This window comes from Mytilus galloprovincialis, chromosome 2, assembly GCF_965363235.1.
Source record: "Mytilus galloprovincialis chromosome 2, xbMytGall1.hap1.1, whole genome shotgun sequence".
NCBI classification, from domain to species: Eukaryota; Metazoa; Mollusca; class Bivalvia; order Mytilida; family Mytilidae; genus Mytilus; species Mytilus galloprovincialis.
Genome location: NC_134839.1, coordinates 83,888,668 through 84,032,846, shown reverse-complemented (window position 1 = coordinate 84,032,846; position 144,179 = coordinate 83,888,668). Strand labels below are relative to the sequence as shown.

The following is a 144,179-nucleotide window of genomic DNA, read 5'->3' as shown; positions in this document are numbered from 1 at the left end:
TTAAATGAATATTTTTTTTATATAGAATGGAAATAAAAATGTTGAAAATAATTAAATATAACATAACAAAAGTATTTAATAACAAATGTATGTGATCAAGAAAACATGTTTTATTGATATCTATATGTATACCGATTCTAGTCGTATAGGCGATTTATTTCAAAGGACGTACCAGTCATACTGAGCATCGGCCAGTATCTCAAATCGTAGTCGATATAAACTATGGTTGTTTTCATATATTTCTAAATTTGATATATTGAACAAATTAATTAGAGATTATTTGAAAGGAGAAATTGATTATAAACATTTTGTATTTGTTTCTTGTACAGAGTTGAATTAAAACATTGTTTAATTTTAACCTTAGGATTTATGGCATCACGTTAAATGTCAGACTAAAAGAAATAAACACGAATTTGAAAATAAAAAAATCATCAATTTAAAAATAAGATGAATTGCATGAAAAGTTTAGTGGTTGATATGAATGTATGAGAGAAGCGTATTGCCTAAAGGGACGTGTCTTAGTATTGTACAAGTTAGTTTGACAAACGACGGGTGATTATAGGCCTTTATACTAATCAAACGTAACCATTCAAACATGTTGTCAAATGATTGAAGTTACTGATCGACTTACACTTTTTTGTTTCTTGCAGATTTTTACAATTAACTGTTAAAGATGACTTTCTTACATATATTTGGAATTACAGTCTTACTGTTAAACATAATATTTACTAATGGTAAGTTTTTTTATGTATATATCTATATATAATTACTAGTATATAAACAAGCGCCTATCTTGTTTCTTTGATTTTATGCACAATATGGTACTGCTTCGGGTGTTATCGGTATTATAGATGTATTTTTAAAACAAGTTTATTTATGTAATGCATTGAAAAAGATAGATTATTCAGTAAATAGTCAAAAAACAATGTTGCATAAACATACAGACTTGTACAAGATATTTGTCCCAGTACAAACACACATACATACCAAAAATGCTTCCTATTTTGGGTTTAAGCCCCAATATTTTGTACATTTATATACAAGTATTTTGTCTTGTCTTTTACATAACTGCAAAAAAAAAATATACTAATTCAAAATTATAATGAAAAGTTGACAAATTGAAGCAAATTACAGTATTAGAGTAGAAAATGTTAATCATACAGCGTGAAAATTGAGTACAATTGCACTTTAACAGAGAACATCGATAGTGATCGGTATCAGTCAATATTTACACATAAACAGGTATAATTTATTTACAATTTATTTTCAAAACAAGTAGACAGCCAACGCTTAAAAGTCATACGAAACGAGTGAATGAAGAAAAATAATGTTTTTACAATTCTTGAACAATACATTTAAAAATTTGTTCTATAATAATCATTGAATTTGTATTATGATGTTCATGTATCTTGCCAGACAAGGGCCCATAATTGGTAAAATAAAATAATGTCTTATGTCTTTATCATAAACTTAGTCTTTTGTGCACGATTTTATCATTTTTTACGTAAAAAAATCTCTTGGTTTTGTATGATGTGAAAATAATGCACCTAGTTGATTGTCGTGTTTTAAAGCCGTAGTTTACCGATTGTCACCTTAGTAAACAATCAATAAAGAAGCATGGATATTGAGTACGTGTTTTACATGTACAATAAGATAACAGTTTATTTCAATGGCAAGTCCATGCCTATTGCGAGCACCGGATTTTTACGAGAAAGGTCACACTGAGTTCACTGCATACGAAAAACATATCGGAGAATTGATCACTAGTAGCAAACAAAAAAAGCTGTTTCTTTTAAAATTTGGACAAATTATAGAATTTTCTTGAGAAAAAGTATATGTACATTCATTTAATAACAACTAGCCCAATTAGTTATAAAAAAACGTATGCATCATTTTTTTTTTAATTTGAAGTTTCATATGACTTTAATACACTTTTATTCACTATGCAGGTCAACGTCCCTCCGCTATTGGACAGAATATGCTTGGTCAACGTAATATATTTGGGATGCAAGGAATGCCAGGAATGCCAGGAATGCAAAGAATGCAACGATTTTTAAATGGTCAGAGATCTGGTTTTCCAGGAATGCAATTTGGACTAAATGGAGGCATTCCATCTCCTCCAGGATTTCAACCATTGACTAGACAGTTGTCAAATATGTTACCGCAGCAACTTCGGAATGCGCTTCCGAGAACTCCATTTAATGCTCCCGCAGTTGCTGGTGTTAATAATGTGTTGGCTGGAGGAAGGCAAGGTTTTACAGGCAGATTTGGGGGAGCAACAGGAGACGAATTGACGAGACAACTTTCTCCTGCTCCTGCATCAGGGGGGTTTGCTGGAGCAGGTACACAGACCAATGGTGCTGCAACTGCAGGAGGTGCAACAGCCCAAGGCTTAAACAGAGCTCAATTTGGAATGCCCTCGTTCCCCGGTTTTAACCGAGCACAAGGACAACCCCCAAATTTTAATTTTCAGAGACCAGGTGGTATGCCTTTCGGACAACGATTACCAGGAGGTATTCCAGGTCAACAACAAAGAGGTACTCCAGGTCAACAACAAAGAGGACCTAGAAATCAACCTCAGGCTGTAATGCCTCAAAATATTGGTAGTATTGACATGAGCAGTATACAGCCAGGACAAAACCTTGGTAATAGGATCCAACAAACTATGACATTCCCTTCTCAAACAGCTCGCGCACAACCAGCAGCAAATCAATTTCCAACAGCCTTTAATCCTCAGCAAGGTCAAACCCCAGACAGACAGTCACAACAGACAATTGGAACACAACAAGCATTCAGACCGCCACAAATGTTTGGACCTGGTAACCAACAAAATTTTGGAACACCACAAAATTTCGGAACACCACAAAATATTGGAGCGCCTCAAAATTTCGGAACACCACAAAACATTGGAACACCAACAAATTTCGGAACGCCTCAAACTTTCGGAGCACCACAAACCTTAAGACCAGCACAATCTATCGGAAGTCAGCAGCCATTTGCACCCCAACCAGCTAATATTGCTAATACAGGTGCAATAGCACAACCGACAGGAGTTCAACCCGTAGCATTTCCTTCACAAACAATAACACGACCTCTGGGGGTTGGTAGACCATCGTCGGGAGTATTTATTCCTCCAGGTGCGCCTTCACTTTTACCAGGCGAAGTTGAAATAGCACCACCAATTAGTCCAGCCGATGCTGCAGTGATGCAGAGTGGTTCTAATGGTGGTCCTCCTACATCTGTTTCGGAAATAATCACAATATCTGATATAAATGGAAATATATTATACAGAGGCGTTGATTTATCCGATACAGATATAGAAAAAATTACACAACAATTAGTTAATAATATGACTAATGAACAAGCTGCAGCACAGGCCAATAAAGGTCGTGAGTTAGAAGCTCAAGGTCAGCTCGACTCAATTGTTCCACCGTCTGGATCAACAGGTCAAAGTCAAATGACAGGAGGACAACAAACACCTGGATCACAACCTCCACAACAGCCTCCATCCAGTGGATTTACTGGTCAAGGATTTTCTTCATGGGGACAGCCTTCACAAGGATTACGTTTTCCAGGTCAGGGACAGGTGCAGGTAGTCGGTGATAGTAGGACTGTATTGAATTTGATAGACCCTCCTATTAACAAGGGTTAGTGTAGATAACTTGTAGATTGTAGAGAAGTAGATGATAACAGAAATAGTGTAGACTGCATGTGTGATCATATTTCCTTTTCTCAATCCTAAAAATCCATTATAAATAACATACGGCAAATATACTGCATCAAAAACATTTTAAAGCATTTCGTTTCTGATGAACTTCAAATAATTACTCCCAGGAACCCTTCATTCGCATATTTTTACTTACATGCTAATTTTACATTTCTTTATTTTGTTCCGAATATCTTTTAAAAGATCATGTCGAAATTCCGTCCACAAAATTTTATACAAAAATGATATGTAAGACGTGAAAATATTAGGGAGTAAACCAGATTTGTTTTACTAACTTAATCATTTAGGTTTTGGGCTGTTTATGCTATATCATTAAAAAAAACTACAATTTTGCAACGAAGTTGTGATTGCCACTGAGACAGTTCGAGAGATATTAATTTTCATATCATTAAAATGAAAACATTCATAGCAATAACATATTATTTTTAAATAAAATTCAGTGGACGGAATAATTCGATATCTTGCATTTTAAAGTATAAATAATATTTGTTTCGCCATTGTTTACGTAAATCTAGAATTTTACCATCTGTTTTACAATTTTGTTACTTGGTTGTATGTCTCGAATCTCCATGTATAATTTTGTTGGTAGTCAGATGCCGTTTAACGCGTTCTAAATGCAAACATGTATGCTCAGTATAAGCCTCCTTAATTAGGAGCAACACCATGAGTTATGGTGTAATGGAAATTTTATACAAATCAAAACTACAGCCCATTTACGTATAATGGGCAAAATAATCGTAACTGGGTAATGTTTTTTTTTTCACTTTTAACTTGTGTCTCACAAAATTCCGTCCTCAGATATTTTTTTTATAATCATGATATAATTTTTATACGGAATTGTTTCTAACAATAGATTAACAAATGTTTAAATGACTATATCTCTGTTAGTATCAAAGCTAAACATATGTTTTTTACATATTTAACTCCGACCGTGCGAGGGCTGTATAGTCAGTCAAGGTCGTTAAAAACTCCCATCATCAATTCCATATTTAGATGCAGTTAACACTTTTTAGTCAAATAAAGACATTCAATTGCAAAATAATATCTTTCCCTGAACAATTCTTTAAAACATGTTTAAATTTTATATAACTTGTACTTCTGAGCAAAGCGGTGACATTTTGTATTTAATCATTTTGAATAAAACGTCCAAAGCTACAAATGAACTCGTCATAGATACCAGGACTAAAAGTATTGAAAAAAATCTATCGTTTATACACCCCTTCTATCTTATTAATACATCAATGCAAGTCAGTTGTAGAAAAGTCTAGTTATTTGAGATCTCAGCATGTCTAATATAACATAGAATAATACTTAGAATTTGTGCTATCTTTTGTGTTGGTTTAACGTCTTTTTGTCTAGATTTTATAGGACCTTTCTAGGAATGACCCCGTTTCAAAATGGTTAAAATGTCCCTCTCTTATCATTTTTAATCTATCATTTATTAACATATATTTCTATGCTAGTGTAAATGCTGTCACTTTGGCTGGGTAACTTGAAGGGTTATACTTATATAATTTTCACAAAATCACCGACAATGGAATGTGTTTTTCTATTTTACAATAAAACATATTGATGCCGTTTTGATATCTAAAGATAGCCGTACTGTTATGAGTTGAACATTTAATGTTCAAAGGAAATTCAAACGTTTGCAAATTAATGTATTTGCTATAACTAGGAGTAAAATTAAAGATTTAGAAACAGTTAAAGTCTGTCCAATGATAAACAACAAAACATGTATAAATCGAACGGTCTGCAGTAAAATAAACTTACATACACCTTTTATAAAAAGGCGTTAGTATTGTTAACCTCAATTTAAGTTTTTTGAAAAAATCAGTAAACTGTTGAATTTTGAAGGTTTTCATTTGTAGAATTACATTTCGAAGTTGTATCTTCTAGAATTATTTATTATACGTGAACAATTTCACCATCTTTTATGGGATTGATATTCTTACATGTCATAAATCATTGTCTATTTATACTCTTCTCTCTCTATTTTGTTATGTCGAAGGAGAAACTTGAAATAATTCCGAAAAAATTAAAATAATTCCAAGTTATATGTCGACGAAGTTTAATATACCTGTATAATCACCACTAAAGCCTGCAATGTTATCCATGTTTATTGTCTCATTTATATGTCTGTATGTATCACTTATTCTAATGTATTAAGAGTTTTTGCATAATATATCATACTTTCATATATACCTTTGTCTTATTCATGTTTTCATGACATTTTTGTTCGAAATATCCAGATCTTAAGGACTCCTTACAACATTGAACAAAAACCTTGTTTGGGATGCATTTATTAAAAGTTTATAAAGGAAGGCATTTCCCGAATGAGGTTCAGACGTTTAATTTAATTTAAAGTTATTTCTATTAATACTATATGCAAAGCAAATCAACTTTTTGGTGGTCATCGAAATGATTTGCCCTACGCTATTCGTTACTTTTTTCTAAAGATGTTTGCAAATGCCATTTCTAAGTGAAACTTCTGAAATATTCGAGGATGTAACATGAGATAACAAACTCATGACATGCTCCAGGTTTTACATGAGATAGCACACTCACATTTAGAGTAAATTTGCCACGTTATTATTGTTCATGGTCTTAATTTTTTTTTTTATCTATCTTGTTTGTTGAAAGCTTATTCTAGATCGCTTACAATTAAGCTCTGTAACTATTTGAAAAATGCATGCAAAGCTAGATCTGATATTATTGGTTAGTTATAGTATCATTGTATTGTTCTCTTCTATCAGTCTTGTTTCACATTGTGTATACTATATACTATGTGTTGCCATACTATGTCCTATATCAGTGCTCTTGCATTCAACAATAATACATATATCGTACCTTCTGCTGATAAATTGTTGTTTCTTTGTGTTACGGTTACATGGAAGCTTTCACATCTTGGATCTTATCATAAGTTTGTTATTTCATGTCACATCCTAGATAATTTCATAAGTTTACTATCTCATGTTACAGCTTAGAACGTTTCATAATTTTTTTTAGATCATGTCCATATCTGGGTCATTTAAGAGTTTGTTATCTCATGTCATCTCGTCGAGCATTTAATAAGTTGATTATCTCATATCATATTCTTCAGCATTTCATGAGTTATTTTACTCTAAGTCTTGTTAAATCCTCTGGCATTTCCTGAATTTGTTATCTCATGTCACATACAAAATCATTTCCTGAGTTTGTTAGCTCATGTCACACCCTAGGACATGTATTAAGGGTGTAGATCATTCCATGAGTATATTATCTCATGTCACATCCTGGAACATTTCATGTGTTTGTTATCTCATGACAGACAATTCCTGGATCGTTTTGTGCGTTTGTTATCTCATACCACTTCATAAAACACACCATAAGTTTTTTTTATCTCATGTTACATCCTAGAACATTTTATAAGTTTGTTATCTCATGTCACATCCTAGAACATATTCTACATTGTTATCTGATGTCACATGCTAGGACATGTCAGTAGTATGCAGATCATTTCATGAGTTTGTTATCTGATGTCACATCCTAGAACATTTTATAAGTTTCTTATCTTATGTTACATCCTAGAACATTTCATAAGTTTGTTTTCTCATGTTACTTCGTTGAGCATTTCTTGGGTTTGCTATCTCGTATCAAATCTTCGAGCATTTCCTGGCCTTGTTATCTTATGTTACATCCAGGATTATTTCATGAGTATGTTATCTCATGTTACATCTGGATCATTTCATGAGTGTGGTATCTCATGTCACATCCTGGATTATTTCATGAGTTTTTTTTAATCTCATGTCACATCCTGCATTATTTCATGAGTGTGTTTTCCAATGTTATATCCTGTATCATTTCATGAGTGTGTTATCTCATGTCATATCATCTAGTATTTCATGAGTTTTTTTTTTTTTTTATTATTAATTTCGTCTTTTCGAATTTACCATGGAATTCGTTGGCCTCAGTAAATATCAGTTTTTCAAAAGTCAATAAAACCACACATTTAAATCATCAAAAGACAGTAATTGTATATTATAACTTGTGCTAGGATAGTTTTCACTAGAATCATTCTTGTTATTACCTGTGCTAGGATAGTTTGCACTGGAAACATTCTTGTTATTACCTATGCTAGGATAGTTTCACTGGAATCATTCTTGTTATTACCTGTGCTAGGATAGTTTTCACTAGAATCATTCTTGTTATTACCTGTGCTAGGATAGTTTGCACTGGAAACATTCTTGTTATTACCTATGCTAGGATAGTTTCACTGGAATCATTCTTGTTATTACCTGTGCTAGGATAGTTTTCACTAGAATCATTCTTGTTATTACCTGTGCTAGGATAGTTTGCACTGGAAACATTCTTGTTATTACCTATGCTAGGATAGTTTCACTGGAATCATTCTTGTTACTACCTATGCTAGGATAGTTTGCACTGGAATCATATTTGTTATTATCTATGCTAGGATAGTTTTCACTGGAATCATACATGTTATTACCTGTGTTAGGTGTCTTGGACTCGGTTTTTATGAGAAAAGGCTGGCTTTTTTTTACATGAGTGTACCTATTGTTCTGAATTAATGTGATCAGATTTTTTTTAGATTTCTCTACAGGCATTCCTTGTACATTTATACTTTCTGATTTCCGTGTAATTGTTTTTATCTCAAATCAATTCAGTGTAATTTACTACTGCATATATAAAATCCATGTATTAGTTAACCTATATAATAGTACATTTTTATATATTTTCCTTCCTGAAAATATGCAATGGGAAAATGTATGAATTTAGGACAATAGAAAAGTAACTCTTAAATGCGACGCAGCTGACAAAACAAGATCGTTAATTCTGTTCTATTACTTCTTTCAAATTAAAGTTATCAGATTATAGTGCTATTTGATTTAAATTTTGAAAGCAATACAGCATCTTCATACGATTCCTCTCTGCACGGATGCATCTGCAAAAACTCTTTGACGGATCCGTAGGTGGTCTGATTTGTACGGCTATTTTTCTGTCCCTATTCAATGCAAGTCTAAATTTCCCACATTTATTCCACTTTGCAGAAACTACTTACCAGAAATATTATTGATTTCTTTCTGTCCTGAATATATGTATCAAATATTTGTCACTGAAAATCAAACACAAAACAATGATAATCTTTTGACCAACTTTAAAACGATTTAGACTGAGCCCACTCCTCCGGTTTTTGATGGGGTTTATGGTAGTGTTTTTGGACTGGTTCGTTTTATCCTGGTTTTGCAATACTTGTCTAGATGTTTTTCTTCGACTTTTTGAATTTTCCCTTGGTACCTTCTGTCTTTTTTTCTCACACGGGGGATCTCCGTAAAACAATCTTGCATATATTTAATATTTGAACTTGATAAGGGAATATTAGTATGTGATAAAGCATCACTCAGAATCTATTTCAAGTTTTCATTACCTTGTAAACCTAAACTTCTTGTCAAAACTATTGACCCAAAAAATAAGAGCCTAGCATTTTTTTCAAAAAAATGATGACCAACACAAGCCAATTAAGCCCTTACTTTTATGTATAACACATGGTCAAACAATAACCTTTGTTAATGGCATACAATAAATTAAATGAATTGGTGTAAACAGTGGCACCTGTAAAACATTATACCTAATATATAATGTCTTCATTCACATGTCGTCTGACAAACGAAACATGTACATATAAGAAAATGTTGTCATGTATCCATTCTTTGTATAAGGTATTAATTAATCCCGGGTAGATTGAGCATGCGTCAAATATTACAACTTGAGTAAATCTAGACATACAATGATTAAGACTAATGGTGTTGTCGTCAATAAGACATTATATTATGTCAATTTTGAATAACACATTGTATTATATAATGGCCATTTGTTTTGTCAAGAATTTGATAGCTAACAGGTACATATCTATTCTGAAGTAAAATGATTTATATCAAAATACACGATTAAATGATTAATACAAACAAATAAAATGTCACAATTAATGTGATGAAATTAAGAGAAAATATACGCAAATTTTCCTCTTGATTCTGTTAGTTATCTTTTGAACATTTTAACAAAGATTATATTGCATTTTTGACGTGGATATTAATAGAGAGCGATTTGAAAAAGAACCCTCACTTGTCCTACTCTTTAAATGGCTTGAAGTATTGCACTATATAGTAAACAGGATTATTCAAGTCTTTATGTGTTTCTCAGACAATAAATATCTAGTTTAAGCGACTATCTTAATGCTGTATATTTCTTACTCAAAGAAATTTGAGATGTCTGTTATATCGAGATACTGTGGATTCATTATTATTCGTTGGATACCAATTTTCGTGGGTTTCGTGGATACAGGTGAACCACGAAATCAAATTATCAACGAAATACATATTTGTAATAGGCTTTGTATACAGAGATTGTCAAAACCACGAAATCAAATATCCACGAATATGCAAGTTTTCAGCAATCCACGAAAATTGATACCCACGAAAATAAATGAATCCACAGTATATGTCATGGTTATTATATCATACCAAACCATTAGCCCGACCCAACCACCACAAGAACTTTTTTTAAATACACGTTTGTGTTTAAACTTGCATCAAATTAATCATCAATGAAATACTATTTGTAGTTGTCAGTTCACAACCAAATGGTAAATTCATGCACACTTGTGCTTTATGTGTGATATGCGTTTATTACTTATATTTTTAATGCTTTTAGATACTGTCATATTGACACACTCGTATATGGAGTTATATAGGAAGTTAAAAACACCAGTTGAACTCATTTCTTGTTTGGATTTTATTTTAAAATGTAGTCCAGTTAGGTTTAGGAAATTTTGTCAGAATGATGTTCTGGCTCTTTGATTTTTTTCCTACGATACATAATAACATATTTTGCCACATAACACCCACTTTTCTTTTCATAGAAGACTTCAAAAGCTTATAAAAAGGTCAATACCAAAATATAAGAAGATTTTTTTGTCTCATGATTTGAGACCCAAATAATGCCATTGCTAAATATAAGGTAAATGTCTGGGTAAGCCTTTTCCCGCCATAAAAAAATAAAATAACTCGAAAAGTACTTATTGCTTGTTGCATGCTGTAAATTTTTGGTGATGTTTTAGAGATTACAAATATTAACACATAGTTCAATGGATATAGAAATACTCATGCATATAATGTTTAAAACGTTTGATTCTATATTGATATTGAAATTTTGATTTTTCATGCTGTTTGCTTATTCGAAAAAAACTCTTTCTATTCAAGCTTCCTTCACCATATCAAACGAAAAAGAGAGTAAACAGTCTTAAATGAGTATTTATCAGAAATATAATTATAGTGCTTAAAATAAGTAAACCAATCTTGTCATATCTAAAACTGTCTTTATTCTATTTAACAGTAGCACCAGCCAGAAGAACTCGTTGATAGTACTTCTGTATACAGACTAAATTTTGCGTCGTAAGTATCACAAATTAAAACACAGAAATTAAGAGATATAAGAACATGTTGTGTTGTCCATAATTGTTCATTTTGATACAAGCAGGAAACCAACGACTAAACACTGATAGTATCAGCATACAAAGTTAACGACGCAGTCAAACAGGGATACTCTATTCCTCCTGTTATTTACATCAATATTTAACTCAATTTGACTATTTCCAAAATGATTAAAAAAGAGATAAAACAAAATTAATTTTAACGAAATTCTCATTACGTTGAATACATTCTTAAATGTATTGTGCACATTTAGATAATTCTACAAAACATATATTCTTTCACAGTTATATTTTATCTGATCTCAGAATCTAATTGACTATGATTTCGTTTGACTGTTATCCCTCATACTACTCTCAAACAACGAAAGTGTCGTACATAGAATTATTTGTTACTCGAGTATTTTGAAAGCATTTTAGAGAATAATTTGTAAGCATATTTTTTTTTATATCAATGTTCAAGTTCTTTGGTATAAAGACAACTAGACAAAGTTTTATTTGTTTATTTGTAAACTTTTGTATAAATGTGTTTGAGTTGAACGTTTTTCCCTTACTTTAACTGATTTTTTCCCGAAGTCAATAAGAGTTTTCCGCAAAAAACACAAGCATAAGATAGTATCGTAGTATCACTGTTGAACAAGCAGTTGAACTAAAATGGTCAAATTCTTTATGAATACACTACTCAAATGGAATAATGTTATGATAAAAGGGCATGATTAGAGATGTAACGGATGTATAAAACATAACTTATCGATGTTAAAAACATAACTGTGTCGTAAATGTATTGTTATTTCCTTGTTTACTACAATTTTATTCTATCAAACGATAAAACTTTTTATGTTAATAGTTAGTGCATGTGCATCATAGTACGAATATTATGCAATTGATACAAAAAATTAACATGTTAGGAAAATGTTATTTTTTCTAATTATTTTTCAATTTTTTTTGTAGCAAGACGAAACTGAAATGAGAGGGGCTTTCATGTGTCAACCATTAATAAGTAATCTAATTACAAAACACAGAGCCAGCTTCGTTATATTTTGTTTAATAGAAGTTTAGGTTTTTATAGTTTAGGTGATCTGACTTTGCAGTTACTTTTCATAATCAATTAAAGAGATATAGCTTGTATGATCTGACATTGTATATACAAGTTAATACACCAAAAAGTAAACTACAAGTCATGTAATAATGTCTCTATGTTTCCTTATTATGTCGTTAAATGGTCGTTATAGAATTTTAAAAAAGTAATTTGCTTTAAAACTGATTATCTAATCGGTAGCTGAACGCTTATATTGAAAATTGAAATGTTTTTGTTGTTGTAACTTTATACTTTGTAAATAGCAGTTCAATAAAACATACATGTGATTAGGGTTATAATTTTGTAAAACTGTACTTCCGCCTTTTTCTTCAATTTTTCACAATTTAACACAAGAACAACACATTTGTTTACTACAGCACATTTAGCCTCGTAATTGAGTATCTTCCAATATTAACATTATTGAATCTATATTCAACAAAGAAATATGAAGGAGCCTTTGTATGTATTCGTTATTGCATCAAAGAGAGTGAAATATATATGTTCTGTTCAGATAAATTGAATAAAAAAGTAAGCACCAGTAGTGGAAGGCACAGTTGTCTGAATCACTCAGTAATTATTTAACACCGATGGTTTGAAATGTCTCAAACTGGTCAGTTTCCATTTCGAAACATTCAAGAGTTGCAGGAAGCTAGTAATTATAAGGTTCTTCGTTAGACATGTTGCTAGGAAGATACTGAAAGTAATAGGATTGTTATTGATGATTTCACACCCATAAAGCGTATGTCGTCGAGAGAGTCACATAAATTAATACCATGTACCAATGGATCCAACAACATTTGACCTCATCTATTACAGAGAACGCATTATAACAATAAATGAGATGAGGTATGATTACCAACGAAACAACCATCCACCAGAGCATACATGGAGTGTGTCTAAATAGTTGCAACTGATGGCCTTTAATAATTAGAAAAAACTCTGAGACTATAGTCGACTATCAATTGCCACGATAGAAAAACAAATTGAAACAAATCAATTTACGAAAATAAAATATGACAGACAAGAATAAATTGCAACGACAGCTACTGAACTAGAGACTCCTGACTTGTACATAAATCTAACGGGGTTAAGCATGTTTGTGAGTGGCCAACACCCTCCTCTAACATGTGACAGTGGAGTAACAGCTCAACATGAGAATTAACTAAAAATCAGTTGCCCGGGACCCTTGTCTCTAACTTAACAGCAGATTGAAACTACATAGTGCGTTTATTTCCGTAAACTCTTCATAAAAAAAAAAATAAGCTTCTACTTTTTCATAATTTGATTAATTGAAAGACTCCATGTCATATAGCGGATATTCTTATTTATCAGTACACCGGTAATAATTCACTTTTAGTTCCTTGTCGAACTACTTATTATTTCATTTTTTTTTTTCACCAAAAGTTTGGCTTTGGAGTAGCATCCCTGCAATAAAAGAACAAAGTCGTTTCTGTTACACCCCTCAAATAAAAAAGATGTGGTGTGATTTCTAATGAGACATCCTTTCACGAGAGACTAAACGACACAAAAATTAACAATTAAGTTGCATTTTGTTGGAATTTTATAGAAAAAAAGAGTCTGTTTTATGACTCCATGCGTTATGAAACAATTTCATAACGGGTGACATCTTATTAAAAGTTGAGTTACTATGGTTCGTGCTTGTAATTCTTAAATCTTTAATAAAAATGTCTTTTTGATAACTCTGAAAAAACATTGGACCTCATCTGGTAACAACTTTTGTTAAACTATTTTGTAAAGATATGTTATTTCAAACTTGATTTTTTTGTTAGAATAAGATGTCTTAATATCTTGAAGTGAATTACTAAGTCAATGATTTCGTCACCACAAATTACTTAACACTCATACTAAATTCTTTAATAGATGCAGACTAAATAAACAGCATACCGCATCCTAATTTTGCTGTCATGTTGTGTATAGAGGCCTTAAACTAAGATACGACCCATGTAAATTTCGATCATTTAAACATGTTATCAATTTAACGCTGTAATTAAAGCTTTAAATATTATTTGGTTTAGTTTGTTATCAAACGAATAATATAACCAACTATGTTTTGTTTATACAGTAATATGGTTTTAAGAAACAGCTGCATTTGTATGCACCAGTCCTAAGTCAGGAACTTGATGTTCAGTGGTTGTCGCTTGTTGATGTGGTTCATAAATATTTCTAGATTTTTTTAATAGATAAGACCGTTGTTTTTTCGTATTTGAATGGTTTTAAACTAGTTTTTGGAGCCCTTTATTGCTTGGTGCACGTGTTCGATGTGAGCCAAAGCTCCGCGTTGAAGACCGAACTTTGATCTATAATGGTTTACTTTTACAATTTTTGATCTGATGGAGAGTTGTCTCATTGAAACTCATACCACACCTTCTTATATCTATCATAAGTTGTAATTCATATTACTTGGTTTTTGAACTAGCTTTCTGCAACTGCGAGTTGGGTTAGATCAATACATTATTATTTTGTTATTTATTTTTTGGCTCTTAGTCGATCTGCTGAGTCTAGCCCTTTCCAATTTATTTTTACACTTTGTTCTTATGTTGTGCTGTTACATCACTGTCCTGGGTTAGGGTATAGGAGGAGCGCTCGTAATTATGTTTCACCCCGCAACATTCTATATGTGCCTGCCACAAGACAGGAGCTTTGATTTCAGTGGTAGTCTGTGTGTGTTTTCATACCAATTGTTTTTTCTTGTTTAGTTTAAACATATTTTATTTGCTGAATTAAAGCAAAATGGATTAGACACAAGTAAATCATACTTATGAAGTCTTCTCCGTAATACAATATAAAGTTACAATAATAGTATAATATAATGGACATGCATATAAAACAAACAATTTATGCAATATAATACTAGCTTTGATAGGTGAACAAAGAGGATAGAAAGTAAAAAGAGAAAAAGAAAGTTTGAAAAGTCGTATAATTCTGTGACGATGACTTGTGAATTGATGACAATGATGACGTTCCGTGTCAATAATAATAACGCTCTATCAAGGTATAAGAAATCTGTTTGACCTTTTTATGAAATTTTGAACATGTTTGAAAATTTGAATATTTTGTTCGTTCGAAAGTTCTAGGTGTCCGCAAATTAATAGTTTTGTATCTAAAATAAAGTTTTCAGATAGCCAGTTAAGGTTATGGAATAAGGTTTTTCTACATAATGTGTATTTTGGGCAAACGAAGAAGTAATGGTAGACATCCTCAATATCGGACCCACAATGGCAAGAAGGATCATCTATAATATTAGCTCTAAATAGGTCATTGTTTAAGAATGCAGCGGAACATCGCAATTGCGTTAAGATTATATTTAATTTCCTTGGGCCGTACAAATAAAATGTTTCAATTTTACATAATAGACTATCGTTTTTTAATTCTTTCTTAAATTTAGAAATAGAGTCGACACTGCGAATTTTTGGATCAAGTTTATTCCATTCACGTATAGTAGAGGGAATAAACGATTCAGTAGTAAGGGAAAGTCTACAAAATGGAACAATAATATCATGACCATTTCGGGTAGTTGGTTGTACTTTGTACACAAGGAGGTACAAGATTACATAAATATTCTGGTGCATGCTTTTGGTTCATGTTATAAAACATCTGTAATTTTCTTCTCCTTCTTCTTTCAAAAAGAGATTCCCAGCCAACCTCAGAATATAAAGTTTCAGTTTTTGTAAATATTGGTAGACCTGTTACTATTCTTGCGGCCTCTGATTGCAAATTTTCTAATTTATGTGAGTAGCCTATTCCACAATTATCCCACACTTCCGTGGCATATTCAAAAATGGGTCGAATAAAAACTAAGTATATTTTTTCTAAATTATTTCGAGATAATCGGTATTTAAGTTTACGTAGAACATTTAAGTGTTTCTTTACACTTGTAATTATACTTTCAATATGATTGTTCCATTTTGCGTCACTACTGAAATTAACTCCCAGGTGCTTATGAGATGTACTTATAGGTATATTTTTACCATTCAAGGAAAAGCTAAGGTCTGGAGTCTCAATATTTGAAAATATCATAATTTCGGTTTTATCTGGGTTAAATGACATAAGCCATTTAGAAGACCAAACATTCAGCTCTTGTCATTACGGGCCTTTTAAAGCTTATCATAGCGGTGTTGGTTTTGTTAATTGTTGTAGGCCTATGGAGAATTATAGTTGATTGCATCTATGTGTTTTTTTGTTTCCGGTGGATAGTCGACACATTGTCAATCATACCACATTTTCTTATTTATATACATATAAAAAAGAAGATGTGGTATGATTGCCAATGAGACCAACATGACACAGAAATTAACAACTATAGGTCACCGTACGGCCTTCAACAATGAGCAAAGCCCATACCGCATAGTCAGCTATAAAAGATCCCTATATTACAAATGTGAAACAATTAAAAAAAGACAACTAACGACCTAATTTGTGTACAAAAAAATGAACGAAAAACAAATATGTAACGTATAAACAAACGAAAACCACTGAATTACAGGCTTCTGACTCGGGACAGGCACATACACAGATAATGTGGCGGGGTTAAACATGTTAGCGGGGTCCCAACCCTCCCCTAACCTGGGACAGTGGTGTAACAGTACAACACAAAAACGAACTATAAAAATCAGTTGAAAAAGGCTTAACTCATCAGATGGATAAAATCAAATATTACAAATACAAGTGGACGTGGCCGGGTACTTGTACATCCCAACAACAAAAAAACACTAAGTACAGATCTGAGAGTACTCGCAGTTAATAGCAGCTACATATAGTTCAAAGTTACTAATAACTAATAAAAAAGCATGCATCTAAGACTAAATGTTATACAGTACACATCAAATATCTAATGGATTTAGTGTAAAGACGTCATAAACAGCCAGAAAAAAATATGACCTTGTGCAATGCCAAGATACAGGACTTTTACAGGTATCGACAAATTGTAGATCCATGAATGGGTATATGTTTGGTATCATTAAAACGTTTATTCCCACTGCAAAGGATTGTGCCTGTCCTAAGTCAGGAATCTGATCTTCAGTAGTTGTCGTCTGTTTATGCAGTTCATACGTGTTTGTCGTTTCTCGTTTTTATATAGATTAGACCGTTAGTTTTCACGTTTGAATGGGTTTACACTAGTAATTTTTAGGGCCCTTTATAGCTTGCTGTTCGGTGTGAGCCAAGGCTCCGTGCTGAAGGCCGTACCTTGACCTATAATGGTTTACTTTAATAAATTGTTACTTGGGTGGAGATTTGTCACATTGGCACTCATACCACATCTTCCTATATCTAATAACAATAATATTTGGTTTGCTTTTAATTTACTGATAATAAAATCAATATTAATACCAATAAAAATTTTGCAACATGGATGATTTGGAAGTTTATTCTTCATCATGTGACCATCGACTTATTGTAAATAAGTGAATTTCGAGGTTTCCAGAAGACAAGATTAAAGGATTTAGAATTCTAGTTGTGGAATGTCTTATTTCCTTATTGGCCGTCCATTCGCCCGTTGTTTGACAGTTTGCATTTTCTAAAACAAACAAGCCAATTTGAACACAATGTAGCAGGAATGGTAAATACAAGGGTTAACTCAATGTTTGATTCCTATAGAATGGAAAAGAACTGCAGTGGGTAAATGAATATAGATACAGGCTCACTTAGTTTGACGATATTTATTTAAAGTGGTTGGGAAATAACTTACTGTACATTGTAACTTATATGATCTTATGTTAATCTCTTTCCACTTTGCGGTTGCGAGTGCTGCCTTGTAGCGGCTCACTTGAAACAGATTATATATATATATATAAAGAAAATGTCGGACGATTGCCATTGAGAAAACTCTCCACAATAGACCAGATAACACAGAAATAAACAGATATATGGGTCACTGTACGGCCTTTAACAACGAACAATGCCCATACCGCGTAATCAGCTATAAAATGCCCCGCATTGACAAATGTAAAACAATTCAAAAATAATCCCAATCTATATACAAAATAATGAATGAAAACAAATATGTAACAGAGTAACAAGCGAAAACAGGTTTGGTGTATTCTCAGTAAAAAAAAGTTTTAAACCAAGTGAGATGTGATTAATTATATTTGAAAAGTAACGATATAACAGAGAGGGAAGTGACTAATCTAGGTAAATGCTACAAATGGAGGTAAGCGTGCATGAAAATGTAACATCAATTATAAACTTTATATGTTCAAATAAATTTTATTTTATTGAGAAAAATCTAAAATAAATGGACAAAAAACAAATCATGCGTACAGTACATGACATGACGGTTTACTATAATTACCAAAATGAAAGTTGTTTGAAATATGATTCACGATCTAAAACAAGGAAGATGATCTGTGACCTCTGTTCATGTTGTTTGTGACCTTTGTTTGTGAAGATTCAAAAACATGAAAACTGTTATTTTTATATTCAATTGTTAAACAGTACATTATAGGTATATCGTCTTACATCAAATGCTATGGTATTAGTCTGCGACTTTTATTTAGCATTTATTATTGTTTACTAAGCATTACACTAGTTAAACTTTCGAAACAACTGTTGTACATATTTCAAAATTACCTGAATTTCGTTGCAGGTACACATTTATTTACCGTAATCCTTTTTCGAGGTGTTGCATTATAAGCTTGCTCTATTCGTAAAATTTTGTTACTGTTTTGAATATGTACGAAAAATGGAGGAAAACTACAAACATGTAAGACGTAGACACTCTTTCCGAATGGATTAAGGCAGTGAGGTCGTTGATACAAATCAGAATTCAGAAACTGAATGGGTCTATCAATGCCCATGCTACGTCAATCTTTAAAGACCCAAATGTTGCAAAACACTTATCCTACCTTCATGACAAATATGTTGTTGTCACCGCAGATAAAGCTCCAAACAACATAGTTTTTTGTGTGTAAAACTCATTACATTAACTGCTTGATAAACGAAGTAGGTATTGACAACTCACTTGGAAACTCAACATATACCCTCACGACACTTACCAAAGAGAAAATCCTGGATAATAATAGGTCTGTTCTATGTTCCTTTGGGATTTCAACCGAAGATGAAGAACTGGATCTTCCATCACTGTATTGGATACCCAAACTACATAAGTGTCCATACAAACTACGGTATATTGCTGGGTCTTCCAAGTGCTCCACGAAACCTCTTTCTAAATTATTAACATCTATTTTATCAGCAATCAAAGACGGGCTTCAAAGTTATTGTGAAATTGCCTATTCTAGAGGTGGCGTGAATCAGACGTGGATACTTAAAAAATCCAAAGATTTTTTTAGAGTACATACAATCTAACTCTCTTTCATCTTGTAATAGTATTAAAACATTTGACTTTTCTACACTTTACACAAGTATTCCACATTCCAAACTAAAAGACAAATTGAAAGAGTTGGTATTGCTTTGTTTCATAAAAAAGAATGGCCAACGTAGATATAAGTATCTTGTCTTAGAGAGGGATAAGTCTTACTTTGTAAAGGACCACTCTGATTCAAACAAAAAAAAAAAAAAATCGCTGAAACTGACATTTTTAAGATGCTTGATTTCTTGATTGAGAACATATTTGTAACGTTTGAAGGACTTGTTTTCCAAGAGACTGTCGGCATTCCAATGGAAACAAATTGTGCTCCTCTTCTTGCCGACTTGTTTCTTTATTATTATGAGGCTGACTTCATACAGGAACTTCTTAGGAAGAAAGATAAGAAGTTAGCAATATCCTTAAACTCTACTTTCCGCTATATAGATGATGTTCTTTCACTAAATAATTCAAAATTTGGTGACTATGTTGAACGCATCTATCCCATCGAACTAGAGATAAAGGATACTACAGATACAGTTAAGTCGGCCTCATATCTTGACTTACGTCTAGAAATTTACAATGAGGGTCGGTTGAAAACAAAACTTTACAGATGATTTTAGCTTTCCAATTGTTAACTTTCCATTTTTAAGTAGCAACATTTCAGCAGCACCTGCATACGGTGAATATATCTCCCAATTGATACGATATTCCCGTGCTTGCATTTCCTATCATGATTTCCTTGATAGAGGGTTGCTGCTCACAACGAAGCTATTAAACCAAGAGTTCCAAATGGTGAAGTTGAAATCATCACTTCGTAAATTTTACGGACGCCATCACGAGTAGGTTGATCGTTATGGAATAACCGTAGCACAAATGATATCGGATAAGTCCTTACGGCGGAACTACAAACCCCTTCCCTTTCATGAATGTGATCTACCGAATTAGACTGTCATCAGTTTCCGGATTTGTAATCACATAATCAACACGACGGGTGCCACATGTGGAGCAGGATCTGCTTACCCTTCCGGAGCACCTGAGATCACCCCTAGTTTTTAGTGGGGTTCGTGTTTTGTATTCTTTAGTTTTCTATGTTATGTCATGTGTACTTTTGTTTGTCTGTTTGATTTTTTCATTTTAAGCCATGGCGTTGTCAGTTTATTTTCGATTTATGAGTTTGACTGTTCCTCTGGTATCTTTCGTCCCTTTTTTATACAACAACAACAACGACAACTTTTAAAGTCTCACCTCTTTAAAACATTTGATACAAAACACAATTACAAATCAATTTATAAAAGGGTCTATCTAAAAAGAGTCATAGCAGGGACTGTAAACACGTGACTCGCTATCACCTCATATGGAATTAACTGACCCAATAGATATATCGTATTAAGTCACTAGCACACTATGTAAGTGATAACATTTTACATTATTCACAACACAAAAGACGCAAGGTTCCGATTTGAGAATACGTTGTGCTCGCAGTTACTGGGAGATAAATTGTAGTTCAAAGCCAATAACAACTGATAAAAAAAATTCACCTATCTTAAACTAAAATATCAATCTGTACACATCAATCATCAAGCAGATTTACCAGCCAGAGAAATCATATTATTGTGCAATGCCAAAATATATGAATTGGCAGATTGCAGTACTGTGAATGTGCATATACATATATATAATATTCAATATGGTTTCAATTCACGGAGAACAACATCAATAGTTATACCAAAATAAAAACAATATTCAAAGATCTTAATACAGTGTTGAATTGGTATTTTTATGGAATCAGTTTATTTGAAAGATAAAAATAAAGATATACCTTAGATCACCCCCAGTTTTAGGTGGGTTCGTTTTGCTTAGTCTTTAGTTTTCTATTATGTTGTGTTTAGTGTACTATTGTGTGTCTGTTTGGCTTTTTCTTTTTTAGCCATGTCGCTGTCAGTTTATTTTCGATCTATGAGTTTGAATGTCTCTCCCTCTTGAAGAACAGATGTTTAATTTACCGGATCGTATTTAAAATTTTCTGCCTGGTAAACGGGATCACAGTAAAATTAGGATGTGCTATTCCGATTGAAATAAATGTTCTACAGGTGCAAACTTGTTCATGTTTCAATTGTTTCATTTTTTACATGGATAGAGGTAACAAAGTTAGTTACGCTTACTTCATTGACTACTTTTTATATTTTCAGCTGGTAAAATTACACAATTTTTGAAAATGGTTTTTTGCCTTAATTTTCGCAACATATTTATACAAAAAGCTGTAACATGTAAAATTAAGAATTGATTGCGACCAATCGTAAAAGTCTATAAATTTTACACCAAAAATCGACATCGATGACCGTTATTATATAATAAACAAAGTCAAACCAAAATGTCAGTTTCTGAAACGTGTAAGACAACGCGTGTACTTGAAAATAACCATACAATTTAATATACTAAGATAAAACTATTAAAATGTATTTATATATCACAGTAAACAATTATCAAGGTATCGAATTGACAGATTTTCTTCTATTTTCTGTGAGTATTTATTTTTTTTAAAATATTTTTAATACGAATACATCATCGGTAACAAGGACTTCTTAAAGACAACCAAACTTAATCTAATTTCCTCAGAACTTATTACACACATTTTAAAAATGTCTTCCACTCTGGACTCCGGTGACCTATAGTTGTTAATTTCTGTGTCATTTTGGTCTCTTGTGGAAGGTTGTCTCATTGGCAATCATACCACATCTTCTTTTTTATATCACATTTTTGTATTGTTTAATATGATTCTAATAACATGATGACGTATTTCTTACCATATAATGAAGCTATAAGTGCCAATAGATGTCTTAAAAGGGAAAATTTGATGGATCATGGAAATTTTTGGGGTGTTTATCCCATTAATGTACAACAAGGGAAAATTTACTTAACCACAACCACACTTCTACCGTGTGTGAAGCAATGCTCTGTCTTTCAAATATATATCAACTCGCGTGGGTTAATGGTGATTTCAAATTAATAAAAAACATAAAAATGTGTGACAAATCTTTATTTACGCCAGCAATGTACAACGCTCTGAACACATTGTTGATTGAATGGATATAATCTATTATCATTATCATTCGTGGTCCACTTATTATCGTGAATTTCTTAGGAAAGGAAAGACGCGAACTACACCTCTTTATAGATTTGAATCTAGACTTTGACAAACTACGAAATAAATTAAGTATCCACGAAAATACATCATTTTACTGTCCTTAAAAATTGTTACATATTGATATAAACGAATTTATGTAGAATTCAAAACTGGTATACACGTGTATCAATATCACTACCAATTATGGTATACATGTTCAGGACAAGAAAAATATGTACCTGTTCGTTTTTATGCATGTGGTTTTGCTGGTACGGGTCCCATGCTGCCGTGGCGTTCCCATATGCAGTCTTACTAATATTTCATAAGCATGCTCTTTAATGATTTTGAGCTAATATATGGATGTTTAGATGTAAGAAACACAGGCTTCGGCTGGCTTTACTGGTGATGTTTTAAGTGTTCTCCTTTTTACGATGGTGCAGCTTAAGTATTTAGTTGATGTTATATGATTAAGAGTATGGCCGTGAAGCTTGTAGTGCCACTTATTTTTTTTTTTTTTGTGACTCTGAGGATGCTCCAGGGTGGAACTCTATTTTCTAAAGTTGTTCCAATATTGCCTGTTAGATCATGTTAGTCCAGGTTCTTTTCAGTGTATGTCAGTAGTTGTCTGTTGAAATGGTCAAATTGAGAACAATATCGTCCGAAAAAAAACTTACCATTGAGTGAAGCCCTTTTAGTACTCCAGATTCTATTTTCACTTTGTCTGACGTATTGCCTTCAAACACTACAAATTGTGGCGTGTTAGTTAGAAATCTCGTTATACATGTATTTTGTTATTTCTTATGCTATAATGATGCATTTTATGAAGAAATAAAATGTGGGACACCTTGCCAAAAGCGTTCGAAATTTAAAATTCCCGTAAAACAGATCGGATGTTTTCGGTTTACTTTCAGAGTTATTTTCATGATATCGTCTATCAATTCAAGGAGTTGTGCTTCGCGTGATCATGTTGTAGATAAAGATGTTATTCACCACAGCATGTTTGTTACTGATACAGGTGACTATGTTATGCATGTTTGAAGCAGATAATTTTAGGGATATTGGTCTAATGCTAATAATGATAAGTAGCGGAGAAATTCCACTGTCAATTGCTGTCTGTATCATTGGTTTGATGTTGCCTGGTCCTGCCGCACTGTGTGGGTTAAGATGTTTCAGTTGTTTCAGTTATTATTGAAGTTTGCTGTCTGGATAGATCTCTTCCACGTTTGTTTACATTCATTTTTCTTCCATCTTGGATTTGTTTTCGAACATCGAATTTCTAATTACTGGTGTCTAATAAAGTACAACGTACTTATTCAAGTATATAGACATATTTGTTGTTGTTGTTAAATTTGATGTATCATAATTATGACCTTCAATGTGGAAATTAATTCTTGTCGGAATAATTATGGAATAGTTTGCCTTTGACAAAGTAGGCATCTGTATAATTTCTAAACAAAACAATCAAACTGTCATCATAATTTTGCAGTTTTGCGTATCATAGTCCTTGTTCTTTCTTATCACCATACAAAACCAACTTCGTTCTAATACTTAATTTTCCGATAGCATTGCCATAATTAGCTATTTTATTTTAAATGACCATTCACTGAAAGTAAAGTTTAAGCGTCTTGCGCCTCCCGGCATCTTGAAATACTACAACTGCTGATACAAAGTATATCTATTAATATAAAAGTGACAAATGAACTAAATATGTCGGTCAGTACAACCACAGTATGGATGTATAAGATAAGATAAGAATTTTATCAATCTAATCAAGAATCCATAAAGGGCATCATTTTACAACACAATATGATTGGAAAAAGCAAAACAGAAAGCAAATACCATACTATAACGTTATGGACAGGATCAGAGCCTAACCCAACATGTGTTTTATATAACTATTATATTAAATGTTATAACAATAAAATATTATATTATTTCATATATTTTGTTTACATCTGGATCTTATTTCTAAACCTTTAATAATGTAATTTTCTAGGCACATGAGAGTAGGTAAATGCTCATTTGTGAACAGCCAGAAATATTTATCATTAGGTAGTTCTTTGAAATTAGAACAAAAAGTGATAACTTTATCAAACAATAATTTCCTCTGTTCATTATATAATGGACAATTTACTGTAAAATGGGTCTCATCTTCAATAGAATTTGATCCATGTGATAAGCAGTGATGACATAGACGTTGAGTTCTCTCTATATATTTTTTACTATATCTATCTTTCTCAATTCTAAGATCATGAGCACTTATTCTCATTTTACATGTAGCTCTTCTTATACTAAAATCTTTAATTGATAAATAGGCCTCCTTTACAAAGTCCGTCTTGAGGTTGAAATAATTTTCTAATTTACTATTACCTTGTGATAAGGTTTCAGACCTTTTGACTAACCAAAATGTTTTAAAACTATTACAAAGTTTACATTTTACAATTAATTAATTTATTGAGCTTTGTATCTAAATTTTGTATATCAAGTGATTGAAGTACATATTTCATAGATGAATACCAACAATTAATGTTTTCTGCATCTAAAATTTTATTACAAACATAAGCATCATATATGTATGTATATGTGGTCTCTATACACATGATAGAATTAATTTCTTTTGGCTACCTCAGTTAGGAACGTGTATTTTATAATTTTAAATGGAGTTGTCGCGCTTTTGCTTAAAACATAATTTATTAATACCTAATGCTGTTAAAAAGACAAAGAACTCTGCAGAAAGTTTGGTAAAATACTCTAAACTATCCTCTGCTTTGCCTATATTTTTCAGGAAGTGTGTTTACTGCATCAGGACTGTACTGTAAAAAAATGCATATACAAAAAACAAAATATGTATTTGCAAATCACGGCGCAAAGAATGAGTTTGCGATATAATATAATGATAAGAATAAATATAATAGATATAACGAAGTACTACATGAATAGTTGAGTTGTGACTTAATTAATTCACATTTAGTATTAAATCGAATATGGTTATGGTATACTAGTATATGTTTCACAGATGGTATGTTAATTGTTGTCGTTAAGTCAAGTTCAATTTATTTGAACGATATGTTGATATTTAGATAAACCTAAAAAAAGATGTGTTGTTTTGTTAATAAGACAATTATAAACCAGAGACCAAATGTTTATGATGCAAGCAACAATAGGTAACCGTAAGGCTTCACCAATATAAAGGACACAAATTATCAATCTAAGAGGATGTACAGTCACTGAAAACTTTACCAGTCTAGGTGAAAGCTTACCAAATCACATTTTCCCAGAGACAGGATATACTTAAGGAATATTATACAAATTGTAGAAAAAGGTTGCAATTCAAAAGAGAAAATAAATGTTTGCTTTGGTTTGGCGTGCCTAATAAATGATTTGGCCTATCATAAGAGATGAAATGAATACTCCGCCCCCAAAAAAATCCCCCGCGTCTTCCAAGGAAATTAAATGGTCGCGCGCCCCATTACGAATTTTTATGGAAGGATTCTTTCATGTGCTGCATGAGAATACAAAATATTCACAATCGTATCTTGGAGTTAACTTAAGACATCAACGACAAACACGGGCACTACTATAAAGAATAAAATATTCAGTACAGTTACACAAGAAGTGACTGTCTAGAAGATCTATGATTCTAGTTGACCATTTTATACTATGAGCTTTTTTTTAGTAACTGCGAGTGTTTTTAAATATGATCTAGTTCTTCATTAAATTTAGATTTTTGTTACCGATTATAATTGCTTTTCAAGCACTGGCTTTTGATGAATGTTCTGTTATGAACTAGTCATTTACTGAAGGATAAGACATAGAAGAGGAATAAGAAATCACATATGTAGTTTGATCGCGCCATGTTTTTCATGTGCCTGGCACAAGACAAGAACATCGTCCGCAGCTCTTTCTGACTGCATTTTCTTTTTAATTATTCGGAGAATTTGAGTTTACATGACTGATGATTGTTACTGTTAACTTCATTTACTAGTTTTGATACGGAACGTTTAAGAGCTTGGTTCCTGTCAATGGTTTGAGACTGCATGTGTAGATGTCTTTTGACAATTTTGTCGTCGCTGGCTCCTGAACATCACATCTTCTTTTATTCAATACACAGAGAAGAAAAACGGTATGCAATGCATAGTAAACATTTACCACCATTAATGTCTAGTAGGTTAATGATTTTAGGTAACCAATGAAAAAAAAGTAAATTTTCCAATTGTTGGCTTTTACGATAACTGCATTCTGTTATTCAAAAAATTGGTTTGTCCAATTCGTTTGAACACATACTTGCGTGGGTGTAACGTTTTAGTCTGTTAATAAAATGGTCAAGTTATGTCGTCAAAAAAGGAAACGGTTTCTCTTCATTTTTTTCACGATTTGTCGATTTAATCTAAATCCCCGTCGTTTTGATTTCTTGATCTTATTGAATTTATGACTTTTAAATAAAGGTACAACTTTGCCATCAGACAGTTATAAAAATCCCGTAATATTATCTCTGCACTTTTGTCGTTTGCATTCCTCAAAAGAAGTCACCAATTGGTCTTACTGCTCGCTGAAAAATTCGCGGCATACTGTTTCCCTTTTCCCCATTCTTACCCCGAAAATAAAGTGACAGACGTATCAATTAGCCGTTCGATAAAGTATTGTTTTTGTGTTTGTCAGAAATAATTGTGAGAAATAAGGTGAATTACTTCTATCAACAAAAAGTCACTGACGGATTATTTTATTGCTTGAATAATAAATGAAAACGCCATCCGTTAATACATATATACGCAATTGTTTTCACACAATTATATGAATGGTGTTATCTTTACATGAACTATTATTTCATGTTAAAAAAGTCCTAAAATACTGATAAATTTTGTAACTAGTATTATGTAGGTAAATGCAAACCAAACTTTAAAAAAGAATTGAAATTATCTTATATAACAACATGGAAATCAGCGTAAAACCTTTATACGTTATTACATTATCTCCACTCATTGCAGATACATACATACAAAATGTATTGAGAAGGTGCACAATATTTACATACATATGCATCTCAGTATTACAAACATTTATTTTCAATACAGTGATTTTAAACAATATACATTTAAGCCAGAACATTTAAACAACTGAGAGAAACAATGAAAAACAAAGAAACTCAAACTGGACCATTTGATACCCAAAACCAAATCTAAAAGAATTCAAGACATAACAACTAAACATGTTTTAAAGAAACACGAATTTTCAGAAAGGAAAGTAGCATCGTTTGAAGGTACTTTTATATCTGATTTGCTGTATGAGCTGCTTAAGCCGGTTGATCTTGCGAGTCAAATCATGTGTAAGTAAAAGAAATCGTTGATATGCCTCGCTCTCTTGTGTTGCAGCCATTTGATCTTACCCGGTTAACGAAGAAACAAAGACGCAATTAGTAATACTGATAACATTTATTTGAGAATAAGGCAATTCTATGTTGAGAAGTTGCATGCATTGGTCTTGTGGAACAAAAGCTAACAAAAAAATATTTACTGTGATTTTGTGATTTTCAAAAAGTAAATTAGCCGATTTTGTGAGATAGAAATGAGTCCGAAAATCTTTATCCAAGTTGGTGTGAAGTTTTATAAAACAATATGATTATATAACAGCTAAATGTACACACACATTTCTTTATATAGTTGTCTAAATAATAAATAGTTGATGTAATATGTAGCACTGTTGTCGTTAAAAGACTGTAATGTGTGTTTGTTCAAACACTCGACGTCAATATAATAGCCCTGTCTGTCATCATAATTCTATTTAATATCTAAGGTTTAGGAGCACATAAATAATAACGACAGAAACACGTACTCTATGTCCAGGGGGAGGATAGTAGTGTCCCTTACCTGTTCTCCACTGTGCCATAGGAATCATTTTTCAATTAATGGATATTAAATTTTGATATTTTGTAAGTATTTGCAATTTTGACAATGATAAATTACTTGGATGGTTTCATAACTTCGGATGAATAAGATAATTATGAGAATACCTTAAGTTCTTTTAAATTTCAAGTTTATCCCTCAATGATTTTCCGTTTACAATCAGCCCTTCTGCTGTGATATTTATTATTTTCGCGAAATTTAAAATTTAGCTGTCAACAAATTATACGTCATTTGATCTCAACTAAAACAATTGTTTGTGTATGTTCCTATTTAAGTTTCATGTTGTTGCTTTATTATTTCAAATTGTATATGACACTTTTTCAAACATGATCGATTTGCTTTACACAATTTCTTGAATGTGAACTATAATTTCGGAACGCAACAATATAAAGATAATACGTCAATTTAAATTGAGATACCGCGGGAAAATGAATATAGTGAATTAAACCACCCTTATTAAATAGAAAGCAATTAAACTGTAAATAAGAATTATTAAAGAAAATAAACAAACGGGTAATAGTAATTGAGTCAACAGTTCGAAATATTGGACATTCTTATCACAAACAACTGGGTTAAAATAATGTTTAGATCGAGGATTTTTATAAAATACTCTAATTTTCCGTCAATTCCTATTACCGACGTGAACATACAAATATTGATGAATAGTGAGATAGCTAAGCTATAACACACATTACAGGGGCATAACTTAGACTATGGGCATTACTATAAAATTGTACATCCCTGCGACAGGTAAAACAAACTTTACAATGTTCTTTCGTAGTTTACCTATAAAGAGTTTGAAAGAGCAACCATTGTCAATTGAAATCTTTCTTTACCTTTGTGTACTACTTTTATCCCATGTTTAGTTTGAATAGTTATCGATAACTGTTACTAAACAGAGAGAAAAGTACAAATGTTAGCGCTTAATCGTCTATTGCAATTAAGTGTACGTCCTATCACAAAAATGTCCATTATAAGATAAAAGCAGGCTCTGATTCCCCTAACATATTTATTGGCAATAATCAAACTGTACAGTGTTGTTAGCAATGACCATGTATAGCCATGAAAGTGTCATTGACCACACCATTCTTTATGTTAATCATATCATAAAATTCTGTGACTCGTGACATATTTATATGTCTTCGTGAGAGAACCTAATACACAACTCGCCTGTGAAATAATAATGTACATGTATTCAGGAAACTTGAAATCTCATAAGGTATATAGATATGTCGATATTTTACTAAATATATGATTCTAAATTAAATGATATAAAAGATCAACAGCAACAGGCCACCTAATGTGTATATATACAACCTTCTAATCAAACGGACATCTTACTTAAGTAAGGGTTTTAATGTCGCAGGAGATGTTCTTTTACACCACTGTTCAAGGTCAAGGGAGGGTTAGGCGCCCGCTAACATGTTTACCCCCGCCACATTTAGTATGTGCTTGTTTCAAGTCAGGAGTCCGTAATTCAGAGGTCCTCGTTTGTTGGGTTATATTATATTCGTATTTCGTTCATTATATTTTACATACATCAGGTCGTTATATTTCTCTTTGAATTATTTTACATTTGTCATTTCGGGGCATTTTATCTGAGCTGATTACGCGGTAAGGGTTTTGCTCATTGATGAAGGCCGTGCAATAACCTATAGTTGTGGGCTTCTATATCATTTGGTCTCTGATGGAGAGTATTCTCATTTGTAATTAAACCACATCTTCCAGTTTTTATATGAAAATATGTGTATAATCCTATCAACCCTCATTTTTCTAAAGATTATTATGATGGAAATTTTTATGACACTAAGGTGTTTTTGTATCTTTCAAAACGATGTTTTCATGCCTACCACATTCTAGATAAGGAGAATACACATCATAAAAGCTGGTACAATAATCTATTATACACCTTGTGTTCAGCTTTTGATTTCATTTTGGAATCTACTCATATAAACGCAATTAAGATTTACTTTTAAAATCTGAAAAGCTTTGAGAGAGCAATAAGGTTATTGTTTTGAAAGTAAAAAATCAAGATATCATATACACAAATGGCATTTACTATCCAGAACAGCAATTTAAATGTCCTTAAATGAACTTGATAAATAGTGTCAGATAAGACATTACAACATAAAAAGGAGAAGTAAATTACATTTGATACATGATATTGACATGTGCATTCTTCGCCCAATCAATATGTCGTGTTTATAGCACTTTGTCAATAATGCCTCCTAGCTCTTATTGAAACAGAAGTGTCCCTGGTGTCCTCAAAGAAGTTCGTGCGAAACAGTAAGATTTTAATTTTATATTTATTTATTGATATTTGTATAATTTTTAATTTTTTATTGATAATTCCGATTTTTTTTTTGTGTGTTTATTTATTGATTTTTTTTATTCACTGAAAATTTAACATTTTTTTTTCATTGAATTACCTTTTATTTCTTTTTAATAAAAATTGAATAATTTTGAAATGGTATTTTTACAATTGCTTTTTTCGGAAGCTGGATCCATAAAGATAAATATGACCATCGTCGGTTTTAAACAGTTAGAATGTTAAATGAAAAAATAAAATCACGTGTTTTACATAACGAGTTTTAAAATATATAGTCATATAACTATATCAGTTAATTCAGCATATTTAAAGCACTTCATTTAAATAAAAAATCAGTTTTGTTTGTGTCGAGATGTATAAGTGCTTGTAATATACGAATATAAAATGTAACATTTGGCAACCCTGTCTAATTACTTTAAAAGTGACAAAGTAGATGCGATGTGTTCTAGTTTACGTTAAAATTGCCTTATGCTATGTTTAGATATGTAAATATAATTCTAACACTATTGGGTTTAATTTTCAGTGTTATGTCTGTATAATTATAATGAAGCAATTTAATCTTTCAAATTGAAAAGACCCGAAATTGAATTCTATGTAACGACTTTAACATTCATTTTCGAGTTCAAAAGTAACAGGTTTTAAGAAAGCTAAACTTAGCCAATATGGACACATTTGTTTATCTCGTAATAAGTACTGGCGATTTATTCGGTCATGTCGCAAATTCACTGGACTCTCCATCTTGAAATCACGTGATATTTGTTGAAGTATCAATGATTTAAAATTACTAAAGCTTTTTATTGATATTCAAAATCTTTATTTCGCGCGAAAAGTATAAATATATATAAAAAGAAATATAATTCACCAAACATAACATATTTGCACTCAAAACAACTTATTGATTTACTAAACTTCAACTTTTATTTGATCACTCAGACACAATACATACGTGTAACAAGAGGAATACAATATTTACATATATACAAACAATACAAAACAATGGTGGGTATAACAAAGGAAAACATATAAAAAATACATTTTTAAACAATAATTTTACAAAATGTTCTTAAGTTTACTAATAAAAAGTGTTAGATTTTTTAACACATTTACATTACTTAGTGACAATAAGCCTATCATTTTTTGATAACATGGATATCTAGTGAAGTAAATAGGAATAAAGAAGGCTTAGTTTGATGTGACGTTTTGGTGTTACATATTTAGACTAGTGACGTCTGAGTAAATTAACCAAATGAGAATTACAATTACACCCATGTGCTCCTGAAGGGTCAGTGGTCTACTTTTAGCACAACACGTGTTTATCATGGCACACAAAATCCAGTGACAAATAAATGTGGTGATGCCCTATCGAGGAAAGGAAAACCAAATAATGACCTCACGAATGGAATATATTCGCGTTCATCTGTGACACATATATTCCATTATGGTCAGCCAAATCATACTACATGTAAAGTTCTTAAATTTTTAAGATGGGTCTTCAGCTTTTCCATTCAGAACCTTGTTTAGACAACTTCCATGAAAGCGAAAATCATGTTAGTATATATGTTTATCAATTTCGTACAGGATTGCTTTTTTTATTATTGCTAAATAATGAAAAATAGGGGTCACGGGCATTATTTTCTTGAAAAATCCGAAATTTTCCTATCAAATTCCTTATTAATGAGATTTTCTAAATCTTTTAGATAAACTTAAACGCCACTTAGTTTTTTGAAAGTTTCAAATTTCAATGTTTAGATGTTTCAGTTGTATGGTAAAATATTTTTAAACAAAAAAATATTTTTGCAATATAACATAACCAAAAGGTATGCTCAGAAAAAGATACACCTCTGAAGATACCGGATCTACCTTTATAAAAGAATCATAGTATTATTAGAAGACATTTTGGGAGTCATTACTATTTGTTCTCTTCTGAAACAGAAAAAAATCAAATTATATGAATACATACGATGTTTTAACTATTGTTACATATTGATTTTGCCACAAAGATAAATCATATATTTTTCTAGATGACATACATATTGTTGTTACAGTCTGTGAAACGCTGTTAACCAAAAGAAAAGACCTTGTTGTACTTTCTTTTGTATTGGTTTCCTGTTTTTTTTTATAGTCTTTAAACTTTACTATAAAACATTTATTTAACAAGCTTTGTAAATATACAAATAGATGATTTATACTTATTTTATATGAATTGACATGAATGACAGTTGTTTATTTATGTCTTGTTGTTTTTACGTGAATGAAACAATCTGTCTTCTGTAAATATACATAGTCATATGATTGTTAGAAATTACTTATCGGAATATAACTGCACCAACCGACTCCACGTAAGGGAAACTACCAGCATTTCAGTTGAAAGAAAATAAATAGAAATAAAAACTTACATGAAATAATTTTCAACGAAAGTTTTTCAGTTCAATCGGTAAGGTTATTTTTCGTTATCATTTTAGAAGTTTAAGATAATTAATATTTCAAATTACATGAGATCAACCGATGAACATGTTTTACATATTTGTTTTTCGTTCATTTTTTTAAATAAATAAGGCCGTTAGTTTTCTCGTTTGAATTGTTTTACATTGTCTTATCGGGGCCTTTTATAGCTGACTATGCGGTATGGGCTTTGCTCATTGTTGAAGGCCGTACGGTGACCTATAGTTGTTAATGTCTGTGTCATTTTGGTCTTTTGTGGATAGTTGTCTCATTGGCAATCATACCACATCATCTTTTTTATATATTTTTTTAAAGTGATTCTGTAAATTAACAATATCAATAACTGATACAGTGGCATGTAAATGGCAAATTGGATATCAACTCCAACTTCTGATTATACTATGAAGGTATATCGAATCTAAACTTTCACAAATGAGTTGGTATAGAGAAAAAACCAAAAAAAGCAAAAAAACAAAAAAAAGCAGTGGAAATGGGGATATAAACAAAAACTTGAGAGAATTTGCGAAACCCTAAGATTTTCAGAGTTTAACTTTCTAAAGCAAAATATATGAATGATATTAACGTGTAATCTCAGTTTTAAACTGAAATTACAGGTGATTGAATCATATTTAACGTTTAAAGAATTCTTGTCTGGCGTGAAAGATTTTCTCAGTATCAATTTCTTTTAAAGCAATATATTTTTCCAACCAGAAATACCAAGTTAGAAAAAATTTCATTGATTTATGATATGTAATTGGTATTTTTAGCTCTATTTCGACAAGATACACATAAAACCTAAATCAAATATTTTATTTGAAATTCAAATAGCTCGCAAATTTTCTCCTGAACATGATGACCGAAGTACATCGTAAATGTAATTCGTTTGTACATGTTGTCTACAAATTTCAACCATCATAGATCATTAAATAATCTAAAATAAAAAAATGTCCTTTGAGTATATGGTTGACTTGGAATATATTAAATTATTAAAAATTCAATTCGGTATTAATAAACCTACATGTCCCCCATTATACCTTCATTTGCGGTAAAATCGACAGCAGACGGTGATGACGTGTATTTCAAAGTCTCGTGATACATGATGCATTACTTGAACAAAGGAAAAACTAAATTTAAGTTAGATAAAAACTTGATGAATTACTAATTTTACACTTTACAAAACCTACCGATTCGTTAAATGGCAGAACATTACAGGGGATTCGTGCGTTGTTAAATCTTTGATTGAATACCTTTTCCTTTCAGCACTTAACATATAACAAGTTCCGCTGTCCACTTTAAAACCAAGAAAGTGTTCAGGATTTTTAATTCCAAAAGTGGCAACAACAAGAAAGACAATCAGAAGACAAGAAACTGACAACATATGGTACAACAACTGAAGAAGAAAATGAAATTCATAATTTTACTCTGTTTTATCGTTTCTATAGCAGGTAAATATTAACAATAGTCAATCAAGTATTACAGTTGTTTAGTATTAGTACAGTTGATAATATTTTTAGCTCTTTTCAAAGATATTGTTATGCATAAATATCTCTATCTGTATATACTCTAGTCGCCATTTTCTAAAAATTGTATGGGAGTGTTAATTAATAATAATAAATAATGATAAATAATGATAAAGTGTTAGTATACTTAGTATACTTGGTCGAAATGTAATTATTATCTTAAATATTGAAAAAAATATACTAAAAAGAGTTATATATAAAAAGTTAACCCATTGCTTCAAGTAACGTACTCTTCAAATTTTCCGTTTTTAATAAAGATTATAAATATAGGAAAAACACTCTTACGTTTCTAAATGAAATAATTTGAAAAAAAAAGATTTTTAGAAAAGTAATGGATAGAGGGCGCTGAATCATTCGAGTTAGTATTGTTACGGAAATATACTATACACATATATTAACATCCTATTATTTTTTTAAGTATCCTCATATTTTATAACACTTTACCAAAATATGATAAATCAGCCAAAATTTAATTCTAATTAATCAAGTGAAATATGTTTAACTAACCCTTTCGGGACCACTATAAATTCAGACTTTGAACAAAGACTAGAGTTTAATACATTTTTCATAAATGTGTAAAATTTATCTATAGAATTTAAACGTTTTATGTTTTACATCTACATGGAAGGCTTGGACCCAAAAGTAAATAGGAATAAAAGGGAAGTTAAAAAATTCCAACAAAGTAACAGTCAGAAAAAAATAAGACCTATACTGCACTGGGATGTAGTAGTGTGAACCGTCAGGCAAAATAAGTCATCACGATATAAGCAAAAAATTAGATCTGTTAATAAGTCATAAGAGCTACAAATAAGTCAATCATAAGAGCTACAAATAAGGCAGTCATAAGATCTACAAATAAGTAAATCACAAGAGCTACAAATAGGTCAATCATTACAGTAACATATAAGGCAATTATAAGATCTACAAATGAGTAAATCACAAGAGCTACAAATAGGTCAATCATAACAGTAACAAATAAGGCAATTATAAGATCTACAAATGAGTAAATCACAAGAACTACAAATAAGTCAATCATAAGAGCTACAAATATAAGTCAATCAAAAGAGCCACAAATAAGTCGACCATAAACGCACAGGCCAAAATGTCTGCATAACTGAAAAATATATTGATAAATTAGGAACAAAAATAAAATACAAAGAGTATTCATAGAGATACAAATAATTATCCGGGTTAAAAGGAAATACCAAAAATAATCAAAAGAAATACAAAGAATAATAAAAGGGAAAAGAAAGAATAATCAAAAGAAATACTAAAAATAATCAAAGAGAATAGAAAGAATAATTAAAGCAAATACAGGGAATAAAAAGAATAATAAAAAGTATGTTAAAGGGAAAAAATATGATTGAAATAATATTATTATATTCTTTTTTACAGCCCAACAACAAAATCAAAGACAAACGACGGGTTTTGGCGGAGGAAGACCAGGCGGCGGTACAACTACCTTTGGTGGTGCAGGTGCTGGTGGTGCAGGTGCTGGTGGTGGAACACAAAGAGGTTTTCCAGGAGCTGGTGCTGGATCATTCGGGGGTTTTGGACCACCAGGTGCACAATTTGGTGGCGGTCCAGGTGGACGTTTTGGATTTCCAGGTGGTCGGCCGGGTGGTCCTCCGGGTTCCCCATTTGGATTTGGTGGACCTCCAGGTTTTGGAGGCCCTCCACCCGGATTTGGTGGTAGACCAGGTGGACAGTTCGGAGGCTTTGGAGGTCCAGGTGGCAGACCAGGTGGCAGACCAGGTGGCCAGTTTAATCCGTTTGGGGGTGGTGCAGCGGGTGGGCAAGGACAATTTAATGGAGCTGGTACATTAGGAGCGTTTGGTGCAGATGGAGGAGCTGGAAACTCATTAGTTGGCACAGCATTTGGAACTGGAACACCAGGAACAACAGGAACAACCACTCAAACAGGCACTCAACCAAGCACTCAAACAGGCACTACAGGTGGAGCCAATGCATTGAACGGGTTTGGACAACAAGGTGGTGGTGCTGGACAAGGTGGTTTTCCCGGAGGCTCACCTTTTGGTGGACAACAATTTGGACTTCCACCGTTTGGTGGAATGAATGGACCCCCACCGCCATTTGGACAATTTGGTGGTCCTGGTATGAATCCATTTGGTGGTGGCGGCGCTGGTATGAATCCATTTGGTGGTGGCGGCGCTGGTATGAATCCATTTGGTGGTGCTGGCGCTGGTATGAATCCATTTGGTGGTGCCGGCGCTGGTATGAATCCATTTGGTGGAGGGGCACCAACAGGACAGTTTGGAGGCGGAGCAGGTGCAGGTCTTGGACAATTTGGAGGTGCAACACCTACAGGACAGTTTGGAGGTGGGGCAGGTCTTGGACAGTTTGGAGGTGCAACACCTACAGGACAGTTTGGAGGTGGGGCAGGTCTTGGACAATTTGGAGGTGCAACACCTACAGGCCAGTTTGGAGGTGGGGCAGGTCTTGGACAATTTGGAGGCGCGACACCAACAGGACAGTTTGGAGATGGATCAACAACAGGAAATGCTGGAGGAGCTGGGGCAGGGCTTGGATTTGGAAATGGCCTTAATGTGGGAACATTACCATCAACAGGTCTGTTTACAGAATTAGGTCAAGGTTCCACGTTAATTGACCCAGTAACGGGTAACAGAGTACGACCCCTGACAAATGATGTAGCCAATAATGCTATTGCAACACGAAGAGGGCAAACAGGTTTGTCGTCAGTAATTACATCTAAGATGATAGTTGTAAAATGGCTAAGACTTGAAGAAAGGAATAAAGAGATATACTTACTTTTTTATTTATATATTTAAGTTACATATTTAAGCTGGAAAAAATATATTGTATTATCTCATACATTCAAATATTTTGTAAAGCTTTTGTTAACTCAACTCTAACACGTTTAGCTTTATAATGCAATTAATACTGCAAACTATATTCAAAATTGCTATCGTTTTTTTTTATATCGTAGCTACTAATACGCATTGAATTTATTAATTCCACCTTTAGTTGCATGTGTGTATCATCATAGCTTATGAATTTGCTTTATGTAACGTAGCTTTATGTAATCAGACTATATTTATAGCACTCAGGCGAGGCGGTAGAGATCCCAGGCAGGGTGTTACAGTGCAAAGAACAAGAGTATTCCCAAGACAATTTACAAGTAGGCTATTGGTTGTGGTAAAGGCCTAGTTACATTACAGCTGCTTAGAGCACGTCACCCCCTTTTTGTGGTGCTTAATTTTTATTTTAGTAATTGATATATAAAATTATGTTTGCTTATTTCATATCTTCTTTCTCTTATTAGTATTTATAAGTCTTATAATAACAATTGTTTATGCATACTGCCTTTAGTCGGCTTTGGTCCGGCACATTTTAAGCACCATTCATCCATAAATCATAGAATTTAAAACATGTAGAAAGTATCAACTCAAATAGTGTTTATATTTTTCATTTTATTTTTGATTTATATCTATACCTAGCAATTTTAAATGTTTAAACTTTATAGTAGCTTAAAATTTGACAGTTTTTTTTTTTTATATTCTACAGCATTTTTATATTTATAGTCTACTGTCATTGTCAGAACTTATTGATAAGGGAAAGAACAAATAAAATAAGTAAGATAAAATCGCAAAATTAAAGAATTTTAGATTTAAAAAAAAACTTAAACGCCAAAGAAAATAGGTGGTTAATGCTCAAAGTGCTTGTTGGTAACAAAATACATTTGAATATAGATATTTAAAATGTGAAATTTTGCTTCTTTATAGTTTTTGTAAGAATCACATGTTAAATGTTATGCACTCTTGATGGTATTTCTGTCTTTAACTGAAAGTTACCTCATTTTGTTTGCTATATTTTTGAATTAAAGTAATGATTTAACCTTTTTAAATTTTGATACGGATCATTATTTTTGTGCTTATTCGGTATTTTGAAATAAGAATTTTGTTTACAAGCATGAAGAGGAATGTCTGTTTATTAGCAATTGCATTAAAACAATAGTACATCGGTGAAATTAATTCCTTCACGACATCGAATAAAAATGACTTTTGCCGTTTCTTGATAGCAAAAATGTAGCTTTGACTTTATTAGACAACGACCATTCAATTTTGGGGTAGGGGTAGTTTCTTATCGGGACAAACACTATTTTTGATAGTGGCATACAGGAACGAAAATATTATTTTTCAAAACGCTGTCGTATTTCCCAACCTAAATTCCTTTTTTTGCTCCCTATTTTTTTTTTTTTAATCATTTAGAATCAAACAATTCATATGCAACACAATCCAAAAGATGAATGTTCGTTGCCTAAGTAATAAGACCTAAGTTTGAAAAAAATATTTTTCTACGAAATATGTTCAAGTAAATTTAGATTAATATGGTTAAGAAATTATTAAGGATTTGCTCAAAGATAAACTTTAAACTGACATCTTAAACGTAGAAGTTATGTGGATAATTAAAATAAAAAAAATATATTGTAATGCATGAGTAGCTTCTTCATTTAGTGGCTTATTACTTATCAAGCATACTAGTCATCATTTTTTCCCGCATGCGTACCTTCCTACATTTTACAGTTCTCCATTTACTCGCCTAACTGTTTTGCTAAATATATTCATTGCTTTGCTTGTTGCTTATAGCCACATTTATTTTCTAGATAGAAGACGAGTTTTAGCCACACGGCGGCGGAATGCTTTAAGAACACGTAAGAATATAAACTGCTGCTTCAATTGTAACATCAGCTGTTAACTATCTTATATAATGACACTTAATAAAACGATCTCTACTTTCTGCAAATGAACTGATATTTTAGTACCGTAATAGGTCTTCCTAAGCCTGCCCATTAGCTTCAATATCATCAGTGCTTTATGTATTATAAGCAGTATATCATTAGCATTCTTTGCTTGCAAGAGAAAAAAATACAATTCCAAAATACAGTCAAACCAGAATATAAAGGTCACCATTGGGTTCAATAACTGACATTTGGCATTTGAATTGTGATCCGAAATGCATATGTACATGTATTACGGACAACATTGGGACAACGGACAAGTTAATTTATATGACCTTTATATCTGGTTAAACTGTATACGAATTCGATCAATCTAAAAAATCTACTGCAATCATAATACACCATGCATTTGTTTTTATTGTATAGTCATGATGTTACACTATACAACTGTCATATATGTATATATTTTATCTTTCAGGAACAGGCGCTGGCACCGGAACAGGTCAGTAATTTTATCATTTAATTTCACTGCATGCACTTACTAACATCTCAAATATCCCAGAATAATATTTTAATATGAGTCCAAAAACTAAAGCTTTATGTAAAACATATTTTTTTCTGTCTACATATCATCGTTAAAAGAAACTTTTTAAAGGCTACAGTTGCTAGGTTTCTGGAATCATAACACACCCTGCAAACCTTTGTATTAATGCCTACCTTCATATAGGTTCATCACTGGTCATCTGAATTAGGAGAATTTAAAATTGAGGGAAACAATTCTATATGGAACAAATTTGATAAAAGATTTTGTTTCCCCAAAAAACGATATACTTATAAAATAACATAGTCCAAACAACTATGATATAAAACGAAAATTGTTTTAAAAAGTTAACTGATTGTTCTGTTTACATTTTTTTTAATAATGGCGTACATTTATTCTGGCGTCGATGTTAAATTTCATATTCAACATAATGTCAATAATGACAATGATTCCTATTGCCCATGAATGCTAATATATAAATGACATTCCATTTCAAGCAATATCCAGCAAGTGCGGATATTAATAATAGTAACCAGCATTGGAATTAGTATTCTTTTACGGTCAAATAAAAAAACCCAAAACAAATCAGATCAGATATGATAAACAATAGTGTGATACATAACGCATTGTTTTGATGCCAATGCGAACCAAATAAAATGAACCCATGGTTGGTGATTATCAGATACCAGTCATGGATCCATTGTTCAGGGTTCAAATGTAAGTTAGTCATACAATGAAGCCACTGTTCATGATACCAAATATAAGAAATGCCTTATGGATGTTGGATGTGTTCGTTATCCAAACATCATTATTTATCACAAATCCCTGTCCATAAGGCGAAATGTTTTTTTTTCCTTCAAAAATTCAAAAATAAAACAATGTCGAACAAAGCCTTTTTGAGTTTGTTATTTGGTGAACTTGGTGTTGATGACAGTTTTTTGATTGATTTGATTAATTCATTCACAAATGATTTACACAAGTGGGGTAAATTGGAATACCAAAAATACCGAACTCCTATGAAATTCTTAACGGAAAATCCCTAAGCAAACAGATTTAGAGTTTGCCATGGTTTTGTCGCTAACTCTGCTTTGATTCCAATATTTCTGTTGAATAATTGTGTCGTGTAGTTGCTGTCTGATTGGCACATATACAGCATTTCCTTTTATTCATAATTATATATAATTACAGGATTTCTATTCCCAACAAACTCACTTTCAATGAGTACAGGTTAGACTTATTATGTAGTTGACTAGAACTTGCTTTCTATAACATAAAATTAGAACTGCAACTTAATCAATATAGCAAGTTGGCAAAGAAATTATCGAATATAGCATTTCAGCGAAGAAATTAAATCATTATAGCAAGTTAGAGAAGCCATTAAAAACATATAGCAAGTTAGCGAAGAAACTAAATCAATATAGAAAGTTCGCGAAGAAATTTAATCAATATAGCAAATTAGCGAAGAGACTTAATGTAGCAAATTCGCGAAAAAAAATCAATATATTTGATATTTCTAGATCATTTCTCTTTGACTCAGAGATCTGTTAAATGAAGTATAGTATCAACGTTTTAAATGAAGATTGCATACATACATTATTCTGCATTACCTTGCTTTTCCTTTATCTATATATCTATATATCTATATGATGGAACTTGGATTATTATATTTCCAGCTTCCTTTGCTTGTATAGTCGATATGCATTATTGTCTGTTTATTTACTCTAAGGCTCTTCTTTGCTTTTCTTTACTTTCTCTTTTGAATTCATAATGCATATGCTTCTATTGAAGTTGACCTTGCAAATTTTGCTAACTTTGGCCAGCCTGAGATCTTTCCAGCGGGAATTGCGATGCAAGGAGATAATACTGCACCTACAGGACTTCAAAACATAATGGGGCTTTCAGAGTTGCGTATGCCAGAAAATAGTGGACTTTCTCCCAATTCAGACACGCCATCTTTTTTTCCTGCAAATAGCGTAAGAGCACAAGGCGATTCTTTTGATCCTTTGAATTTCGCAATAGGAAGACACCAAGAAAATGTTTTGGGTCAAGATGTTCGAATAGTTCAAAGAGAACCTGCTGATATGTTATCGAATACAAATTCCGATGGATTTGGACTAAATAATGCATTGGGAACGTTTACACAGATGATGACACCAGGTTAGGATTTAGTTGTTCTTCAAATGTAGTTTTTGAAATTTTACATTTGATCGTTTTGAGATGACTATTCCTTTAAAAAAAGAACAGATAAGAATCATTATTTTTTTTTTACACTATTCCATTAACAAAATTCGATTAAGAACAAATAAGAATCATAATGCAAATTCTTTTCTTAAGTTGATTGTTCAATATTTCGCTAAATGGACAGTTTTCATTTTTTATTTTGATATTGATAAGAAAGAAATGAACCGACAGCATTTTTTTTTATGGCAGAGAGAAATGATTTAAATATGTCGAGTAGGACCTTTACTGAATGGAGTCGAATAACCAACAATCCACAAGAAGATGCAGAGTGTATGTCTTCATTGAATTCGTAGAATAGATTGTAGAGTATTTTAGGACGGGCATGTAGCGCACACAAAAGTTATGACATACTGATAGTGAAATTCAACCTAGAGTATTTTTTTTTTTATTTTTCATTTTTTGATAAATAGAATGAGTTCATTTTTTTTTAATAACTTCTTTTATTTTGTTCAAAGTCCAAGTTTTTAAGAAAATAACGATAAAAAGTATATGATTTTGATATTCTTAAGTGGATAATTTGTTTTGAAACAAAACGGACTGTGACGCCTACAAACAGAGCAAAGGACAGAATGACATAAGGAAAAAATGATGAATACAGTTCAGCATGATCATTCATAGTTATAAGACTTGTAGATACATATACATTATGGATATAATACGTATTAGACTTTTTGAATTAGCTACTGCTTTGAAACATCAATTATTTATAAGCTTTTCTTTTAAAAATCATTGTATTTAACATAACAGGGAATTTTGTTTCAATTTATAGCGCTTTGCTTATACTACTTATCAGATTGATAATACAATATATATTGTGCTTAAACGCAAGTTTGATACGTTGAGCCTTAAACTAGCAACATGTGCAGTGCTTTTGGGTGCAAACCGGGAAATGGTTGCTTTTTGCTGTTTGACATGTCTGCATCAGTTTCTATTCCTACTTGTATTAAATACAGTGTGCCTCTATCTGGTAATTCAAAAACTTTTATTGAATTTATGAGAAAATAATTTCAGAAACTTTATTTAGATTGAAAATATTGAAAATATTAACTGCTTTAAGATAAAGTTTTGAATCTTAATCATGATTTTAGTCGACTTGTTAAAGAAGTTTAAAAGTTCTTTCAAATTTTGTTCGAAGACCAGGGCACATTTATTTATATATTTTAAATGACATATTCATATTAGGGAGTAGCACCGGTTCCTCGTCGTCAACTGGAACTCAATTACCATCACAAACTCTCGGAACATCGAACACAGCTGGAATTAATGGTAATTTAGCTTTTATATCAAATTTATAATATGATGTATATAGAGTGATAAATTCTGTTCAATGAAAAATCATTATACAAAACTTTATAGCATAATTTCTAATTTTTTTTGTAAGGAAATCATTTTTTTAAAGATATTCTAGGCAATCTTATATTATGTCTTGAACTTTTAATTTATATCTATTTCAAAAATTATAGCCCATACGCGTTAGTATAACCAATATCTGGTAAGAATTAGTGGTCCCAACCTACGAGTCATCCTTACCTGTGAATATGATTAATCAATTCAGTATTTTATTTTCACCTTATGCATTCAAATATATAAAAACAATCACACAAGACACAATTTTTTATGCGGTACTTACTCCCATCTGTGCAGATTTATGTGAGACGATAACTACCTAAACAACATGTATATATACAATGAAATTAAATATAAAGTATAAACATATACATCATAATTAAGATATTATTTACAAGATAAAACTTTTCGTCGTCTTCTCAGACAATTACAATAGCTTTTAGGCAAGTAATTACAAAATTTTCGGTATTAAAAGTACCATCTCCTGATGGTCTCTAAAAGAATTAAAACATCAACAATTTTAAGAGATTTAATACAATTTATCTAAGATCATTATAAATAGGACAGCTAGCTTTGTCGTTTGAATTATTTAACATATTATATTTTGAGGCCTTTTATAATTGATTAGGCGGTATGGTTTTACTTATTGTTGAAGGCCGTACGGTGACCTTTAGTTAACAATATCTGAATCATTTGGTCTCTTGTGGAGAGTTCTCCCATTTCTCTTCCAGTAACATAGTTCCATACGTCCCAGTTTCCAACCTAATAAAAATTACCCACTTCTAAATTTAGCGAAAGCGATTACAACACGTAAAACGTTCAAAATACGTTTCAACATCTACATATATTTTTAGTTGCATACTGTGCTAGTGACCTAATACGATATGTATGGGGTGAGAGAAGTTAACTGACCATGAACCAAATGATGTATATTAACTGTAGTGCTAGTATTGCAAAGTCATATTCAGTGAACCGATCCGGACCATTAATGTTAAAGTTTTTAGCAATTTTATCATTATGACTGCCCCATCCATCAACGCATGTCGCAATTAATTGGACCCCTCCACCACCCCAACATTACTACCTGTTTAAATTTCAGTTAATAATATCTTATATTAAACATTTTATGAACCTTTGACTGATTAATCATGGCTTTCCGAAAACATTGTAACACAAACAAGAAGAGCAAAACAATCATTTGTATTACTTCTTATGCGTCCAGGTCACTTTTTTAAACTGGGGAAATAAGATAGGCAAAACTGTTAGTTTCATACAACACAATATAGCATGCAAGAACATTAATGAAATATTATTCTATTCGCCCTGAAAGTATTTGATTGCATTCTTTTTTATTTGTTAAGTTGACTTTGACGTCATTTGTGTTTGTTTATATGCCGTAATTTTTACAATTTGGTGTCTTTTTATCAACTGAGATTTGTATATGGATAAATAGTTTGAAAAGATGCTGAATTAAAAAAATAGCTTTGTTATTCCAAAGAAAAGAAGTAATTCATCAGTCTTGTCTGATACAGATAGTGTCAAGTCTTCCTCTTGTTATTGATTCTTCATACATTTTGATCTGTTTGGGGTTAGAGCCATGAAGCTCTTGGAATATGTACAAGAATGTTATTGCTTTTTTTTATACAGCATTTAAACTAAAAATGGTGGTTATAACAATTATTCATGAACATCCCCAGTGTTTAAGAAATTCACCGATAAGCGTGGAGATAACGGTATTGCTCTCCACTTTTTTTATCGTTAAAAAAAATGGGAAAAAAATTAATTACATTCTATTTTTATCAGAATCGATACACATATATTGTAATATTTGTTTATACATACCTGTGAATTGCTTATATTAATCATAAATCATTATTAAAACTGGTATTTCCAAACCAGGAAGAGATATCAATTCAATAATAGGAAACCGATAACGGCAAGTGTGAATTATTTCCGGAAACTTTTTATTTCTAAACAGACTAGATATACATATTGATAAATTAGAATTTCATATATAATTATTTATTTTACGGTTGAAAATGAATTATATACACTATAGTCTAGATAAATTGTACTTTATCATTGTTACACAGAGAGAAATGATATTAAAATGCAGGTACTCTTCACTAGGAGGCTGGACTAGTGGAGTCAATTGTTAACAGCAAGCAATATATTGTTGAATAAAAAAAAAAACAAAAAACAAAAAAAAAAGAAATTCAGAGAAAAAAGTAAAATCACAAAAATACTGAACTTAGACGAAAATCAATTTGGAAAGTCCATATTCACATGGCAATTTCAAATAACAAAACGCATCAAAAACGAATGGACAAGAACTGTCATATTCCTGACTATACATAGTAATACTAAATTCAAGACCCATGACGTATGTCGTCAATTCTAAATTCCAAGAATCACGATAAAATATATAGCTGCGTTCTTTAATTATGTTATGGAAAGTACTATATAATGGAATATACAACAACGGTATCTGGCTCTTTATATAAGCAAAGCAAATGTTTCGTCTATGTAAGACTCGTCAGTGGCACTCGAATCAAATAAGATGGATGGCCAGATAAATTACAAAATTGCGAACAATGAACGTGATTCTATTGCGATATTGATATACAACAATAATTTACCGTTAAACAATAAAAGAGGAATATGATGTGTGCAGCAATACTTTCCGGTGACCATAGTTATTAATTTATATGTCATTTGGTCTATTGTGAAAAGTTTTTTCATTTGCAATCATACCACATCTTCTGTTTATGTTTCCGTTTTAGTAGGTTGAGGGAATTAACAAAATCTCTATATTCTAACTTGATTAACATTCAAAGAAATATTATGGTCACAGACATATGCATATCTTATTAGTCTTGTGATGCATTTATAAAATAAAGCGAGCATACCGCTCGAAGAGCTTTCGATTCTACACAACTTTCTTCTGGTATCGAAGTTATTGTTTCATACCTTTGCATGACTTGCTGGAATTACTAAAAAACTAAAAAAGGTTAAATTAACATATTTTCAGCACCAAGTTCAAATGCTCTATGGTCTGGAATGCCAGATATAAGCTCGTTTGGAATGACACAAGGTACGACAGATCAGTCTGGAATGACTTCAGGCATGAATGGTTTGTCTGGTGCGGCCGGTATGTCACCCAATGTTTTCGGAGGAAACAACCCAATGAATGGAATGCAACCTGGAGGAATGGGTGGTATGGGAGGAATGCCGCTTGGTGGAATGGGCGGTATGGGTGGAATGCCACTTGGTGGCATGGGCGGTATGGGTGGAATGTCACCAAGAGGTATGGGTGGTATGGGTGGAATGATGCCCGGAGGTTTTGGAGGGATGCCACCTGGAATGAATGGCTTTGGTATGGGACAACAAAGAATGTCTGGAAATGGAGCTTCAACAACTGGTTCGACAACAGGAACGACTGGAGCAAGTTCAACCTCATCAGGAACCAATGGAGCTAATGCTGGTTCCGGTGGAATGATGCCTGGTTTAGGGGGTCTCGGTGGAATGTTTTCTCCAATGATGCAGGGAATGGGATCAAATCCAGGCGCTGCAGGAATGTCATTTGGTTCACAGGGAGGAGATCCATTCGGTTCACAGGGAGGAAATCCATTCGGTTCACAGGGAGGAAATCCATTCGGTTCACAGGGAACAAACCCATTTGGTTCACAAGGAATGCAATTCGGTACACCACAGGGCGCTGGTTCTACAACGGGAACAAATAGCGCAGCTTCAACAGCACAGACCACCGCAAACGGTATGGGTACAAGCGCATCTGCAGCGATGAATCAATTTCCTAGCGCTTCAGGAAGCAACCAGCCTTCATCTAGCACAAATGCCGGAAGTCTACCGGTGATGTCTAATTTTGGTGGTAGGGCGGGAATGGCTAATATGTTTGGTAATTTATTATAATACTAACACAAACTATGTTCTAACCAGTTTTAAATATATCTTTGGAACAATTTGAAGTACCCATCAAGTGGATTTTCATTTCGACAGGAGTATTTCTTAATCAAGTGAGAGATTTAGAAACATATAAGTTAACTGGTTCGAATGTAGAAAAATGTTCGTTGATATAGATGTATCGGTATTGTAAAGAGAAAAAAAGATACATTTTGATTATTAAATAACAAAAAGTAGACGTTTTCCTTCAACACATTAATGTACGATACATCTGTTATCTCGTATCACAAATCTTAACAAATATTTAGTAGTAAGTAATAGTACTATTAACATTGAGGAACATATGAAAGGTATACCAGCACTAGGTTGGTGTTAGTAAATCATTAGGTAGATATAGAAGAAAGCTATTTCATTCTTGCAGAAGGCGTGCTTGCTTACAAATTGCTAGAAAAATTCTTATATTGCATTTCAACACCTAAATAGAAAAGTGATTTTTTGTTGTACCAACAAATCACAATTCTTGTATATCCTCTATGACAGATTAAATCGAAAAAAATATCCTCTATTTAGAAATGTTTTTGTTCTGAGTTACTATTTTCTTTCATTTGTGACCAACTGCGTTTTATATATTCTGCCTTTCCGTAACATTGCCATCCTTTATTTATATTTTGTGCAACCTTTTAAGTGTCTTTTACTTAAAAACTGTCTGCTGTACTGTGTTTTCTTAACTTTTATATCCGTTGGCTATATATAGCATTTGGTTGTGTGCTGTATTTCTGATCTTTCTATAATACTATCTTCCTATATGGAAACGTACAAACATTGTGATAAGCTTTGACTTTTAATACTTACTTCCAAGGACGGTATTGTCTAATATATCCTATTTCTACCTTGTCCAAGTAAGTATATTTGTTTCTATATAACTGACCCCATCCTTCATATTTTACTATAACCCGAGTATTTTTTTAATATACAAAACTATTACTCGTCGAGTTTTCAGGATTTTTAGTGTGTTTTTAAAACGATAATTTTGAGTCTAGGGTAACTCCATTTCTTTGTTTGTATTATTCTGCTTAGCTCGTCTCAAAACCTTTATTGTATAACTCGTCTCAAAACCTTTATTGTATAGCTCGTCTCAAAACCTTTATTGCATAACTCGTCTCATCATTGCAATATGTTTACTATGAATGATTTTATTGGGTCAGCTTAAATAGATCATGGGAGTGGTTAACAAAATAAAGCAATTGATCTTAGGGATACTTAAATCTGACATGAAAAAAATATTAACTAGTTAACATGTGATAACGATCAATCATAGTTACCATTATCTACGATCTGTCAGTAAGTTAGGTTTTTCATATTTACAAAAAAATAATACTTAAATAAAATAAGGAGATGTGGTATGATTACCAATGAGACAACCATCGCCCATAGACCAAATGACGTAATTGTTAGCAAATATTTGTTTATGCTTATTTTCTTGATCAGTACGAATCCATACGAATCCATTCATTGAAGCAAAAAGTTTCTATGCCGTCTATAACAAAAACAGAGGGTCTTGTTTGAAACCTATTAAGTTTTCTATCAGTCAGTTCTATTTTCTATCAGAATGAACACATTTTCAGTATGGGTATGATATTGGAATCATTGCATTTGCTTATAGTTTAAAGCTTTGATTTTTTCTTTGGGGGGGGGGGGGGGGGGCACAATACTTATAGGATGATGTATTTAAAAAATCAAAGCTGTTATTTACTTTAATTGTTCAAAACTGTTTTTATAGAATATTTTGTTTGCATCTCAATTGGCTTCAATTAGCTAGCAAAAACCCACCAATTGTCTAAATATGTACAGTAACTTAGTTGAAAATTGCCTGGAGAAGCAGTTTTGAGATTACAGTAACTTGCATCCATTGTTAATCTTATTCCTAATTAAAACTGTTACCTTTTCATGCACTTGATATTTTTTAAATGATAGCTAAATATGTTGAATATATGAGGGACACTGTACATTCTTTTTATTATAAAAGTTAACACAATAGTTAAGAATGATTGTTACAAATTGGAACATGTATTTTGTGGTTTGAACAAGTATAATAACGAACTTTAAAAGGGAATACTTAAGTTGTATCATCTGGCAATAAACAGAAAATATTGTTTATAACGATAACAGATGCGTATTTGTGAATGATTTTTTGTGGGAAGGGGTAGGGTTCGAAGCAGTCATCTGACTAGTGATCCAAATAATCACCATATGACAAATAAGATACTGACAGTTTATAATTCCCTGTATCACTTACATTTACGTGTAGATTCGCGGTCAATTTGTCCAGTATATTTTACCACAACCTATGTAACACATCTTAATTTACCATTCACGTGTAGATAGGCGGTCAATTTGACCATGATTTTTACCACCACCTATGTAATTTAATTATATACTAGTATAACAAGACTTAATTTAACATTCACGTGTAGATTGACGGTCAAATTGGCCAGTGATTTTTACCAACACCTATGTAACATTAATTTAACATTCACATGTAGATTAACGGTCAATTTGACCAGCGATTTGACCACCCCTACCTAATCGTATATAACATGTCTTAATTTACCATTCACGTGTAGATCGACGGTGAGTTTTACCACCACGTTTTGGTTTTAAATTCACGTGTAGACTGTTTTTTCCTTATCCTTTGTCATCCTTAAGTTATGTTTATGTATACATGGATTCTTTCTTAAGTGATTACATTCAACGTAGCACTAGTTGTAATTTAATTAACATGTTCGAAGGCTCATAAACTAACTTAAATCGCTTATATTTCTCAATGTTTGTAAATATTTTCCGTATTGCTAGGTTGTAACGTAAAAAAATGGTCTGTAGAAATATTAATGAAGTCAAAAGATATGTACTGAACAATTTGAATTCAATTATGGCAAAAAAGTAAAAACAATTTGCAAAAATTACGTGTGTAACTGAAGGTTTTACGTGTGATTTTGGATACATAAAAAGTGACTGCTAAAATGTCGTTTTACACACTATAACAGTAACGTATGACTTTGTTTCGGTCATTGCAAAAAATGTGACTATCATCATTTTTCGTTATACAAATGTATATTTTGAAATTGAATGAAAAAATGTTAACTAAAAAGACAGAGACTGAACGAGAATTATCACGGATTTTTTTTTTTTGAAGAATTTTTTTAAATAAACTTGACTGCTATAGCAACAGATAAACAAACTATAATACAGAATCTGTAAAGAAACGAAAAATATATTCGAATCAATAAATGAATTTTCATAAGTAACAATTTGGAAGAATAACTTATTTTGTTTGAAATAACTTTGGCATAGACATATCAGACTTTTCTACTTTTGTACTTAAATTTTAATTTGACTACAAATAATTTGTTTTCTTTTTCTCTAATTGATAATGTATAGGAAACAAGTTAATACGAAAAAGATTTCCATTGAATAAACATGCCTTTTAACCAGTTCTAGTTGCTTTTAATATCTTCTTTGGCTTGCTTTCTAGGTGCACCTAGTCTAGAAAATGAACTGATAAGTTTTCTTGGACTAGATCCACAGTTCACAATGCCATCGCTTGGAACATCCGGTAAGAGTTCTTCTCTTTTCCAGTGACGTGTTTAACTGTTTGTTTGGATTCTGTTGATAAGGTCTCGTTGTGCAATAGTTTTTACTACTTTTTCAAGGCAATCTGTTTATTATACGTACGAGACATTTCACAATAGAATTAAAAAATGTGTTTGAATTTGTAGACTGTCGCAATAGAACAAATAAAAAAAAAGAACAACATATATTGTTAAGAAACTTAAGGTCTGTTACTGTCATAGTATATTATTTGCGTACATTTTATCATTGATAATGTCATAATATAAGTTTAAGGATGTACTTAGGTCAGGTTTATTGTTGTGTGTTCGGACTTCTTCGATACTGGCTCGTATCACCCACTTTTCCTTTCACAGAAGACCACCAATACCTCAATAAAACGTCATTGCCAAAATTCAAGTTGAATCTAGATTTTTGTTTACAATTTGAGACCCAAATATTGCCAATGCTTAATATAAGGTAAAAGTCCGAATCAGCCTTTGTCCGCCATTAAAGAAAATATCTCACCTAGATACATCCTTAAAAATTAAAAGTTATGGTTTTGTTAGAGTAGGGAGTTCACCTTTTAATATTTGATAATTTTTAATTATAGGCGGCACCAATCAAGGTTAGATGGAAGTGACGTATTTGGTTGTTGTGGGAAACATTAATAGAGACGGAATCTTAACATCATTGATCTGATATACAATATGAACTTGCATTTCTTAATGCTCATTATATATAAGAAAATAAAAATCAATAAGTGACAATTATACAATGTGGGATATGATATTTATATCTATGCAATAATGTGATTTAAATCCATACGATACATGATAACTTGCATTTAATCCAAATGGTTTGAATACTTGTTTGTCATGCTTGAAAGTGGAAAATTGTCGAACAAAGATGTCTTGGTATGCTTTGAAATGGAAAACTGAAATAAATAGATCTTCTTATTTAAGAAATAGATCTAGAGAACAATAACATGTATGACACCTTTAATATAAGAGATACTTTTAGTATTTAACCAATAACTGTTTATTCGTCAGGTGCTTTTGGAAATATTATTCATGTAAAATGAAACAATTATTAACGATGAGAAATTTTAGAGTAGACTTTACATTTAGCATATTATTATTAGTTGTTGTGTATTGTATACGAAAGAGTAATAAAAATTTTATAGATACATTTGTATTTGACTTTGTTTGTCTCAAGAATCAGTATTATGCAGACGACAAAGATATATCTGTATTCTCAGATATATAAATATTGCAAAATAAACCATGCGAAACCATAAAGATTTTTTAAGGTCGTAAATGTTGTAGGTCTGAAATATGAATCACTTGACTACTATATTAACATTGATATTTTTGTCTTCGAGTAATTTTTTCTGAAGCGCGAAAAAGATGACATTGATGAACCTATATGTTAACATTATCTAAGGCATTGCATGTTCTCAAAGGTGCTGCATCGATAGATGACCACATATTTTTGTTAAAAGCATGTATACAAAATATTCTTATTTTTGTTTTATCAGTTGTATGTAAAAAGATATAAGGTCGTTACAAAAAGATATTGTGTTGAATATGTATTCTGTTTTAAGCTATTTAACTTAATGTTGGTATTCAAGTACATGTATGCGGCTTTTCTGTTTAAGATACGAAAAACTATAATTATCAAATTGGCGTTATACTTTATTTGAATTGTAAGCGTGAATATCATGCTTTATTTGTTCTAGCTGCGCTGCGCAACTTGAGGAATTCCCGACAATCTCGTTTTTTCTTCTAGTCTGATGCTTACAGAAGAATACATTTCATATTTACAACACGTAGACCTAACTAGTATTTATGCAAAGTAAACAATATCATGGAAAGGAAAGGGTGTCGAAATCGTCATCAGGTTTAATTGTACCAAATCGCTACGATACCAATAATGACCAACACAATATATGGTAAACGAGAACTGAATTAACATATTAAAAAGTGCTTTACTGAGAAATATTCGAATAAATATGTTTGTATTTCCAAACAGTGGAAGGGGGATGTGGAGTCGGCATATAAGCTTTTCCTACTGGTTTTGTGTTCAAACGAATTACTCCAGATTCAATATTTAAATTTCTTAATTCGATGTTCTTATTAGTTATAATTGCTAGTTAACCTATATTTTTCTTAATCAATATGGTATTACCATATATTTAACAAACAAGTTTAATATGTTTTATATATTATACTTTATCATGTTTATGGCGTAGTTATACTCTGAAACACGTGTACATAGACTTTCTGCTAAAAGAATATGCCTTAATTAATCCAAATCTTCAAAAATGTACCACTTTTTCATTGTGTCTGCATTCTTATATTGTTTCATCTAAATTCATGCAAAAACATCTGAGTAATCCTGTTTGTGAAACAATTTTGGTTCTGAATTTCCAATTTCGAATTTAAGACTCTTAGGACTATTGTGTATAAGATATTGTAATGATAATTTCTGTTAATTTGTCGTTCAAAATCTGTCTATCTAATTGTTATTACTAAAAAACAAACTGCAAAAAATATCGAAACAAACAGACAAACACATAAAAATAGAATTTGAATAAAAAAAAAACAACTGACAAATGAAATCAAAACAATAACCTCTAACTTACAGAACTAAAATAAATTTCAAATTTCATTGTTTTAAAATTTCCACTATCAGTGAGAGGTCAAATCAGACGCATGCCAACAAGGGAAGATATACAAAGAATAAGGACACAACAAGGCCGAGCACTTCCAGCAAGAGCACAAATCACTAGAGCAGCCAGAATGCCCATTACAACTAATACTAGAAGAACTAGAGGCGAGTTTCGTGACACTGAAATGACTGTTGGTGGTAGAACACCAACCGAATTACAAGCTGTGGGTACATCTCGGATACAGAATACTAGAAGAACTAGAGGCGAGTTTCGAGACACTGAAATGACTATTGGTGGTGGAACACAAACCGAATTACAAGCTGTGGGTACATCTCGGACACAGAATACTAGAAGAACTAGAGGCGAATTTCGAGACACTGAAATGAATATTGGCGGTAGAACACAAACCGAAGTACAAGCTGTGGATACATTTCGTACACAGGATACAAGGAGAAATAGAAATAATGATATCAGGAATACTAGAGCAGAGAGTGCTAGAACAATTAGAACACAGGCATCTGGTATAGACGAAACAGCTGCAACATTACCAGAACAAAGGCAAACAGCAGCAACATTACCAGAACAAAGACAAACAGTAGCTGGTGGTAGATCGAATTCCAATTTTGCTATAGTTCCTATGAATGTTGAACAAACCGGAGGAAGGACCTCAACCAACAGGAGGCCAGTTTTAGCAATAGTCCCGATAGATAACAATGCTCAGCCAGCAGATTTTGTCAATTTTGCCAGAACTATTCCAAGATGTAAGTTGTATTTCTAAATTATTACGATGTTATTTGCACACGAAATAATGTTGATATCAGAAACGATTTCACAACAGAAAGATTTATGCTATCAAATATACATTATGATTAAATCAAGACATGATGATGCTGCCATCAAACAATATGATACTGAACAAGATACGTTCTTTCCTGAAAAGTTTTGTTAAATGAAATGATAGCATATTAGTGAGGCATTCTGTAACTGAAAAATAATGTTAAAGAAAATCCAGGCGTGTTCAATTGTTATAACCACTCAAATGTTCGTACAAGGTGACAATACTAATAAAATAATGTAATATAACACAATACAATAAATTTCAAAACAGGAAATAACAAATTTTAACTAAACGACATTTATGAAAACAACATCCCATTTCCAAACCATTTCCATAGGTAAATTTAAGTCCAAAATAAGTGGAATGAAGCTGAATAATGAATACTAGCTGTTGATTTATACAAACAATCAAATGGTCAATCAATTTTTCAGAAATAAGATTCTAATATCATTCCGTAAGAGCAAAGTATGTACTCTGCCGATTCAATACAATACAATATATGTTCTTTCCAACTAAGATCCCCCAGGGAGCAATGACAAAGAAAGAACAATCATAATTTAGCTTAACAAACAATGCAGTACAATGATAATTATAGATAATTTTATATGTTTAAATTCTATGCAATAAGGATGTTTAATAGAAATGATTTTTTTTCTTCTATTTACAGCTGTTTTACAACAAACAAGATAGAAATTTTACAGAAGGTAAATATTTCATAGGAAAAAGGGTACTTTTTATACAAAAATACAAATGGTAATGGAAACATACTTGCTCTAACAAAAAAATAATATAAAAAGAGAATAAGCATAAAGGTTCGATATATCAACATGATACATTTTGCAATTAATGTTTAATATATGTAAGTAATGAATAAAGAAATGTGTTTTGAAAGTGTGATAGTTTGTTCCTTATGGAATACGTTACTAATATTTACACAGTGAACAGAGAAAAGGTAGCTCTACATTTCGTTGTTTCGTAAATGGTTGGTTTGGAATGCTGTTTCGCTGTTATTTGTCGACAAGCATTTGAAAATTCATATTCGCTTATAAATAATCCAAAGGAAAAAAATACTTCAAAGAGGGATAAAGTTGTTGAAATTATGGAAATTAAGGAATCTTACCCAAATAAGTTCACATTTTGTAAAACATTAATTCGAATATATCTGCAATTTAAATTTTTCAACCATTTCTTATAATCTTTCAGATAACAAAGCTGTAGAAATCAAATTTGTCTACATCGACATAGTATATCACAATGTCATATTGTGTAAAAAGAAAAGATTTAAATGTGTATACAAGTGATTCGACATACATTTGATGAAGATTGGTGTCGATCCCAGAAGTTATTCAAAGTGAATTGCTAGACAAACAATAGAAATACGATTTATATACCATTGAACATTTCTGTAATATTTGAAGGATACACATTAGGCAGAATCATGGATAACTGAAGAAACAATACTGTTGAAATGTTTTGTTGTATAGTATATAATTACGTTATTGTATAATTGTATGATATGTATGTGTTTTGTAGAGAGAGGGAATTTCACATCCGAGAGTTGATATACCCGGATAGATATGTTTTTGTACAACCGTTTGTTTATAGTTTATATTGTTTAACATGTATTTGCTATGTATTTGCTTGGTCAGTGTAGGTTGAAAATGCTACTCGTTCAAGCTCTGATATGTTTAAAATCATAATTAATTGTGTATAATGTATTTGGACCTTTCACCTCATGTCAACTTTTCATTTTTTAATAAAAAGGCAGAGTCAGAATAAAAAAAAACCAGCGACAATTCTTTTTTGTACAAAGCAATTTTTTTTTCAAAATCGAATTATTTCTCTGAACCAAACCACTTCAAGTCACCACAATGACATTTGAAAACTGGCGCCTTCTAAAAACTTATTTTATAAATAAAAAAGCCTTTTAGAAAACGTATTGTGTGAAAATTTCTGTCATTTGTAAGGACATATTGACTGCAATACATTGCAATTCGACAGAAAATAGTATTCAGAAACAAAAAGTGTTGTTCTTTTCAATTAAAAAAGGAGCGATAAAGGCAACAGTAGTATACCGCTGTTCAAACTCATAAATCCATGGACAAAAAACAAAATCGGGGTAACAAACTAAAACTGACGGAAACGCTTAAATATAAGAGGAGAACAACGACACAACACTACAATGTAACTAACACACACAGAAACGGACCAAGCATCAGACAAAATCCCACGAAAATAACACATATAACATCAAAACCAAATACATGAACAGATACAACTACTGATCAAATTTTAAATATGTGTGAAGAAATGATTTTAACGTTTCCATGCTAGTCTGATTCTTTACTCTCAATTTAAATGTATCTGAAAACAATATACACAAACTTAATTTGAACACCGGTATACTACTGTTGCCTTTATTGTAATATTAACATGCCAATTTTTGCAAAACAGACTTAGGTACGGCAAGCATACTACATTCCCTTATTTTTATGAGGAAAAGTAAAATTTTCCATTCACTATGCCGTTTAAATATTTTGAGTAACATCTTCTGTGTTGACCCGACTATTGAAACAAAAAAGATACCACAGATAGAGTTAAGTCTGCCTCATACACAATGCATCTTAACTGATCAGAACTGAACTTTTTGACAAAAGTTGATTGAAGCTTCCCAAATGTAAACTTTCAATTTCACAAAAGTGATAAAATTAACAAAGAAGATATGAACCAAAGGTCTTTATTGGGAAAATTTAAGGCATCCTTAGAAAAATTATGAGCGCTATCATGAATGTGTTTACTGTAATGAAATATCTGCGTCATATTTGACCATAAAATACATTCAAAGTGCCGTAGCCACAATACCGTTCTTTTGTCCTCAAGTGAGACATCATCTAACGCTGAATTGTATGCACTTGTTATGATCAACACGACGGGTGTTACTTTTGGAGCAGGGTCTGTTTACCTTTTCGATCAATTCAAGATTTGGTTGTTGTATACTACTGTTTATCTTTTATTGATTTTGTTATGTTTATCATCGACCTCGTAGGTGATGGCGGTTGATGTTGTCAGTTGTACTGTCCAGTATTTTCTGTTTTGTTTTGGGATTTAATTATTGAGTGTTCCTTTGGTATCTTCTGCCTCTTTATGAAAAATTTCCTGAACAACTTATTTTCATGAAGTCAAAATGTTAATCAGCTAGACACATATAGCTGTTGAAGACAAAAATACAAATTTTACATGTTTTTTGTATAAAAAAAATCATCAAAGGACATATTTAAACAACATTTCTCACGATTTCTTTGAACAGTTTTACAGACAAACACCATCATACACAATATCATCAAAGAACATATTTAAACAACATTTCCCACTATTTCTTTGAGCAGTTTTACAGACAAACACCATCATACACAATATCATCAAAGAACATATTTAAACAACATTTCCCACTATTTCTTTGAACAGTTTTACAAACACCATCATACACAATATCATCAAAGAACATATTTAAACAACATTTCTCACTATTTCTTTGAACAGTTTAACAGACAAACACCATCATACACAATATCATCAAAGAAAAGTAGATGTTTTTTAAACACTATCAAAAGATAAAGATATCTACGAGATGTTTATTTTTTTCTCCGATTTATTTGAAGTTTAAATCATTGTCTCGACATTTAAATATGTTTTTTGTTTAATTCAAAAGAAATGTTTCGTTTTAAAGAAGATATTTGTTGTTTGAAAGCCTTACTTATTTCTGAATATGTTGGATAACGGATAATTTTAAGTGAAAGCAATCTTGTGTGATTCAAAATTTAAATGACAACTGAGATGAGAGAATGATAAAAAGAAACATGTGGTATGATTGCCAATAAGACAACTATCCAACAAACTAAGCGAATTTAAGCGTCCGCAAGTCACTGTACGGTCTTTAAAGTGTGCAAAACCAATACTGTATAGTCCACTATAATAGTTCCTGACATGACAAAATGTGATACATTTAAAAAAAAAAAAGACCCGAATTATGACAAAATAGTTATCAAAGGTACCAGGATTATAATTTAATACGCCCGACGCGCGTTTCGTCTACGTAAGCTTCATCAGTGACGCTCAGATAAAAAAAGTTATAAAGCCAAACAAGTACAAAGTTGAAGAGCATTGCGGACCCAAAATTCCAAAAATTTGTGCCAAATACGGCTAAGGTAGTCTATTCCTGGGATAAGAAAATCCTTTGTTTTTCGAAAAATTCAAAGTTTTGTAACAGGAAATTTATAAAAATGGCCATATAATTGATATTCATGTCAACACCGAAGTGCTGACTACTGGGCTGGTGATACCCTCGGGGACGAAACGTCCACCAGCAGTAGCATCGACCCAGTCAAACAAGTACAAAGTTGAAAACAAATGTGGCAGACAGCAACCAAGACAACAGCTAGATTACAGTATAAAAAAGGAGATGGTTGCAAAAAATAAGATAACTATCCACAACAACTCACAAGAAGTAGATGTAAACAATCAAAGCCATTGTTCGGCCTTCAACAATGAAAAAAATCCATTCCGTATTGTATGCTATAAATGACCCCGACAAAACAAAATTGAAACAATTCATATGAAAAACCTAACGGGCTAATGTATATAAAAAAAAGGAAAAACGAGAAACGAGAAACACTTATGAACCCCATCAACAACTGAACATCAGATAAAACTTGTCTGAGGGCGCCAACCCCACCCCCCTTTTTACCTGGGACAGTGGTGTCACATTGCAACTTTAGAATGAACAATAAAATTCAGTTGAAAAGGGATTAATTGATCAAATCGATTCAAATCAGAAAAAACATCCAACAACAAATACTGACCGGACGTTGCAGGGTCCCTTATACCGGTATAACGAGGCTGGTTTAAACATGTGTATGAATTGAAAGAGGATGGTGCATGTTGTTGCATGCATGCAAAATGGGGTATGGAAAGGGGGGGGGGGGGGGTAAAGTGAATTATCTTGACTATTGTAAATTGTGTATTGGAGAATTAAAATGTAATGTCTTTTGTGTTTAACCTGAAGTAAGCTAGATGTTTACAATGTTCAACGGCTTTGTTTTTCTGGTGTTATTTTTTTTTAACAATGAAAATTATTTTCAAATATTGATACATGTAGATAGCATCAGGTAATGACAGACATTTACCAACGACAACCACTGAACTACAGTCTCCTAGCTTGAGGCAGGTACATCGAAAATATGGCGGTGCAATATATGCTTATTAGCCCCTCAATCTTCCCATAATCTGGGATAGTGGTGTAAGGCAGCAACCATTTGATTTTCTGGGGGGGGGGGGGGGGGGGCTATGGTTTTTTTTGGAAAAAAAAGTTTGTTTCCAGTTTTTGGAGAAAAAAATAATTTGTTTTTGATTCTGAGAAAAAAAAAATTGTTTGTTTCACCCTCAGCTGCCACTATATGTAATGCTAAAATTGAAAGAAAAAAATTGTTTTCGACTTGTCGCGAAAAAAATAGATTGTTTTTCGCCACAGGCGAAAAAAAAAATTTGTCCAGAAAAAAAAACCATAGCCCCCCCCCAGAAAATCAAATGGTTGCCGCCTAATAGCACAGCACAAGAACAAATTGTAGAAACCAGTTTCAATTGGCTAAACTAAAACAATAATAACGAAGCACAAAATGAAACTACCCAACATGAAAAAAATAGACACAAAGCATGTTGAAGGCTAATAGTGACCTATAATTGATTGCATCCACGTCATTGGAACTCTGGTGAATAGTTGTTTTATTGGCAATCATACGACTTCTTCTCATATGAGATTTATAATTAATAAGGAATTGTATACTATAAAAAAGAAGATGTGGTATGATTGCCAATGAGACAACTATCCACAAAAGACCAAAACACAGACATTAACAACTATAGGTCACCGTACGGCCTTCAACAATGAGCAAAGCCCATACCGCATAGTCAGCTATAAAAGGCCCCGATAAGACAATGTAAAACAATTCAAACGAGAAAACTAACGGCCTTATTTATGAAAAAAAAAAAAAAATGAACGAAAAACAAATATGTAACACATAAACAAACGACAACCCCTGAATAACAGGCCCCTGACTTGGGACAGGAACATACATAAATAATGTGGCGGGGTTAAACAAGTCAGCGGGATCCCAACCCTCCCCTCACCTAAAGCCTCGGTCACACCTTACCGGATAGCTCGAACGGACGCCTAACGGATAACTTTTTTTCAATCCGTTCATGTCCGTTAGACGTCCGTTCTTATCCGTTAGACGTCCGTCCATATCCGTTGCATGTCCGTTAAGCGTACGTTTTATCTGTCGACGTCCGTTCTGTCCGGTGGAAAATTTTGAGCATGTTCAAAACTTTGAACGGACGTCCAACGGATAAAATGTCCGTTGAACGTCCGTTAGGCGTCCGTTTTGTACGGTACTCGTCCGTTTCGTTTCCGTTTTGTATCCGTTACGTGTCCGTTATACATCCGTTGGAGGTCTGGAAGATAAATTCACCAACGGACTTCTACCGGACGTTTAACGGATAAAACGGATGTTGAACGGACGAGAAACGGACTTTTACCGGACGTATAACGGATAAAACGGATGATGAACGGATCTGAAACGGATAAATGCCAATTGAAAATTTCGCGTCAGAAATGCCAATTATTGGTAGGTCAGATTTCTTAAGGTTCATGAATTCTTATTATTCATAATCGATCTTAGAGTATAGGCACGTCAACACAATCAAACAGTTTTTATTCAGGCCAGACACTGCCCTTTGGCGGAATTTTGAAGAACAAACCAAAACCAGTTACACAGAAACATTTTGAATATTTATGCGATTTACATGTATTATTATTGTCGCCTTTGATTTTTCCGTATATCTTGTTCATCCGTTTTATCCGGTACGCTTCCGTTATGTGTCCGTTTTATGCGGTACTCGTCCGTTGGATGTACGTTCGACATCCGTTCTGTCCGGTACGTGTCCGTTTCTCGTACGTTACATATCCGGTGTGTGTCCGTTATGCATCCGTTACACGTCCGTTTTATTCAGTCAGTACATCAACGGACTCCCAACGGATAACAATTTTGTCAACGGACAACTTTTATTTTCATCCGTTAGGCGTCCTGATCCGTTCGTGCTATCCGGTAAGGTGTGACCGAGGCTTAAGACAGTGGTATAACAGTACAACATAAGAACGAACTATAACTAGAGGCTCTAAAGAGCCTGTGTCGCTCACCTTGGTCTATGTGAATATTAAACAAAGGAAGCAGATGGATTCATGACAAAATTGTGTTTTGGTGATGGTGATGTGTTTGTACATCTTACTTTACTTAACAGTCTTGCTGCTTACAATTATCTCTATCTATAATGAACTTGGCCCAGGAGTTTCAGTGGAAAATGTTAATAAAAATTTACAAATAAAATGTTTGTTTTTCAAGAGGGGCTCTGTGACCGAGTAGTCTAAGTAATTAAACTACTGTTTCACTATCCCGTATACAATAGATTGTGGGTTCTAACCAAGGTCCATGTATGCAGTATGTGATTATGTAACTGTATATAGCAGGCACTTAAATTAAAAATGTGAAGGAAAAACCCCGAAAATATGATTGATGAGTTTATGGATGAGACAAAATCATTTATTACTTAATAAATGATTTTATTGTATAGCAATATAATATTTCCAACAGAAAGTAACCAAAAGTTAGCGTGCAATAAATTCTATTATTCCATATTGATAAAACTTTAGTAGGTTTTTCTATATGAATGGGATTTTGAATAAATAAGCATATTCACCTGCGGAAAAAGGATATTCACCGCGCATAACGTCGCGTGCTTTTACCTGCATTATTTTGGTAAAAAAAAACGATTGATGTACAATTGGTTTTGGTTAATAATTGCCATTACATACATTTCTCTCGGAATATGGAATAAAACAATTACTGTCTTTTGTTTCGGTAAATATGTGGTTTAATTGACTTTTGAAAAACTGATATTCACTTCGGCCGTTGGCCTCAGTGAATATCAGTTTTTCAAAAGTCAATAAAACTACACATTTGCCTCATCAAAAGACAGTAATTGTATAATATTCATGCAATAACCCTATATTATAATATATTATCAAATATTTTATGTCTTTTTCGTCTCAGTACCAGATTGTTTTCATGTCCTTTTCATCTCAATACCAGAATGTATCACAAAGGAGACGATTTTAATTTTGAAATTATCGATTTCACCACCGCAGTAGGTAACATACCAATTCAACAGCATATTCCCACATATTTCGGTATTCTAGAGCTTGAAAGTGTATCTCAGACTTTGTTAAACGTCACAAGTGTCTAAGCAGAAAGTTGATGAACCAGGGACATGTCGAAGAAGGTCTCGTCCTTTTTTCTTAAAAAAGTTCACCGGAAGGTACTAAAATCTTGGAGTACAGATTCTCGGTACTGACGTTGTTTATCATCTTAATAACATGTTATAGAATATTTTATTTGTCTTTTTGAATATTACTTTTACTATTGAGTCTATTTTGGGTGATATCCATTTGACGTGGCTCTGTTCTTATGCATCCCGTCATTGTGGTATTGCACTGTGGTAATTTTTTGTATTTTTGTCTTGTTTTTGCTTATGTGCTTGTCTATATGCTTTTTTCGTTTATCTTTGTTTGCTACAAGTGAGAGGATTAGCTAGTTAAAAAACAGGTTTTAATCCACAATGTTTTACATAAAAAAATGCATGTACCAAGTCTAGAATATGACAGTTGTTATCTATTCGTTTGATGTGACCGAGTTTTTGATTTTGCCATTTGGTGAGTGACGTTTCGTTTTTAATTTTTCTCGGAATACGTAATTTTCACAATAATGCATTACTTGCCATTTTTTTTACTGGCATTTCTTTATAAATCAAGTTTAACATAAAAAGAAAGATCATTTCAAATCCGTTAAAAATATTTCATCTTGACTGATATTGCACTCCACATGTTTACCTTAGAGTATGGTCATCAAACACTAGAGAGGTTTCATTTTAAAACAACATTTGGGCGCAAATAAATGCGAGATGAAAATGATGGTTGGAATGGACATTGTATCCTTACTGCGGAAAACAGGGTTCATACATTAACTTTAAGGAATATTGTCACTCGCAGTATAAAATTGCTTAACTTCGCAAGAACGTTCAGCGTGATACAATACGAGGGACATGTGAACATTATTCCTCAATATCAGTGAAACCCTTGAAATATAATTTACTGCGAGAGCTAATGTTCCTCTATAATACCTTAAAGGGTACAATTTAATTTACCGTCAAAGGCGACAGAATGATTTTGAAAGTGTTTACAAATAATAATAACCGAATTAGGACAATTAAACATAATTAACTCTGTAAAGCTTGTCAAGACAAAAGAAAACAGTTTCATACAATATAAAAAAAAAAAACGCGGAAAAGTATCAAGAGGAATCTCTTGCTTAGGAAAACAAGCAATATAATTGAGAATCGCTTTGTTTAGCGTTCTGGACCTTTTTTTACAGGCGAGACAAAATGATGAGTAGGCATTCCACAAAATACTACATAAAAACTAAACTCAACGAAAAACCGGATTGAACTTGGATGATGCGAAAAGGAAAGGCACAGATCGTAGTCGTAGACTGGGCATCAAAACAAGCTATGCATTGGGGTGAATACGCGTCACGTACATTTTCAATGTTTTAGCGATTAGTTTGAACCCCTAAAATGTTTTCTAATTTGCTATATGTGAAATCCATCTACAAGAACACTGAAGGCAAAGCGTTGTTCATGCGTAAAACATGTAACATGAAAATACAAATTTGTAAAAATAATATCAAAATACAATTAAATTTATGAATGCATAGGTTAAATTTATATGTCATCTTTCTCAAACACATGAACTTTTTGTACTCCTCTACCTTTGTAAACTTGTTTCCAGTTAGTTGTGAGGTAAGGATACCTGATCTTCCCGTAATATCGGTGAGCGTTGAATTGTAACATGTCGTTATTGAAGTTATACATTACACCTATCGTTAGTGAACCTTTAGGCTTTGTCACACACCAGGCTCTTGCAATTGCAATGATGTCGCCCCAAGGATTTAATCCGTCTCCATACCTACCAAGTCCAGAATGTTCTACTGAACTAAAGGTAACTATAGCATCAAATGATCCAAGGGTGCCATTTAAATACATCATACGAAACTCGTACGGCACCAATGTTTTAACCTGGGGGTGTGTTGATGTAATACGCCCATATTCTAAAGTTACTACTTCTCGTGCACCTGCTTCTAATGCACACGCTTCGACCCAAGGGTTTTCCGATCCAATGACTAGAACTCGGCCATCTTTGATTGATGATGCGTGTCGTAATCCATCTCGTAAAGCATTTGTTTCACCAGCATAATAAGTTCCCTGCAACGTTGCATTCTTTGCTCTTGCTACCCATAGGTCAATCATTTCTTTAGACCACAATGATGTCTCTGCCTTTTTCCCTAAATACTGTTGATTAAAGTAATAATTAGAAACCCTTATTCGACCATTCATTGTATAATCATTCAATAACTCCTTCGGAATTTTTCTCGGTGCTACTTTAAGGCCGTGTCCTCTATCAATATAATCGTTTTTAAATAAAGCTGTACAATCAATTGGAGCTTTTATATGATCAAAATATGGTCCTGGTAATCCATGTCGGGAAGTGTTACATAGCTGTCCACAATCTCTGAGAATAACCGGAATAGATACATGATAGTCAAGAGGTTGATTTGGTTGAGGGGGTAATGTATCAGCAGCCTTTTGTGTATTACCAATCTGAGTTTTTAATGTTTCCGATGATCTCGCCTTAATTTGATTTTTATTGAGCACTATATTTCCTTGACCATCAACATACTGTACATTTTCACTGCTATATTTTGAAGTATATACTCGATATATTGTAATTATCATGATAGCCAAGCCAAATAAAAGTAAGAAATTCCTATATTTCAAGTTCATTTTCTTCGAAGTTTATTCCTGAAAAATATTAGATAATTATCAATTGGCATAAATATGCATTTTGGTAAAATGTTCATGTTTCTACTAATTTATAAACTATAGAAACATATGATGTTATCTTTCAGTGTATTATCTTTTAAAAACTCATTCTTTACAAGTTTTCTGAAAACAAGGTATAGATGCGCAAGGGAACACTCGAGTCCGTGGCTAACTACTATAGGAGGGGATATCCTTCTTAGCCGTATTTACTAAAAATACTTTAAATCAGGAGACGGTATGCTTTTACAAAACACTCCGTATAGCATTTTCTGAGTGTTCTAAAACGTGCCGGAAATTGCTTCCTATAGGGTTTAAAGCTCCATTGTCTTTTACTTTCTCACTTAAAATATTTATTACAGCTTATTTGGACTTATTTCCTGTCACAATATTTTCTTTCTGTTATCATTGAAAACTTATTAAACATACAGCATTCACTACAATTGATGATAAAAAAGGTCTATAAAATGGAGAATATTTTTTTTTTTTACTTTTCATAAAGACTAATCACAAAAATATGTCTTGTCTATATGGAATTTTGAAGAAAAAACCCATTCAAATGTTTATATTTAATATTAAACTACTTCAAACAACTTCAAACAACTTCAGTGTCAAATCAGGGACAAAATTAGCACGTTGCTTAAATTTACTAGAATTCGAATATTTAAGTCTAATTATTATTATTTGCTATACATTTTTGTTCTGTTATTTGTTTCTTCTGTTGTGATTTTAAGTGCATTTAAAAAATAATAATTATATATTAAAACTGTTACTACTATAGAATGTATAGTGCATACTTACCTAATAGTAAATCTTGGTTAAGAAATGATCACCCTGCAAATTTCGATGTTCTATACTTGGCATCACCTTCGCCAGGACACTTTTACATCATTAGCTGACTTGATTTTTTTGTCATTTCTGAAATTAAAATAAACAGATTTATCAGTGATGCCGAATAAATAATGAGGTAAACAACTTTCCGGATATCCGGGTCACGTAAACAAATCTTTTCTATAGATTCTGTAAGGTTAGTCTACCGGGATGAGGAGGGCAAACATTGAAGTCATTGAATAAAGAGGGTTGTTCGGTATGACCAGAGATGATTTTCGTGGAACGTAATCGAACGGACGGCGCACTCAAGATGACAGAAGGAATAGCTACACAATAGCTAAACAGTTTTATTTTGAGCTTTTGTCATCAAAATATCATTATATGCTGCCAATGCTTTATCTAAAAATATGATTGGCTACAAGATATATTTCACAAAAATGATAACGTGTGTACTATGTTTGTTTTTGTATAAGGCGTTGGTTCGTATTTATTTCATCCAAATTAATAACGTGCCAAATATGTTAAATTTAACATATGTATATCCCAAATGACTATTCTGTGCTAATGTGTTTCGATTTTAAGCTATGTGGGTGTTCAACCTCCTACATTTTGATGATATAAGCAGTCGGAAACCCGGTTGAAATAGAACAAAACAGTCGGAAACCCGGTTGAAATAGAACAAAAGAATCGAAGCTCTTTGTTAGAGAAGGCGATAAATGTGTATATAAATAGTGACAAAAATTTTAAAAGTTAATAGAAACAAACAAAATTTCAATTTTCTTCCCAATTACGAGGTGTTTTATTTTAAAAACACCATTTGCATAAGTTTTCAATTTATCTAGTACATAGTTAAGCAGAACCATTAGATTTCAAGTCGACGACATGGGTATCTTTCAAGTTGGATGAAGAAAATGCATAACCTCCGATTTTTTTGAAAAAATTACCACGGACGGAAAACATATCAATCTATTAGTTCAAAAATTTTCGTGTCTGCCCTTCCATTATTTGACTCAAGAAAAAATTCCAAAAAATGGGCAATAATTGTATCGAAAAGAGAGAATTGAGTGCACCTTTTTATGTTATGGCGTGTTTGAGTTGAATATTTTGTCTTGATATCGTACAAAGTAAGAATATTTCATACATCGTCTCGCTTCAGATTCTATCATTTTTATATATCAAAGCTACAGGTTGACTTTATAACATTAAAAAACAACAGTACTAAAAGATGAAATATATGGGTCAAGTGAAATACCTATCTAATGAATCACAAAAACAGAGTAGGTGTGTTTGAATAGCTATTTTTTTTACTGAAAATACTTGACGACAGTCTTTCAAGTTGGATGATGAAAATGCATATCTTCGAAAAATTATAATTTTTGTGTGTGTGATAACTAGGGTTTATAGTCTTCAACCACTAAATAAATCTAGTCTGCCCTTCCACGAAATATTTAATTAGAATTTTTTTTAGATGTTTTTGAATTTTCGAAAATTCCACCTGACAACCGATCAGACAATAGTTTTAAGTTGAATCAATGCAGACAAGATCTTTAACTGATGCTCATTAGCTAGTTGATACATTATAACTGACATATAAGGATCGTAATGGTGCAATGTGGATAAATTTATCGGTTTCCGAGAGCAAAATTGGCAGCGCGTCATCACTACAATGGCTTCCATTTCTACGATTGTGAAAATGAACTGGCGTAATGGGGAGATAACTTTGACGAAGTAGAATTCTGACTGTAAGTCGGACGGTTATTATTAGACATTATTTTATACCTGTTCAATTATCAATAAAATTAACATAATTTTTCTTAAAAGACTTGAGAGTTATTTTACTACTTTTGCAATATCAGAGACCAACAAATGGTTTTTGATCATACCTTCTCGTTTGTCCCGAAAATATTGCAGTTCCACAAAATAGAGTCTTCAATGATATACTGCAACAGTGCCAGTATCCATGCCCAGAGACTCTAAAGCTAGTACAAATGTATATTGCAAATCAAACATGGAGATCATGGATGTACCACCTTCCAATAATAAATCAATATCGAACACAAGTCAGTATAAAGGTTCATTAAACGAAACTCTAAAAGAAATTTAAATATGAGAATCAATCGATGCTCAGTTTTTCAGCAATTAATAGAAATTTACAATGCTGGAAAAGGAGAGCGGTTGCTTTGTTTTGTTTTTTTGCGATTTTTCTAAACACTATGATTAAGTTTTAGATAATGGATTATAATACATTTTGATAAGCAGTGGAAAAGTATTATTCGTTTGTGGTGTAGATTTAATTACACGAGCTCAAATCGGTTAAATGCAAACGTTCACAAGTGGGCTGGTAGTATGAGTATTAAGCATAAGTGTGTTAAAAACTGGAATATTTTAGAAAGGAAACTCTTCTGTGAACTAAATTTAAGTCATTTATCGTGTCCTGAAAATATGGACACTAACTTTGTTGTAAAACTGTTTATGTCAAAATTACACGAAAAACATGTCGATAATTGGCATGCTGTTTTACATTCTGATAAATCTATATCGGGTAGAGGTGGCAATAAGCTACGAACGTACAGATTGTTTTAAAATAAATAATAATTGAACCAGAGGAATACTGCAAAATAGATCTACCATTCAGTCACAGAAGTGCTCTCGCCAAATTTAGATGTGGTATTGTTCCCCTAAGGATAGAAACAGGGAGATATGAAAAAAACAGACTGTGCCATATACATGTGACGTTTTTATTGAAGATGAAGCGCATGTTTTATTAAGATGTCCTCTTTATGACGATTTTAGAAACCTTTTATATTATGTTGCTGAAACTTTTAATGAAACTTTTAATATTTTAGATGATAACCAAAAGTTAGTGTTTTTATTCTCAGACCTGGTTTTGCCAAAACCTGTCAATTGATTTTAAAAAGGCGTAGAAATTACATATATTGTAAATAGTATTTTATTTCTTATTGTTTATTGGATTATATTTATACCTTTTTAATAGTCTCTTATAATTCTGTATAGAATGGCTCTCATTTTATCTAGTGTTATTTTACAATATATAAAGATTGATTGTACTTGTTGAGAGATGAAACTTTAATAAAACATTGAATTGAATTACAATATACAAAAGCTTCTGGCATAAATGACAATATAATAGGATATTGTTAAAATATCCTACATATTATATCAACTTTCTCGTCAAATGAAAGCTCGCCATAATAAGCAGATAAAATGGACTTTGTGTGTGCAAAAAATATCTCAAGATTATGGTTTCTCAAATAAACAGGAAACACAAAACTTTATTTATAAAGAATAGTTAAAACCTGTTATAAAGCAGAGATTGTCTTACCTTGGTTGTGTTTGTGTGAATATTCTCATGTTAATTTTGACTCTTCCTTAAAATTCAAAACATTGACTATGATTTTGGTTTATATTTTGACTTCTATTTACATTTCATATCAATGCATTTTAATTATCATGTTTTGATGTGTTATTTTGAAATTCTCAGTTTGGACATTGAGTGACATGTTTCGATCCGTAACTAATTATCTAATTAGTGACATAGAAAATTTATAACTATTTTCTTAGAAAATAGAGATTTCGATTAATGAAATCCGCGCGCGAAATTGCAGGATTTTGTGTTTCTGTAATAGTGAAGATTGAATGTTAATCCTGTTTTAGTTAGAGATTATCATATTGTTTAGGTCTATATACAATTCGAAACAAAGAATTTCTATATATGAATTAAAACTGTCACGAAGCACATTTATAATGACAGCTTGAACGGATTATTTATTAAGTTTTAAGTTTACTGATGCAGTAAAATTTGTGCCGTTCATGGTATGGGAATAAGAACTTCAAAAGTATAAAAAAAGCAATGTCAAAGCAATGCAAAAAAAACAACCTTTAAAAAATAGATATAACTTAATTTTAAGCTAAAACGATTACCAAAACTAAGATTACTGTATCTGTAGTTAGTAAGAATAGGAAATCATATAAACTCTTGGAAATTCATATCAAAATTTTTTATTTTATCATTTAAATTTTAGTTTATTAAAAGAACAGTAACTGTGTTTGACATCAAGAGTGCTATACAAGTTAGTAACTCATATTATTAATGTATATAATTGAACTATTACTAAAGAAGAATGTAATTTCTCCCTCAAACATTACACAATTTAAATTCATACTCACAATTAATAAACTTATAAAAGTTCGTCCATTATGTTGCACCGATGTGTCACCAAATGTCTAAAACACAATGTATTTAAATTTTTAAATTTCAAGTTAGACAAGTCTTTACATCTCTAAGACTAATCCCTTAATGAAATGCCAAAGGGATGTCATTAATTAATTATAAACATTGAAGTGACAATGAAACGAATTACCGATTAAAACAAATCAAGAGATCTGTGAGCTTTGGGCACATATCATTCACTTACACTTGTTTGTAACATTGGTATAGTAAATCAGACTTTACACTGAATAGTCCATCCGTAATAAAAGTATTCCATGCTGAATTATTATATTATTTATCGCGTCTATTAGAATCTCAAATGTAAGTTTGAACCAGAGTGATAAGCTGCCTCGTTTCACTTATAAATATTTTACATTCTTTTCCTTTAAATAACTACATAAACAAGAATTTACGACAATAGAGACGAATTCCTTTCCCCATTGTTAATTTCCCCATTTTTATGATGATTACACTTTGGGCCCTTCCTAAGGTTTATTTTATATGTATCATCTTTTTGACTTTGCAGGGATATGAAATAAAGGAAATTGTGAATTAGAAGGTGGGACTAACTTGGCAATTGTTCGCGTCATTCAGTACAGTAAACAGGAGAGAAGGGAAGGGAAAGGACGACATCATAGCCGCCATGACCTGCCCATACCTTAAAACATTGCAAACGTTCTGATATTATTTTCCAAATATGAATTAAACCAACCTTTAAAAGCTAAATATTGCGTAGTATTGCATTTATATTCAATATTGAAAAATTTAATTGATTTTTAAAATGTATTCCTTTATTTTCACAATCCAGTAGTTTTTTAAGTAGCTGGTGTTGACATTGTATTTAACAAATAAAAGGCCAAGGGGACTTGACCACAATTCTTTCACATTGATCGACAACTATAGATAGTTTTAATGGTAGAGTCGACGAGGAAGATTATAAATACATGTATATCATTTAAAAACCTCAGGCTAAATATATAACCAAAATTAAAAATGACATTGTTAGTTATACACTGTAATTCTGAACAAACAAGAACAAAATTAATGACGTTCTAATTTTACAGGTTAAATACAACCTGCTAAAATCCTAAACCTTTCCTAATGACGATTCATTTTTCCATGTTAGTTTTTTTTTCTATTTAAAGATAACATCTAAATTCGAAACGGTTCACGACCACTTACCCAATTGAAATATGAGAACTGTGTATAAAAATATAGTATGAATTTTGGAGTGAACTCGGGGGGGCCACTTCCTATGTAATGACTGGTAGGGATGAGCCGCTGGAATAGGTCACTATTTCATGCTTCATGATATATGAAAAGGGTGAGAAATTCAGATTAAATATATCAATAGGTTGATATTATCACTTGCTGGATTATATCATAAGTATCTGAAACTAATCAAATGTTCGTATTTAATTTCGATGCGGTTAAACCACAGTCGTAAATGCATCAGCTATTTGTCAAACCAATTAAACTCTATTTATTCAATGTGGTATTTCCACTGAGGTTAGTTATAGATGCAATAAATCCAATCATTTTGACATTTCCACCTAATTAACATTGAAAGGTTTGTATACATGAAACATTTAAAGAAATTCCATAGCATAGTGTCAGCGTCCTTCAAGAGGGAACGGCAAATCAGTTTTTAATTAATGTTAAACTCAGTAAAAGTGATACTATCTGAAGTATTACTACATGTATCTGACAAAACATATGTTATTGTCTTTTGAAATTGAAATTTCTTCATAATTAAAGATATAAAAGGGGCAAATAGCACTGGCAAATAGAGGAGTGAAGAATTTATTGGAAAAGCAAGGTGTGATTATTGCGACTGCGTTGCTTCTAAACAAGAACGTAAAATGAGCGGGACCGCAAAAATTTTTGTAAATACTAATGTACAAGAAGATGAAAAATATCCAAATATATCTATAGGTCTGTTTTTTGTTCATTAATATACGACAAGGTATATATTTTTGATAAACAAAATATATGAAAAGGGTGGGGTACTTGATGTCTCAGCTGCTCACCCCTACCAAAAAAAGTTTGAAGTGGCCCCCCCGAGGGAGTGAAAAACAGGAAAAATATTTCAAAGCACAGATAAAATTTTAAGATGAAAGGCAAACGTTTTGGTTAACTACTTTTAAGGATACATTTGTATTTCTTTATGGGACTGGTCCCTCGGAACTGTATCTATTTTAGATTGATAGGTCCATATATGATATGTACATTCTGTCGAAACAAAAGCGATAAATTGTACAAATTTGATCTCCCAATACCGTTGAAAATAGTTAGTAGTTTATTTTTGTGTATAATCTTCAATATTTGAAGGATCGCCAGAAACTAATAGTAAAAGAAGAAGAGAATGTACAAAGGCCGTACGGGGGCCTTAAGTTGTTAATGTCTGTGACATTTTGATCTTTTGTGGATAGTTGTCTCATTGGCAATCATACCACATCTTCTTTTTTATATGATCGTGTTATCGTATTACGAGAGCGTTTTAATATTGAGTTATGCTTTGTTGAAATAAAAACTTCTAAGATTTTCTAATCCTTGGTTATAATCTGAGACTACTATAACACAGTGTGTTATGGTAGTCTCAGTTATAATGTATAAATTAATGGTTCAATATATATGGTTATGTTATGAAAAAAAGAGATTTAAAAACGTACCTGGTTAAACTATAATTTTATATAACAATTATCCAGACCTGTAACAAGTTATACTGTTAAAATAGTGTTAAAATACAGGTATTGTAATGCATGAATGCATTTCATGAAAGGGAAGTAAACCACAATAAATCGATCGAAATGTTTGTTTTTAACAAGTTTAAGCTTTTAAAAAATCTTGCCGATTATGAATCGATATTATCCTATCTAGTGGCATAGGTCATTAGGTGAGTAGATAAATCCGAGTTTGTTCTGACATTAAATACATTGAATGGCTGTAAAGTCCTTACACGTTCAGCCTTGGATTACATTTGTTGTGCATTGTTTCAACTACCATGCAACAAAATTCAATTTCACAAAGTATACGAAAATTCTGTCATTTTTTATACCCCTGAACTACCTTCAATGTTTAACATAGTCCGAATTTGAAAAAAAATATACAAAACTAAGAAATGGGTTATTCTGATATATTCGTGAAACCAACACTAATGACAAGTTCATTATATATTCATGTAACAAACAAGATAGACTAGTGTAATATCCCTGTAACAAAACAGATAGATGGTGCAATATCCGTGTATGAAGAACAAGATAGACTAGTGTAATAAACAAGATAGACTAGTGTAACATCCCTGTAACAAAACAGATAGATGGTGCAATATCCGTGTATGAAGAACAAGATAGACTAGTGTAACATCCCTGTAACAAAACCGATAGATGGTGCAATATCCGTGTATGAAGAACAAGATAGGCTAGTGTAATAAACAAGATAGACTAGTGTAACATCCCTGTAACAAAACAGATAGATGGTGCAATATCTGTGTATGAAGAACAAGATAGACTAGTGTAATAAACAAGATAGACTAGTGTAACATCCCTGTAACAAAACAGATAGATGGTGCAATATCCGTGTATAAAGAAGATCAACTGCTGTAATAAACAAGATAGACTAGTGTAAATTATCAGAATAAAACCAAGATTCATTGTAACATACACGATGTACTAGTGATAAATTCGTTCAGCAAGCAAGATTGACAGGAGTAATACCTGTGTAACAAACAAGATGGACAAATTTGACATACGTGTAATAAACAAGATATACTAGTGCAATTACCGTTTAAAAAACACCAAGATATAGTACTAGTGCAATATGCGTGTAACAAACACAATGTACTAGTGATAAATTCGTTCAGCAAGCAAGATTGGCTTGTGTAATACCTGTGTAACAAACAAGATGGACAAATTTGATATACGTGTAATAAACAAGATATACTAGTGCAATTACCGTTGAAAAAAAAACCCCAAGATATACTAGTGCAATATGCGTGTATTACATGGGATTAAATAATTACATTAGTTTTCTACTGTTACTATTATATTTATTTTGCTATTTGATTTATAAAAACATGGGATTTTCAATATCCCATGGGACAGGGCAAAATCCCATGGGATTCACCATTATCCCATGGGATTTTGGTTAAATCCCATGGGATTTTTTTGGTCCCATGGGATAATTGTAGTCCCATGGGATATTTGTTGTCACATGGGACAAAAAAATCCCATGGGATTATTATTATCCCATGGGATTTTTAATATCCCATGGGACAAAATAAAATCCTTTGGGATTCAAATTATAAATATATAGATATAAATATACAGTATGTGTATGTTGCAATGAATGCTGTTTGGTAGTAAAAAGTTTTAAATGTATACATATACATATATTTTTTTTTTTTCATTTTGTCACAAACATGTTTTTTATTTGTTAATATGACAATAAAGATTATAATTCTGATTTTGGAATGTATAATAAAATTTAAGGTCAAAGAGTAAAGTTCTTTCACTGAAACAAAATGATGACATGTTTAAATAAATGAAAACATACTGTTTTGAAATCTTTGTCTTGTTTATTTTATAATAAAAAATAGAACTGGAAAAATATTTCATTTTCTGACTGAATAGTATACTCTTTTCATGAAGTAAGGTTTTCCTTGTTATAGTTTCATTGCAATACATGAATATGCAAACAATTTGAATTATATACCTTTGTGGTGTACATAATATTATGCTTATATTTGCAAATTTATAAATAAGTTTTAGTTTTCTTTTTCGCTGCTTGCTATGTACAATTATTCAGTCCACTATATAAGAGTCAAGTCAATAAATTATTTCATCCACTAGAATATTCCATCAATTCTTAGACAAAACATTTTTCAATCTGTTCTTCAAAGACCTTCCTCGTACATCTTTATTGGATGGAGCGATTCAAATGAGAAGACAAAGCAGGTTTATTTGGACAACAACATACTAATATTTTTTTCATTCGTTCCTTCTTTCAATTGATAATTACATTGTTGCATTTACATGATCAAGTTCTTGAGCATCTATGATCGTGATGATATGACTCCTTTTTGTTTATAGTCGTTATGTTGAAATTTCCTTTTTCTATTAAATGTAGGAAAAAAACGTTCCATTTCAAATTAATAAAAAAAGTCGCACTGTTGAGAAAAATATCATCTTCCAAGTTTTCTGTTCAGTATTGATCTGTTGAATGATGACCATGAAAACTGAGATGTCTGACCTACAAATACACAAAACTCAAAAATTATAAGTGAAGAGAAATACAGCAATAAAATGGCTATTTTATCATGTTTATGAACATTTTAATAAACTTTCATTTAAATATCTATTGTTAGTACTCTTATTTCAGTGCTTTGTGTCTATGATTTACATATTACTGGTTATTGTTTGGTTCCTTGTTGCAGTCTTTTGAGTTAAGCCCATTGCAACAAATTTTTACAATTTGTTCAAATGTTGTGCTGTTATTAAAACCACTGTCCGGTATAGCGTTTGCTCATTGTCAAAGGCTGTACAGTGAACTATTTTTGTTAAATTAAGGGGGATCGCAGGTTTCAATCAATTTATATAGGGTTACGCTATATTTTTCTATAAATGAACTTTATCTGATACTTTATAGAAAAATAGAAAAATTAAATTAAAAAAATGGGGACACCATTCATTCACACTCACAATCCGCCTTTGAAAGAAGCATATATACATTTTTGTAAAGGTACTTTTTTTCTGTTGAACTATTAATAGGAGAAATAGAGGTAATTTTAAAATGAAAAAAGAACTTAATTACAGAAATCGCTTAAATTTTACAATAGTTTAGTTTAAGTAAAGTTTGTTGAAAATGATAATAAAAAATATAGGTCACTGATGAGCTAAAAAAGATATTACAATTCTCATGCCAAAAAATGGCATTTCTGCACCTAAGGGAGATAATTTGGAGCTTTTTCAATGATATATACATTTTAAAAGTTGTCTGGGGCCAAAACGAATTGATTTTTTAGAATGATTTCTGTACCATATGATAAAGTAAAAACTAATAAAGTTATAAATAAAATTAGTTATGAAAAAAAAATATTTAATATTTTTCTGAAATTTTTATACCCTCGAGCCTCCTTAAATGTCATTTGATCTCTATTGGAGAAAAGTCTTATTTGAAATCAGACCGCTTCTTATTTTTATATCAACCCAGCCATATTATGCCTGTCCAATATCAGGAGCTTGTACATAGTTCAGTGGTTGTTGGTTCATATCCGTCATTTTTGTTTTTCATAATATTTTGTTTTTTAATAAATTAGTCTGGTATATTTGAAGTTTGAATTGATGCTTTGTTTCAAATTTTGTTAGCGTCGTCTTTTATAGATTACTATATCATGTGTAGGGTATGAGTTTTTTCATTACTAACAGGTCATCATTGGCCTCTAATAAGTAATTACAATGGTTACATCCACTTAATTGAACTCTGATGGATAGTTTTCTCATTTATCGTACCACATCTTATTTTAATAAATATTTAATCATTACTCAAGGGCTAAAACTTTTTTTTTTAACACTGGACTTACCATTTAGGCTTTGTTGACCTTTGTAAATCTATTTTTGTTGATAATTTCTTCTGTTTATAGTTTCCCTTTATCTTTAATATTCTTGCCCTACACATAAAAGGGCAAACAATATCATTTAATGACAAAAATAACTACTAATACATAAAAAGTAGGCAACTGAAAATTTTGCCTCATTTGTATATAACTTCGACTTGATCCTCATTCTTGCTGTTTAATATTATCATTGTTTTATGAAAATGAGGTCTTAGTAAAATAAACCTTGGCAAACAGACATCTTTTTTTATATGACACCTTGCATTCATACCGTACAACAAGTAGACCTATGCTTATAATATCTGATAAAATGACAAAACCAAGAAAACTTAGCATTGACCAAAGAACCATAAAATGCGGTCATGGTTTTATGAATCTGCCAGAGAGACATGCACACAATTGTTACATATCCTGCAAATATAATCTACCTGTAACTTTAAGCATAATTATGATAAACAACGCAGTGTTTCATTGACCAATGAAAATGAGGTCACGGTCATATGTAATAAAATATGACAGACAGACATGTGCATCTTACAATCATTCCGTTCACTAAATAAAGTGGCCTTATTGCTTACAGTATCCAGAAAATAAACCAAACCACAAAAACTAAACATTTTCATAGTTCCTTATACCCTGCCACATTCATAATATATGTGCCTGTTCCAAGTCAGGAGCCTATAATTCAGTGATTGTCCTTTGTTTATGTGCAACATTTAACTGTTTTTCCATTTTTTGTACATAAATTAGGTTGTTAGTTTTCTGGTTTGAATTGTTTTCATGGTCATTTCTGGACCTTTTATAGCTGACTATGCAGTATAACTGGGAGTACTCTCAGATCTGTTCATTGTGTCTTTTTGTGTAGGGATGTATAAGTACCCGGCCACGTCCATTTGTATTTTTGTCCATCTGATGAGTTAAGCCTTTTTCAACTGATTGTTATAGTTTATTCTTATGTTGTACTGTTATACCACTGTCGCAGGTTAGGGGGAGGGTTGGGATCCCGCTAACATGTTTAACCCCGCCACATTATTTATGTATGTGCCTGTTCCAAGTCAGGAGCCTGTAATTCAGTGGTTGTCGTTTGTTTATGTGTTACATATTTTGTTTTTAGTTCATTTATTTATATAAATAAGGCCGTTAGTTTTCTCATTTGAATTGTTTTACATTGTCTTATCAGGGCCTTTTATAGCTGACTATGTGGTATGGGCTTTGCTCATTGTTGAAGGCCATACGGTGACGTTTAGTTGTTAATGTCTGAGTCATTTTGGTGTCTTGTGGACAGTTGTCTCATTGGCAATCATACCACATCTTCTTTTTTATATTTGTTCATTGTTAAGGCTGTAGGGTGACCTTGAGTTGTTAATTTCTGTTTCATTTGGTCTCTCATGGGGAGTTGTCCAATCATACCCCATCTTCTTTTTTTATATTGTCCTATGTACTATGAAAATAAAGTAAGATGAAACTTCTCAGTCAGACATATGCACCTAGTTGACCTTTTGCTAATTTGAAAATAAGAAAATAGAGAAACTGGCCAAAAAAAAAACAAAAAGGTAACATTAAGCAATGAACCATAAAAATGAGGTCAACATTGAATAAAACATGCCAGTCTAACATGTAGAGTGGGGCGCTCATATTCGCCGTGGATGCAATTTCGCCGTTTTATGATTTTGAGGTGTAAAAACTTCAAAGGATGGTTGAAATGGAAGAAATATGCCGTTAGATTATATTTTTATAACCAATATGATTATTTTTGAAAATGAGACTAAATTTCGGCACTTACGGCAAAGGACCGAAAAATGGACAACGATTTTCAGCCAATTTCCTGAATGAAAAAAACGATTTTAAAGAAGCATTCCTTAGTAATTCTTTGACTGATTGCCCTAAATTTCAGTTTTTTACACCTTTCAAATGTCTGCTATTCGTCTATAATGAAATTTATTTGATAAATATTGTTTAAAGCTTCAGTTATTTGGTTTTAAATAGATATGTAAAAACGGCGAATATGTGTCCCCCATTGACAAAAAAATATGAAATTTCATACACCCTTTAATCCAACTTTTCAGATGATTTTACTCAAAACAAACACGTTTTCAAGCTAACAATATTTTGCATTTGAAGTTATCTTCATATAGAAATATCTGTATACTTCAAAAACATAAAGACCTAAACATAAACTGAAGAAAACATGGAAAGATATGGCGAAAATGATCACCCCACTCTACATCCGTAAAAATTTTCATACAACAAATATACTTGACATGTTGCATACTATATTAGAAAACCCGACCAAAACACAAAACTTAACAATAACCACTGAACCATGAAAATGAGGTCAGAGGATAGAAAACCAGATAAATTGACACAAATCCCTGTGGTAAGACAAAATGTGCCATAATATTAGTCCAAATGATAATGAAGTCTTGCATGGCTATTCTGTTCTGTTCTGGTTTAGAAAATCCCTCCTTCAAAGGAACACTTCGCACAATGACGAATAAATGTTTATATATATATATATATATATATATATATATATACCTAAAAAGACATACTAGGTACGCCTCGTGAGATGAGTGTTGGTTACTGTCAAAGACCCTTACGCTTGCTTGGCGGAAGGTTTTTAATTATGAATACGAGCTTTGTAGTCCATGAAGAGCAAAGCAAAGCTTCCTTGTTATGTATTCTACAGTGTAGCAGGCATCCATGCATTTACATTTGCAACCACAAGCACATATAAAGCTACTAGGGTCCAATATAAAGTTAGTGTCTAGCTATTTCAACTTTTTTCTTGGACGCCGTCATAGTAAAAAAAAAATCCTTTCAAGGTGTAATAATTGTTTGTATTACAAAAAGAAGAAACCTAAATCTTACTTGTTAGTTGTTACGGGCTAAAAAGAAAATATTTCAAGATCTTTTTCATATATATTCAAACCAATTGTCAACAATTTGTTTGTGACTTTTTGTCCTGTGACTTTTTGTCCTATCAAATTTGTGACTTTATGTCCTGTGACTTTTTGTCCTGCGACTTACTGTCCGTTTACCTTCTATCTAAATCAGTGAACTGAATAATTGTTTTTTTGCAGTAGTCCGGGTAACGAGTCGATATCTGCAAATTGCGAGTCAACACTTACACACCTTTTATTCAGAATGTCAGCTAAAAACAAAGAATCACTGGTGATAGGGGAGTGTAACCGATGAATTGATCCTGAATCAGATAAGATTTTCCAAGTATTACGGAGAACCTCTTTATTTGATCACACTCGCCTGGAGATTTAATAATAAGGCTACTAAAAACATTTTATTTCCCCATGTTCGCTGTTTTTCGCTATAATTATTAAGCTGAATAAAGCTATTTGAAAAATACATTAATTTGTGTTTTTTACTGCTACAAGATATTTGAATAAAATGCTAATTACGCACCAGTTGCTGAGCAGAGAATCATTCTAAGACTTCTAAGCCAGGAACAATATATACTAACTGTAAAACAGTAAGAATAGAAATTCCCTGTAAAAAGGCAGTCAAATCTTAACAGAACTGTAACTTAATGATACATATCAAGTTCCAACACCTCACCCAGCACCCTGGCCCAGCACACTGAGTTAGCAAACTGGTGTGTGTCAGTCTTATAATATAAAACTGCGTAGGTTCATATCGTTAGCTTTATCGTTTGTTTGGATATTTTTAGGATCGTTGTAAAATTATATATCTTAAACTTTGTTAAAATACTATTTTAAATTGTTCAATTCGTTATATTTCATAATTTTGTCAAAGTGTACTTTTTAAAGTTTTAAATTCTAAAGATATAAAAATGAATATATATATATATGTTACAGTAAATAGGTGAAATTAGGAATTACACGTAATCACTAAACATTTCAGTAAATACCTGTAATTACTAGCCAATTTAGTAATTACATGTATTTACTAGTTGTTTCAGTGATAACTGGTATTCACTGATTTTTTTGGTCATTTTTACACCTATTTACTAACTTGGTATTTTAGTTTTAAAATTAAAGATATAATTCAAGATACGAAATAAGGAAGTAAAAGGGTAGGTATTTTAGGGCTTCCTTAATTAATTAATTAAGGATTAAGGAAAATAAGGCACATCAAAATTTTGCACTAAAATCATTTTCAGCATGCGTGACAATGATATCAATCCAAAATTCAGAAATATATTTGTCAGAAGTTTATAGGCAACTTCGCCACCTCTTTTTGATGATAGACATTCGATAATGCCAAATTTGATTGAATAATCTTGATAATTCTTAAAATCTATAATAATTGCTTTACATTAAAATCTCCATCAAGCATACTTTGCATATAAACTTGCCCAATGAAATAAGTTAAATTCCTTTTACAAAAAAGGTTTATTTAAGACTTCGTTTGTCAGACTGTTGCGATAAAGCTGACATTATTCACAAACAAATTTATACAATTTGATGGTGTTAAGAGTCACATTTCATATTTCTGTGTTTCACTTTTTTATGAGTTTTTCAAGGCCTCCAAACTTAAGCCTATATACCTGTAACAAAATTTTATCATCGTTTTTACTTGTTTAAGAATCATCTTTTTGTGGATCGAATAAGTCAACTAAATGGTCCTTCCCTTTTGTTTTACTTTCAATGTTGTCATTCTGTTTCTTTTTGAACATTGAGCCTGCGACTTTTGTCACAAAAGCAAGACATAGCAAACCATTCTGTCGTCAGTAGCGTTCCCAAATATTCACTATGTGGTTATAAGTTCTTTAAATTCTGATAACTTTCTTAAATTATCCTGGATTTCTGCAAAACTTGAACAGAAAAGCTTGTTTATGATCATAAGATAATTTTCAAAAAGTAAATTTCGTAAAAATAAAATCAAGTGTTTCCGCATTCACACTGTGGTTAAGTTTTTAAAATTTTAATAACTTTCTCAAAATATCCTGCATTTCTACAAAACTTGGACAGAAGCTTGTTTATGATCATTAGATAAATTCCAGAAGTTAAGTTTGTAAAAAAAAAAAATCCTTTTTCATATATTCCTTATAAATGGACTTTTTTCCAGTTAACTCTACATACATTCGGCGATTAAAGTTTTTTTTTTAAACCTTTATTATTAGATTTAATAAACCATCCTGGATTTTAACCAAATTTGGACAGAAGCTTCTTACAGTACGAGTCAAAAGATAGTATCTGGAGGAAAATTTAAATATTTTTTTCCCATATTTGTTGAGCCTGCGACTAACAGCAAAAGTAGGCGAGATACTGGGTTCCGCGAAACCCGAAATTTTTTAAATCTGAATACATCGGCAACCTATGATCTCCAGCTAGGGGTTGAATTGCAGGTCACACGAATACGTATTCAATGAGGTCCAATTATTCACTTAAATGTGCACAACTCATCATCCAGGTTTCTCAGCTTATTTTAGTTAAAATAATCATATTTAATTTTTTGTATATCTTGTAGCTAATACTCCTATAACAAAAAAGTACATTTTAGACTAATCACTTTTTGAGAGTACTCACTGATCATCATCTTCTATAGTTGGTATTACCATAACTTTTGACCAGCTGACCATATTACAACATTGTCTTAACAGTTAGTAAATAGGTGTAAAAATTCATTTTAAAATTAGTAATTACTGGTAATAACTGGGTCGTTTCAGGAATTACTTGTATTTACTGAGTGCATCGGGGAATACATGTGATTCCTAAATTTTAGTAATTACATGTAATTCCTAATTTCACCTATTTACTGTAACAATATATATATATATATACATATATTATATATGTATATATATATATATATATATATATATTCCATTTTGATTTGAGGAAAATCTGTTTGAACTGTAATGACATGGTCAGTCAAGACAACTGATTTGTTGCAAAGCTGATTACAGGTAATTATAACATACAGTAATTTTCCATTACGACAGTGCGTGTACTCTCCGGTGTGTATAACGTAAAGTTTCTAGAGAACATCCTGTCTACGTGTAAGGGGATGACTATTTGATATTCTGGGGGGGGGGGGGGGGGGGGGGGGGCAGGAGGATTTTGAAAATAGATAACTCAGCCTTGATAATCACAAAAATAAATGGTTTGTTCTGTGGTAGTTTGAAAATAAATTACCTGACTTGCAATGTATAGAAAATAAATAACTCAGCAGGTCTAATCGAAAGTATGGGATGGCACCAGATTCTTCATAAATTCATCTTTCCAAATTTTTTAATAACAAAAGTATAAATATTATTTAAATATACTTGAAATGCACAGGCACTTGTCTCAGAAATTTTTTTCCCTATATACCTTAATATAACACGTGTTATATTAAGGTATATAGGAAAAATATTTTCTGAGACAAGTGCCTGTGTTGAAATGTCTGAAAATTGGTTTCATTTAACTTGAGGTATGTTGTCTCAGGAAACCTTACCTCACCTTTATTTTAACAGGGCCGTAACTACATGTAGGAAATTTCAAAACCAAACGCTTGTCTCTATATCAAATTGTGTTCACGGCCTTGCAAGAAGAAAGTTCTGTTTTCCCTCAGACTTATAGCCCTGATTATTCGGGATCAGTGTTTCTTATTTATTTGTCTTTTGTTCATTGATTGCCCTTCTGTATTCTGTTAGTGTTGCATTCCTTTTGTAATCTAGTAATTTTGTTATGAACTTGATCATGAGTTTAAAAAAAAAAAAAAAAAAACTTCAGCCACAGGCCTAACTATGTGAATTCCATTTTTGCTTTATCATGCACATTGATCTTTTGATGTTGTCCCTAGAAACTTCAGTCTTGCACTGAATTTATACATTTTGCTTTGAGACCAAAATATTGTCAAAAAATTATTAAAACAAAACTTCATTTTCAGATTATGAAAGGGTCTTCGGAACACCCAGAAAGCATGATTTTGCACCATTTGTTCTATAGCTTCTTGGGCCTTCAGTGGCTCCAAAACCCTTCAAAAAAAATTTTGCCTCGCTCCGCTCGGCGTAGTATGTTTGCCAATACATTTAAAAGTTCCTACTTATAACTAAACTTCAATACTATGTATGTATGCAATACATGTATATGCAGTTGGGAATTTAAAAGATTCATTTCTGCAGAGGGGGATGCTTAATCTTATTAAATGGTACATAATGACTTGACTATACTACATGTATTATTTATAATAAACAAATCATTTAAAAAATTGTATGTTTTCGAATATCAAAAATATGGTTGTGAAAATGAATAATCAGTCCCTTGCTTTAATGAAAATGAAAAATCTTGCTTCAATAGTGCAGAAAATGAATAATCTGTCCTCTTAGTTTACAAAAATAAATAACCGATCAAAAACAAATCCTCCTGGCCCCCCCCCCCCCCCCCCAGAATATCAAATGGTCATCCCCTAATACAGATTGATGACGTTACACAAAATTTCTTTTGTTAAATGTGCTAAGGTATCTGTGTCTATTCCCTATTTCAACACCACAAATTTTTCGAAGAAAAAAAATCAAAAAATCAATTATATGAAATAAAGAAGAAAAGTAGCAAATATCAACTTCAGTAACTAGTAACTGCGCACTGAGTAAACATAATTTCAATATTGCATGAACCAACAAATGGAAGTTTTTAACGACCTTGACTGGCTATACAGCTCTTGCACGGTCGGTAATGAACCAACCCTTGACAAAACGTATACATGTAGGCCTATGTAGAAGTGTTTAAAAAGACCAATTCCTATTGGTTATATTTCACACTAGGACCTTAGATAACTAGAACTAAGCAGTGGTTGATCCAGAAATTTTCATAAGTGGGGACCCATCGGCTGCCTAAGAGGGGGTCCCTGCCAGTCATGCTTAAGTGATTCCCTATATAATCTCCCATTTTCCAAGATTAGTGTGTGGGGTTGGGGGCTAGAAAAAAACATAAATCCGCCTCTGCTAATTGGGAAGTCATTCTGTCTGATACACACATATAAAAACCTATTATGTACACAATTCTTCAAATATATGCATAAATAATAATGGTACGTCTAAAAACCGTTAAGGATCTCCTCGGCTGCACGCAAGACATAAAAAGTCGCTTAGGACATGTATTTTAGTGTTGAGGGTATTCATTCGATTCATAACTTATTTCATAATCTTGTAATTTTTGTTTTGATAAAATTTGAGACATAAATACATGTATTGAGACATATATTACATGTATTATATGTCTCTGATAAAATAAAACCAACTTTAAAGAAGTTATTTAAGTTTGAATCGGCTGTCACCTGTATTTTGCATTGGGATGCCAAAACATTAATGTTATTTACAAAAATGCCAAAACCTGCAAATATATTTTAGGCAAAAAGAGACATTTATAAATCGATGATTTTTACACTAAACGTTTTTGTAATTTGTTATAAGTACATGTACACAGTTTTATCAAGGATTTGTATAGTAACTATACACATCCTTGGTTTTATAAAGTCCTTCATTGCTTCAACCCCTTGGTGAAATTTAAATGGCGAGACGATAATTAATAATCTATCTATCTATTTATAAAAATTGCACAATTGAAACATTTTTTTGTCTCTGTTTTCTCAAGTATTGTTATATGATTAATTTTAGAAATTTAGTCTTATTTTATTTTTATAATGATTTAATATTTATTTCAACTCAATTTTGCTAGTATCAAGGTTTTTTTTTTACAATTTTTGCCATTTTTTACTACAACACAATTTTGCAAATACTTTATTTTTGTTTGTGAATTTTTAAAGAGTAATATTTAATGCTTAAATATACTGACTGTATTTTACCTTTTATTAATTAATAATTGTTATAACAACACCTATTGTATTTTGTTTGTAGGCATAGGCATAGGTTGAATATATTTTTATTAAATGTTGGCATACTTTGAAGACACCCTATCTTTAGATGTTTAGATCATGTAGATTGTCAGCAAAATGAAAAGAAAAAAACATATGCAGCTCAAAAGTCAAAATGTGGATAAGCTGAGGTTCAAGGTCCTACTTTTGCAGATTTTCATATTTTGCATGAATGAATTTAAAGTTTATACCATGGACAGCAGAGAAAGAAAAAAAAACTTTTCAATTTTCCTGCTTCTGAAGGATAAATGTAAAACATCTTGTTTTTGGTAAGTTTTATGCTTTGTTTTAATAGTGTTTGTGCATTTATCTGTCCAGTCCTTCCTCTAAATTGTAGCCTCTTTAATTTTTTGGTGAGTGTTTGCCATGAATTTCAGTAAGTAGCCTATGGATTTACATATATATACTCAAAATTTAGTACTAATATTAAGGGATTTTAGCATGACATCCTGTCGAATGCTTGTTAATCATGTTTATGTTCCAGAATATATGAGTATTTAGACTACACGTACAGTCTGCCCAATTTTAAGAAGTTGGTCAAGTTTATTAGAAACAAATATACATTACAGATCAACATAACTGAAATCTTTAATAGATTAATACAAAAAGTTTAATTGCAGTAGAAATAAAAATACATGTTTGGTTGAGCTCTGGTATTAGACAGTTCAAGTACCGGGTATACTCAAATGGTCTGATTGTATGCATATGGTCGGACTGTAAGAGTATACTTATATGTTTCGGACCGTAAACGTACGGTCCAAATACTTATATGGTCTGGAACATTTATACATGTCTTAAAATTAGTATCTGACAAACACGTTGGTGTTTGTGAACTTGGTAAGAAGTTATTCGATAGAAATATAATGTTTTCAGATTATAAAAATAAAAAATATCCCATATTTACTTTTAATAAAGAAGAAGATTATTGATGTATGTATAACTGTAAAATGAGACAGCAAGCCAACAACACAAAAAATAAGGATAAAACAATATATTTTTTTGTATCAATGTTATAATTTCCAATATGTCAGAAGATTTCAAGGTATTTTTACATTGAAATAAATCACAAATTGAACTCTGTCAGAACTTCAAAAGCTTAAAGATATATTGTTTCTGTTGTCTGCATTTTGTATAATATATTGAAAATTCTAGTGAGTAATGGAATATGTTATTATAATTGCCTAAAGTTTTAACATGGATCTTTATGTATATATATGATATATATAACTTGGGAAAATACCCAAATGTTATAAAGAAGAATAAATTAATTGCTTGTTATATACCGGTAGTATTGGAATAGGAAGATGTGGTATATTCTAATTTGACAACTCTCCATCAGAGACCAAAGGATGTAAGAGGTTAGCAACTGATGACACTGGACAACCTTTAACAATCAGTAAAATCCATACCACATAGCTATTTTTATTAAAAATCATATTATTGCTACATGTATGCAAAAAATTTTATATAATACTTCAGATTTTATTGGTTCTTTTTCAGAAGGATTGAAATTCATCACCTAGAATAAATGGAGAAACCATAGAAACAAGACCAGAATAAATTCAAAGACAAAAGTTGGATCAGCTATTATTTTCATCACTCAGTCAATGATTTGAAGTTCTTTTAAACACCAAAAGATATTGAAACCTCAATAATGTCAATGTTCTGTGCCGAATGGCCAAAAAGTGGACTATAAGATCACACAATGCTGGATGATAAGAAACTATTAATGTTTTGTGTGGAGGGATTTTGTGAAAAAAATAGATTTACTTAAATAGCTACTGTAAATTCAAGAATTATTGTGAGGTTTTATATTTGCAAAAATTGCAACACAGTTGTAAACTCAATAATTTAAACTCCCATTTAGAAATATTTTATATGAATTAAACTGATCTCAAAATCGTAAAAACTTAAAATCTCATTTTAGTCTTAAATGACAAAAATCCAAAAATAAATGCACGCAATAATTTCTGAATTTACAGTACTAGTATGTTCAGCCTTATATTAGAGTTTTTCATTGATTTCAAATGGTAAATAATAGTGTTTCAAGAAAGTATTCTATAATTCATAAATAAACATATATTGATACTTACATTATCTACTTTGTTGTTTAAAAGTTTAGTTTTGAACAGTTATAGAACATTATGTTGAATTAACATTTCCAAAGAAAATAGATATTCAATTAAAAAGATTCATCTTATAACAATTTACTACCAAATAGAATACATTGTAACATACACATTACTGTATATTTATATCTATATATTTATAATTTGAATCCCATAGGATTTTAATTTGTCTCATGGGATATTAAAAATCCCATGGGATAATTATAGTCCCATGGATTTTTTTTTGTCCTATGGGACAACAAATATCCCATGGGACAACAATTATCCCATGGGACCCAAAAAAATCCCATGGGATAATGGTCGATCCCATGGGATTTTGCCCTGTCCCATGGGATATTGAAAATTTTTTGCAAATTAAAAGTGTCCAGTGTTCGTTGTTGGGTTGAATTAGAAATTTTAAGGAAATTTTTAAGTTTTTGCTTATTATCTTGAATATTATTATAGATAGAGATAAGCTGTAAACAGCAATAATGTTCAGCAAAGTAAGATCTACAAATAAGTCGACATGACCAAAATTGTCTGTTGACCCATTAAGGAGTTATTGTCCTTTATAGTCCATTTTTAACCATTTTTCTAAAATTTTAGTATTCTTTTAAAAAATCTTCTCCTCTGAAACTACAGGGCCAAATTTAACCAAACTTGACCACAATCATCATTTGGGGATCTAGTTTTAAAAATATGTGGCGTGACCCTGCCAACCAACCAAGATGGTCGCCATGGCTAAAAATAGTACATAGGCGCGAAATGTAGATGTTGGCTTATATCTCTGAAACCAAATCATTTAGAGCAAATCTAACGGGAATAAATTGTTTATCATGTCAAGATCTATCTGCCCTGAAATTTTCAGACAAAACAGACAACCTGTTGTTGGGTTGCTGCCCCAGAATTAGTAATTTTAAGGAAATTTTGCAGTTTTTGGTTATTATCTTGAATATTATAATAGATGAGATAAACTGTAAACAGCAATAATGTTCAGCAAAGTAAGATCTACAAATAAGTCATCATGACCAAAATTGTCAGTTTACCCCGTTAAAAAGGGAGTTATTGCCCTTTATAGTCATTTTTTAACAATTTTCATAAATTTTTGTAAATTTTTAGAATATATTTTCCACTGCAATTACTGGGTCAAGTTCATTATAGATAGAGATAATTGTAGCAAGAAGAATGTCCAGTAAAGTGAGATCTACAAACACATCATGATCACCAAAACACAATTTTGTCATGAATTTATCTGTGTCCATTGTTTAATATGCACATAGACCAAGGTGAGCGAAACAGGCTCTTGAGAGCCTCTAGTTGCATTATTTTATAGTAAATAATTGCAGATTGTTGCCATGGATACAGCAAAAAGAAATGATATTTTACCATTTCAGCTACTCTATATCAAATCTATGGAAGATATAATTGATCACAAGCAAATGCATACATATGACTCAAACAATAAGCTTAATTTGTAAGAAAACAAGAAAAATGGGATAATAAAATTCAGGAGAGTAAATTTTTACATATTTTCTTAACTGTGTTTTGCTATCTAAATGATATTAAAAAAGATAAAGAAATAATTGATGCAAGCTATACTTTAATTGTAGTTTTAACATGGGTAGGCATTATATTCGTGATTATATTTGCCCGAGCGATAGTGAGGGCTAACATAACACGAATGTAATGCCTACCCATGTTAAAACTACAATAAAGTATAGCTTGCATCAATTATTTCGATTCTGATTAGGACAATTAACGTAATTTCTATGTCCGATGTGTATTAAGGTAAAGCGATTGTGTAGACTCTTCCACGAACCTCCCTTTTTGTTTGTAAAGAAGCAAACAGTTGGCACTGTGATTTTTCAGAGGGAGGAGTTTTTGAACAGCCAGCATGAACGGTTGTCGTATCCAGGTCAAATATGTCAATTTCGGAATGCAACACTTTACAGTCATAATAAAACATGTGCATCATATAAAAGCTTGGAAGTGTTTTAAGTTAATGAAATATATTAAATGCATGCCAGTTTGATAAAATTCATTATTATGCAATAGTCAATATACACATATGTTAAAATAAATATTGGATTTAGAGCATGGGTTTATTCATAAAGCGAAAGAAGCACGTCATATTAGACTAAAAAGTGCCATTCCGGAATATTACCAGGAAACCCTGGTAGCCCAAAAGTTAGGACCAATGTATTTAGTAATATAATCCTCTGAGTTCAATTCAGCATATATTAAACCACCAATGTCCGAGTGTTTGCCTGGCTTTTATTTTAATAACAACTACTAAAATATACAGTACTATATACTATATATATGATACATTTTGTCTGGCAATTAATAATTGTTCGTGAATATGAACTATGCACTAAATCAGAAAAAGTAACCGCTCAGGATAAAAGTTGATATCAGACGGGTTTAGTTGTTCTGTTTCGGTCTTTGAATGTTTTATTCTATTAGACGTTTTACAATGTAGCAAACCAGGCTCGACTTTCATTAGGAAATATGTTAAATAAGTTCTTAGAGAGACATTTTAGCATATTGCAATTTATTTTTAATGTTCTAGTACAAACGCGTCGCTATTATGATATTTTATATGCTTGAATTTTCCAAATGATTTTGACTGGGTTCGTGATTACCAATGTTTAGTTTTAGGTTTAGATTTTTGTTATTAATAACGTTGTCTGTCTTTCCGTCGTTTTTACTTTTTATTTGATGTTGCGGTCTGTTTTGTTTGACTTGTGATATTTTTTATTGTCACCTTGGTATCTTTTCCCTCCTTATCCATTTCCAGTGTAGATAATAAACAACAATTAACGTTCTGTTTCTTTGATTATTTGTTTACTAGTATATCCGGTTTATCTTTCCATTTTGACAGCGTTTGATCTTTACTTCAAAATAGTTCTAACTATATTGATGTCTATTCTTCGTGTAACTTTTGATAGTAAATGGTCTAGATAGAAAAGGGGAGGTTTGTATGCACGTAAATCTGGTATGTTTAACACAGAAAATGTTGTGTCGGTAGAAAGTGAGGATATATGATCCATGTCGTCTTGTTGATGGTTTAATCCACCATTTTCTACATTTGAAAATGCCTATACCAAGTCAGGAATATGGCAGTTCTTGTCCATTCGTTTTTGATGTGTTTTGTCATTTGAATGTCAGGGACTTTCCGATTTGTTTTCCTCTGAGTTCAATATTTTTGTGATTTTACTTTTTATCTATATAATGTAAAAGAAGTGCGAAAGATACCAGAGGGACATTCAAGCTCATAGAACGAAAAATAAACTGACAACGTCACGACTAAAAAAGAAAAAGACAAACAGACAAGTAAAAGTACACAAGATACAGCCCGTAACAGAGTAGTGATCGAATTCGCGTTTCTTTACCGTCAGAATAAGTTACGTTATCGACAAACTTATTTCAGAAGTCACATAATTTAATTTTCTTCATCGACAAAATATTTCATGCCCAACGTGTAAGTTTTCATTGTTTAAGTCGATGTTTTTTTATACACAGTAAAACATTTTTTATAATCAACCTCTGTCATTGGCATTTTCATTTTAACGGTAAAGGATCAAATACGGGATCTCCGAAATTTCTATCATTTGTTACGAGGAAATCATTATTCAATCGAACATATGTCTTTGTTCATGACACATATTAGGGGATGACCATTTGATATTCTGGGGGGGGGGGGGGGGGGGGAGGGGGGCAGGAGGATTTGTTTTTGATCGGTTATTTATTTTTGTAAACTAAGAGGACAGATTATTCATTTTCTGCACTATTGAAGCAAGATTTTTCATTTTCATTAAAGCAAGGGACTGATTATTCATTTTCACAACCATATTTTTGATATTCGAAAACATACAATTTTTTAAATGATTTGTTTATTATAAATAATACATATAGTATAGTCAAGTCATTATGTTCCATTTAATAAGATTAAGCATCCCCCTCTGCAGAAATGAATCTTTTAAATTCCCAACTGCATATACATGTATTGCATACATACATAGTATTGAAGTTTAGTTATAAGTAGGAACTTTTAAATGTATTGGCAAACATACTACGCCGAGCGGAGCGAGGCAAAATTTTTTTTGAAGGGTTTTGGAGCCACTGAAGGCCCAAGAAGCTATAGAACAAATGATGCAAAATCATGCTTTCTGGGTGTTCCGAAGACCCTTTCATAATCTGAAAATGAAGTTTTGTTTTAATAATTTTTTGACAATATTTTGGTCTCAAAGCAAAATGTATAAATTCAGTGCAAGACTGAAGTTTCTAGGGACAACATCAAAAGATCAATGTGCATGGTAAAGCAAAAATGGAATTCACATAGTTAGGCCTGTGGCTGCTGTTTTTTTTTTAAACTCATGATCAAGTTCATAACAAAATTACTAGATTACAAAAGGAATGCAACACTAACAAAATACAGAAGGGCAATCAATGAACAAAAGACAAATAAATAAGAAACATTGATCCCGAATAATCAGGGCTATAAGTCTGAGGGAAAACAGAACTTTCTTCTTGCAAGGCCGTGAACACAATTTGATATAGAGACAAGCGTTTGGTTTTGAAATTTCCTACATGTAGTTACGGCCCTGTTAAAATAAAGGTGAGGTAAGGTTTCCTGAGACAACATACCTCAAGTTAAATGAAACCAATTTTCAGACATTTCAACACAGGCACTTGTCTCAGAAAATATTTTTCCTATATACCTTAATATAACACGTGTTATATTAAGGTATATAGGAAAAAAAAATTCTGAGACAAGTGCCTGTGCATTTCAAGTATATTTAAATAATATTTATACTTTTGTTATTAAAATATTTGGGAAGTGTTTCCCGATTTTTTGGGGGAAAAAAGATGAATTTATGAAGAATCTGGTGCCATCTCATACTTTCGATTAGACCTGCTGAGTTATTTATTTTCTATACATTGCAAGTCAGGTAATTTATTTTCAAACTACCACAGAACAAATCATTTATTTTTTTTGTGTGATTATCAAGGCTGAGTTATCTATTTTCAAAATCCTCCTGCCCCCCCCCCCCCCAGAATATCAAATGGTCATCCCCTTATGAAATACAAAGGAGTTGAAATGATCAAATACTTTCGAACTGACGGAAACAAAAATACATAATCTAGAATGTGTGTTCTGTCATAAACAATGGCTTCGTCGTGCGAATCGACGAGATCATGTTACATGTAACTGATCTTAGCTGTAGAAACAGTTGGTGCGACCTCGATAAAATCTTTATCAATTTAATATAAGCGATAAATATTCATGACTACAATGATAATGAATTTATTGGAGTCACATCCACTGTTTCTACTGTAAACATGATCTCGTCGGTTAGTGCAATTAAGAAACTTTTAAAGATTGAGATTGTTGGTTTATTCTTTACACCTTCGAGGTATTAAAATTATTTCAGTGTTTATTTAAAGTTAAATTTATTTTCAAATCTCTTCTGTTTAAAATTGTCGAAACTTCCGTTTAAGATTTCTGTGGTAAACTATCTATTCTATAGTTAGGACCATTTTATAATAAATACCCTTTTGTACAAGAATACTTTCTTTATAGAAGTATAGATCTGCTGGTTATAGATTTTTTTTATAACTTTCATTATTGTGACGACGCGCTATCACGGTGGGTATGGTTGTCCTGCGAGAGAACGTTCTGTGCTGGTGATTTGGTCCTGTAAGTTGCTGGTGGGTCCTGATTCTGTGCTGGTGGGTTTGTTTACATTGTATCAGAACGGCAATAAAACGACTGTTTTGTTGCTTAATTTTTCTCTGATGCGTCATAAGTACCATGCAAAGTATATTACAACAATATTATATTGCAAAAGTCATGCAAGTTCGTTAAACGGTATTGTCCTGACGCTGTGCTGGTGATAAGAAAAACGGTCCTGGTTCTGTGCTCCTATGTCCTGGTTCTGTTCCTTTATATTTGAGTTAAAAGTGGCATACATTCAAGATCCTTGATGCTGTACTGTTATTGACTAATTAACTGTTGTCTGCTTTCTTGAAATTGACATTGTTGTGAATCTGTTTACTGTTATTATGAGAGAAAAAATACCCCTATTTTTTTATTTTTTTTAAATTAACTGTAATCTTATTTATTGGCCTGTTAATGGAACCCTTCTTGACCCCTTTTAAGATAAGAAAATATGTTTACGATTTTCGGGATTACGATCATTTTGCAAGATCACCAAAATACGTTGTAATTTATACAATACTTATATAAAGTAGATGATGTGGTATGTTCGTTGTCAATGGACAAATTTCCATAAGAAACCAAAGGAAGTATGTGTTAACAACCATACGTCATCGTACGACCTTCAACAATAACCCATAAAAAAATGTAAAAGGTTTTGCATAAAAATGGAGAGCAAAAATATAGAACAAAGGACGTTCTGAGCGTTTGAATCATATGTCTTTAGCAGCTTAAAACACATTTGTTTGTGAACAATTGAGTGCTGACTATTAGAATGACAATAGTATTGTGGGTTTGTTTGTTTGGGTTTTTTTTTTGGGGGGGGGGGGGGGGGGATAAGTTAGAGCGAGGTTACAGTGAAAGTTTTAAGCTTGGAATAGTTTCCCGTAAGATTTAAAAGTTGTATTTTAAAAGAAAAATGTATCTTATAGCTATCAAGAATCACTTGTTGTATCTGTAAGATTTTTTCAACATATTTTTTTTTGTCTGAACGGTTATCAGGTATTTGTTTTCGAAAGTTCGATAGAACACTAAACAAAATTTCACTATTTTCCTTTCGAAGTAGCCTGGTCCTACAGACAGAGACAGAAAGATGTGTCATTTGTCGGACTAGTCTACTCTTAAAGTAGGGTAGTTTACATAACCTAACAATGACTTTTCTAATCAGCAAGCAAGATAACCAAAGATATTCCCTCTGTCTACACACTCATTGAAATCGGCTTTAATATTGCAAAAGTTCAAGCAATTTGGGCAAAACTTACCGAGTAAAAAAAATCAAAATGTCTATCTACCTTGCACATTTCAGAAAATTCAGATCAGATAACGAAACTGGGTCCAGCAACATTTATAAGCAATTTAAGATTTTGATCCTCACAGTTACAACGAATCATTTTAAATACAAAATTACCAGTTGCACTCTTGTGTATATCTATTAATATATGTATACGGATAAAGTTATGAAAGGCAGCAGAGTCACCAGGGTGAGGAGTCCATGTCATCTGAAATAAATGCTAAGCATAGATCTAGAAAGCGACAGATAATCATGACATTAAAAAAACTCTCTTCTTTTCGACTTTTTTCGAACAAATTGACACATAAAATGAATTATATAGTATTGTGGAATTTTTAACTTGTGTTCAATTCATTGGTTACACCTTTTACTAGGATAACGATCCTGTCAAGTATGAGCTGGGTAAAATATTTCAGAAAAGAAGATGGAAATGTTTCCGTGCGTCAGGTGCAACAGCATACGAACAGCTAACATGCCTCGTCAGCTAGGGTGGAATCTAAAAAGTCCACGAAAATTTGATTTAAAACCTTTATTCGTTCCAACAAAGTTATTGAGATTTTGTTGAGGATTTAACCATCTACGACAACAAGAATTTTTTTTTAGAATTTACAGCTCTTCTATAAATATATGCAAAGCAAACCATTGATTAAATTGCTTGCTATGATTGTTTGGATGTTTGTAAACGACAGGTAAGTAGTCTGTTTACTATATACTAGAATTTGTTTGGACAATAAACGTTAACTTCAATTCCTGTCAGTTTGTATTTGTACAATCAAATCCCAGTATGTATTGAAACTCCGCCTACCTATTTTTTGAAAACATCCAAGCAAACATAGCAAGCAAGTCAATCAAAGTTTTTTTTGCATGCTTTTATAGAAGAGCTGTACTATATAATGCAAGCGTTTAAGTCTTTCGCCAAAAAATACTATCAATTTCTTTTTGTCCTATGTAAACTTCCGTACCATTTCCTTCCATTCATGATCATTAAATTGAACTGTAAAATATTTCTTGGTACCTTCTTAATTCCTTTATAAGTCTTATGTAAACATATTAATTATGACAATAAATGTTGTGAGCACAAGATTCACTGCACACTTTTAAAGTTCTGCTTCATCAAACATTAAAATGTGAACTTAAGTTTTGAGACTTTTTTAATCGACACGATTGGGATTTTTGTATATGAGAACATGGTTTATCTATTAGTAGAAAATGCAGCACCGTATCAGGACCCACCAGCACAATGACAGGACCCACCAGCACAGTATCAGGACATGAATAAATTGAGAAAATGCTAAATTTTAATAAATTGCAATGTTTTTTTCACAAAATAGTTTTGTCGTGTGGATTGCGGTATAGAAAGCGGACTCTATGAGCATTTTTTGTTTTCTTTTTTCAGTCCGAGATTTTCTGAAAATGAGCATTTTTGTGTTACGCTTACTGAAACAGTTTGAAGGGTCAACTTTTTATTGGTTTACATATGAACCCATAAGAAACAAAATTGAAAAATCTCAACTGTTTTCTTCCATTTTTTATGAGTGAAAACGTCAAAAATCATCATTTTCGTCTTTGTTTACATTTTTTCATTGATCACCAGCACCCGTCAGGACCGAATCACCAGCACAGAACGTTCTCTCGCAGGACAACCATACCCACCGTGGCTATGAAGTTCAGATTAATTAATAAATGAAGTTGTATATAAATTTTTGGTCATAAACACCAATCTTTTAAACAGTTCGACGAGTGCGTCAGTGTTACAGTAGTCTGTTTACTGTAAGTTACTAAGCTTGGCCCGATTCATCTGTCATTTATGGAAACTAATTCATCACTTTCTGAGACATTCATTTTTATTTCACCATCAGACATGGAGCTACATTTGTAACTAAAGGAAAACTCTCAAATTAAAGAAATTTGACATGATATACTGAAACTTTCTTATAATCAATTAAACGACTGCTTTTCGTAGATATGTGATTTTTCATGGTCAACCTTTTTCATTGTTAACGGACATTTTGAGATTTTTTATTGTAAAAAAATGGTGTTTTTTAAAGAAATCAACATTCAAAATTTAGAACTTCATGAACATGTACAGGAAGCAAAATTATTGCACATCTATGTACTACTTAAAATTGTACTTCGATCTGTTGCGTCCTTAAAATGTTCTGACCGTCCTAAGATTTAATGTACGGAAATGTTTCAGTAAATTAAATTCAAATCCGAGTTGAATGTTTTTGACACACAAAAAGAGAAACCAGAATCTCTTGATGACCAAACGTATGTACACGTTGGGGCGATTTAGAGCTTTTCAGAAGGAGTGAGATTCCACCCTTGTTGAAAGCCTTGTGGAGACCTCTAGATTTTTAAATTCCCTCCGCTTTTCTCATGGATGGAGTGTGGTCGCTCTGTAAATTACCCCATATCTTTTCATTTTCCTATTTACCGAAGGTTCCATGTGAAAATTTTCATTGAATCATATCTGTTAAACTAAATGTACAAAACAGGCTCAGGAAAAGGCGAAATTTCTTTTTCAAACCCGAACTAGAAATCCATTTTTTTCTAATAGAGCACCTTACATTATCGTCAATGAGTTCAGGCATGTGAAAAATTATATAATCATACACAAGAAACCATGAACACGCTTTCAGCAATGATTTTTACCTATTTAATATTAAGTAAATATTAACATGTACATGTATTTGATAAAGTACAGATATAACAAAGAAACTGCCCGGTATCCGACGTTAGAGTACACTTTTTACTGCACGCGTAGTCGGGTGCGTTCACTACGAGGACACTTATACTCAACTGCGCGTGAAGTAAAAAAATTATTCTCTGTGTGTACCATTGCAAGAAATAGTTTTGCTCGTTATTTTGTCATATTAAAAAAAATTCTCAACAAAATTTTCCCGTTTAAACTGTACTAGAAAAAAGTTTGGCATGTGAATCGGACGAAGACACATTCTAACCGAAGTACAAATACCAGTCCTCCCTTTTGTGAAAACATATGAGAAAACATTTCAAAGTTATTGATTGAATTCAAATCCATCACACATACGGTACACATTGTAGTCCGAAAAAATAAAGGACTTCATTCCTATCAAACACCTTTTTAATTGTTTACCAGTATATTTCTTTTAGTTTTGGGTAAAATTGTAAAGGAAATAATACTATCAAGACGTCCTTCCATAAATCTTTTTTTTTCTGTTCTGACTTTGAAGAAATGGCTACTTTTCGCCCAATCGAAATGGTGCATGGACATATTTTGTTTCATATTATTAGAATTATTTTCAATGTTATCGGTATTAAACTTGATTATCGACACATGAAAGTTTGTCAGCACTGTCAATCTTTTTAACGTTAAAGTACCAATAGTTCGGTCACTACTCAATTAAGTTTGTCGATAACGTAGCTAATTTTGACGGTAAAGAAACATCAATTCGATCACTTCTCTGTTACGGGCTGTACGACATAGAAAACTAGACTAAGCAAAGCGAATCCCACTGAAAATTAGGGGTTATCTCAGGTGATCCGGAAGGGTAAGCAGATCCTACTCCACATTTAGTAATTGTTTTATAACGTTCATTTTTGTCAGTAACTCTAACACATTTTGACATAAATCAGCCGTGTTTTCATAAAAATATTTTATTTTACAAATATACATTAACGATTAACAATGTAACCAACAGTGTGACATATATCACGCTTAAACTCTTCAGAAAAGGTATGCGAAATAAATAACAAAACTTTCTACATATTTTAACGAATCCAGCCGACAATTTACGTAAGGATGCACATAAACCTTATAGTTAATAAAAAATAAGCACATTACCACTATGCATTTACTGGTGACGCTGAAATATGTACGACCAGTCTACAATTGCAACACATGAATATACACAAAAAAATAATTATATTAATTATACTAATTATAGTTTTTAACTTTTAACATCTTATTGAAATGTACATTGGTTCTTTTGTAAACAAACTATCGATCACTGTGTAACTTATTTATTGAGATATATATTTTTGTAGCTTTTTTATATGTATTTCATATATATTTTAATGTCTTTCACCAACAAACATTAGTTCTGTTGATAGAAAAAGGAGACAGATTTCTGTAAGTATAGTAGTCGACATCCCTTGCATCTTCTCTAACTACAATAAAATTAGATATCATGTAAAAAATGTATTAATCCGTATATCATTGCATGTTTTAAAATACGCTTGATTCTAATAAAAAAAAATACCGCACTCCAACGCAAATTCAAAATGTGAAGTCTATAAAAAGTGACAAAATAAAACCATACCAAATCAACGGAACAAGGGGAGAACAAATGCCATATTCCTAACTTGGTACAGGCATTTTTTTCGATGAAAATGGTAGGTTAAAAATGCTTTTTACAGCTAGGTAAACCACAAATTTACTAATAACTAAGACATACACCACAATTGACTAAGCAATTCAAAGAAACATACTAAGCAATCGAAAGGGAGGTTGATACTTTTAAACTTAACCCGCTTGCCTTCAAAGACTTGTTGACGTTAGTCTTTTATAAGAGCAAGCATATATAATTATTATAAAACAGTTGTTGATAATCATTGTACATTAGTTATATTACACGAACGCCTTTTACGCGGTTTAGTCCAAACAAATGATCTAAAACGCAGATTTAGATTTTGATCTTCCATGTTTTATTTACAGTTTCATCTAATTTGCTTTAAAAAAAACCCGATGTAAAGCATATTTGGTAAACAGGTACTTGATTCTTACACAGTTTGATTTTTGTATCTTTTATTGTTTTTTTATATTTTTTTTGTATTTGTACAGTTCGTTGGCTAAATTTGTACTGCACTGTGCGTTAACAGTATTAAAAGTAGAGTAGTATGGTGGAAATGTATGTTTTCCAATTTATGACAGAGATCGCTATCACTTGAGTTTTATATCAATTGTCAGATACATACTTCATGTGCATACATTTTTTTACTTTGTATAATGGAGACTTGTTTATGAGTCGGCCACAATAACGTTTGTGAGTTTTTGATATTATTCCAAGTATAGTTACGCTACTTACCTAATAGTTCAAAGACCTATCGTTGCCATAGTTCAACTGAAATGTTAACATGAAACATTGTAAAAACGAAACATTGTAAAAATGAAACATTGTAAAAATGTCACAATCAAACGAGAATTAGTATGTCTGATAACATCTGTGCTAGCCATTGGTTACGATCCAGTCCCCTCCTATCAACCCTTGGTAAATTAAGCCAGTATTTGTGATTTCAGTGCTACACCATCTACCGATAGATGAAATCATGCCCATTCCGACTTCACCATTCCTGACCAATGGCAGCACTTGGACTCTCCTAAGTGTCGAGGTGTAAAAATGACTGTGTCTAGTGTTCACAAAATTTCTTGAAGCAGAATTCGAAAATAGACGTTGACATTTTAACATTTTTCGCTAGAAACATATCAGGAACGTCAGTTGGTTAGAAACAGCAATTGTTTATTTACATTTTCTACATTTACACGTGATAATCTTGAAAGGTATTTTTGATTAGATGCAGCCACCTTCAATTGCGACAAATCAATAGCATTACCTCGTGAATTTGAAATTCTATCATAATCTGTCAAAGGTGGAGAAAAGGGGACTTAGCTAGCGAAGATGATTTGATTACTGATCAATTCATATTTTAAAATTTGTCAGTATCCAAAATATCATATTGATTTGTTATTGTAACTGAATAGAAGAAGTAATTAAACTAAACGATAGAAGCAAACAAATAGAAAAAACTTTCAAATGAAAAGAGAGTAAATTAATCTTTAATAATATCCATTATAGAAAACGCATTAATTATCATCCGCATGTCAAAAAGCCCTTCTTCAAGCAAGGTTTTCAAATTTAAGGTATTAATTCTTATATTCAACAGTTATTTTAAATTGGGAGTATGAATGGATACAATTAAGCAGCAGGAAAGGAAAGCATCTGCATTAAAGCATTCAATTTGTTTGCATCAATGCATTTCATTTCAAATTTCAAAGATATTATCTAAATGTTGATACAAGGCACTTGCCCAATATGAAAATACATGAAAAGCCCAAGATATGCAACAGAAACATTAAAATCTCAAAGAATGATTTAAGAAATTAATCTATTACCGTCAGTCAGCGAAAGTTTTCCAAAAGCTTCACTGAAATACACTGACAGGTACAGGAGTAAACAGATCGGATGAAGTGACCAAAATATGTTTTCATTTACCTGTTTGCTTTGATATGCGTAGTGTATATATGTAATAAAACCCTTCTTTTTTACCTGATATGCAAGCAATCTCATTCTTTTAAAAAAAGCATTAACAGTAACATATTTTTTTTCTTGCAGTGTTTAAAAATACCTTTGGTTGGTTATGAAATGTATTGTAAATAACACGTTTGGGTGTAGTGATGATTCTTCCTGTCGACTGTTTTTCTTTGGTTTACAACATACTAAGGAATTATGTTTTTGGGAGAAGTGAAAACGAGGTGGATACCAATAAACCATCAAAACTAATTAGGCAAAAAAACAAACAAACAAACAAACCGGACACAGCATGACACAAACACAAATATCTTCTTCTATTGTAACCTTGTCTACTACAGGTTGTATATTTAAAAATCCAACTCTGATTGTTATTCAAATACATACCAAGGTAGATATCGTCATGAACTTTTTTGTAATATTTCTTGCTCTTTATAAAGCATCAAGAAAAAAAAAGATAATTTCTTTACGTCATTTCAACACAGAAATTGAGCCAGTGATTTAATCATAAATCAGACTTATATTTCTGATTACCAAAAGTTATACATTAAGAACTTGTGGTTGGAGACTAAATGCTTCCTTCACTCGGATTTTCATATCTATATTAACTTTCTAATGAATCCAATTCACTAAAACCAATGATAGACTCTTTTTTTGATTTTGAAGTTAAGTATGAGCTCTCACTCCACGTTGAGAGTCAGACTTTTACTATTAAGATGAAAAATCACAATAAAGTGTTGTTCCTTTCCTTTTTTCTAATGTGGTTAGGGATGTTTTTGTCATGAATTAAGACACCATAGCAGTTCATGTCCATTGCAAAAGAGACGTTATCTAAATTACATTTTAAACCCTCTTGCAAATTATAATCAATTGAACAATTTTTTTTTAAGAATGTTCTGTGGCTATTTTTACACTTAATACCAACAAAAATACTAATGGTACACCACGGTCAATTCCTCATAGTTTACCAAGCATACAATCAATGATATAATCACGGTCAGTTCAGCAAAGATTAGAATCATTTTAGATATACATTTTTTTATTGTGAAAATGAATACCGGAAAAGTTCTGAATTTTAAATCGTTTATAAAATTAAATATATATGTTTGCAGTATTTTGAGAGCGAACTTTCCGCTCTGCCATTTTCATTGTATGCCAAAAAAAGTGTTTGAAAGATCATACATGTATATAGTGTATTTGCATAAGCTAAGCTAGTAATAAAAGCAAGCATACCTTTACGACTTACTTGGCACCCCACCAATACTGGATGACAAATCTGATTCTGTTCTTTCGAAACCCTCTATCCCGGATACTGTTCCTGGTGGTGCTACCCCTTTGGATGGAGAAAATGTTGAAGTTTTTTCAGTTCGCATTCCTGGGAAACCTGACATGTTAGATCCAGATCCTGGAAAGCTAGCCATTCCAGATGGAGTTTCAGTTGCTTGATTAGCAGATGGTGCAGATATAAAATCTGATCCTGGAAAACTGTTTACTTCAGACCTAGTCTCGCTTCCAGGAAAACCGGATGCAACAAACGGCACTTCTGATCCAGAAATTGAGACACTCGATTTTTGAGATTCTACAGCATTCCCCATTCCGGGGAAACTTGATGCTACGTCTGTACCTGCTCCAGGGAAACTGGAGGAACTTGCTCCACCAAAGCTGGATGTACCAGATCCAGGAAAGCTGGACTCGAAATTTGCACTAGGGAATTCGGAAAATGTTGGTGCTTCTGTAGGTTCGGTCATTACTGGAGCTACCATGTTTCCTATTGGAAGATCAGTTTAGGTATTATATAACTTGAATAATCAAGCACTAAAACTATTTAGTCTTTTACATTACAATCTAGCTCCGTTATTGAAGTTTCTTTTTTTTTTAAAAAAGGCGTTACTTAAAAGCTAAAAAAAGTCACATATGAAGTAAATCAGTTGTTTTCAATACTAAGTTCTACATAAAAAAATAAGTGGTACTAAAAATAAGTATTAGTACCTGAAAAGTTTATCATGTGATAAACTAAAGGGTATATCGTAGCTGGTAGAGGATACACATTTTCGATATTACAAGTATAAAAGTGAATTCTCTTTACAAACATACAAATCGTTCTGTATTTTTTTGTTAACTTGTTTTGTTTCCAAATTACACAAAGATTAATCGTATTGATACATTTTTTACTCTGAATTATGTTTAGTATGTATATAAGAAAATTTGTTATTAATTCTTACCGAGGTTTGTACATAACAAAGTGTCTTTTCAAGGAAGGCATATATATTTGTGCTTAACAGTATAAATATTCCCGTTTAAACAAATTGAAGTTGCATTTTTGAATTGCTTTATAAGTATCTAAATGACACGCAGTATTTATACAATGTACTGACGAGTAAGCAAGGATATAGTCAACATTTTATAGAATGAATTTTTACGTAGATGGACATAGCTTATCATTTGGAATTTATATTTGTATTAACATTTAATACAACAATGGAAATTAAAAAGAAAACATATTTTTTTTTCAAATACTAAAGTATTTCAAAATAAAATTTTATACATATAGTATGAGTTTTATATGTATGAAAGAACAAGACAAGTTGATTTTCAGTAGTGCTCAACAATTATAAATCATTAATTTAAAAATAAACATCATAGAGTAAAGAAAAAGGAAATGTACTCCTGATAAAATATGCATGAATATTGATAGATACTTGTTGCAGTTTTACGAGACCACATATTCACGTTGTCTGTCTAAATACACATTTTCAGTAATATTTTAGCACTCCTTATAAAATCACTCAATATTTTTTGGCACAAAAAACAAGATGAATTAATTTTTATAGTTTATGGAAATACCTATTTGCTGAAAAAGAAAAAAATATTTCATTTGATCTAATAAAAATAATTTATGTTTCGTATTTTTTAATGTTCTTGATAAAAGTTCATTAAAATAGTATTCCTTGAGATTGGATAAAGTTTTATTTGTTTTCAAGTTATAAGTGGCCAAATGTGTGTCGTATTGTTTGAATTTGTTGTAAGTTTCTTTATATTGTCTTCGAATTAAAACATGAAGACCATCATCAGTAGACCTGAGTGTGGTTGTTAAGAATACATACGCTGGTTTATATCAAAATATTGACGCATAATCTGTAAGGGGTATTTTTTTTTCTAACTAACACATTCTTTTGAATGCATGAATTATTTTCTCTGGATTTTAAGAAAAACATTCAAATTTTCCATGCACAGGAATTTGAGGGGATATCTTCATTGATTACAGCTTTAAACAATTGAATAAAGTACGAAGTTAAAGAGCATTGAGGACCAAAAAATGCTAAAAGTTTTGCCAAATACAGCTAAGGTAATGTATTCCTGTAATGTAGAAAAGCCTTAGTATTTCAACACTTCCAAGTTTTGTTAACAGTTAATTTATAAACATGACCATTTCAATGATAATTCATGTAAACAGAGAAGTGTTGACTACTGGGCTGGTGATACCCTCGGGGAATAAAAACTCCACCAGCTGTGGCATCGACCAAGTGGTTAGAAATAAAAAGGACCATGATTTGCACTTTCACATCAAATTATAACTGTTTCCTTGAGATTTCAATGTCACGAACAATACTTTTTCCACATTGGCTTTTCGTTGTCACTGTTCTCAAAACATGCTGTTTTAAAAACCGAAATATTTTTCTTGTATCACACATGCATAAAGATTGCAACTAAAATGATGCACTAAGGGTGCTTCTATAATTTTATCGATTGACGTCAATTCATTCCACCCTCATGAACAAACACAAATAAAAGAAGCTGAATATGTGCATCAAATACTAGTATACATACATTTAAAATATAATGTAAAAATATATGCCACCTTACATATTGATCAGATTTGAGTGATTCAAAATTTAAAAAAAGTTGATAGAATTTATGGAATAAATTATTTGACGAGAAATATTTCAATTTAATTATCAATAGAAATTGGTATTTTTGGGGCTTCAATTTTATCGATCTAAAACAAATCAGAAGGGAAATGGTTATAACTATTAGTTATTATTAGTAGTATCATATTAAATTATATTTCACATTATTATGTGGTGGATTACCAAAACCCTCAAACTTATGATAGACTCTGGAATAAACTTAAACATGCATACATCTGCTGAAATTTCTAAATAATTGGTTTAGTGCAGGATGGACTAGTTTAAAAGCGAAATAACGCCACGAAAACTGATTATTTATAAGGTAAAAAATCTCAGTTTTTCTACATCGTTGTTAAATATTGAAGACTGACTTACTATTTCGCTCATCAATAAGATTTTGGAGAATTTGCATCATTTCACCAAGATTATTTTTGTCAGCATTAGTAAGATCAAGGACTGCCATGACAAGTCCATTCCCGCGCTGATATATTCCTGTAAAGCAATAGTGTGCAGAAGCAATGCAAGACAACAATTAGTGAAACGGATACATTAACCAATTAAACCAGGAGTGCGCCTTATGGCATATTCTGACCTTGTGAGAACAGATTATTACAATATATATATATGTTATAAAAGTTTTTTTATACATCTCATGCGTTTAAAAATAAAGTTATATATTCTACAGATTACAAAGGAAGGTTGTGATAACAATGTTAGAAATTAAAGCAAAGGCAAGCAAGCAATAATATATTTTAACATATATTAACAGTGTCGGATTAAGAGGAGTTGGTACAGAATATTAATTATAATGAGGTTTTGTCGTTTAAAAACCTGAGAGAAAAAAAAGCGAAATTTTCGATTTATTTGTAATATTGTCGAAAAATCTGAACATTATAAAAACTTGTATTCCTTTAGAAAAATATCATGTTCTTTAAATGTGCTGAAATAGTAAATTTTTTATTGCATTCTAGTAGTAACATTTCAATTCGAAACTTAACTACCATTTCAAATTACATGCAAATATGTGAAAGTGTATGTTACATTCATTTTAAAATTAATATATATATAAAAAGAAAGTATAAGCATGTTCATTTCAAAGGAAACTGAAACACGATTGCTATGTAATTCTGGCATCTTTTTCGCGACGAAACTACTTTTGATACGATTTGAAAAGAATTGCGACGCATTCTACGACAGATTCTAGTCATTTTTCTGCTCCGAGCCGAAAAGACAAGAATCTAAATCATCACATTTCTGGCATGAACAGGAATGAAACTCCTTCGTTTATTCAAATTTCCAAACTACTATTCACGATACTGTACGTTCTCCCATCAGGAAACACATACTTATTCCATTACAAATTTTAAGTTATTTAAGATATCTTACGCCGTACAAAGTATCAATGCAACACAAAGCTATCATAAACCCTGCAGTTATCAGATGAGTAGTTGGTTTGATTATATGTTTGCATGAAAAATATTGATATGGAGATGTTAAAGGATAGAAATGACTGTTAAAAGTACATATTAATTACAATGCTCTCATTTTGGAAATATAATGGTGTACAGGATGTGTTAAGCTAAATATGTTATGAAATACTTTCATATTTAGAAATATTTACCTGTTTTTGGTGGTGTAACATCAGCTGAGTTAACACCTACAATTACAATATCAAGTATATTTTATTTTATAGACAATTTCAAAAGGATTTTCTTATCCCAGGCATAGATTACCGTACCCGTATTTGGCACAACTTTTTGGAATTTTGGGTCCTCAATGCTCTTTAAACTTTGTACTTGTTTGGCTTTATAAATATTTTGATCTGAGAGTCACTGATGAGTCTTATGTAGACGAAACGCGAGTTTGGTGTATTTAATTATAATCCAGGTACCTGTGATAACTACTTTCATATAGCGGTTTTTGAATAACAATCATATTCTTTACGGAAAATATGTGTGTTCTAGTATTTACAGCGTCCAATCATAATCATCTTCTAAATTCAAAACAACAAATACGGTTACCCATGCCTGCGGTATTTCATATGAGACACATGCGCGTTTTGCAAGTACAGAAGATGTAAACAAATGCTACACGTTTAAAAGAAAAAGAGAAGTCGATACAAAAGCAGCTTGGTGTACTTAGAATGTAACTCTGTAGTTTGATTCAAAGCTACTTCAATGCTATGAGCTAGTCAATCTGCCTTGGTCACGAAAAAGCAGCATAATAACAACAACGGTACCCTTTTTTTGCACCAGATGCGCATTTCGACAATACATGTCTCTTCAGCGATGCTCGTGGCCAAAATATGTGAAATCGAAAGCTTATATAAAAGATGAAGAGCTATAATCCAAAAGTTCCAAAAAGTATAGCCAAATCCGTGAAAGGAATAGAGCTTTTGCATGAGGGAGATACATTCCTTAATTTATAATAATTTCTAACATTTGGTAACAGCAATTTTTAATGAAAAAAAAATCCGTATTTTCATGCCAGTACCGGAAGACTGGCTACTGGGCTGGTGATACCCTCGAGGACTAACAGTCCAACAGCAGAGGCATCGACCCAGTGGTAGTAATAACATCAACGGTACCATTTTTCTGCACCAGATGCGCATTTCGACAATACATGTCTCTTCAGTGATGCTCGTGGCCAAAATATGTGAAATCGAAAGCTTATATAAAGGATGAAGAGCTATAATCCAAAAGTTCCAAAAAGTATAGCCAAATCCGTGAAAGGAATCAGAGCTTTTGCATGAGGGAAATACATTCCTTAATTTATAATAATTTCTAACATTTGGTAACAGCAAATTTTAATGAAACAAAAAATCCGTATTTTCATGCCAGTACCGGAAGACTGGCTACTGGGCTGGTGATACCCTCGGGACTGTACATATATACATAATTGAATAAATCACTTCTGTATGCATACTTTATTGAAAGCTTCTTGTTCACGTCGCCTTTTATGTGTTTGAGATGTTTGACAATGAGCGTGAAGCGAACACAATTCAATCTACTGGTTTCACAAACATATATATTGTTTTTTTCATTTAAATACTTATAACATGTAAAAAGTTGTTGGCAGACGAATTCAATGGTATCGAGATGGTACAGAAATCTTAATTAAGGCATTAATTCAGATAATGACATAATCTATATCTAAACATTTTCGAGAATCTTATATGCAATTATATTTTAAAGAGTTTACCTGGAAACGAGGAAGCAGCTGAAACAGAAAAAAAAGATAAATCAGTTTTTTTTTGTTTTTTTTTGCGAAATATATTGTATCCGCTTTAAAAGATACCAGAGGGACAGTCAAACTCATAAATCGAAAATAAATTGACAACGCTATGGCTAAATGAAAAAGACAAACACACACAAATAGTACACATGACACAACATAAAAATGGGCGAATCATAATCCAAATGATAACTGACGGTATAACTCATATTCATTGTGTATTTGAAATATGCATTATTCTTTCTAAATTTTTTGCCTTGAATTTTTGATCATTTGTTGTATCTTCCCTTTTCAAATTAAGGCAAAAATCAAATTGATAAGTTATAACTGCGGTATTATATTAATATGAGTCAATTATTCTACTATTTACCGTCTTTTTTAATTAATGAAAACAGAGTATAGATTTTGATTTTATGGCGATGTAACCTACCTGGTTTAATTCCGGTTCTTGAATTAGGTTCAATCATTGAAACTTCTAATGTTGATGCAGATTTCACTCTCCCGAAATCTTGTGGGGATCCCATCATTTCACCTGCGGGAACGGGTGGGATGTTTTCAGAAAAAGGCGAGCCTGTCGAACCTCTTCCAAGGTCAAACGGTGGAAACAGCTCGGCATCGGCAGATGCTGGAATGTTGTTTATATCTTTAGCGGGGAATACTGGGGGTGGAGGGGGTATTTCACCAGCTGTTAATCCGGGTTCCTCTCCTTAAATCACATCAAGTCATATTAAAATATTATTAATGAAAGAAAATTTAAATGTTTAGTTTGCAATAATTCATTTATGAATGGCACATCTATTCATTGTCACGAAAATGTCTCTAAACATATTTATTATAAAATTAACACACTAATAAGTAAAACAGTATGTACAATAAACATATTAAGGTGGTACCCAACACTTTAACTAAAATAAATTTGGCTCGTTTAATTTTCTTAAAATTTTGAAAAAAGTATCAACTTTGACCCTTTGAAAAAAATATAAAAATTTCTAAACATTTTAACCAACCGTTTTATCAGAAAAATTACACTGGTTATATAGCAGTTTGACGAACACTTATTTTGATCATTGAGAAGCTTAATACTCCCTTAACAACACAACGTAATCAAAACGTTTAGCTGATTTTGCAGAGTTATCTCCCTGTAGTGTTAGATACCACCTCAAACCTTTCAGCTGGTGCATTTTAGTTACAATTAAAGTAAAGGAGAAGAAAACAGTTTGCTGTATTTTACAATCATATATACACATGATAATTATTTCCTAAAATAATATATATGAAATGAAACACAGATTATAATGGCACTACTCTATATGAGTAAAACACATGTAACAATAGACAGTTAATATCATTCATTTTCTAATATCATTTTATCATCTATGTACAATTTGCGTACAGAAATTATATCAATCGTTTTTTCTTAATATCTTTTGTTTGTTGAACACGAAAGAAATTGAATCAAAAAGAAATAAATTTTGCTCTATTTTGTATGTTTCTGTATTTTTTATGCACAAGATATTTAACATTTACCAGTAAAAGGGGCTACGAATTGATATATTTTGGAACTTCGTACTATTATAAAAAAAAATAACTATACATATTACATATGTTAAAATTATGATTTTGCTATCTATTAAAACACCAAATGGTAACAATTACCGCTTTTCAAAATGGAACAACCAACACAAAATGAATCTATCCTATGTGCATACATTTCATACGTATAAATACTTCCTTATACAGATTGAACCCATCATTTTGAAATGCCTGTACCAAGTCAGGAATATGACAGTTTTGTTGGTTTTTAATTACTTCCCTTTTTCAATTTACCTTGTGGATCGGTATTTTTGTTAATATATTTTTTAATATATCTATCAAAAGATGCTAGACAGGTCTTATCTATGTCTTGTAAATCTTGAATAACCATTGATATCAACTGATACATGTAAAACATATAACAGAATGGGACATTAATATATTATTTGTAGCTTCTATTTAAGGACTTAACGATAGAAACGCCAACAACAGTAAACAGAGTATAAGGAAGTTTATATACGAATTGCAATGTAATCAACACAGCTAATACTAAAACTAGAATCTACAAGCATTTTATGACTCAGTATACCGTACCAACGTTTGGAAATATGGCATCTGAATTGGATACACCAATATTTGAATCTCCTGCTGCAATAATGTTTCAAATTTTGATTGATAATAATACGCACAATGAATGAGATGAATTGAAAATGAAAGAAAACACTGATCTATAAAAATTTAACACTATACATTTTATAATTTTTTTAACGAGGTTGTCAATATTAGAACAACAGATATCTAAACCGCTCAAGAATCAATTCCTGGTTTATACGGAGTTTGAGGTGCTTGATCTTTCTGTATTGTGGTTTCTTGATTTCACTGGTACAGATACACTACCTTCATTATGGCCAAACATTTGTGTTTGATTGCATTTCTCTTATTTTTCTCAGTTCCAACCCCTTATTATTCAGTTACCTAGTGTATAATGGATTAGAATACCTTTGTAGCTTCATTATTTAAAATAAATATGAGATTTGTTTGTTTTGTTTTCGAGTTTTTGTCTTATAGATGCTCATACATGTTCTTAAATATTCACCAAAAATGCGAAAATCATTATGGATTCTTATAAAGTAAATAAACAGACTAAAACTATTACTTTTAATGTATCGAGTATATAAAACATACATATGTATTAGATAGAAAATCAATGTATATTTGGATTAAAGTTAAACATGATTAACTCCTAAGAGTTGTCATGTTGCTGCCTCTTTGACATATTCCCTATTTCCTTTCTCAATTTAATAGATGTTATTCTACCTATAGGCATTAACATAATTTCATAAACATATAATTTTCTTCGGTTTTATTTTCAATCGTATTCATACACAAGAACTACACTGTTAATCAAACGATTAAGAAACCTTGAAATGAACTTTCATTAAAGTGTCATTTCATTATGGATTCGGAAACATGAAATTACTGCGAAGGAAAGATACGATCGGACCTCTCAATTAAATGACAGAGAATATGATTAATACAATGTAAATGCAGTACGATTTATGTTAGATCTGTTACGTTTAGAATTAAATATCGGTGTTAGTCTTTCACCAATACCAATTATTCATGCTGAAAAGGAAGAGAAGTTAATCCTAAATAATATGTTTTGATATTCAAACGTATAGGAAACATTCAAATAAAATGTCTTTAGATTTCTTAACGTTAGTTAAATTAGTGGTAATTTAAAACAAACACAACTTCCAGCATTTTTATTAGTAAGAATAATTATAAATACAAAAAAACAATTAATACAAAGTTAAACATATTAATAAGTGAAAGAGTTCATAAACAAAATGCAAATTATTGTTCAAAATAGAAATAAAGGAGAGGTTAATGTTTTGTCATGTGATTATTACCTCCACCTCCCACGAATATTTCACATTATTATTAACGTTAATCTTTCACCAATCCGCTAAGGATGCATTTTTATTTACCATTTACTGATGATGTAGTTGATGAAACATCACTGGTTACTACAGCAGACATCGATGAATCATTTGGTATAATTTGATTGACTGTTCTACTTTCAGCAAATGATGTCAAGTCTGTTCCAATTTCTGGGAATGATGGAAATGTTGGATCAAATGTCACTGGGTCGAGATCTGTTGTATCTGAAAATTTCATATTTGTTATTCTGGTCTCTGCTGGAACTGTTTCCCCTCTTAGAGACTCAACATTCAAACTATTTGATTCAGAAAATGAAGATTTCACTGGGGTTTCAACAGTCACAACTGTTACAACTTGATTTTCAGTTGTAGGAAACTTCTGTATCGACAAGTTGTCAATAGCTCCAAACTGTAATTCATCTGTTACAGGGGGGTTCACAGACAAAACAGATAGATCACTACCGGAACCTTCTTGTGTGAATGATGTATCGTCAGTAATGGCACTACTTGAAGAAGTAGTAGAACTTTCAGTGACTGGTGTAGTTGTACTGATGTCTTCTGCAATAGATGAACTAGTTGAACCGAACGTGCCTTGTGAATCAAAGGCATTATCCGGGAAAAAAGTTACAGATGCGTCAGTATTGAATGCATCGCCATTAGAATTACCAGCATTATCCGGGAAAAAACTTACAGATGCGTCAGTATTGAAGGCATCGCCATTAGAATTACCAGCAGTGTCCATTGACATGTTTACTGATGAGCTTAACATTGAAGCCTCTGAAATTCTTGTGATTACAGAAGAGTTTGTAGAAACTAGCTCAATTGATGTGTTGCTGCTTGTTGAATCAACAACCAATTCACCTGGAAATATATCCAATGGTGTTTCTACTGCTGAAACGCTAGAAGTTGACGAAAAAGAGTTATTTAGAGTACCTGGAAATACAGTTATTTCTGATATTTTCGTGCCTCTAGTAATACCTGAACTGTCCACTGCCATCGTTGAATCAGCATTGACGTCTCCTTGGATGGCTGAAATAGATGAATCTGACATTGTATTTGTAGCAACTAATTCGTCTATTGACGAAACGTTTGGCATGCTTGAAACAGAAGAATCCACCAATAAGTCCGTAACCACAGTTGAACCATTTAAAAGAGTATTTGAAGACACATCATGCGAATTAGAGGACACTGCTGAAGTTCTGTCGAAAGAAAGAATATCAGAAGAAAGTGGTTCAGGAAAGAACAAAGGACTGCTGTCATTGGAGGTTGTAGATTCCACCATAGGAAAAGAAAATTCTGGAGGGACGGTATTTTTTTCTTTTTCCAAAATCGATGATGGCACAAGATCAACAACTACAGCAGCCATAGAATTATCAGTCTTCTTAGTAATAGTTCCCGTTGAAACGGAATTTACTGAGACTACATTAGAATCAAAGGAAGAAAAATCATTCATTGTGTCAATTTTGCTATTAAAGTCTACATCAGAGTTGATTACGTCGGATGGAATTTGGTCTTCTTGTTTGAGATTTGAGGATACCTGTTTGAAATTCGTTTCAGCTGTCATTGAAGTTGACGATATATTATTATTAATCGATTCGAAGACAACTGGTGTAGTCCCAGTAAGTGAACCGACATCTTTAGAGTCCAATTGTTCGATCATGAGTGAACTGTTAGCAGATTTAGATACGTCTTTTATTGAGGATATCATGGTGATATTTCCGCCTTGAACTGCTTCATTAGTTTCATTTACAATCCAAAGTGATTCACCAGAAATAATTGGAGATATGTCAGAGAAAGTTGAAGACTCAGATATTGCATCAGAAAATACAATGGTTCCATTTGAATCTAGTAATACATCTCCAGCTGCTGGTGAAACTTGTGAATTATCTTCCAGTGTAATAGTTGACGATAGACCTCCATTCAAAGAAGATGCAAATGTTTCATTCAACAAAACTGGTTTTTCAAAACCAATACTTACTGCAAGAGAATCATTCATGTTTTCTTCTAGAGCAAACAATGAATTGTTTAGTTGCATTGACGAAAAAGACGAGTTGACATGTACATCTGACATTACCAAACCTGATTGTCCGGATTGTGATGATCCGTCAAAAGATGAACGAGAATGGTTAGTAGATACGGTGTTCTGAGTGCTAAAAGAAATTTCATCTTTAACAGTGGATGTCAAAGTTTTTTTCGATGATGACATAAAGGTTGCATCTTGAGTATTGAAGGATGGCACTGCAATTTTCTCATTCCGAAACGTTGAAACATCATCAACAAACGAATTCGTTGGGACGTCTTTTAACAAAGAATTAGAATTTGAAGTTTCAGTCATCATGTGAGATTTATTGGACATTATTGGTGCCTTCTCTATTCTTGTAGAAGACGAGATATCACCATCAGAAAATGAAAGAGAAACATCATTCATTGAATTATCAATTGCCTCTATAGATAGAGAGGACGTTCCTGTTTCAAAGGGTTCACGTAAACCAGCCGCTTGAAACAATGGGACGGATTTTTCTGGATCAAGCCTTGGAAAAGTAGGTACGCTGGCAGATTGGAAAGAGGAAGATGAATCAACATTTCCTGGCAAGGATGAACGTGAATTCTCCAAAAAGGCTTTTTCAGTTATACTTGTATCAGAAGATGCACTGAATTCTGACGAAGGCGAGACATCCGTCATCGAAGAATTTAGATCTTTTGATGAAAGTAAAGTATTACTCTCTGAAGTACTCAAAGAAAGATGTGGTACGACAGGTGGGGGCATAAAATCAGATGTGATAGGACTTTCAACGATTACAGTAACTGTGTTAGAATTTACACCATTCCTACCTGGAAAGACGGGGAGGTCAGATGTCATACTCGAGGCTCCAATTGATTCAGCTCCTGAAATATCAAAACATAATTATGTTAGGTTAGACGATTTATTTCATTAAAGGTATAATATTACTCAAATTTTCGGCATGTATATATGGTTTTTCATATTTTATGCAGTTCATGTCGTGACTTTTTTTATAAGAAAGTATTTACCATTTGAATTATTTTTATGGTATAGATGGTGTAAATACATTTTCATGAAATGAAAAGTGGTAGTTACAGAAGACTGAAGGCAAATCCAGTGTATAACAGATTGTATCAATGACAGGCGAAAGATACCCAAGGGACTTTTAAACTTAGAAATCGAAAATAAACTGACAATGAGATGGTAAAAAAAAGACAAAAAGACAAACATCAGTATATAAATCACAACATCGAAACTAAAGACAAAGCAACACGAGCCCCACCGAAAACTGATGTGATCTATATAAATGTATATATTTTATCAGGAACCAGTTCTTCAAATTTTGATATACCAATGAAATTTCTTGATCAGTATATATTAATATCTTTATTCGAACAGCAATTTATAAAATTTTATTTTAAAAGAATAGGGTATGATCAGAACTGTTTTGATCCACTTGAAACGATGATACAACTTTTATCATACTCTCTCCGTTGCTATCTAAATACTGTTTATTTAATGTATTTTCGATTGTCGACGATTTAGATTCCTACAACCTAAGTGTAAAAAGTAAAATCACAAAAATACTGAACTCCGAGGAAAATTCAAAACGGAAAGTCCCGGATCAAATGGCAAAATCGAATGATAAAACACATCAAACGAAAGGACAACAACTGTCATATTTTCTCAAAAGAAAATAAAAAAAGGAAAAAAAATCAAATAAACTAACTCTTCAGAAATTTTATAAATATGTCAAAATATTTAAGACATCTTATAATTTTGAATACATTATTTTTCTCTCATTTGCTTACAATGGAAAGGTAAGAGTGGAGACAGTATCAGACTGAATTTATAAAGCAGATTTTTTTTGTACAAGAGAATGAAATTATAATAGTTTTTTTTATAAACACATATGGGGACTTCTCTAAAGATACCTGGAAAAGCCGGTATATCTCCAATAAATTCCGTTGCCGCACTTGCTGAGGATCCTGACGAACTTTCAGCACCTTCAATGAAATAAAATTATCCACCTTAATAATTTAAATTAAATCGACTTAAACTTGTTTAAATGTTATATCACGCCAATTATGTAATGGTATTCAAAACATTGTAGTGAACATTCATCAAAAGCCAGCGGTATTTTTTTTAATCTGGGCTTCGCTTGAAATAAATGAAATGTGTTTGTTGACTGTTTTCTTTACTACGGTTGGACTTTCTTAGGTGTTTTTTTTTTATTAGATTATTACAGGACAATATGTATCTACAGTGTGAGAAGATGGAGATATACCTTATATTTTGGTTGAACGACTTCACAAATTTGCTGTTGTTTATATTTTCTTTGAAATCGTGATTTTTTTTTATATCAATATTTTTATAGAATCAATGAAAATAAATACAATTCATTTATTTCATTTTCTTAAGGTCACGTCATTATATTGATAACAAGTATGTGTTTTACCTGGGAAGGCACTAATTTCGCCAGGAAGTTCATTCGTTACCGTGGACCCATCTGTAGAACTGCTGGAACCTATTCCAGGGAACATATCTACATTTGAAGGTACAATCTGATTTGCACTCATGTCAGCGTTAGTTTGTCCTCCTGGAAAGGCTCCCACATTAGAGGGTGCTGCTCCACCACCACTTCCTGGGAATGCCCCAACACTGGAAGGCATAGCTCTTCCACCACTGCCTTGGAAAGCTCCGAAATTGGGTGGCATAGGTCCCCTTGCCATGCCTTGAGGTGTTCCAACATTGACAGGCATAGTTCTCCTACCAACTGCACCTGGAAATTGTGAGTTTACTGGTGGAAAGTTAGGGTTTATTCTATTTGTTGCAGCAGCAGCCATTGAATTTGTGTTCATTCTGTTTTGTCTGTTCATTGCTCTTTGGGTGGCAGCTGCAATAAAAATTCAAGTATATGTCGTTAATTCATTTCTCATTAACTTAGTTTTCCAAAAGTCATCTTCATTTCTACAGGTATCAATAATCAAATTTGTTTTCAATGAATCATGTTTTAAAAAAAAGTTCCATTAAAAAAAGTGCAGCAATTAAATCAAAATTTAATCTGAATTTCTCATATATTTATTTTACAATTTTTATCATTTCAAAAGACTGATTATTACAAAAAAAATAAGCATAAATATCAAGCATTTCAAAATAGAGCTTGGCATTTTAAACGTGTTAACTTACCGACATTCGGTGTTGGGAAAGGTCTTTGTCTACTACCAAACATCTGTAAGTTAGCTATATTAACGAAATAAATAAATACAAGATTTGATCATTTTAAATATATATTTTATTGAAAGAATATAGAAAAAGTACTAACAACAAACCTAAGTTTACTGACGATTATTGCGAGAAGATAAAGTGATAGAGCTATAGAGAATTGTCCTATTTTAAAATGGAAATTTAACCATGTTTGTGACATCTTAAAAGCATTTTACTGAACCGATTTGTCAGTGGTTATAACATATCTCAATTTTTTCATATAACATTTGCATTTTGAATATCTCTCATTGAATTTTCGATCTATATAAATTCATGTACATAAAGTTCAACTCCGTTGAAATCATAAATATTAAGAAATTACACATATTTCATCAGCTTGATCGAGTATATGCAATTATTTAAAAACTCTTAATTATTAGTAGTATTTTCAGTAACATACTACGTCTGGGCGTGTAATTATTGTATATTGTAGAAACATAACTGTTTTTAAAGGATTGCTTTGAACTTAAGCAAAGTGATAAAAGGAAGAAAACAATTTACAGTATTCCTTTTAGATACTACGTACAAATGTGGTGATAATTTTTACTTTCAATACGTTTTACTGTATTTTACTTTTGAAAGAAGAAATTGGGAAATTTAAATACCAATTTACAGTGTATAACTGTTTTCTCCAGATGAAAACAAGGTGTATATGAAAAACTTCATACTTTGCCAAAGCGTAGTATTCCTGATATATGTTCAAAAATATAATAAAAATGATAGATCACAACGCATTTTCTCAAGCTCCAGGTTGTGACAAAATGACACATTTTGTATGGATTACACAGTAAAAATTATCATTATGTGGTTAGAATCTAAACTAAATTATAGAATTGTAAAATTCAATAAGAGAAGATAGCTATTTGAAAATGCTTTGAGAATAGAAAAGGTAGGGTCACCGTACGTTTTTTCCCGGCTAAAATACAAAATAGGAACATTCCATGTAGATTCCTTCAGAAAATGCACTATTTCAGAGTTACCTCCCCTTAAAATGCCAATTTAAAACCATTAAAAATCAAGCAAAAGTAATCTACACTTGTAATATTTATATATTCTTATAAATTTGTTCTTTAAATGAAAATTCACATTAGTTATCTGCATTCCTGCATCAAATTTCTTTTAAGTAAACAACAGTAGCTCTAAATAAGCTTGTTATTGGCGAAGAAACATATTAAGCAACACTGTTCCAAATTGGGAAGAAATAAAGCGCTCACAATATGGTATTCAGCCTATTCATTCTTTTTGTAACGGATTTAAGTCAAAGGCCTGTTATTCAGTGGTTATCATAGGTTTTTACCTCGTAAAGTGTTTTAGTATGAAATTAGGACGTTAGTTTTTTTTTTAATGTATTACATTTTTTCCTGTCGGTGAAAGCTTGATATACAATATAGGTTTTGCTCCTTGTTGAAATTCTTACGCTGAAAATTAAAATACATGTAGTTTTAATGACGATTACCCAACATCTCTTCTTTTGATATTAGGAACACAAAACAGTGAAATTGATGAATACATATAAGTAACATGCAAATCTAAAAATAGGTATTATCTATTATTGAAATGAAGAAACACAATATAACATACCTTGAACTGGCATCAATCCAAGACGTGGATCTTCAAATAAATAGATAGAACAAAAATTGTTAAAACACAAACTACAGAATTAAAATATAAAGAAACCACTTACGTTCGTCATATAATACTTTAAAACTGTTAAGCGTAGAAAAATTTTAAGGAAAAAAAAAGAAATAAAAAACAAATTGCACAGAGAACAATTGATGTTTTTCCACCCCAAATGCACATATTTCAGTAGATGTATCTCAACTTCAGTTAAAAAATGTCATTTATGGTTTCAAAGAAAAGCTTAGTTTACACTGATTCAAAACTATGGGTTGTCTATCTGTGTGCTTGAAATAAACGAAATAATCATCTGCCTGTTTTGATGGTATATTATATACTTACAGGCTGAAGAAAAAGAAGTCGCTACTTTGAAAAATGTCAAATGACAATCATTCATGACTGTACGATTCTTGAGACTTTCACATTCAATGTTTACTAAAAATTTGTTCCGGCTTACTTTAGGTCAATTCCGGTTGAAAATTTCAAGGTCATATGTCTTCCAAACCAATTTAAAAGCCTCTATGTTTTGTTTTCGTGTATCGAGATGAAGTTATAACGAAGATCAAATCTAGAACCTATATTAACATATGAGCACGTCCTCAATTTGTGGGCAATTATTTTATGGACAAGGCCTTGGGTATCTCCTGTTTATTGTATTTATAATCAAACATCTATTTTTTGACTTTCCAGGGGAGAACATTCATATCAAATAACACCGTAACTAGTTAAAAAATATTATTAAAATATAAAAAAGAGAGATAAGAAATAAAAAAAATCAATTTTTAAACGAATACTTCAATAAAATATAAACTGACCTCTTGGGTTCATAATAGGAGGAGTTAATCTGTTTTGTGTCTGTTGTGCTCTTGGAGCATTTAACGCGTTTGATGCACCTGTTATACCAGTGGCTGCTCCTGAAATCAACATAAATATACCATGATGTAAATCAGCAACGGTGCCTCAATAACAGAATAGAAAATTTGAGATGCGCTGCAGTACTATTCAAAGTTAACATAGATATTTGAGTATTTATTTAATGCTATTGAAATTTAAAAAAAAAAAAACAACATATTTAGGATCCTGTCTGGAGTATGACGTAAACAGATACTGGTTTACACCAGCTATGTTTGTTTGTAAACGACGACTGCATGCCGAAAGAAGAATATTGTGCAAATGAATCAACATAAGTGCTTTCATTTAAAAAGCATTTAACTTACTGTAAGCTATATTACTTGTAAATAAACACAGCTATATAGTGTTCCATTCTTTTTCAATTCGTCAATAGAATATGTATCGTTTCAGATCTTAAATATTCAGCATGACATTGCTGGAGTCCATTTTGAATTTATGTAGTGATATGATATACTAATCGTTGTCTTACCATTTTGTCTTGCAATATTCCGGTTAACAAATCCAGGTGGAAACATTCCTGGAAATCTTCGTGGAGGAAAAGCGCCTCCTGGTGGAGTCATCATACCTGGCATTCTTACATCTGGTCTCCAAAGAGTTCCTGCTCCTAAAAAAAATAAATGATAGTGAAAATGCAAGCTATTGTTCATTGGACTGACGGTAAAAAAAGCATCTTATGTAAACAAAATATGTTAGCACATGCTAAACAAAACTGTGTGTAAAACTGAAAACTGCACACCGATTTATAATTATCAGATTGTAGGGTAAATAGTCTTTTATTAATCTTGATTCGTTGTGTTTATGTGATTTTATTCATTTTTAATTAAGTTATGTCATATACATTGCACCTTATAAATATGTTCATCTTCTTTTCTTGAAGGCCTTGATCATAAGATTTAAATTGAATGCTTAAAATGTTTTTTAACAAAAGTATTGGTTTATCTCTTTTTTTCCAATCAGGATAAGTTCTGATCACATGACTTTTTCATCAAATTGTAGCAATATGTTTAAACAATGTGTCATGCACAAAACCTTTCAAAGACATGTTTAAACCACCGTAAACACTTCAAACAAAACATTTTTTATGATTTAAATTTGAGCTTTAAAAAAGTAGATCGTAATCTATCAAAGTTTTGTATTATTAGTTTGATTCGGAAGAATTTACATTAAATGATCGTATTGCAATTAATTCCTTAACTATACACAAAAATAGTTACATTCTAAAAAAAGAGAAGCACTAGAGTTGTCCGCTTTGAACATTGAAATCACGTTTGCAATAGCCATATCAAATATGAAAGTTATTTTACTGTTGATCATAAAGAATTTACCATTTTTTGTAGGGTTTAAAGTCAATCTTTGTTTAGTATACTAAATATCATATTCCAATGTATAGCATTTGTTAAGAAACCAAAAAAATAACCACCAGGTTTATCATTGGAAAATGTTGTTCTAATCTGACTTTTTAATTTGCAAAGATGAACTTCTACTAGGGAATGTTACGGTAACCATCCGACTATTAACATTGCCAAGGGTGAACTTCTACTAGGGAATGTTACGGTAACCATCCGACTATTAACATTGCCAAGGGTGAACTTACACGTTGGAATATTGCAGTATTAATCTAACTATTAACGTGAATGTGTTAATTCCATCTGGGAACAATGAACTATATATCTTACTACTGTAGTTACAGTTACATAGGTGACCTTCCCCCGGGGAACAATACGGTATACATCTTACTACTTTTACCTTGCATAGGTGAACTTCCACTTGGGAATATCCCAGAGAGTTGTCTCCCTGATTGTGGGTCTATAAGGGCAAACGAGGGAAGAGTTCCTGCTGTACTTATTCTAAGGAGGTCTTAAAAATAATTCATTTCGTCTAACAAATTTGCAATATGATAATGCAAATAATACTATTATTTATACACTGCATCTCACTACGGTACGGTGAAAGTTTACAATATGCGTTTTTGACTCTCCTATTTTAGTCATATAATTTTGTTTGATGCTAAGTTTTGCTCATGACTTTCTGTAAATACTTCTCGATTATCATAATGATAAAGTTCAACTAGAAACATTCATTTCGGATCTTTATCTTCAAAATATCAGAAGTTAAATGCATATCTTATTTGCCATTCATTTCGGTGTCATTATTTCAAAACGTCAACTGCCGAGTAATCTAAAGGCACATGATTTAAAATGTTCTATTAGGTTACAAAACATCTGCACTACCATTGAGCATCAAAAGATGTTTCCTTCATAGAATACATGTTACTTTCATTAACAAAGTAAAAGAAATACCTTGTTGCCCCTGTTGGTTCTGTCTAGCGGCCTGCTGTCTTTGAGCCAAACCTTCAAATATAGTTCGGAAACTTAAAGTTCTCATAGCATTAATAAGCAAAGCAGTTCTCGATGCTTTGTTTTTCGTGTATAGTTTCCTTAGAAACATACACATAGAATGAAATTCAAAACAGTGTGGCTGTGGCCATTGATTGACACATTAAATTCATCCATTGACTGGGACAATTTAGGTGAAAGTTTGTCTGTAACGACCATTGCTCACTGTGTACTTTTTAAAGACACTTAAACTATGGGGTCACCAAAGGCTCTCAACACCTTAATAAAGTAATTCGAAAAAATTAATCAGAAATAACACGATGTTTTGATTTATATCAATTATATAAATCAAAACATAAAGGTTATTCCTGATTAATTTTTCGAATTATTTTATAATTAAAGGCGTTAAGAAACCTTGGTGACCCCACAGTTTAAATGTCTATCGTAGGTACGTCGTGAGCAGTGGTCGTTACATACAAACATTCACGTAATTTGTCCCAGTCAATGGATGAATTTAATGTGTCAATCAATGGCCACAGCCACACTGTTTTGAATTTCATTCTATAAACGAGGGAACATTGGAAGTCGTAATAGTTGAATATTTTCTATTCAGAAAATAATTTCGTAATTAAAAACAAGCAAGTTATCTTGCTTGTAGCCTTCAATAATTTAACATACATTGCCATTAAAAATCAGTTTTAAGTGTGATCCTACCCGGGAACACATGCAAATTAAAGACATTTCTAAATCATTTATATTGCAAATATACCTGTCATAAAGGCATTTCCGTTTTGTTGTTGCGCCATAAATTGCTGCTGTGCCATTCTTCGTTGCATAGCTGCGCAAATAAATCTTCTATAGATATGCATTGTTTATTTAATATAAACAAATTTTATTGAATAATTTGAATCGTTCTATTACGTAAAGTTTCTTTATAGTTATTTATTATCAAAGTTTTTATAACTCGTAATTAAGAAATAAATGATAAGAGAAAAAGAAATAGAAAAAACAAGAATCCATAAAAATATATATTTTTCACACCAAGAAACAAGAGAGACTTTATATTTCAGATACTAATTCTCTATTAAAATATAAACGGCATCAATTTCGCTGCAACACATTTGCCTTTCGACAACTAAATAAATGTACCTTCTGGCTAAAATATTTTAAAGAAATAACTACTCCAAAGGACGCGATACATTTGTACGTTGTCCCCCATCACGAGGAATGGGGTATGTTTCTTTTTTATTCTGTCATATTAAAAGATCACACGGATTGGTAGCAATTGTAAGATAAAGACAAACAATATAAGAGAAGTTTGTTTTTCGCACAATTCTGAAGCAAACTAAAACGAACAAAACGGTAAACTTTAAAATGAGCCGAAAATTCACGTTATTTCAACAGATCAGAATGTGAAAACTGGGATTTTCACGAAATTTGTTTGGTTACTCTAGAACAACAATAACTTAATCGCAATTAAAAATCTTTTATAATATATTTTCCTCGTAACAATATTTATTTATTATAGAATGAAATTCAAAACAGTGTGGCTGTGGCCATTGATTGACACATTAAATTCATCCATTGACTGGGACAATTTACGTGAACGTTTGTCTGTAACGACCACTGTTCACGACGTACCTAATATAGACATTTAAACTGTGGGGTCACCAAAGGTTTCTTAACGCCTTTAATTATAAAATAATTCGAAAAATTAATCAGGAATAACCTTTATGTTTTGATTTATATAATTGATATAAATCAAAACATCGTGTTATTTCTGATTAATTTTTCGAATTACTTTATTAAGGTGTTGAGAACCTTTGGTGACCCCATAGTTTAAGTGTCTTTAAAAAGTACATAGTGAGCAGTGGTCGTTACATACAAACGTTCACCTAAATTGTCCCAGTCAATGGATGAATTTAATGTGTCAATCAATGGCCACAGCCACACTGTTTTGAATTTCATTCTAATTGGTCAAATAAATTTAAATTAATCTACGAAATGCGGAAACGCCCTATTTCAAAAACAAACGAGAATTGTTTGCTTCTTGTCTGTAGTGTAATAAGGAACCCAATGTATCGTACGTAAACAAAATAGTTAACTGGCAGCAGTATACCGTAACCCTTGGGAGCAGACGTAGAAATATGAATTACATAGTTAAGAGTAAAATTATGTTAAAATATATCACCCAATAATATATATAAAGATATAGATATAAGCATCCCACTATTAATAATCACACACTGTGAAGTCAGATTGTATCATCCAACTAAACTGATTTAATAATAAAAGATTTTCCAACTAAAGTGCCAACAGAAGATAACATCACATTAATAGGAATAGGATCCCACTTAAAGGATACGAGTCCAGTGCCCATGAATGAAGTCCCCAAACTAATATTACATCTTTTAAATGTTATATAGTAGCGAGAAGTAAATTAAGTTTGTAGTTCATCAGAGTCGGATCCAGTCATGTTTAAAAAGGGGTTCACAGCCCTGGATAACAAGAGGGTGTCTAACCATATGTCCCCATTTAAATGCATTGGTCGTTAAAAAGGGGGGGGGGGGTCCAAATCTGAAATGTATTTAGTGGTTGATTATCTGAGTAAATAGTTCATGTTACATTTTATATAAGAAGAAAGTGAATAGAAAAGAAAGCACGAACGGGCTACATATATGAGAAAGTAATTAAAATTTGGCAGTCGATATAGGGAATAAAAAATCTAACCTTTAGTTCTGATAAACTGAATTTTAAAAGAACTAATTGGAAAAATAATGTTTTCCCCTTTCAACCGGGTACCTGGCTCATTGTTTTATTACCCACACGAAGCAGATATTGGACTAGGGTGTCAGTTCAAACAGATTACACATAAATTACCTAGCTCCCATTTGAATATTGAAGTAATATTTCTGTAATGAACAGTTCATTTGATTAGTATTGACTCATATAATGGTGATACATTTATTGCGATAATTCTTCAGTTTAGTTGGATCGTACAAAATAGATTGGAAAATATATTCTTTTAGTAGCAAAGACATGACCTCAAAACTTCGAAACAAGTCAAAGTTAATTGATTATATTTCCAACAAGAGGAGCAAAGCATATGGTATTGGGAAAGGTAAAAAGCAATGACAGCACCTATTCACATAGCTAAGAGGGAAAGAAAGATTTCGCAAAGCATCAGCTTTACCAACGGACGAAACAAGTTTGCCTGAAATAGGAAAGTATACATTGCAAAAAGTGGCATATTTCTATGATCAATATCAAACAAACACCGTAACAGGGTTATGTGTCTAGTACACTGCCACTACTCTAAAATATATACCAAAAATAAATTAAAAAAATCACATGTTTTTCTAAAGGCTTGTTTGTAGAAATAAGTGACCCAAAAAAAATACTGTTCGAAGTAATTAACGAAAATGTTAAACACTTAAAGTAGTGTAAGAAGTAAAATGAGATTGGAGAAAAGAATTGGACAAATGCCGCCTTTATATCTTGATCCTCCTTTCAACACTACATTTTTCGATTTACAAAAATTAACTCTTTGTGCGCATATTGATTTACGTAACTATTTCATTGAAAAATTATTTAGAAAACTCAATTAACCATAATATTCCCTATCATTTGTTTTTGTTTTAATGTAAATAATTTTAAGACCTACCTTGTTGTGAATTTTGTCCAAGTCTTGTTCTCCTAACTGTGACTGTTTGACGTCGATTTACCCCATTTGTTCCACGAGGCATACCATTGGTTCTTTGAACAGCAATACTGGAATCTCTACCAGCACCATTTGTTCTTTGAACTACAGTCCTCGTTGGTTGCTGCACACCAGCGCTTTGACCTTGTTGACCATTCCTTTGAACCGATCTACCTTGAACTCCAGCTCCGTTTAATACCCCTGGTTGCAAAGCAAAAACACTAAGCAGGGAAGAGGCGGGTCTAGTTGCCCTTACACCGTTTAAATTATTCGTTCTCCCAATATTATTTCTTCCAGCCCTTATATTATTTACAGCCCGATTTGTCAGTACAAGCATTTGACCGTTCTCACCTAAACCTAGACCAGGAAATTGTGTTCTGGATGCTGCCATACCAGCTTGCTGTGCTGCCATGCCAGCTTGCTGTCTCGCCTGTAACTGTTGTGCATTCTGTTGCATTTGTGCTTGTCTCTGTTGGGCAGCAGCCATTGAGGCAGCGTTCATTTGCTGTCCTTGTGCAATAGGCCTCATGTTAGGACCAAATTGGGTAAATGGTCTTCCAAGAAAAGCACTACCCTGGGTGAATCGTGGAATAGGTCCATCGGGACTAGCAGTCTGTGTAGCTCCTCTCTGGAACTGAGTGAAGGTTGTTCCTTGTGTCAGGTCAGTTCCAGGAGGAGCTGGTAATATTGGAACAGTTACTGTCCTTACGGAATTTGTAAGTCCAGTAGCTGTTCCACCAGCTGCTGTTCCTCCACCAACCCCAGGAGCTGCCTGTCTTGTTTGTAGAAATTGCTGAAATTGTGCTGGATTTCCTTGACCTTGTACCTGCTGGCCTTGGCCAAAAACTGGGAACTGTTGCCCTGTATATATACAATTGAAAAATATTAGATCTACGCAATCTAGTCTGATGTTAAATCGACAGGACTTTTATTGCAATCATTGGACAATAATGAAAAACCAAAAACAATAAAAATTAAAACTAACAAAAACTAACAAAAAAGATGAAAATAGAATTTGCATAATATGTTTTAAAATGTTTGTTTTAATGAACTGATATAATTTTGCAAATAGTTACTATTTGTTGAACTATTTGTTGTAATGAAAAAATATACAAACGGTATTAGTCTATATAAACTTTTTTTATCAAAATAATAGTTATACAGATGAATATTCTCTGTGCTTATTGAAAAATAAAAGTATGTATTACCGTTAATTGATGATATCAATCCACATATACAGAAAAGATAAATAAATGATGTCCATTCTTTCATGATCTAAAAAAAATAATAGTGGATCAAGGTTAAAAAAGGGAATGAGGTGTACGTCGGCGTGTCAGCAACTTAACTACAAGAGTTATGGAAGGCAACTAGGGGACAAAGTTATCAAATGACATCTATAGGATGAAGAACACCTAGGGTAACAAACAATCAAAGAAAATTTAGAGGACAAAGCAATTAAAGGAAGTATTCAATTAAGGACAAAGTATTCAAATGACATCTAAGGTACAAAGCATATTGAAAGAACATTTATAGGTCAAAGCATTCAAAGGACATCTAGAGGACAACGTAATTAAAGGACATCTAAACAACAAAGCATTGAAAAAACATCTAAAGAAATAAGCATTGAAAAAACATCTAGAGAACAAAAACGTATTCAAAGGACAACTAGAGGACAATTAAGGGAAATCTAGGGGATGAAGTAATCAAAGGACAGCACACTGACTTCAAGTCTGTACATTACACATGGCAAGCTCTTTTAAATTGCCCAGAATCTATTAAAAAAAACAAGCAAGAGACAGAAAAAAATCTAACAGAAAAAAATCGAAGATATTTTTTTGACAATTTTTCAAAAAATAAGAAAACTTTTATGCATGTCATAAGACAAATTGTTTGAAGGCACTTTATATTGTTTTTGTAAAAAGATGACATTTAAAAAGACATCTTATGTTGTTGGTTACATGACAATTATCTATACATGTACTTTAAATGGTGTTCAAATAAAAAGTTGTCCTACTTGTATATTTAAAGGGGCATTCATTCGAAACCATTTGTTTGATTTAAACATATATAAAAATGAAATTTCAAAATTATTCTCCACAATAAGCAGTCACTTTGGTTCAATTTTAACAAATAAGCTTAAAAATATTGCTTATGTATTATATATACGTCAACAATTTAACCTCATTTGAATCCGTATTTATGGGATCTTAAATAAACCCTAGCTAATGATGGGTTATGCGTGTGCCAAGCATGTTCAATTATACAATATTGAAAAGTGAATCAAAGAAACCACCGGAAAGTACCATTTCGTTTCCCACTAAGACCAACAAAAAATTATACAGATAAAAACAATTATTATTTTTATTATTATTATGAAAGCAAACAGATATAGTAAGATGTGGTATGAGTGCCAATGAGACAACTCTTCATCCAAGTAACAATTCATAAAAGTAAACCATAATTGGTCAAGGTACGGCCTTCAACACGGAGCATTAGCTCACACCGAACAGTAAGCTATAAAGGGCCCCAAAAATTACTAGTGTAAAATCATTCAAACGGGAAAACCAACGGTCTAATCTATATAAAAACGAGAAACGAGAAACACTTATGAACCACATAAACATACGACAACCACTGAACAGACCCAGAAAAATCGGTAAAATACGATTTCAGGACTTAGTGCTGGTGTGTTTATTTATGTATATTGATATCGGGTCAAAGACTATCGGCATTCTGCATGGGACATCTCAATGGTTTGTTTGTTAGAGGGCGTTTAGTTTCCGTTTTGTTATGCTATGAATCAAATATATGAATTTCAAGTCAAATCGGTGAACATGAATTTGAATGTCCGTTTAAACCTGCGTGATAATAGTTTATTACAATCAAACTGAGAAATACCAGTACCGTGTACATATTTTGGGCGGAATGTAAAAGCCTTTGTATGTCATCAATAAAATGAACATATTATTTTCTAATAAAAAAGATAATTCAATAAACATGTCTTTATTGTAATGATTTGTTTGGTGTTTCCCCTGTGGTCATTGGATATGTGTACACATTTAACGTAAACATGATCATAATAACCATAAGTTCAATCAAATTTTAAGGATACATATTGTATTTCTATATCTATTGTTATTATCACTCTATGGGCAATTAAACTAAAACGACTTTTTGGGGTTCGATCCCTCTAAAATTTCGTGATGCACATTTTAGAACTGTAAACCAAATAATCGTTTATAGAATTCATAAAAATTTCCAAATTGTCGTAATATTATTTTTCTCTTTAAATCTGTTGTCTCCGTTGCATAATTGATGTCGCCTTTTTAATATTTGCAAGTCCATATAAACAAAAATGAAAAAAAAAAAAAAAATCTCATTCATTTCTGTATTCAAGCAGAAAAATTCAAAAGACAGAAGAAATCAATTTGTTTTTGTTAAATATTACGTATTTCCCGTGGTAGACCTCATGTGCCAACGTAAGGAACTTAACCACCTTGTACAAAGCTATTTTATTTTGTTTGATTTTGACAAATACAGAAAAATAGTGATAAAGAGGTTTATGGATCACGACACAAGTGATTAATAAGTTTATAAGTAAAATAATCGTTTAACACATTCATCATAAACCGCTATCATCAAATAATAATCTGTTAAAAGGTACATGTAGGATGACAATTTATAATTATGGTCTTATGTATTATATCAACTACATTATACATGTATCTTTTTTTTTTTGTAGTCCTAATGTCGGTACATTCAAATTGTTTCAGACATCATAAAAAATGTAATCCCCAAATACGCGCAAATATTATGCGCCCTTATCCGATATCGTTGCATTCAAACTGTTTGTGTTGTTGTTAGATAAGAAGTAATAATACTATACGTTTTAAGTCTATAATAATGAGTTTAGCAAAATTAGAGCGCAGGACATTTTAGCGAAAATTTTTGAACTACTAGGGGACATTTGAGCGCCAACATTAGAACCCATTATAGCGCCGGCTTAATCCGTTCACCTGTATTTCTCGATAGTCCATTTTAGCGAAAACTTACCTGGTTGAATAATACTCACTAAGCTTTGGGCAGAAGTTCAGTGTAATTCAACGGGCACAAATAATGGCCCAGAGTCGTTCAATGACCATTATGAAGAGCAATGTTATAGTTGTCACCAAACTATTTACGTTTTTCTTGATACTATTATCAAATTGCTAACAACATATACAAAAATACGAAGTATAGACGAATGTGCATCAATATCTAGACAAAATAAAGAGAAAGGACAGTTTCTAATGCAATTCAACAGTATTGTACAGGGGGTATATCCAGAGCCCATTACGTACGTTCTCTAGGACATGAATTCCAGGCTAGAACGAACTTTTAACATTTGATTAAATCTTTTAGATATTTAGTGCTGTATTTTAATGGACATCATATGTTTTATATTGTGCTGTCTTGAGTCTTTTAAAGTTTTTTTTTATTTATTATATATTATAATGGGTTATAATTATTTCGCTAAAATGGGCTTTGACAATTTCAATTTTCGCTAAAATGGGTTAATAATCAGGCGCTAAAATGGGTTCTACTTTGGCGCTAAAACGTCCGATTTGTTTCGCTCATATGTCCTATCAATGCGCTTAAATGTCCTCCGCCGCAAAATTATAAGTAAGGGCCAGTTATATATGTTATTATATATATATATATACACCTTTATTTCCGTCAATGTTCTTCAGGTACTGTATATATGTGTATTGCCTATTTATGTTAAGCGATTGATTCTAATGTTAACACATTAGCGCAATCATTATAACATAACAAGACCATAAAGTGTCCACACAGTGTCATATTTTGTAGCTTAGAATAAGAAGTCAAAAGGTTAAAGAGCATACACCGTTTATATGGATACAAGTATGTACAGCATGTCATGACCTTAGAGTTACGAAATCACAGCAAAATTATGTAAGAATATGTGGGATCTCTTAATACAGGTATTAGGTACAATACATTTCTATATCTTATATGACTCTATTAAATGTATGAAGGTCCCAAATTTAATAGCAAAAACACTTCTGTGTTTCTAAGAAACAATAAAAACTTTATTAAAATTATAGTGAATATCAATATGAACAAAATAATTTACTTGAGTTTCCTTCATATCTATCGGGTCTATTAGGACTCCTCTATTTACAGGTTCTATAGTACTAAAAACTGCCTAAATTGTAAGAGTAAACCCTGATCCAACGTTTTCTTGAGAAGCAACATAGTGAACAAATTTACCCGCTATCACAAAAGTACGGTCTTAAACTATTATATATATTCACCATACGTTTGTTGTTATAACATCTGACTAACATTGATGATATTAAGTTCTCTGCAACACTTGCTTTTTTTAGATGAGAAATGAATGTAATTTTCAAAAGATTGATAAATGAATAAAGAAAGAAGAAATATAGACATCGTGTGTGTACTATGTATAATGACTATGAGAGTATGTAAAATAAATTGACTTACGATATTACAATGATGCTACTTACTATCTTACAAGAAAACACATGTAATTTGTTTGTACGACCATTTGTTATTATATGTAACAATTTCTGGGATTTCTTTTGGATGTGCTTAACCCATTTCTCTCAAACTAATAATAATAATAACAACACCATAAATACTATCATTCACGGAATGTTGAGATATTTGAAGAAAAAGAACGAAAAAGAGATTCTCGAGAATGTCTAGTTTTAAGGTAACTGTAAAAAGAAAACAAGTTCGATACATAATTTTAATAACAAATAAATCATTGATCACAGAACATGTTAACAATCTTACCTTTAAAATTCCGAACAGAAACCTTTGAACCCCTATTGACTTCATTTATAAGATTTATTAGGAATTTATCTGTGATTTTACTATTACAATACATAAGGAAGTATCCAAATATAATATAAAACGAAAAGTCCAGCTACAGGGGCGGATGCAGGAATTTTCGAAAGGGGGGGGTGCTAACCCAGGGCACCCAGGGCAAAGGGGGGGGGGGGGGTGCAAAACATATGTCCCGATACAAATGCATTGATCGGCAAAAATAAAGGGGGGGTGCGCACCCCCGGAACCCCCCCCCCCCCCCCCTGGATCCGCCACTGAGCTAAACCAAAAGTAAAACCACAAAAATACTGAACTCTGGGAAATTCAAAAACGGAAAGTTCCTAATCAAATGGCAAAATCTAAAGCTCAAACGAATGGACAGTTCAATTAATAAGCACAACTTAATCAAAAGCAATCTACGAAAAACATGCACGTATTTAAGTGACGCACCCAAATCATATACATCAAAATCCAGATCTCCCTAAGAAAAACCGATCTTGTTTGCGTACAATCGAAATCATCCAAGTGTTAATTGGAACAATCTATATTCAAATTTGAAGAAATCGTAAGCAGATAAGGCATTGGCAAACAGACAAATGAAAAAACCTTTGTGATATTGACAAAAACTTGTTTTCTTCAACGAATGCCTTACTCTTAAAGTGAAACTTTCTGAAAGAAAATAAGAAACTCAAACGGCTGGGGTTGGGAGGGGGGATAGCGAATTGTTACTTCGTCTCACAGGATATTGATAATTATTTGATATCTGTTAAGCTTCTTTAAGAAGTCGGTACAAGTTTTTTTTTCTACTTAAAGAAGTCTTCTATGGGTATTATAAGTTTTAAGCCCTCATTCAAATTCGAAGTGGAAACGAAATGAATGAATGGCGCTAAAACATACTTTCTACATAGAGTGTGGTACAAAATGAACGATAAGTAGTTCTCTTAAACAAGATTCATAAAATATATGATATTTAATATTAAGTAACACATATATCATTTTGATACACAAATTATTAACAAGTGAAGTAGTGTAAATCTAGTAGATATCGAAATTTCGACAGAAGAAACACATTGGAACGAAACTGATAATAATTACAATGGTTCCCAAATAGAAGTAGTACTGGCCTTTCAGCTTTGGACAAGAAGTTATATTAATCATTCTTTTATTGAAAAAGTGAAGTAATATCGACAATCTGTAGTTTGGACAAAATCACGATAAGTATAACAATGTAAACAAACTTAAGTATAATTGAAAAATTAACTTGATAGGTTCAGAATATGCAAGCAGTGTTTTATCAACATCACAAAAAGGAAAGAAAAAAAACCTTACCGAGTATTTAATGTGAGGGATATTACAAGGTTTTACTTTGAATTATTTATGAAATACTTGAAGGATTAAATTAACAATTTGTTGGTTCCAAAATTTCAAAAATATACCCATAAAAGAATAATTTATCAAAGTGTTTGATAATACTTCCAATACAACTCAATTATAATACATTTACCTTCTTGTGAGTGATAACTTCCATATTGTGTAAACCTTATAATCACCATGTGAAGACAAGGCACGAGGTATTGTTTTTTTTCTACATGTACCAATCAATCACTCATCTGCCAAGTAAAGTAATCAAACCATTTTGTTCTCGTCATTAAGGTGTTGTTACCAAATTTCGTCATATAATAAAATGCGACAGTCCATAAAGGGACTAATGCTGTTACTCAACACTTCCGTAGCATTTTTGTGGATTGTTTCCTGAAATCAAATAAACAACAAACAAGTGACCTCCTTATACTATTCGCATTATCACAGTGGTTTACTGGTATACCCAGGTATTGTTATCCTTGGCACCTCCCGTCAGACACTTTAAACCTTGCTACAGAGGGAGGTCAGTTTGGCTGTTGTGTGTATAATGTAATGCTCTGCAAGTTAACAACCTTGCAATAACTATATGCGGGGTATGTGGTGTGGAGAGAGGTAACATCATTTAATGTCTAAAAAGATAACCTCTATTTACAAACTTTAATCCCAGTAGACTCCCCACTTTTTTTAAACTCGTATAGTTTTATACTTGCTACTTTATTTTCGTCTAGAATATGCAAAGATTAACAGAAAGTTAGCTAGCAACAATTTTTCAATCCATACATATCAAATGATTCATTCGTATGAGTTAACTTAAATCTCAAGTGAGGTACTCGTCAGAATAACCAACAAATTAATTGTGTCAAATCTCAAGTGAGATACTCGTCAGAATAACCAACAAATTAATTGTGTCAAATCTCAAGTGAAATACTCGTCAGAATAACCAACAAATTAGTTGTGTCAAATCCCAAGTGAGGGACCTCGTCAGAATAACAGACACATAATTTAATTTCAATCCCAAGTGAGGAACCTATAGTGGAGCGGCGAAAGTTAAAAAAGTCGCTTAGTTAACAAGTTTAAATTACCTAAATACCTCATGGGATTTTAATGGCTTAAAATGTCTATCGATTATTCAACTTCTGAAAAATGTTTGTCGTCAAAATAAAATGTGGTACAAATGACGTTAAAAATAGCCTTAACTGACGTTACCCAACTTGCATCGTATACCCCACTGCTCATTCGGTACTCATATTTCATATCAAACACGTTCTAAAAAATAATTTGTGAACGAAAAAATAATTTGTGAACGAAATTGGTAAATATAGTTATTCTTGAACTTCATACAATTTAAGAGCATTTTTAAAAAGTCCTATATGGAGAGCACAATGCATCTGAAAATGGTTGAAAATAACAGTGAAAAATCATCGTTTTTCACCTAGCGTTATTTGCACGTGCAGTATAGTTGTATTTTAAAGGCACAACAATAAAGCCGTCGTATAATACTTCAATCGACTCGATTTACTTTTTGCAGTAAATTCTTTATAAGATAAATATTTGGCTAAATATCGGCTTTTTATTGAGATTTGAAGTCCGAATATTTGTCACAAATTTACCGACATTGTTGTGGTTTCTATTTATAGTCCAACATTCAGCAATTTGCGAAGGTTGATTGTAGTCGTTTTCAAGCATATTTCTTGTTCATTTTGTAATTTCTGAAGCTTTGTGATTAATTTATATTGTTTGGTATTGTTGTGTATTAGATTTTGTTGATTTCAACGGGAAAAGTGAATATCATTGTAGGGTTTGTTTGGTTTTCAGGTGTGTTTGATTTGTTTCTTATTTCATCAAATGGACAATTTATCAGTCTCATTAAAACTAGTCCCTCCGAATGCCAAAAAAAGGAGAGTGGAAGTTGGTGTTGACAATTGCATTATCTGCAATTCTGTTGATGATGAAAATTTGATAACATCAACGGAATCTGGAAGAAAAAGCCTGATAAATGCTGCAGCAAAGAGACGTGATGATTTGTTCAGTTTTTTTTTGATGAGTTCTGCAATGAAATATCTAGTAAATTACCCGTATTTAGGTACCATAGATCATGTTTTAAAAGCTACACAAGTAAACATAATTTAAAAGCAGTAGCATGTTCTTCAGCTGAAAAGGAAACACCAGATATAAATTACGATTTCTCTAATTCTTTGGTGCCTGGAAATTATGATCACCCTCTCGATACATCAAAGTGTATTATTTGCCGCAAAATGTCACATAAAAGGGTGAAAACATTACATACCATTTCATCCGCTGAACGGTTAGCCAATCTTAAAGATGCTGCTATTAGAACATGCGACGCTGAAATGATTGATCGAATAGAGAAAGAGAATTTGCTCAATAAAGCAGTGTATCATGCAGCATGTCTGACTACATACTTGGCATATAGACCAAAATCAAATGATAAATCAGCGTATGATTTGGCATTTGAAAGAGTGGTAGAAATAATAGACAGAGACCTCATTTGTGACAAAAAGTCTCTTCTATTGTCATCACTCTTGACAATGTACCAGTCTTTTTTACCTGATAAAATAAGTAAGACCTACTGTAATTCCTCCAAGCTTAAGGCTAAACTTGAGAAGCACTACAAGGATGCAATTGTATTTTTTGCTCAACAAGGACAAGGTAAATCTAGTATTGTATTTGCTAGCGACATTTCCATTGGCGACGCTGTTAAGGCAGCTAATAGCAGCAAAGCAGAATTAGAATTGCTTGAGATAAAAGCCGACTTGAGTACATGTAGCTCCACCAAAACCAATGAACAAACCGATATGCATGTACTCTATGCAGCCGCCTCAATATTAAGACAAAAAAAATGGAAAATGTATACATTTCTGGAGATTATTATCCTGCAAATGACGAAGCATCATTGGAAATGTCAGAAGCAATGTTGCCAACTAGAACATTTCTACCCAATGCTTAAAAATACAAAAGAATTATGGGTTCAAACTGGTTCAATAGGTAGCTTGAAGGATAATAGACGTTTTATACCAGTTCACGACATTGTTTCGTCTATTGACCCAGTTGTCACTGGTATTCTGCCGGTCGTTCATGCTCTGAGTGGGTGTGATTCCACTTCAAGTTTTTTTGGAATCGGTAAAAAGTCAGTATTCAACCTCCTGAGATTAAAACCAAGCCGTTTCAGTAATCTTGTAGCCTTAACACAAGATGATGTTGATAGTGCGGTAGTTGCTGCTAGGGAGTTTGTTGCTGCTTTATACGACTCAAAGTACAAATTTAAGAAATGTCACAACGATTTAAATTTGCTGAGACATCAGTTGGCTATCAATAAAGATAAAAGTCTTATAAAGCTTCCGCCATGTGAATCCGTATTTTAACAACACGTACTGCGTGCAATCTGGCAAAGCAAAGTTTGGGTGTCGGCAAATTTGGCCAACCCAAATAATGGCTTCCCATGTGCTTTTGGTTGGAAAACTGCACAAAATGACAAGTTAGAGCCAGTTTTCTTTGAAGGACAAATGGCATCAGACTTTCTACAAGATCTTATTTGTTCGTGTAAGGGGAAAAAAGCATGCCAGGAAGCATGTGTTTGCAAGGAGCAGGGTCTTCCCTGCACTGATTTATGTTTTTGCCAAAGTGTAGGAAATTGTAATAATGTCCAGTCAGTATCCGCTGACATAGCTGATGACACAGATGAAATATCATGAAAATAGTTTTTGTTACAATATTTGATAGTTTTATTTTGGTTTATTATGGGTTTTTTGTCCCACGTTTCAATTTTATGAAATTAAACTCATCATAGATACCAGTACCAAAATTAACGTTCACGTCTTAATGTTTGAATAATTTCTACAAAATGCTTGCTCTCATTGTGTAGTTTACCACTCCAATATCTATATTATATCAAAAGGTATCTTGTATTGAGAAAGTTCATTTAAGGAAAACTCAGTGACATGTCTTATCCTTCAAAACTGAAAGGAAATTTAGCACGGCTGCACATTTTTATTGTTTTATTTATAAACTATGCATTTCGGATACTCTTTTAAACACTTTTTTCCTGAAGTATTTAAGAAATGCTATTTGTCGAGGTGAAATATCAAGGTTATTTTGCTACTGGTTTTTATTAGGCTTTAAAATTTGTATACCACGGACTACCTTCAAAAAAGTTAAATATAACGTTCTTTTGACGTCAAGTCCAAATAAAAAAACAGAGTTGTATGAACTAACACATTGATACATAGTAATACTCATTTAATTTATTGAATAGATTATTAATTTTGAAAAATATCAATGGTTTGTTTCTCGAGATGAAAATAGGATTTTTTAAGTGATGACCTTTGACCTTGATTTTCGGCATAATGGTACCAGCTTTCATATTGACGACACATATTTTCAAAAAGTACACGATTTCAGCTTTCCAACGAGCTATTAAAAGTCCATGAGGTATTTAGGTAATTTAAATTTCTGAAATTGTCTGCTCCGCCGCTCCACTACTAGTCAGAATAAACAACAGATTAAATGTGTCCGATACAAAGCGAGGAACCTCGTCAGAATAACAAACACGACATTCATTGTTCCCAATTGTAATTGAACTAGGTGTTAGTAACTGCGAGTATCTCTTACTCCGGGGCGTTGTGTCTGTTGTTTTTGTAAGTGATTTTTGTGCCTCTTTCAATTTAAGCCAGTTGTAATTGCGTATTACAGTTGGTTCTTATGTTGTACTGTTATACCACTGTACAAGGTTAGGCTACGGTTAGGGCGCTCAAAAACATGTTTAACCCCGTCACTTTCTTTATGTATACGTACCTGGTGATGAGTCTGTTGATCATTGTATATCGTGCGTTTATGACTGTCGTATTTGTTTTTCGTTTGTTTTGTTATAAATCAGGTCGTTAGTTTTTTCGTTTAATTTGTTTCTTATTTCTCATGTCTAGGCCTCTTATAGCTGAATATAGGGTTTTTTTTTCTCATTGTTGAAGGTCATATGGTTAAATATAATTGCTTACTACTTCATTAGAACTCTAGAAAATAGTTGTTTCATTAGCTATTATAGCACATCTCCTCATTTTCATAACAATGTATAAATCAAATATAAAAAGTAAACACATTAGATTGTAAAGTAAGTTGTTATTAATGAGTTTTAATGTCAGAAATTTAAATGGTATCTCCTTCGTGAAAACACGTGAGCTCCCGGGGGAGGCTTTGTCCACTTCAAATCCTTTACCAGGATATTGACTGTTTTGAAACTAATTTGGACCTAAGAAAGAGTTTCATTTTTTACTGTTTACGGATCAAACTAATCTAATTTTGCTCCCAAATTTACGAGAGCGAGCGACTTTATAAACTATTAAGTGAACCCATTTAGGACAAATTACCAGAAACATCGTTCATAATTATAAATTAACAGTTTACAAAACTTTGAATTTTTGAAAAACTAAGGCTTTTCTACCTCAGGAATAGATTACCTTAGCTGTATTTGGCAAAACGTTTAGGAATTTTTGGTCCTCAATGCTCTTCAACTTCGTACTTTATTTGGCCTTTAAAATATTTTTTTTAATTCGAGCGTCACTGATGAGTCTTTTGTAGACGAAACGCGCGTCTGGCGTAAATAAGAAATTTTTATCCTGGTATCTATGATGAGTTTTTTTACCTAGCTACTTTTTTAATTATTAATAAAAAATTTTTTTTTTTTTATTATTCTAATATATCTATAATACTAAAATTACGAGGTCCAATTTGTCAGCCGTCATCACGTAAAAACGACGAATCAAAGAATTAAACTTTATATACAACTAATTATAGTACAAAGGTGTAGATTAAAAATTACACCACTCCAGGCCCTTTTGTGTTCCACGTAATTAATGAGGCTTGTTTAGGGGGGGTATCAATATCCCATATCCCATTAAGTTTTTATCCCAATATCCCGTATCCCTATAATGTTTACCCCTAATATCCCAATAAATATTTTGTACAAATATCCCATATCCCTAAAACTATTTTGAAATATCCCAAAAAATCATTATAAATTCATTCCAAAGCCCATTTTTTTCCTCATCATCACAACGTCAACAATTTTGACTGGGAAAACAAACTGTGTTGAAGGAAATTTACAGTGCATACTTCCAGTGTTAAATAAGAATATATGTGTCCAAAAGATGAAGTGTTCCATCTTAGAGCCTTGTATAACAATCTCTTTTTATGTGATCTTAAACGATAAATTTAGTGTAAGGGGTCTAATTTCAGACTTTTTTTTTAATTGTTCAAACCGTGATGCATATGACTGTTTAATTTCATTTTGATAGCATTATTCTTTCATTGATAAGAAACTTCATCCTACACGTTAACCTATGTTGGAAAGAACAGAAGGACTCAACCCTGTCTCTTGTTCGAGATTGCTCTGACATCCAACGGCTGTTTTGCCAGACAAGCTGAGACTGTGGGACGTCAGAGCACGTCCATATCAAAAAGTGGATATTTAGCATGCAAGTTCAATAACTCAAAATTTAACACAAGAAAGCTTTCTGCTAATGTTCCTACATTACACTTAACTGTTGCAATATTTTTACAGGAGGCAAAATTTGCACAGCCCTTGTTTTGCAAAGAAATAACACAACATTTGACTCTGTGAGCTTGAACTTTATGAATTACACAGATCCCAATATTTTTGTTACTTTTTTTTAATTTCCTTCCTCACAACACCAGTAATAGAAAAAAAAATATATTAATTTAGATTGATTATTTAATAATTATTCGTTATTAACATAGTTTATACGACGAAATATCTACTTTTTGATATGGGACGTGCTTCGACATCCCTCGGCCCCAGCTTGTCTGGCAAAACAGCCGTTGCACATCAAAGCAATCTGTGAAACGTGGAGACCTCTGAAGATCCTCACCACGTAATAAGAGGTAAAACACTAGAAAATATCCTGTAATCATATAAAGCATCAAAACAAAAAACAAAAACATTGACAACAATAAGGCTTAACTTATCAGATGGATACATCTAATAAAAATCTATGATTATTTCAAGAAAATTATCAATGCATATGAACTTATAATATAAAAAAAGATGTGGTATGATTGCCAATGAGACAACTCTTCACAAGAGACCGTGTGACACAGAAATTAACAACTATAGGTCACCGTACGACCTTCAACAATGAGCAAAGCTCCATGATACCGCATAGTTAGCTATAAAAGGTCCTGAAATGACAAATGTAGAACAATTCAAACGAGAAAACTAACGGCCTAATTTATGTATAAAAAAATGAACAAAACACAAATATGTAATACAGCAACAAACGATAACCGCTGAATTAAAGACTCCTGACTTTGTACAGGCACATACATACAGAATGTGGCGAGGTTAAACATGTTAGCGGGATCCCAACCCTCCCCTTAACCTGGGACAGTGGTGTAACAGTACAACATAAGAACGAACTATACAAATTAGTTGGAAAAAGGCTTAACTCATCAGATGGATACAAATAGAAATACATGTTACAAAAACAGAGAGTGGACGTGACCGAATACTTGTACATCCCATCAACAAAAAGACACCAAGTACAGATCTGAGAGTACTCGCAGTTACTGACAGCTAGTTCAAAGCCAATTACAACTAATAAAAAGTAATGCATCTGAGACTAAATTATCAATCATTACACATCCAGCATCCAATGGCACGGTAAACAACATCTCCGTCAAAATGAGGATGTGATATCCCGTTTGAAATAAGTTTTCTACAGGTAGACCCAAACTTCAAAACCAAATCTAGAATTTAGTAAAGATTTTAAGTGATTTGTGGTAACGAAATCCCTGACTTAATAATTTACCAGTAATACATAGATTTCGTTCATTAAAATCCAAAACGTTACAACAGACACGGGCATAGCGGAGTTGTTGTGATATACAAACATCGTAAGATAGTGCCAAAGGAACATCACCATCCAAAAAAGGAAAATTAACAATAAGGAACGAAGTATGGAAAGCAAAACAAATACTTATTTAATTATCAGTACATATGAGCATATAAATATCAAAAATAGATCAATACTTTTCGCTTGGGTTTGGATGACTTTTAAATAAAACGACAATAAACTCAAAAAAAATCAACAAAGCACTAAAATGACCTTTAATATTAAACTTTTTTGGGCAATTTTATCAAGTGAGATGTAAATATTTCTGTACTCATCTTTTAAATTCCACTTATTTTTTTTTCATGTTAAAAATTCAATATCCTTATAAATGCATCAATATCCCATATCCCATTTACTTTTAGGACAAATATCCCATATCCCTAAAATTAAAATGGCAAATATCCCGTATCCCAATATACCCTATACAAGCCTCATTAATATTGCCAATAATTAGGAAGTTCCGGGTCGAGTCCGATACCGATACCAATAGTATAATCACCTGTTACCTATTACCTTATCTGTACGTTCCGCATCTGACAGGCGCACCACCAAACGGTGTATTCAGGATTAATATGCTATATACACGGGTCATAATCACAGGGTTGACACTACTAAATTGTTACCTATTGTAGTATTTTAATCAGTAAGACTTTCTAAGATAACAATACGAATACTAAAAATCTGAACTAAAAATAAGTTTCAATTTGTTAGCTGGCATGACGTAATACAGCGAATCAAAGAATTCAACTTTATTTATAACTAATATAGGACAATGCTGTTGATTAAAAAATACTCCATTCCAGGACCTTTTGTTTTCCAAATAATTAATATTACCAATAATTGATAAGTTCCAGTTCGACGGGTTCAAACAGAAAGATTTGAAAGCAGAGAAAATTGTGTATCTTATAATCGGCATGACTTTATCAGATGACAGTACTAATACTAAGATAAGGCTTGCGCATAGTTATATACTTTAATTCAGTCACGGACCCGCGATATCACGGGTGTGTTCTAATATATATTATATTCCGAAAAAGTCATGATGAATGATTTTATGGAATAATGTAAACAGCTTCATTTCTTGCAGAGCGCAAAAACAATGACTGTTTGAAATGAAAGTATCAACGGTAGTGTAATTTTGTTTTTTGTTGTCAAAAGTAAAATCACAAAAATACTGTCGTTTGTTTATGTGTTACATATTTGTTTTCCGTTCATTTTTCTTTTATATAAATAAGGCCGTTAGTTTTCTCTTTTGAATTGTTTTACATTGTCATATCGGGGCCTTTTATAGCTGACTATGCGGTACGGGCTTTGCTCATTGTTGAAGGCCGTACGGTGACCTATAGGTGTTAATGTCTGCGTCATTTTGGTCTATTGTGGACAGTTGTCCCAATGGCAATCATACCACATTTTCTTTTTTATATAAACACCGAAGAGAATTCAAAACGGAAAGTCAATATTCAAATGGCAAAATCAAAATCGAGTGGCAAATTCAAAAGTTCAAACACATCAAACGAATAGATAACAACTGTCATATTCATTCGTTTGATAATAGATTAACTAACTTCTTTGATCTTCTTGTTTAAGACAAGTATATGAAAGAACTATTTACATGAAAAGAAGATGATATCGACAGGTAGAGGCGCACAGTTCGTTTACATAGGAATGCCGACTATTTGTTAAAAAAGGTTAACTCAAAATCCAACAAATATGTTGTCAATAAGAAAATTCCAGCATACTGATCACTTGTTCCTCTGTGTAGCATGTTTTATCTTTTTGCTCACTATTGACACAATATGCCGTATGGTATCCCAAAGTGATAAATATTTAGCGTATATATGACTGTATATATATATACTGTGAAAGTATCGACTAGGATTAACATAGTTTTTAGTGATACACAGAAGTAAAAATTGCACAGAAATTGATGAATTTTACCATAAAAACAAAATGTATTCACATTCGTGACGATATTCATCCGCATTAATACAATTTATAACTTCGATTTTTTTTTACGTATTTATCACTAAAGTTAAAGACATCTTTAAGAATTATACCAATATATATGTACGTTTAAAATTTATTATGAAAATATCAATTCACCTGTTCCTAGAATAATACACAATCTAGACAAAAAGTTTGGAAGTTGAATATGAAATAAAAAACTTCAATCTGACTTTTTTTTTTATCATAATGACATGATATCCTGTTTTCATATTACCGACTATTGTTTTCTCGACATGTCATATATATGAGGTAGACCATTCTTGTACGCGGTGAAGTAAAAGCAAATAAAGGGGGAAAATAAGTGTACAATAAGTTAAATTTGGTGACAAAAAACCCTGTGTTTTCTATACACGACATTTCATCAGAAAACAGTCAATTTATTTCCCAAATTTGCACCGTTTGAAAGCTTGATTTTACTTCTTTTACTTGCTCTTGCCTGACCAAGTACCAAAGTATCATATCAGATATTATGCAGGCAAAATAATTTACTTCGAAGACAAAAGTTTATTATATGTAAACAATCTATTGTATTCTAAAAATGAAATTAAATCATACCATACACATACCATAGAATTATTGTTGTTTTCTGGACTGATGGTACAAACAATGATTGTAGGTTTCTGGGCTGATTGAACAAATAATAGTTGTAGGTTTCTGGGCTGATTGAACAAATAATAGTTGTAGGTTTCTGGGTTGATGGTACAAACAATGGTTGTAGGTTTCTGGGCTGATTGAACAAATAATAGTTGTAGGTTTCTGGGTTGATGGTACAAATAATGGTTGCAGGTTTCTGGACTGATT

The 144,179-nt window shown here is 32.1% G+C and overlaps 3 protein-coding genes and 2 long non-coding RNA genes across 31 annotated transcripts in view; 3 read left to right on the top strand and 2 right to left on the bottom strand.

Moving 5' to 3' along the window:
- Nucleotides 1-12,572, top strand: part of LOC143064639 (uncharacterized) — a 19,418-nt gene extending 6,846 nt beyond the window's left edge. Inside the window, exons 2-5 of one of the 2 annotated variants that reach the window (XM_076237617.1) lie at nt 651-734; nt 1,950-3,647; nt 11,114-11,172; nt 12,159-12,572. In XM_076237617.1, the coding sequence (XP_076093732.1) occupies nt 674-734; nt 1,950-3,647; nt 11,114-11,139 (1,785 nt within the window). In that variant the 5' untranslated portion in view covers nt 651-673 and the 3' untranslated portion in view covers nt 11,140-11,172; nt 12,159-12,572. Of the gene's footprint in view, nt 1-582; nt 735-1,949; nt 3,648-11,113; nt 11,173-12,158 lie in introns of those variants that run through there. The other variant, XM_076237618.1, reaches the window with a different exon arrangement.
- Nucleotides 12,573-28,521: 15,949 nt separating this feature from the next.
- Nucleotides 28,522-52,489, top strand: LOC143064637 (uncharacterized). Of its 11 annotated transcripts, XM_076237606.1 has the most exons (13): nt 28,522-28,659; nt 34,665-34,849; nt 36,320-37,633; nt 38,007-38,084; nt 39,570-39,617; nt 40,123-40,146; nt 41,374-41,412; nt 41,974-42,342; nt 42,616-42,696; nt 43,609-43,692; nt 46,805-47,548; nt 51,227-51,307; nt 51,914-52,489. In XM_076237606.1, the coding sequence occupies exons 2-13, from the start codon at nt 34,783-34,785 to the stop codon at nt 51,931-51,933; spliced, it is 2,949 nt and encodes a 982-aa protein (XP_076093721.1). In that variant the 5' UTR covers nt 28,522-28,659; nt 34,665-34,782; the 3' UTR covers nt 51,934-52,489. The 11 variants fall into 11 exon arrangements, with proteins under 11 accessions (XP_076093721.1, XP_076093729.1, XP_076093728.1 ...); XM_076237607.1 differs by lacking the exons at nt 28,522-28,659; nt 41,974-42,342; nt 42,616-42,696 and adding an exon at nt 30,794-30,919; XM_076237608.1 differs by lacking the exons at nt 28,522-28,659; nt 41,374-41,412; nt 41,974-42,342; nt 42,616-42,696 and adding an exon at nt 30,794-30,919.
- A 12,108-nt stretch (nt 52,490-64,597) lies between these two features.
- Nucleotides 64,598-73,690, bottom strand: LOC143064636 (uncharacterized). 3 transcript variants are annotated; one of them, XR_012975288.1, is made up of 4 exons: nt 73,590-73,690; nt 70,875-70,931; nt 66,657-66,773; nt 64,598-65,837 (listed from the first exon to the last, which is right to left on the bottom strand). It is a non-coding gene; the product is annotated as an uncharacterized LOC143064636 (long non-coding RNA). The 3 variants fall into 3 exon arrangements; XR_012975289.1 differs by lacking the exon at nt 73,590-73,690 and adding an exon at nt 71,123-71,322; XR_012975290.1 differs by lacking the exon at nt 70,875-70,931.
- Nucleotides 73,691-86,342: 12,652 nt separating this feature from the next.
- LOC143062438 (uncharacterized) lies at nt 86,343-88,459 on the top strand. The gene is made up of 2 exons (XR_012974751.1): nt 86,343-86,634; nt 87,866-88,459. It is a non-coding gene; the product is annotated as an uncharacterized LOC143062438 (long non-coding RNA).
- Nucleotides 88,460-99,109: 10,650 nt separating this feature from the next.
- LOC143064634 (uncharacterized) lies at nt 99,110-133,735 on the bottom strand. Of its 14 annotated transcripts, none has more exons than XM_076237599.1 (23): nt 133,589-133,735; nt 127,437-127,503; nt 126,193-127,089; nt 123,298-123,366; nt 122,493-122,543; nt 121,939-122,049; nt 120,662-120,796; nt 120,096-120,194; nt 119,245-119,274; nt 117,586-117,639; nt 116,855-117,292; nt 116,331-116,402; nt 115,227-115,280; nt 113,328-113,423; nt 112,443-112,619; nt 111,046-111,099; nt 109,349-109,624; nt 108,886-108,903; nt 107,306-107,341; nt 106,060-106,176; nt 103,023-103,544; nt 100,556-100,591; nt 99,110-99,638 (listed from the first exon to the last, which is right to left on the bottom strand). In XM_076237599.1, the coding sequence occupies exons 1-22, from the start codon at nt 133,610-133,612 to the stop codon at nt 100,572-100,574; spliced, it is 3,417 nt and encodes a 1,138-aa protein (XP_076093714.1). In that variant the 5' UTR covers nt 133,613-133,735; the 3' UTR covers nt 99,110-99,638; nt 100,556-100,571. The 14 variants fall into 14 exon arrangements, with proteins under 14 accessions (XP_076093714.1, XP_076093715.1, XP_076093706.1 ...); XM_076237600.1 differs by having other exon boundaries at nt 113,373-113,423; XM_076237591.1 differs by having other exon boundaries at nt 103,010-103,544; nt 112,443-113,423.
- Between the last annotated feature and the right edge of the window lie 10,444 nt (nt 133,736-144,179).

What these genes read in the sequence shown, in the direction of transcription:
- LOC143064634 (XM_076237590.1), bottom strand. Translation starts at nt 133,612, where the DNA reads ATGGAAGTTATCACTCACAAGAAG. An exon ending in ATTGATATCATCAATTAACG is followed by an intron (nt 127,090 to 127,436) that starts GTAATACATACT and finishes GTATATATACAG; the next exon opens with GGCAACAGTTCCCAGTTTTT. An exon ending in TGGAAGTTCACCTATGCAAG is followed by an intron (nt 120,797 to 121,938) that starts GTAAAAGTAGTA and finishes TATTTTTTTTAG; the next exon opens with GAGCAGGAACTCTTTGGAGA.
- LOC143064637 (XM_076237606.1), top strand. Translation starts at nt 34,783, where the DNA reads ATGGTACAACAACTGAAGAAGAAAATGAAATTCATAATTTTACTCTGT. An exon ending in ATTCCCAAGACAATTTACAA is followed by an intron (nt 38,085 to 39,569) that starts GTAGGCTATTGG and finishes TTTATTTTCTAG; the next exon opens with ATAGAAGACGAGTTTTAGCC. An exon ending in GCGGAATGCTTTAAGAACAC is followed by an intron (nt 39,618 to 40,122) that starts GTAAGAATATAA and finishes TTTATCTTTCAG; the next exon opens with GAACAGGCGCTGGCACCGGA.